Below are 133,881 nucleotides of genomic sequence, written 5' to 3' on the forward strand. Positions count from 1 at the left end.
ATACATACATGCATATGTGACAGAAACAAATGGTTTACCAAATAATACTTACCGTTAGTACATGTGATACAACCTGACATTTTAATTTTCTGTATTTTTCATTAATAATAACTGCTATTATACCCATGTCCACAGAAGCATTATTCACAATAGCCAAAAGGCAGAAGCAGCCCAAATGCCTGTCGGTGGATGAACAGAAAAATACACAGTGGTGAATATCTGCAATGAAATACTACTCAGCCTTAAAAAAGAAGTAAATTCTGACCCTTGAGGACATTATGCTCAGTGAAATAAGCCAGTCACAAAAGGACAAATACCGTATGATTCCACTTACGTGAAGTCCCAAGAGTAGTCACATTCACAGAGACAGAAATTAGAATGGGGATTATTACCAGGAGCTGAGGGAAGTGGAGAATGGAGAGTTAGTTAGTTGCTTAATGGGGAAAGAGTTTCTGTTTTACGAGATGACAAACTCCTGGAAACGGATGGTGGTAATGGCTGCACAACAATGTGAATGTGCCTGATACCACTGGATGGTAGTGGACCCTAAAATGGTTACGAGAATTTCCTTACTGATCCAATGGTTAAGAGTCCACCTGTCAATGCAGGGGACACAGGTTCAATGCCTAACCTGGGAAGATCCCACATGCTGTAAGGCTACCAAGCCTGTGTGCTACAACTACTGAGCCCGCATGCCCCAGAACTGGTGCTCTGCACAAGAGAAGCCACCACAATGAGAAGCCCAAGCACCCAGCGAGAGAGTAGCCCCAGCTAGCCACAGCTAGAGAAAGCCCTCAAGCAGCAACAAAGAAGCAGAATAGCCAAAAAAAGTTACAACAGTAAGTTTTATGTGTGTTACGTCATTTTAAAAAATAAATAATTTTTAAAAATTAAAAGAAGTTTTCTATGAATCATTCTTCCCTTAACTGTAAACCTAGAGAAAAATGCTGGTTGGAACCCAGTTCCCTGACTTCCCGAATCAATAATGGGCCCTGTGACCCACACTGTGAAAAACACAGTTACTGCTGCTGCTAAGTCACTTCAGTCGTGTCCGATTCTGTGGGATCCCATAGATGGCAGCTCACCAGGCTCCCCCATCCCTCGGATTCTCCAGGCAAGAATACTGGAGTGGGTTGCCATTTCCTTCTCCAATGCATGAAACTAAAGTTGTTCAGTCGTGTCCGACTTGTAGCGACCCCATGGACTGCAGCCCACCAGGCTCCTCCGCCCATGGGGCTTTTACAGGCAAGAAGAGTACTGGAGTGGGGTGCCATTGCCTTCTCTAGAAAGGCACAGCTACACAGTAGAAATCTACCTGGATCCACTTGGAGATATCTGGAAACCAAGAGGCTGAGGGAAAAAAGTTGCAAACTAATACATTCAGGATACCATTTATGTTAACTGTTTAAAATATATTGATGCATTAATATTGTTCTCACACACTCTAGATAAGTAATGAATGCATAAAGACTGGTCTTGGAAGAATAAGCTGATTTCAAAGTAACTGTTAGTCCTGAGAAGGGTGATGGGTGCAGGGGATAAAGGGTGGAGGGAAGCCTGGCATCTGTAGGCAGAGGCCTTACTGTCACTGGAAACTTTTGTAATAGGGCTCGTTTTATTTAAAGAAATTAAAACACACACACACACCCTGAAGCAAGGGAGCCAAAGCATGAGTATTTGTTAAACCTGGGTGATGACACAATGACTGTAATCTCTGTCCTTGTGAAACAGATAACCCATTAGCACTGTAAATAAGAAAGTATAGGGACTTCCCTGGTGGTCCAGTGGTTAAGCCCTTGCCTTCCAATGCAGAGGTTTGATCCCTCATCAGTCAGGGGGTTAAGATCCCACATGCCTTGGGGGCCAAAAACACAAAAATACAAAAAGAAGCAATATTGTTAACAAATTCAATAAAAATTCAAAAAAAGAATGTATAAACCAACTCTAGGATACATAAGAAACTAACACAGTGATGGTGGAAGGGCTCCAAGGAAGCAGAGGATGAGAGACAGGTGGGAGTAGGACTTCTCACTGAAATCCTTTTTGTTGCATGTATTTTCATTTTTCTAAATTGCAAAATATAATAAAGCTACAGGAAAGTGTACAACCCACACATATACAATTATATCCAACTGAAAGAATAATTATAACTCAGGCATCACTAAAGCCCGGATCAAGAAATAACACTGAATACAGTCCACTTAGAGAAAAGCTAACAGAATGGGAATGCCCAGCTCAGTAATCTGTTACAAAGCAAACCCCTCCCACATCTGCCACCTGACCACCACCCAGCTGCCTCCTTATCCCCACCAGAGGTGTACCATCCTGACTTCCAGAATGGTCACTGTTTGGCTTTTCTTTATCTTTTACCTCTTAAAGAGTGCATCCATAATAACACTAGGATTTTTCAACTTTATATGAAAAGGACAATTTGTGTAAACTTTGTTTCTGTTCTTGAGTTGCTAAGTCATGGCAGACTAAAAGAGCCCTTGGACTGTAGCCTGCCAGGCTCCTCTGTCCATGGGGTTCCCCAGGCAAGAATACTGGAGTGGGTTGCCATGCCCTCCTCCAGGGGAGCTTCCTGACCCAGGGACTGAACCCGAGTCTCTTGCCTTGGCAGGTGAATTCTTTACCACTGAGCCACCGGGGAAGCCCTCACATGATCACAAACATTCCTTTCTGAAAAAGAATCATTTGGGCCCCACTTCCTTTGGTGCATAAGATGTTGATGAGAATCATCCACAAGGCAGCGAGCAGCTGTGAACGGTGTGTGGTATTCTGTTGGCTGAAACATCAACATTCAGGGATCCACTCGACTGCAGACGGCCTCAGGTTTGAACTGTTTCCAGCTTGAGATTAATACATATGAAATAGATAGTACTGCTATGAACTATGAACATTCTTGTCCAGGCTCCCTGGGCAAATGGCATTTTAAAAAATACTAAAATATACATAACATAAAATTTACATTTTAACCATTTTCAAGTGTACCGCTCAGTGGCATTAACCACATTCACAGCATTGTGAAACCACCATCACCACCCATCTCCAGAACTTTTTCATCATTCCAAACACAAATTCTATACCTATTGAGCACCTATACTCAATACAGTGTATATCCACTGTACCTATTGAGCAATAACTCCCATTCCCCAGTCCCCTGCCCCTCCCAGGCACGCTCCTACTTGCTGACTCTATGAATCTGACTCCTTTAGGGACCTCATAAGTGAAGTCATATAACTTATGTCCTTTTCTGACGGCCTTATTTCGCTCACTATAATGGCTTTCAATTTCATCCATGCTGTAGCATGGGTCAGAATTTCCTTCCTTTTTGAGGTGGAAATCCTTTTTCAAAAATAGTATTTAGTTTCTACACCAGGATTGAACGTTTTAAACATGTTAACACACAAAAACTTAGAAGGCATAAAGTAACTATTTACAATATGATGTAAAGTAAAATTTCTCTATAAATACAGTAAATAATATTTACATTCAAATTCAAGTCTTTTAGACAGAAATGTTAGTGTTAGTCCCTCAGTCATGTCCAGCTCTTTGCAACCGCATAGACTGTAGCCCACCAGGCTCCTCTGTCCATGGAATTCTCCAGGCAAGAATAATACTAGAATGGGTAGCCATTCTCCTCTCTAGGGTATCTTCCCCACCCAGGGATCAAACCCAGGTCTCCTGCATTGCAGGCAGATTTGTTTACCATCTGAGCCACCAGGGAAGGCCCACAAAATGTAAACATTTAAATAAATGTTAAGGAAAGTTTTAAGTAATTATTCAAAATTAAAATTTAAATAAATATATTAAAATCAAATGAAAAAGCATCATATAAATAGTTAATGTTATGAACAATGTTTAAATAAGTGTTTATATAGAATTTAAATATTTAGGACTTCCGCGGTGGTGCTGTGAGTAAGAAATCGTCTGCCAACACGGGACATGGTTTGTTCCCTGGTCCTGAAGATTCCACACGCTGAAGGGCAACTGAGTCCCTGGACCACAAGTACTGAGCCAGCGTGCAGCAACTACGGAAGCCCATGGACCTAGAAAATAGCCAGGGGTTGCTTTCCCCTTGGTTCAGCGGGTAAAGAATCTTCCTGTAATGCATGACACATAGAAGACACTGGTTCGATCCCTGGGTCAGGAAGATCCCCTGGAGGAGGAAATGGCAATCCACTCCAATATTACTGCCTGGATTTAAAAAAAATTAAGTATGTTGCATCGATTTAAAAGTTAAAATATAAAATAATAAGTAGATTGAACTTAAAACGAAAATATTTCAGTGTTTTAAGTAAATATTTAAATGATCGTTTAAATTTAAAACATTTAAATGTTAATATTTAAAATAAATGCTATTTTAACATAAAATTAAATCTTAAATATGAACAAAAACTAAGAAAAATTTTAAATGCGATTTTAATAAATTAACTGCTACAGGAAAATTTATAATTATACTTGAAGATGTGTAAAAAATAAGACTACTCCCCTCTTCTCCCTGCGCGGAACTGAGGCAGCCGGGAAGCTCCTTGCCTCCTCCCGGCCCCCAGCGGACCTCAAGCGCAGGCAGCGCCTTGGCCAGCCCGGCCTGCTAGCGAGGACCTCGCACGGCCAAGATGGCTGCGCCCATGCGGCAGACTCGCAACCTCCTCGGATGGGTGACGACCCTGGGCCCAGGCTCCCGCGGCTACCGAGCGCCGCCGCCTCCGCGCCGCTCACGGGACCCCTGGTGGCCCGACCCGGATGACCCACTGACCCCGCGCTGGCAGCTGGAGCCGCGCTATGCAGCTAAACAGTTCGCGCGGCATGGCGCCGCCTCCGGTGTTGACCCCGGTTGTCTGTGGCCGTCGCGGGAGCAGCTGCTCGAACTGGAGGCTGAGGAGCGAGAATGGTACCCGAGCCTGGCGGTCATGCAGGAATCGCTGCGGGTGCAGCAGCTGGCGGAAGAGCAGAAGCGACAAGCCAGGTGCGTGCTTGCGGTCGGGCGGGAGCGGGACTGCGGGCCGACAGTGAATTGTGCATCAACAGTGCTTACTCCATTGGGCGGTTTATCGCCGGTTTTGCATGCGGTATTTACGTGCACGCTCACCTGGATGTGAAAAGACTTCTGGCTAAGTTCATTTAGTCATCGGTCAACAAATCTTTACCTAGCGCCTACTATGCGCAAGGCCATGTCCCAGGTGCTGAGGGCATAGTGGGGAACAAAATGAATTTCAGATGGTGACCCAGAGTCATTAGGAAGATAAAATTGGGTGGAGCCTGCAGGCCTGAGGGCGACTTCGCCTTGGTAGGCCCCAGCCTTCTCTGAGAACTTGACATTTAAAACGTTTAAGCAGAGACCTGTTGGGCTTCCCTTGTGGCTCAGCTGGTAAAGAATCCACCTGCAATGCGGGAGACCTAGGTTCGATCCCTGGGTTGGGAAGATACCCTGGAGAATGAAAAGGCTACCCACTCCAATATTCTGGCCTGGAGAATTCCATGGACTGGATAGTCCGTGGGGTCACAAAGAGTTGGACATGACTGAGCAACTTAAGAGAGAGATGAATGATCGGCGGTAGCCATAGAAAGATCTTAGGGAGAGTGTTCTTGGTAAAGGGAACAGCCGGTGCAGAGGCCCTGAGGTCGGTATATGCTTTATGAAACAGTCTGGACATTAGTGTGGCTGGGGAGGTGTGAGAGGTGATGGAGCATGGGATCAAGGGTACAGATCGGACTTGGGAGGCAGGTCTGAAGGATTTAGAGGTAAGAATGGAATAAAGAGCGAAGATATTGATTGTGCCAATTACTGAAGAGAGGGGGCAGCGAAGGCAGGCGAGTGTGTTCCTGGTGCTTACTGTTCTTGTCCTCACAGCAGCTCTAAGAGGAAGAGGGAATCACCCTTATTTGAGAGATAGGAAACTGAGGCCAGGGAGGGTGAAGTCACTTGTCCAATCGCCCAGTGAACGAACAGAGCTGGGAAGTGAACCTATGTCAAGTAAACCCCGTTATCCCAGCTGGCTGACCCTACCTACCATGGGGCTTTCAGTTTCATGTTTCTAATCCTTAAAATGGAAGTGACTCATACCTACCACCTATTGGAGGGAAAGGTCCGATTCATTTCTTGCCTCCACTCCTGTATCAAGAAGTGGGCCTGGCATAGAGTGGGTACTCATTGATGTCTGTAGGATGAAGCAATGTGCTATGGGAATAACACGTGGCCTTGGATGGCTCAGGAGACAGCTCAGGGAAATGCTGGGTTGACTTGGGGTCTGCTCCTAGAGTGACTGGGGCTTACTCAAGGTTAAATACATATTTATTTCCCTGGCGGTTCAGATGGTAAAGAATCTGCAATGCAGGAGACTGGGGTTTGATCCCTGGGTTGGGAAGATCCCCTGGAGAAGAAAATAGCTACTCACTGCAGTATTCTTGCCTGGAGAATTCCATGGATAGAGGAGCCTGGCAGCTAGTCCATGGAGCCTCAAAGAGTCAGACACAACTGAGTGACTAACACTGTCACTTTCACACTAGTTCCTCTCTCCTGCCTCTTGCTTCACTTCTCAAGGACTTTTCTTGACAGTTTTAATGACCACCATAAGCCTTCTCAATCTTTCAACTTGATATATAGGGGAGCTGGAAGAGGCAGGCTATGGGCAGAGGCTTGGGGGTGGGAGGTGGGTGGATGGGTACTGCTCTGGCTGGGTGGGGCTGCCCTCACCAACCACCCCCCTGCACCGGCAGGGAGCAGCTCATTGAAGAGTGCATGGCCAAGATGCCACAGATGATTGAGAACTGGCGGCGGCAGCAGCAGGCACGCAGGGAGAAGGCACAAGCAGACAAGGAGCGGAGGGCCCGGCTGCAGGCGGAGGCCCAGGAGCGCCTGGGATACCACGTGGACCCGAGGAGTGCCCGCTTCCAGGAGCTGCTGCAGGACTTGGAGAAGCAGCATCGCAAGCGCCTCAAGGAGGAGAAACAAAGAAAGAAGAAGGAGGCACGAGCTGCTGCGATGGCCGCTGCTGTGGCCCAGGATCCAGCAGACTCTGAAACACCCGACTCCTGAGCTGGATTCTTTCCCAATAAAACTTGCCCCACCCCTGAAGAGCTATGTCCTCTCTTATCACACCCCTCCCTGGGCACATGGGTTCCTTCTCCAACACCTGGAGCCAGGGAATCCCCCACCCTTCCCTGGCTCTGCTCACTCAGGGGACTCAAGACCATGCTGACCAACTCTGGGGCTTCAGGGGGAAAATAGGGGGGGCACAATGGGGAAATAATGGAGGAGCAGATGGCAGAGGAGAAGAAGGCTTCTGTTTACCAACATTAATCTCCAGTAATTAGCCAATTACCAGGGGGGAAGTGTAGCCAAAACAGACTGTGGTGATGATGGGGGGGTGGAAAGAGCAGCAGCCCTTCCAAGGCTGGGGCCCACTGCCTGGGAATAACACAGCTTGGTGGTGGGGGCGGGGTACACTAGGAGCCACAATCTGCAGAGGCAGACAGACCCCTCTGCCCCTTTCATGGCATTCCCTCATCTCCTGTGCCCAACTAGTCCCTGGACCCAGACCAGCTGGAGTGGGAAGCCCCAGTAGGGATGAAAAACAGGACTGGCTTTTAAAACTTTATTCACTTCAAAACCTTTATCAGAGACAACAGTTCTCTTCTGGGGTGGGGGGCTTGCCTCAAACTCCAGAGCGACTCTGATGTTTCCCCTTCCCCAAGCAGGACAAACCAGACCTCCCTCCCGCAGCAAAGGGATGCAGGATGGAAGCCTAGGCCAGACCACAGAGGAGTCCTTGGGCCTCTTGAGCGTTCACCCCAGATGGAAAGATGTGAGACACTCCTATGGAGGATCAAAAGTTTGGAGCTCCAGCTTCCCCTCACCCTGGAAGAGGGCGGGGGAGGTCTCGGGGGCTCTCTGGGGGGGTGGGGAAGCAAGCAGCCGCCTCTCCATCTGGCTGCAGGGAGCTGGGACACAGGCCAAGAGGGGCCCATCTGTCACCTCCAGTTCTGCCAGCTCCTTAGAGCAGGCTGGGCTGGGCTGGGGGATGGGGAGGGGGGACAGCTGTCTGGCCCAGGTCTTTTCAGGCCAAGATGGGAATGAGGGACCACTTTAGGAGAGTGGGAAGTTGGGTCGGAGTTTCTTTTAGTTTTTGATTTTTTTTTCCACTTCTTAAATAAACATGAATATATATATATATTTTTTTCTTTTATAAAACTTTTGTGGAGGGGGGGTGGGAGGGTGGGGAGGAGGGGGCGGTGGGCAGCCTGGCCTCCCAGCATCACTCATCATCAAAGTTCTGACTCAGGAGGAAGTTGGCAGCCAAGTTCTCGTTTTTTTCACAAGCGAAGTAGGCCTGGATCACCAGGCTCTCTGGGAAGCCCAGGGCCTTCAACTGTGGGAAGACGGGCAGGTATAAGCAAGAGGTGAGGGCCCTGCCCACCCACGAGGTCACAGTCCTCTTAGCCAGGCCTCTTACCCTCTCTATAGCTTCTTTCTCCTGCGGCGTCACCTGGATGTAGTTCATCTGCGGGGCCTCCTCACCTATGGCGCCCACCTCGCCTTCCACGTCTGAGATGTCCACCAGCTCCCCGGGGGGTTCATTCAACATCTGGATGAACTGCTCCTGATGCCGGCTGATTTGCTGTGGGAGACAGAGGAGGGAAGGGTGACCCACGGCCTTTGTCCCCCCTCTCCCAGGTCCCTATGACAGCCCTTTTCACTCACTCAGCAAACATTTACAGGGTACCTACTCTGGCCAGCCACACAGTGGTGGACACCGGCCCTGTCCTAGAGAAGCTAATGTTCCAGGATGGGGAGATAGGCCTTACACATGCAAATAAGTTGGCTATTATTTACAATGTAAATACTGACCCTGCCATACATCAGAGTAGACAGACCTTGGGCTGGGAAAGATACTTTAAGCCAGGAGGGAGGGGCCTGTGATCCACAGGATGGAGAAGAAAGTTTCCTTCCACATAGAGCCAACAGCAAGTGCAAAGGCCCAGGGATGGGAGTGTATTTGGAAAACTCCAGAAACAAAAAAAATCCATATGGCAAAACTATAAACAAGGGAAGGAGGAAGCAAAAGAGATCAGAGGCGGCGGCAAGGTCTAAACCGCTTTCTTCTAGTGCCTTCTCGCATGATGAGACACCACAGTGGTGAGAATCAACTAGGAAAAGACATCTGTGTACTTTTTAAAAAGGTGAATTCATCTGGGTGTTACGTATCTGGGGGGTTTTGATATGCCCCCATTTTTATGTACATTTGACAATTTTCACATCAAAGGAAAAAGCGCTTTTTCAAGAATCTGGATTCTGGTGGAGAATAACCACAGGAAAAGTGCCGAAGCAGAGGCCTGGATAGTGGCCCCCTGGGGACCCAGTAGATGAGGTGGCAGCCACAGAGATGGAGTGCAGGGCTGGGCTGAGTGTTCTGCAGGCAGAGCAAACAGGACAGGTCGGGGATAAGCCCAGCAGGCCCCCAGTGCCTGGGGCTCAAGCAAGCCCAGGTTGGTCCTGGCAGGGTTAGGGAAGGCTGGGGAGAATCTGTTCTGGTCTTGGATATGTAGAAAGCATTTTCATGGAGGTACCAAGTCACTCATGGAGCACATGGCATCCAGAGGGTCCAGGCTGATCATACAAATTTAAGGGGGAAGAGGGTTCCCTGGTGGCTCAGATAGTAAAGAACCTGCCTGCAATACAGGAAACCCAGGTTCAATCCCTGGATCGGGAAGATTCCCTGGAGAAGGGCATGGTAACCCACTCCAGTATTCTTGCTGAGAGAATTCCATGGACAGAGGAGGCTGGCGGGCTACACTCCATAGGACTGCAGAGTCGGACATAACTGAGTGACTCACACACACATACACAGATTAAAGGCCCCAGGATTGACAGCAGATAAAGAATGAAGATGTACAGCCCGGGCCCTCCAGCATCTGGAGGAGGTGAGCAGCAGGCAGCACAGGAGACTGAAACGTCTGGGGTAGAAGCAGCAGATGCCTGAATCAGGAGAGGCAAGCTTCACAGACGACCCAGAGGACCCTGTCACACTCAGGGGTCATTGCTCCTCTGCCTCAGAACCTTCAAGGGCAGGATGGAGCTTTGCTGAGCTTGGTGGTCTCAGAACCAACCAGGGCACAGCAGTCCTGCAACTCTAGGGGCGTTTATGAAGCAACAGCTAAATGTGGAGCCAAGTCAGAGTGCAGGCCCCAGAGGCTGGAGGCAGACACGCACTCCACCAGTTGCCAGGCTGCTCCAAACCCCTGGCGCCTCCCTCTGCAGGAGTGACAACAGCACCTACACCTCACAGGTGGTTGGGAGCATCATGTGAAACCATGAGGTCATCAAGCCACAGGGACCAGCAGGTGACTATCGTGCCAGTCGTGCCTTCCAAGCTCAGACTCCCCTACCCACCATGCTTGGCTGGGCTCTCTCTGGGGGCTGTGGTACCCACAGGCAAGGGAGATGGGGCCTGCACCGACTTCCTCTGCCCCCAGGCCTGTACCTGTAAGAGCTGGGGGTTCTCCTGGCCCAGCTGCTGGAGCAGGGCTGGCAGCAGCGCAGGGTTCTGCTGAATCACCTGCCGCATGTTCTGGAACTGAGGCTGGTCTCGCAGAAATTCCAAGGGGTTCTCTCCTGCTGGCAGGAGAAAGGGGTGTGGTCAGACACCACCCTGGGCTCCCAGAAGTACGGGGTGGGTGGGATGAGTCAGGTGTCACAACAGCAGGCACACACCTCCCAATCACTCACCTGCTTCTGTGGATGGCTGCTCTGAAACTTGGCTCTCCTGAACAGAACCGTGTTCTGGCTCGGGGCTCCCAGGAATTCCCTGTCAGGTGTCCTTTTTAGTTCCAAGCACAGACTGCCCACTGCCGCCCCTCCTGCATACTCAGCCCTGGTGGGAGACACAGGAGGCCTCCGCTCTGCCCTCCCAGGCCCACCCCAACCCCACCGCTCTCATCCCGGCTCCTGCAGGAGTTCTTTCCTGGCTAGAACCCTAACCCAAAGGTCTTGGGGGACAGATTTTGACCACCCTTCAGAGCACCGAAGTCCGCATGCTCCCTTGAGAACCCCCCGGGAGGCAGCAGCCCCACCTCACCGTGAGTAGATACTCCACGGCTCGGTGCGGGTTGTTGTAGCTGGCTCTCAGGGCGGCCACGACCCGCTCTCGCTCGTAGCCCATGGACATGATCTCCGTCAGCATTGTCTCATATTCAGAGCCCGTCACTGTGGAGGGAGCAGCAAAGGCTGGGTCACCGAGGAGAAGGAAGGGCAGCTTCCCGGCCCTCCCATGCCCACAGGAGGCCAGCTGATGCCTGGGGCATCCAGCCATTTTCAATTGGGGGACCACCCACCCACCTAGCGTGGAGGCCGCGTCTTCCTCTCGCCCGCTGCTACCTGAAGAGGGAACAGAGCTGCAAATTCAAGAGAGAGAAATCGGACCCTGGCTTCTGGCGGCTTGCCCTCCCCCCAGGTATGTGGAACCATGACAGTGGGCACTGAAAGGGGCAGGAAGACAGGGCCCAAACTGGGGCTGCGGCTCCTTGCCTTACCCTGACACAGACTCCGGGGACGTCGTGGGGGCAGATTCCTCCGATGGGCTTTTGTCTTCTCTGGCAGTAGGTGGGGGGTGGGACATGCCTGAGGCAGGGGCTGACGGGAAGGATGTGGAAGACTCCGGGGTGGCAGTGGGTGAGGCCTCTGAAGGTACTGAGGTGCCTGGGCTGGTTTTGGCCTGACACCCAGAAAAAGGGAGCAGGCATCAGTTCCCCTATCTAGCCCTGACAACCCTCCACAGCTCCGCCCCGCCCTGTCCATGGCTAATCTCTCTTCGGCACAGGCTGTTTGCCAGTTCCCCAGCCAATCCACCCACCCTCCGAACCAGCAGACATCACCCACCTTGGTCACCATGACGACCACGAAGTTCTTCTCGTCAATGCGATAGTCCCTGATGGGGACATCGTCACTCAGGATCTTGCCAGCATAGATGAGTTTCTGTCCAGCCACGGGGAAAGCATCACGACCCTTCTCAGCTTCTATCTTCTCCTTTAGCACCTTCACCTGGAGGAAGGGGTAGATGATCATTGCAAACCCCCCCGATTCTCTCTTCTAGTTTGGGGGCAGGCTGCAAGCCCTGATGGCCGAATTGCTAAGCTTCGAAATCAAGCACACTAGACCATTCTACTATTCAATGACATCTTTACTGAACACTGAATGTGTGCCAGGTGCAGTTTTAGGCAGAGGACAGAGCACAAAGACTCAACACGTGTCCCTGTTCTCATAGAGGACACTCACGTGGGAGAATAAAAAAATGAATACATATTTCAAATGATGTAAACATGATGAAATGCAATTCAAAATAAAGGGGAGACCTAAGGTTGCTGACAGTGGTGTTTACTGAGAATCGTAAGTTGATAGTGCTATTAATAAATGTATACGTCACAGGTTTAAAGCCTTGTAATAACTGCGTGGAATAGGTACTATGAGCCTCATTTTGTATTGTTTAAAAGTCACTTACTTATTTGGCTGCATAGGATCTTAGTTTTGGCATATGGGATCTAGTTCCCTAACCAGGGATTGAACCCAGGCCCCCTGCATTGAAAGTGTAGTCTCAGCCACTGCACCAGGAAGCAAGCTCCATATCCTTATTTTATATTTGAGAAAAATAGAGGCACAGAGATTACCTAACTTGCCCAAACAGCTGGATTGGTCAAAATAATCTGAGTTTGTTTCCTTTTCACAAAAAATGAACTTCAATATCTCTCTCATAGGGGAAATTGTGCAAAAAGTGCCAAATACACGTTTTTTAGGTCCTAAGTCACTTTCCGGTCAAAAGCACCGCATCATCTTTAGACCGTGGGCTCTCGAGACTTGAGGCAAATCCGAATTGAAATCAGCTCCGCCACGCCTTGCTGTATGCATATACGACTATAGCAAAGTTCTTCAAGCTCAAAGTTTCCACATCTGTTAAGTGAGGACACGCAAGAGTGCCCAAATGACAAGCCTACTTTGCAGAGTTAGTAAAACATCATGAAAACGCTCAGAGACTGGTGAAAAACAAACACGGACCACTGAAACTCAGACCGTTTATTATCATTATCATCATAGTTGCTGTCATCACCCGACATCTCCTGATCACTACTCCCAGATTTGGCCACCAAGGTCCCGAGGCAAAGCCTACAAAAGTGGGAACTCGGAGGACCCATTCCAGAGAAAGAAGCCCGGCCGGCAATCTGAGCCTGCGGATCCCGCGCCCCGCGAGGGCGCTGACACTGGAGCCAGGACCTGGCGGGAGCCCCGGAGGTGGGGCTTCGCCTGGAGATCGACCCAAGAGCGCCGCCCGAGCCACCAGGGGCAGAGCCGGGGACCATCAGGGTATCTGGGAAAGTCAGGCCTGTAGGGAGAATGGGCAGGGCGCGACCCTGCGCCGTCTTCCCCGCCTCTGTCGTCGGGATCCCGGCCTCCCCGCCCCCACCCCACCCGCTGCACCCGTCGCTCCCGCTCCGGAGCTCCGGCCTGGCTCGCACCGTCTCATCAGGCTCCATGCGGATCTTGAAGGTCTGCTGCTGCAGTGTTTTGAGCGTGATCGTGACGGCCATGGTGGGACCCGAGCGACACGGAGGCCCCGGAATCCTCACACGACATGCAACTCACGCCGCCGCCATCTTAGCGCCCAGCCGCGCCGCACGCCGACAGCTTCCGGGGCAGGCAGTGCGCGCGCCGACCACCGCAACACGTGACATGAGCGCGCCCCCTTGGCCATCGCGAGCATGCGCACGAGCGCGGCCTCGAGCAATGCATGCGCAGACTAAATTCTATTCCTGAGGGGAGGGGTACTTCTTGCTCTACCAAGTGGCTTCCTGCGAGTGACGCCATGCCCGTTAGCGGTGACGTCATAGGCCACAAAATGGCTCCGAGACCCCCAGTTTCACGCCCATGAGTTTGTTGACGTTTAACAAGCAATGTACTTGCTAAATTTTCATTTCTTCCACAAAATCTTAATGTCTTTTTGCTCGTTCCAAATGAGCCTTACTCTGGTCTGGCCACCTGACAGGAAGCCTATCAAGCCCTGAAAGAACTAGAAAGGATACTTGAAAGGTCACCAACAGTTAAACACGGAAATTGACCATGGACGTGGGGACACAATGCCATTTTGTGGCCTCATTAATCCCTAAAGGAAGTGCTGGATTTTCAGAATGAATCTTAACAGCTCCCTCCCTCTCTGCTGCTCCTCCCCTGATCACTTTGTTCACCCAACTATCTCCATCTGACTCCATCAAATACTCCATCTGAGTACTTGAGGAAGATGTAACATTCAAGGTACACTAAACACAAAATTCTCTCCTTAAAACTTTCCCCGGATATGCCAATTCTGGAGGCCTCCCAGAAGGGTGGGGCTAGGCCCATGGAACAACGAGAAGGGTTGGTTAGCCAAAGCTGAAGGTGCTTTGGCAAACAGGATGGAGGTGATGTACTTGTCTTCCATTTAGTGGGTGGACTTTCCACCCTACCCCCATCCTGAACTGACCATTACCTGCCATCTAACCAGCTCTTCTTACCATTCACATCTGAGAAAACACCAGGCCGTGGCCTGCCACCTCACTCCTTACCCAGCTATTACCAGGTCCTGCAGCTTCTCCCTTCACAGCATATCCTGTGCTAGTCAGCTTTCACAAGCCTAGGTCAAACTGGGGTGAGGAATTCTTTCTTCCCTCTCCTGCAGTTAGACATCAGTTCCCAACCACCCGCTGGACATTAATGGCAGCCTTGTGGGGCGCAACAAAGTGGGCCTATGCCAATCTTACAGGCCCACAGGCTCTTCTGACACTTTCACTCCCTCCCTTGGGGCCACCTCTTTCCCTTCAAGAGTTCAAACCCTGACTTGGCCAGTGAAGGCCATTGGGGTAGATCACATCTCTGAATCTATTTCCCTCACTGTAAAAGGAATTAATAGCTTTTAACACTGGCTACTAGTCAGAAAATATGTTTAAAGCTAATAGATGTGTAGTCTTTCTCCTTCACCAGCAAGAGATGTGTATGTGGTTCAATGTGAAAGAGTTCACATGAATTGGTGGCTAAGGTGTGGGTTCAAACCCCACCTCTTCCTAAATCTGTCTTGAACTCAACTGATACTAGAATGAAAACTCACCAGTTTGATGAAAGGATTCCACGAGCTAATAAATGGAGTGTATTTGTAATGGCACTGGAAATGGTTACTCTTTCTCATTCACCTGAGGTTCTGGAGATAAACAAGGGCTCCTGTAACCTTATGGGGACATTCATCCAACAATTCTAGTGGCTAAAAAGCCAATCTCACTAAACAATTACCTCTCCCAGGAGACACAGGAGGAAGACACAAAACTTAATTTAATAGAAATTTTGTTTGTAGTTCTTACATTCTCAGCATGAGCTGAGCTAGAACCCGCTGCCCCACTCAGAAGTGGCCCAGTCCTGGGGGCAGGGAGAAAAGGGAAAGGATCAGAGCTAAGGCCTTAGGAGCCCCATTCTTCCTCAGTGCTGGAGGGCTGGGGATGCCACCCTCTTCTCCTCCCCCACCCTCTGGGATCCAGGAAGAATAGATGGAATTTGGGGCCCGGGTCTTCTCCACATCACATCCCACCCTGAGTCCCCAAGCTGGAAGGGAACTTAGGGATCTGGCGTGAAGGGGACAGAAGAAAGCAAAGATGTCAATCAAAACAGATGAAGGCCAGGGGGGAGGGCTTTAGAGAATCAGAGACAAAATGCCAGTAAAAAAAAAAAATTTAAAAAAGGGGGAGAGGGGGGAGACAAAAACAAAATCCACCCCAAATTGGAACCCGCCTGGAAAAAAATGAAAGTTCTCCAGTCTCATAGAGACATTATTTGGCGCAGCCGGCTCTGCGGCAGGAGCGCTCAGGCCTCAGTCCAGCCCTGGAAGTGGAGGTGGCCCCTACAGCTCATCCTTGGCCTGGCCAGCGGCAGCATCTTCTTCCTCCTCCTCTTCCTTCTCATCTTCATCCTCCTCATCCTCATCCTTGTCCTCGTCATCATCTTTGTCTGCCTCTTCCTCCTCCTTGCCTTTCTTCTCCTCCTCCTCCTCGTGTAGCCTCTGCTCTTCATCCTGCTTGTCCTTCATTTGCTTTTCTGCTGCCTGTGTACAAACCACACACACACCCCTCAGGCCTAGACTCTCCTGCCAGCCCTGCCCACCCCCAAACCCAGGCTGGACCTTGGTCTCACCTTTGTAACACCCCATGTCTCGTTGCCAAACTCCTCAGCATACGCTTCATCATTGGTGATAAGGAAGTTGTCAAAGATGGTGCCAGATTTGACCTGTATAGGGCCAGAATGGGTGGTCAGAAGGGATACCTGTTGGCCTTGGCCTTGAAAAGGTCTCCTGCCCATGCTCACATAACCACTACACAATACTACAGTCTAACATTGCAGTTGAAAAATAGGCTGCCTAGATTCAAACCTCAGCTCTGCCATTTACTATATATAATCTTGAGCTGGTAACTTCATCTCTTTGCACCTCAGTATCTTCATCTATAAAATGAGATCTCATTCTCTTCTTCAAACTATCTTTCTAGTACATTCTATGTGCCAAGCAGCATACTAGATGCAGAAAGTACACTGACAAACAGGACAAAAATTCGGTCCTTGTGAAGCTAAGTTCTAATGGGGTTATCTACCTGCCTTTCTAGGCTGTTGGATGCAACTGAGTTACTTCCCACAAAAATACTTGGAAGTAGTACCTGGAACATATTAAGTACAAGCCAAAGCAGGTGCTGTTAAGACCCCGTAATGACAAACCAGGAATTTCTTAAAAGAAAGGGGGGGGGGGCACCATTTTGGAGTCTGCCCGCCCTTGTCCCCTTTTCTCCTGGGTTGACCCTGAGCACCTGAGGTCCCCTAGGGAGCCGCGTCTTCCCTCCATGTCTCACCTGCCAAAGATCCAAGCCTAGAACAGCAAAGTTTTCATAGGCATAGATGTTGCTATCAGGGGAATACTCAGGGTTGTCAATCTCTGGATGGATCCAAACGCCCTTGTACTCTGGGTTGTCGATCTGCCTGGGCTTCCACTCCCCCTGCCGAAGTAAACTGATGGGTGAGCGAAGATCATTGCCTTCCCCATTGTGCACCACCCTCCTCAGAGTGCCAGACTCACCTTGTACTCTGGGTTCTGAATAACAGGTGGTTCCCACTCTCCGTCCATCTCTTCATCCCAGTCCTCAGGTTTCTTAGCATCAGGGTCAGGAATGTGCTCAGGCTTGTCCCAATCCTGAGGATACATTAGGAGGTCAGAATAGGAGCAGCTGTCCTCCACACGCTCCATGGTGGGGAGCCCCTGCCCAAGCACCAACCTCAGGCTTGGAGTCTGTGGGGTCATCGATCTTGGCACGATCATCCCAGTCTTCAGGCTTAGCGGCATCAGGATCCTTTATCTTCTTAGGGGGCAAGAAATCCCAGTCGTCCTCCAAGGAGCCTGACTCCACCTGGCTGTTATCAATCTTCACCTCATACGTATTATCAGGCCGCACAATCAGCGTGTACAGGTGGGTGAATTCATCGTCCTAAAGAGAATGAAAGATGAGTGGCCCCGCCCACCAGCCTGGGCTCAAAGCCTCCCCTCACAGCCATTTGTCACCACCCCCAAGGCACACCTTGCAGCGAATATCCTTGTTGATCAGCACATTCTTGCCCTTGTAGTTGAAGATGACATGAACCTTCTTGGTGCCAGGTCCACAGATGTCCGGGCCTTGGTGAGAAGCAGATCTGGTCAGAACTACAGTCTGTCCACCATTACAAGCCCCTGCCCACCCCATTACAAAAAGACAACTTGGTTCTTAAACTCAAGACTGTCAAGCTGAAAAAACAAAATTCAGACCTTCTCTCTAAGGAACTGGGGGAGGACACTTAAAAAAAAAAAACACACATCAGTACTCCAGAACTCAGAATCTTCACTTGCACAACTAGGAACGAGGAAATGCCTATATAGTAAAACTGCACGAATTAGTGTTAACTCGATGATAAAAATGCAGTAAGTCGTTCCTAACTATTCCCTCACCTTCCCTATCAAAGAAATGTCTAAAGCATATAAGTGTTTTCTATGCTCTCAAGACCACCGTTCATGGGCAATAAAGAACTCCCCGGGGTTTCAAACTCCCTCTAAGTGACCAGAAATCAGCACCAGGGTGGAGTCCCCTCACCAAACATGATGTTGTATTCGGAGTCCCCGTGCATGTCTGTCTGATCCAAACCAGCTGGAAACAGCTTCACATAGCCGCCCCCACAGTCGATGTTCTGCTCGTGTTTCACCGTGAACTGCACCACCAGCGTCTGACCCTTGTTGCTGAAGGGCTCAAATCTCGCCGACAGAGCGTAGAACCGGGCATCCTGGCTAGTCTGCAGGCCTACCGAGAGACTAAAGTCAGATCAGGGCTCAGCACCAACCCCCCGGGGAACCTTAAGGATGTAAAATACAGACCAGTCCTCCTTCCTTCACCTCCCCTACTCCTAGGGATACCCAAACTCTGTCCTCCTAGATCTAAATACCCACTCCTAAGTTCTTACCTTTATCTTTCTCCTGGTCACCATAGAACTTGCCGGAACTGAGAACGAATTTGCCAAAATCCGGTTTGTGTTTGGATTCGATCCAGCGCTCGGTCCACCCGTCTAGAGGATCAAAGAGGCAGGTAAGCGCGGCGGTGCTGATCAACTCCCCACCAAACATCTACCAGGAGCCACAAACTGCTGGGAGCAAGGAAGGAGATTCCCCCCTCCCCCCAGACCGTCCCCACCCCAACCTCTAGTTTGACATCTCTGGTGACTTAAAAGATCCTCGGGCAAACCCTAACTCCCGCTTCGGAAAGCCGCTGCTCCCTCCACGCTCCCCAGGGACGCCGAAGGAAGGCTCGCCTTCGGCTCCAGTCCCTGAAGGAAACCGTGTTGGCCCTCTGAGCAGTAATTACAAGCGACACGCAGATATGGGCCGGGGGGCCAGCAGCGTCGTTAGGACGATCTCGAGCGGGACTAGCCGTTACCTCCGTCCAGAAACTGCTCCTTGAAGTAAACGGTGGGATCAGCGGCGGCCAGGCCGAGAAGGCCGAGCAGCAGCGGCACGGGTAGCAGCATGGCGGGCCGAGGGGGCGGTGGCGCGCGGGCCCTTTAAGTCACTCGTCCGGCAGCAGCTCTGCAGTGGGGACGGACGCCGCCGCCGGCCGAGCCCTTTTATACCCCGCCTGCTCTCAAACCAGCCTGGTCCGGCCTCTTGGTCCGCCTCCCTCACTTTATCATTGGTCTGTGGCCATAGCCCTGCCTTTCCATTGGACCCTTCTAGGCTCAGCACGTTAGGCTGTGCCTCGGAACGCTGGGTTCCCAGATGGCCGATTTCTATTGGCCGCACCACTGGCCAATGAAGGTCGACCACGCGTTGTGGGGGACGCCCACCGGTGAAGTCGGGGGGGCCTCGAGCCCCTCAGTCCAGGTCATGTGACCAGACCTCGGCCCAGCCCCGCCCTCCCCTGCGCGCGGCGTTCGGGATCTAGGCGTTTAAAGAACACGCGCGAGCTGTGGTGCTGCGTGAAACTAGGGTCCGGCTCCATTGTAGACTCCACTCAAGGGTTGAGTGGGCAAGGTTTTCCTAGCGTCTTTCCACTCTGAGTTTGGGGAACCCCACCATTCCCACCTTGTCTTTCTCTTCCTTCCCACTCCTCTTCCCGTCCTCCACCCGCCTCCCTGCCCCCCGGCGCCCCCCCCCCGCCTTCCTCCGCAACCCCGCCTTCCTCCCTCCCACACCTCCCTCCCCCGGGATGGGGCAGAGGGCACCGAGCCCTGGGGCTTCTCTTCCTCCCAGCGCCGGAGCCCTGCAGGCCTGGGGGAAGAGTGCCTGTTCTCCGTACGGCCCCCGTAGTGACCTGGCAGCCTGTCAGACTGCTTCTGTGTGAGCTGGGGCAAGTCATTCAGCCTCTTTGAAATCACAGGATCTCTTGAAAGGACAGGAGGAGCGACCCCGGCCAGCTGCTGTCCGGCGGAAATGCTTTTCAAGCTTTTAGGGATTTTCTGGGACAGAGGGAAGGACCCTGACGGCTCAAAAGATGTGACGATAGGTTGTGTTCCTCTCTTTGCAGCCTGTCCTTTACCTCCCTCCCATCCCCGCCCCCCCGCCGGTAAATGAAAGGGGTCGCCGTCTTGTGGTCTCCCGCAAACGGCCTGGTTTTGCAATTAAACGGCTGAATATGAGCGGGCAGGGGGTTCCGTTGGGGAGAAAAAAAGAGAGACAGATGGTGAGGAAGATAAGATCCAAGAGAGGTGGGCAGGACCCCTGAGACTAGAGCCTTCTGAGGCCACAGGCACATGACCGGCCGTGACTGACACCAGCTCCGTACCCCTAGGCTGCAGGAAGGAGGAAGGAGAACGGGGACTTTCCCAAACTGAGCAAATAGGCTCTGGACTTGGGAAGTAGGAATAAACTGGTGAAGGCGGGGGGTGGGGAGCGGATTCTGGCAAAAGAGTGGGGAGGGGGTACTTCCCCTCCAGTGGTGGGGACTCGGAAAGGGAGGTGTGACGAGTTTTGACGAAGTTGGGGTTCTACTTCTCCAAAACAGTATGGCGTATAACCTAAAGTGTTCCTCAGTGATGAAGCCCACACCCACCAACTCTGGGATGACCACTCTAGGCTTTGCACTGATGTTCCTCCCACCTTCCCTCTCTCCCACCATGTGTCATGGACACAGGGGCTTGGTGCTTCCTTCTGGACAGTAGAATCTGTGCCTGTCCTGTTCACCTCACCATTCCACAGTGTCTCCTATAGCACGAGGCACAGAACAAGCTTAAAACCTACTTGATATTAAAAAAAAAAAGTACCTGATATGTCACAGAAGGAAGGGACAAAGGACTCTTGCCAGAATTAAAAAAGCAAAAATGGAGAAAGTGCTTTTTTGGAGGGCAGTACAGTCTTCGTATCTGTGCAGAGGCCGGGGGGAGGCTTCTCAAGTTGTGAGCAGGGGCTACTCTCTAGTTGGGGTGGGCAGGCTTCTCCTTGTGCTGGCTTCTCTTGTTGCAGAGCAGGGTCTCTAGGGTGCAAGGGCTTAGTTTTAGTTGCTCTGCAGTATGTGGAATCTTCCCAAACCAGGAGTTGAACCCTGGTCCCTCAACATTGACAGGTGAATTCTTTTTTATTTTTATTTTTTATTGAAGGATAATTGCTTTGCAGAATTTTGTTGCCGTCTGTCAAACCTCAGCATGAATCAGCCATAAGTGAAAGCGAAAGAAAGTGAAGTCGCTCAGTCGTGTCCGACTCTTTGCGACCCTGTGGACTGTAGCCTACCAGGCTTCTCTGTCCATGGGATTGTCCAGGCAAGAATACTGGAGTGGGTTACCGTTTCCTTCCTTCTCCAGGGGAATCTTCCCGACCCAGGGATCGTACTTGGGTCTCCCGCATTGGAGTCAGATGCTTTAACCTCTTAGCCACCAGGGAATCAGCCATAGGAATACATATATCCCCTCCCTTTTGAACCTTCCTCCCATCTCCCTCCCCATCCCACCCCTCTAGGTTAATACAGAGTCCCTGTTTGAGTTTCCTGAGCCATACAGCAAATTCCTGTTGGTTATCTATTTTACATATGGTAATGTAAGTTTCCATGTTACTCTGCATACATCTTACCCTCTCCCCATGTCCGTAAGTGTATTCTCTTATGTCTGTTTCTCCATTGCTGCCCTGTAAATAAATTCTTCAGTACCATTTTTCTATATTCTGTATATGTGTGTTAGAATACGATATTTATCTTTCTCTTTCTGACTCACTTCACTCTGTATAATAGGTTCTAGGTTCATCCACCTCATCAGAACTGACTCAGATGCATTCTTTTTATGGCTGAGTAATATTCCATTGGGTATATGTACCACAACTTCTTTATCCATTCATCTGTCGATGGACATCTCGGTTGTTTCCATGTTCTAGCTATTGTAAATAATGCTGCAATGAACAGTGGGATACATGTGTCTTTTTCAACCCTAGTTTCCCCAGGTTATATGCCTTAGGAAGGAACTGCTGGGTCATATGGTGGTTTTATTTCTAATTTTTTAAGGAATCTCCATACTGTCTTCCATAGTGGCTATATCAATTTACTTACATTCCCTCCAACAGTACAGAGTCTTCCCTTTTCTCCACATCCTTTCCAGCATTTATTGTTTGTAGGCTTTTTGATGATGGCCATTCTGACTGGTGTGAGATGATATCACGTAGTTTTGATAGTTTTGATTTGCATTTCTCTAATAATGAGCAATATTGAGCATCTTTTCATGTGAGTGTTATTATGTCTTCTTTGGAGAAATGTCTATTTAGATCTTTGTCCCAGTTTTTGATTGGGGCGTTTGTTTTTCTGGTATTGAGTTGGCAGGTGAATTCTTAACCACTGGACCACCAGGGAAGTCCTGGGGGAAGTGCTTTGAAACTAAGATGAGACTTTGAGGAATGCATTCTGAATTTTTGTCAGGACCTCACTATACGTCCAGAATTGGGGGTATTAGTAACCCCATTTTCCAGGCTCAAGTAACAATTATGATGGCTGAATGAGTAAATAGGGCTTCCCAGGTGGCCCAGTGGTGAAGAATTCACCTGTCAGTGCTGGAGATGGGAAGATCTCCTGCAGAAGGAAATGGCAACCCAGTCCAGTATTCTTACCTGGAAAATTCCATGGACAGAGGAGCCGGGTGGGCTCCATGGCCAGGGAGGGGGGTCACAAAAAGTTGGACACAACTGAGTCACTAAACAACAAATGAATAAATGCATGCTGCTTAGACTAGCACCTGACTCAGAGTTCAGACTCAATACCAGCAAATACTGCAGTAAGTACTATTATACCTAATTCTCAGTTACCTGGGCTCATATCATTTCCATCCAAGGGAGGAAACAGGCACAGAAAGATGAAGTGATTTTGCTGGGTGACAAAAATGGCAGATCTGGGATTAGACTCTACTTGTGCTGCCTAATGTAGTCTCCACTATTGACTATAGCCACGTGTGACTATTGCCTTTTGAAATGTAGCTGCTCTTAACTGAGATGAGCTGTAAGTGTAAAATATACATCAGAATTTAATATGAAAAAAAGAATGTAAAATATTTCACTAGTATTAAATATTGAAATGAAAATTTGGACATCTCAAGTTCTATAAATTCCTCAAATTAATACCACCCCCTTTAATTTTGTATTTAAAGTTTTTATTTATTTTTGGCTGTGCTGGGTCTACCTTGTGAAACACAGGCTTTCTCTGGTTTCAACAAACAGGGGCTACTGTCTAGTTACAGCACCTGGGCTTCTTGTTGAAGTGGCTTCTCTGGCTCAGTAGTTGTGGTACACTGGCTCCAGGGCACATGAGCTTCATTGTGCAGCGCAAAGGATTTAGCTGCTCTTCAGCATGCGGAATATTCCTAACCACTGGACTACCAGGGAGGTCGTGACCCCTTTTGTTTTAAACATCGATAATTAGAAAGGGTAAAATTATATTTGTATCTCAAATTACATTTCTTTGTTTTGGCCAGGCCCGAGGCATGCCAACCAGGGATCAAACCCATGCATTCTGCAGTGGAATTGTGGAGTTCTAACCACTGGAACGGAAGAGGCAATGGCACCCCACTCCAGTACTCTTGCCTGGAAAATCCCATGGACAGAGGAGCCTGGTAGGCTGCAGTCCATGGGGTCGCTAACAGTCACACACAACTGAGTGACTTCACTTTCAGTTTTCACTTTCATGCCTTGGAGAAGGAAATGGCAACCCACTCCGGTGTTCTTGCCTGGAGAATCCCAGGGACGGCAGAGCCTGGTGGGCTGCCGTCTATGGGGTCACACAGAATCGGACACGACTGAAGCAACTTAGCAGCAGCAGCAGCAGCAGCAGCAGCAACCACTGGAAAGTGAAGGGTCTGACTTTTTGCAACCATGTGGACTGTACCCCACTAGGTTCCTGTCCATAGAATTGTCCAGGCAAGAATACTGGAGTGGTTGACATTTCCTTCTCCAGGGGCTGTTTCTGATCCAGGAAATGAACCCAGATTTCCTGCATTGCAGACAGATTCTTTACTGTTTGAGCCACCAGGTCAGACTCCCTAACCATTGGACCACCAGGGAATTCCCAGTATCTTGAATTGCTGATCTGCACTACAAATGATTTTCCCTGACATTGATCTTCTCAGAGTAGGGGTGTGGGGGAGGGAGGGCAGGCTCTAGAGCGTTTATGATTTCTGACACTATCTCCAGCAATTCCTTGCAGAACCCTTGCGCAAAGCGTATCACCCAGCTTCAGTTTTCAGCAGTGAAATGTAGATTATATCGGTATGTACAGCACACAGTTTGGAGGAGAGTGAAATAAAGACCCCTGAAGCTCGTAGCACTGGCCCGGGGACAGGGGAGAATGACCATACAAGTTAGCAGCTACTTTGACAATAGCTAGTCTTCTCCCTATTTTTATAGGGTTGGTCCCTCCCCAGTTTCCCTTTGAAAATTTGAAAGTAGTTTACATCAGCAGTTTGACTACGTCTGGAGTCCACCACCCAGAGCCCTCCTGTGGAGTAAGAAAGAATTCTTCCAAGGGCAGACTGTCTCAGGCAGAGAGAGAGAGAAGTCCAAGGTCACACAGCCCACTACGGGTGGAGCTGTGTGAAGTTTAAAACTGCTGTGAGTCTGCCTTTGAGGGCATTAATTTGACCTCTCTGGTGAACCAGACACCACTAGGGGGTCCCTAACCCCTCTGAAGTGCTTGTGACACGTTCAAAATGGCGGCACCCCGAGCCCTGCAACATTGTCCGCCACATTCAAGATGGCGACGCAAGCGCGCCCCACCCCCCAATCCTCGGGGCCGATTCCGGTTCCGGTGGTTCTGGTAGCCGGCAGGGACACGCGGAGCGCACTGGGAGCAACCATGGCGGATGGTCCGGTGGCGGAGGTGCTGCTGCGGCGGCTGGAGGCGGCCGATGGCGGCCTGGACAGCGCGGAACTGGCGACCGAGCTGGGCGTGGAGCACCAGTCTGTGGTGGGCGCCGTGAAGAGCCTGCAGGCGCTGGGTCAGGTGAGCCGGGCGAGTGATGCTGGGCTTCCTCGCTTTTGCATCTGCAATTCCTTCGCCAGGAGGGCTCTGCCTCCTCACCAGATTCTCTCAGTCCTGGTTAGGGGTGATTGTATCCGTGTCCAGTCCAGCGTGCGCAGGGGGGAGTCAGGAAAGAGTGAAGACCCAGGCACGCGGACGCTCTCATGCAGTAAATGTCCATTGATTAATTTTGAGGGGGTGGGGAGGAGGATGGGGGACGAGAAAGACGCAACCGCTGCCTTCGCGCAGGTTGCGATGTGATGGATATACTCAAGTGACCAGAGTGATGGAGGAAGCACAGGGGTGCTTCAGAGGTGTTAACTGCCACAGCCTTGAGGATCAGGGAGAGCATCCCAAAGATGACAGCTGAATCCGGTTTCTGCACTGAGTAAGAAAGCCATGGCACTTTAGGGATCAATGGGGTGGGAGTGGGGGACAGGTGGTGAGAGAGACGCAGCAGAGCCAGATTTTGCAAGGCCTTCTAGGTCTTTATTTCACAGGGGTACTAGGGGACCGTGGCAGGAGCTGGAATCAGTCAGACGTGCTTACTGCCTACATCCATCTTGGCAGGGGCAGGACGGGAGGCAAAGGGACAAGGGCAGAAACTGGCATAGCCCTAAACTAGAGGGTAGCTGGACTGGAGAAGGGGTTCAGGTGAATGAATGAAATTGGGTTCATGGCAAGGTAGGGAGAGCCAGAACGAAGCCCGGCCTTCTGACTTGGACAAGTCAAGGGTGATGGATCCAGAAGGAGGGGATGCTGATGGACTCCTGGGCCACCCAGCAGCCTGGATCCATGAAGCTAGGACTCAGAAAACATAGCTGGACTGTTTTTTCATCAGAATCATATAATGTGCCCTTTCTGGCCTCAGCTTTTTTCTGACTGAGTCAGGTCTTAGTTGCTGCATGTGGGATCTTTCCTCGTGGCCTCCGGACTCTCTGGTTGTAGCCCTTGAGCTTTCGTGTTTGAGACATATGGGATCTTAGTTCTCCGACCAGGGATTGAATTTCAGGGACTGAATCTGTGGTCCCTGCGCTGCAAGGCAGATTCTTAACCACTGGAGCACCAGGGAAGTCCCTGACCTCAGCTTTATTTTTCATTCAATCTTTGACGGAACCTTAGATTTACAGAAGAGTAAGGGGATATGTGGAGACAGAAATAGTAACCCATCCAGTATTCTTGCCTGGAAATCCCATGGACAGAGGAGCCTGGCGGGCTAAGTCCATGTGGTCGCAAAAGAGTCGGACACAACTTAGTGACTGAACAAACAAACAAGGCGATATGTAAGATGTAACTCTAATTTATTCCCAGGTTGAAGATGGGACAACTTATAAGCATTGGTCAGAATCTTAATCAGTGTCACCAGAAGGAACAGGCAAACCTGAATTAGTAATTAGGCACCCAGGCTGCAGAGCCTGAGGTTGTCAGCACAAAAAGGGAGTGAAGCTATGTTGTGTGGGATGACAGTACCTTGATTGATGTGAAACTGACATTTGTGTAGGCTACAGAGGGTTAAGTAGTGGCAGTTTAATGTGGTTCATTGTAAGGATGATGATGATATTAATTGATAGTAGTAGTTAGGTTTCTACGGCACTTGCAGCATACTAAGTGTTCTGCATCCTTTCTTTGTTTTTGTTTGTTTGTTTGGCCCCAGTGGGCGGCATGCGGGATCTTAGTTCCTGGATTAGGGATTGAACTTGTGCCCCCTTCACTGGGAGCTTGAACTCTTAACCACTGGACTGCCAGGGAAGTCCTCTGCATCTTTTCTGTTTAGTTACACCTCAGAGCAACTCTGAGCTAAAACCCACCCCACCTTTTTCTCACGTATAAGAAATTTTGCTCAGGGAGGTTAAGCCGTTTTCAGCAAGGTCAAACAGTAGGTGAGGAGCAGACCTAGAAATTAGAATGACATGGGAGCCTAGGGTTTCTGTGTATAATGCGGATCCCTGGGGTTTTTCTCTGACATCTGAGTACTGAGATGCAAACACATAAATCATTTCATCTGAGACTTTAAAAATCTTTCCAGGGTTCAAAAGTGGTGGTCCAGTGGCTAAGACTCCATGCTCCCAGTTCAGGGCACCTGGGTTCGATCCCTGGTCAAGGACCTAGGTCCCACATGCTGAAACTAAAAGGTGCCACATACCACAAGGAAGGACTTCCCAGGTGGTACTGGTGGTAAAGAACCCACCTGCCAATGCAGGAGACACAGGAGAGGCAGGTTTGATCCCTGGCTTGGGAAAATCCCCTGGAGGAGGAAATGACAACCCACCCCAGTATTCTTGCCTGGAGAATCCCATTGACAGAGGAGCCTGGCGGCCTCCTGTCTATGGGGTCACAAAGAATTGGCACACGCACATGCAGCAAGAAAATTACTGCGTGCAGCAACTAAGACCCAGCACAGTTGAATAAATAAGTACTTTTTTTTTTTTTTTTTAAGTGATGGAATTTGTTCTTTTTCAGGCAGGTAATGCCCTTAGTACTCTACCCTGCTCTCAGACGTGTAAATGATTTTTGTCATTATCCTCATGTCACAAAAGATCAACCAAGAGTCAGCAAGGGCAGATCACTTTGCTCGGGAGTGGTACAGCTGGGATGCGAAGCTGGCTTCAGAGGCCGTGCACCCCCAGTGCTGTGGCAAGGGGGTACCTGGATCTGAGCCCTGTCCCTGCCATGCCCCCCTATTTTTCTACAGATCATCGAGACTGAGCTGCGCTCCACCAAGCGCTGGGAGCTCACTGCTGAGGGTGAGGAGATTGCCCAGGAGGGCAGCCACGAGGCCCGGGTGTTTCGCAGCATCCCCCCAGAGGGCCTGCCCCAGAGTGAGCTCATGGTAGGAGCCTGAGGGGGCTGGGGCCTCAGGAGCTATGTTGCGGTGACGGCAGCCCTCGTGCCCGTGCCCCCCTCACTGCAGCCTTGTTCCCCCAGCGACTGCCCAGTGGCAAGGTGGGCTTCAGTAAGGCGATGTCCAACAAGTGGATCCGGGTGGACAAGAGTGCTGCTGACGGGCCCCGGGTGTTCCGAGTGGTGAGTCCCTGCTGGAGGACGGTGGGCCAGGTGGTCGGGCAGGTGGGCCCCTGGCCCTCAGGGTCTCTCACACCCAACCCTGTGGCAGGTGGACAGCGTGGAGGATGAGGTGCAGCGCCGGCTCCAGCTGGTCCGGGGTGGGCAGGCTGAGAAGCTGGGAGAAAAGGAGCGGAGTGAGCTCCGGAAGCGGAAGCTGCTGACTGAAGTGTGAGTGGGTGCCACCCCCAGGCTCACACCTGGGTCACTTGCCTGGCCCTGGAGTTGGGGAGGGGACAGGGAGGCGTTCTGCCCATACTGGGCCGGTGTGCTATCGGGCTCCTCCCCGCCCCCCTTTACACTGGGGTGGTCAAGTGCACTTGCCACACTCATGCCCCGACAGGGCGTTTACCTGTGCTCTGCTTCTGTCCAGAAAGATCCTCTCACTGTTCTTCAAGGCAAGTTCTGACATCATATCTCTGTTCACATGTCAGCATAGAGAGGCCACCACCCTAACACGCTTTCCTCCCTTCGACTTCTATAAAAGTTCCACACTCCTGGTCTCCAGCCCTTTTGCCCTCCCTGTTTACTTCCTCTACAGTCCTAAGCACTGCCTGAAATTTAAATATTTGTTTATTTTACTGGTTTTTGGCTGTGCCCCACAGCATGTGGGATCTCACTTCCCCAACCAGGAACCAGAGCCATGCCCCCTGCATTGGAAGAATGGAGTCGTAACCACTGGATGGCCAGGGAAGTGCCAGCACTGTCTGGACTTGATTGGGCTCGGGGCTCTGCTGTCACAGGGCCGATGTCTCCTCAAGCAGATGGAGCAGTTACAAGAACGCAGACTGGAGTGGGGCTGCCTGGTTCACCTCCCAGCTCTGCCATATATTAGCTCTGTGACCTTGACTGAGTTACCTGATCTTTCCAGGCCTCTGTTTACGCATATGTGAAGTGGTCCCTTTTCACACATGGTTATGGGGTGACTTTATAGAACAGAACCTAGTGTAGAATCAAGCTCTCTAAACTTGATCTGTAGGGGGACTTACCTGGCGGTGCAGTGCGTAAGATTCCCAAGCTTCCAGTGCAGGAGGCATGGGTTTGATCCCTGGTCAGGGAACTTAGATTCCGATGCCATGCAGCAAGGCAAAAAAGTTTTTGTTTTACTTTTTCATTTTTAAAAGGGCTTTCCTGGTGGCTCAGCTGGTAAAAAATCTGCCTGCAGTGTGGGAGACCTGGGTTCGATCCCAGGGTTATAGGAAGATCCCCTGGAGAAGGAAATGGCAACCCACTCCAGTACTCTTGTGTGGAAAATCCCATGGACTGAGGAGCCTGGTAGGCTACAGTCCATGGGGTTGCAAAGAGTCGGACATGACTGAGCGACTTCACCTTCCCTGGTGGTCTTTGCTTAAGAATCCATGCTTCCACTGTAGAGGGCATGAATTCCATCCCCGGTCGGGTAACTAAGATACCCCATGCCACACGATACAGCCAGAAAATTAATAAATAGGCTCATTTGACCTATTATTATCACTCATAGCTTTATGGTTAGTGCCTTGAACAGGCCCTGGCACACAGTAGGGTCTCAATAAGTGTTTGTTGAATGAGTACGTGCATGAACATAGGGATGTAGGTGGGGCTAAATAAGGGTTTCGGGAGATGGTAAGTGTTGGAGAAAATGGCAGCAGAGTTGCTTGGCAGGTAAAGTGGGGGTCAGCATCAGCTGGGGGGTCAAGAGAAGCAAAGGAGGTAACAGTGATGTCCCCTGGCCTCAGGACCCTGAAGACTTACTGGGTGAGCAAAGGTAGTGCCTTCAGCACCAGCATCTCCAAGCAGGAAACAGAGCTGAGCCCAGAGATGATCTCCAGGTAGGGGGCAGCCCCAGGGCTGGGGACTGGTTGGGGGAGGGTGGTAGGCAGCCCCCACCATGCCCACATACCCTGCACCGTGCCCCTCCATAGCGGCTCCTGGCGGGACCGGCCCTTCAAACCCTACAATTTCTCGGCCCACGGCGTCCTCCCCGACAGCGGCCACCTGCACCCGCTGCTCAAGGTCCGCTCCCAGTTCCGGCAGATCTTCCTGGAGATGGGGTGAGCATGGGCCCAGGGGCGGGGCTAGCCCAGGCCTGGGGCACAGGCAGGGCAGTCAGGCTGCGTCTCCCACCAGGTTCACCGAGATGCCGACTGACAACTACATTGAGAGCTCCTTCTGGAACTTTGACGCACTCTTCCAGCCCCAGCAGCACCCGGCACGCGACCAGCATGACACCTTCTTCCTGCGAGGTGGGTGCACCCTGCTGCCCCATGCCACCCGAGGGGCCAGGCCTGGGCAGAGCCTTTCGGGGTAACCTACCATCTTACAGGATAAACTCCATCCTTCTCAGGGTGGCCAGCAAAGCCTGTGTGAGCTACTGTCGTTAGCTTCTGTGATCTTCCACCTCCCCTCCTCTCACCTCAGGGTCTTTGCTGTGCGTTCTGCCGAGAAGTGTCTTCTCCCAGGTCTTCATGGCCACCTCTGGAATCAAATCTCTGCTCACAAGTCATCTCAGAGAGGCCCCCGCCGACATGCCCTTGTCCCCCCAGGTCCCTTTTCTTTTTTTGGCTGCACCAGGTTTTTTTTTTTTTAATTATTCATTTGGCTGTGTTGGGGCTTAGTTGTGACATGTGGGATCTTCATTTTTTTTGCAGCATGTTGGATCTAGTTCCCTGACCTGGGATTGAACCCAGGCCCCCTGCATTGGAAGCACAAAGTCTTAGCCACTGGACCACCTGGGAAATCCCTGCATCAGGTCTTAGTTGCAGCACATGGGATCTTCATTGTGGCATGCAGGATATAGTTCCCTGACCAGGGATCGAACCCGGGCCTCCTACATTAGGAGTGTGGAGTCCTAACTACTGGACCACCAGGGAAGTTCCCCTCCCCAGCCAAGCTCTAAAAAGCTTCTCATTGCTAGTCTTCAAGTTTAGTTTCCATTTCTTTCTTCCACAGTCCTCAGTGTTCTCTAAATTGCATGACTTTTCAGAATAGTCATTGTCTCCACACCACCAGGCGAGCAGACAAGGCTGTTGTGTGCCTGTTATCCAGCCAGGAACAAAATGTCATTATCATCGTCACGGCATCCAGAACTTACCAAGGACATCCATAGTGGTCCAGTGGTTAAAGTTTCCAGACTTCCACTGCAGGGGGTGTGGGTTCAATCCCTGGTCAGGGAAGTTGCAACAGCCAGAAAAACTATCCCAAACAAAACTTACTGGGCTGCCACTCGCCTCATCTGCCTACCAACTACAGGAAGTAGACTGTCAGCCCCCTGTTGCAGATGAGGAAATGGGCCCAGAGAGGAGACATCACTTGCCCAGGGTCACAGCTTGTAAGAGGTGGAGCTGGGAATGGATGTGTGGCTTTTTGGGTATAGTAAAATTGTATTTCAGGAAGGGAATCGTAAGAACTTGCATACTCATGTGCCATAGGGTCACTGAGCTCCTGTGACTTCTCTGTTAAACCTCTGGATCACAGCCACAAATGAGACAGAAGTGCTTGCCCTGAGACCCTCATGTCCTCGTTGGGCAAGATGTACCTTAAATCCTGAGTAAGGAAATGGCAGTCTACTCCAGTGTTCTTGCCTGGAAAATCCCATGGACAGCCTGTGGGGTTAAGAAAAGAATCAGACGTGACTTAGTGACTAAACAACAACAAGCTGTAAACGTGGCGATGCAAGATGGCAGTAAATGAGATGGAAGAACTGACATTGTGTTGGGGGTGTACACGGTCAATTTAAAGTCTGCTAGGATTTGGACTTCTTTGGAAGTCTGTTGGTTAAGACTTTGTACACTGTGCAGGGGGCATGAGTTCAATCCCTGGTAGAGGAACTAAGATCTCATATGTTGTACAGCATGACCAAAAATTGTTTTTTAAAGTCTGCTTAAGCAAACATAGAAGGAGGTGAGGGAGGGGGCTCCATCCGTGGAAGGAAGGTTCCAGGCAAAGGGAATGGCCAGTGCAAAGGCCCTGAGGCTGGCACATGCCCGGTGTACTTACAAATTGGCAGGGAAGCCCTGTGGCTCGAAGAAGTGATCAGTTAGGAGTGGGAGGAGGGAATTCTCTGGTGGTTCAGTGGTTCGCACTCCATGCTTTCACTGTCATGGACATGGGTTCAATACCCGAGTTGGAGAACTAAGTCCCACAAGCCCTGCAGCATAGCCAGAAAAAAAAAAGGAGGAGGCAGCAGGACCGGGGAAGGTTCTGGTAGAGGAGGGGTGTGAGTGACTGCCTCAGGTGTTCCCAGGTGCCCTCCAGCAGTTACAGAGGGCAAGCGAGGGAGCTGCCTAAGTCACTGTCTGTTTTCCTTGTGGTGGCTCTTTGAGTAATGGTCATTATTTATTTATTTGGCTGCGCCAGGTTTTAACTGCGGCATGTAGGATTTTTAGTTGCGGCAGGTGGGATTTAGTTCCCTGACCAGGGATCAAACCCAGGCCCCCTGTGCATTGGGAACTCGGAATCTTAACCATTGGACCACCAAAGGAAGTCCCAAGAAATGCTCCTTGACTGACCAGATGTTGCTCTGTCCTGCCCAGATCCAGCCCAGGCCCAGCAACTCCCAATGGACTATGTCCACCGTGTGAAGCGCACCCACTCTCAGGGCGGCTATGGCTCACAGGGGTAAGTGAGGACCAGGACTTTGGATGGGGAAGAGGCTGGGGACCGAGAGCTGCATCATGGACTTCCTTGCATGTCCCCCTGAAGGTACAAATACAACTGGAAACTGGACGAGGCTCGGAAAAACCTGCTGCGCACACACACCACAGCAGCCAGCGCCCGTGCCCTCTACCGCCTGGCCCAGAAGGTGTGGCCAGGCTCCGGCAGCATTGGAGGGAGGGGCTGGGCTGTCATACTGACCTCCTCACCCATGCCCGGGCCTGGCCTGCCTGTCACCCGCAGAAGCCCTTCACTCCGGCCAAATACTTCTCCATCGATCGAGTGTTCCGGAATGAGACCCTGGATGCCACTCACCTGGCCGAGTTCCACCAGATTGAGGGCGTCGTGGCTGACCACGGCCTCACGCTGGGCCACCTCATGGGTGTCCTGCGGGAGTTCTTCACCAAGCTGGGTGAGCAGGCGGGCCAGAGTGGACAGTGTTGGTGGGTAACAGGAAGACGCCTTGGTCATCAGCCCGATTCTCCCCCTAACTCTGTTTGCCTGCCTCCCCACCAGGTATCACCCAGCTGCGTTTCAAGCCGGCTTACAATCCCTACACCGAGCCCAGCATGGAAATATTCAGCTACCACCAAGGTCAGGTGGAACCCAGTACTGGGGCAGGGAGGGAGGTCTCAGGCTGCCCACAGCTCAGCCCAGCTTCCTGTTCCTGAGGACCCCACCTGCTGAGCTCATTGCCATGCCCAGTATCACCCACGCAAGCCGCCCCATCGTTTTCCTGCCTCCACAGGTCTGAAGAAGTGGGTGGAGGTCGGAAACTCTGGGATCTTCCGCCCTGAGATGTTGCTGCCTATGGGGCTCCCTGAGAATGTGTCGGTCATTGCCTGGGGTCTCTCGTTGGAGCGGTGAGTACCCAAGCCATGTAGGGTGTTGGCTGCCTCACTCGGGTGACTTGTCAGGCATGGGGGCCTGTAGACTTGCAGCCCTCTCCATTGATTCATTCATTTGAGAAATTCTTAGTGAGCACCTGCTGTATGCCCATTCTGTGCTGTGATTACAACACACATCTCTGTTCTATGAAGCTGGGGTGCTAATGGACCAAGGAGGATGAGAATTGATAAGATAAATAAGTACGTTCAACAAACCAAGCTTAGAGTATGTCCAAAAACAGTGTTATGGGGCTTCCCTGGTGGCTCAGTGGTAACGAATCTGCCTGCCAGTGCAAGAGATATGGGAGACTCAGATTCAATCCCTGGGTCAGGACGATCCCCTGGAGAAGGAAGTGGCAACCCACTCCAGTATTCTTGCCTGGGAAATCTCACGGGTAGAGGAGCCTGGCGGGCTACAGTCCATGGGGTCACAAAAGGGTCGAACCTGATTGAGCAACCAAACAATCACAACCTCAGAAGTAATGTTGGAGCAGAAACACAGCAGGGAGAGCTAAGATGTCAGGGAAGGCCTCTCGGAGGAGGTGACATCTGAGCAACAAATGGAGGTGGCTGAATTGGTAAGCTGTGAAGATATCTGGGGAAGGGTGGTCCAGGCAAAGGGAATAACCAGTGCAAAGGCTCTGAGGCTGGAGCAGGCCTGCTGTATATGGAGCACATTGAGGAGGCCATCGTGACTGGTGGGAGGAGGGAGTGAGTGAAGGGGGAGAGTGGGTAGAGATAGGGGTGAGGGAGGTGACAGGGGCAGATGGTGTGGGGCCTTTTGAGCCCAAGGGAGGGCTGGGGCTTTTACTTCTGGGAAGGTAGCAAGAGAGGTTGTGATCAGAAGAGAGCATGACCTAACCTTGTATTAAACCCTGTCCCCGCCCCCCTCCAAGCCCGACGATGATCAAATATGGCATCAACAATATCCGGGAGCTGGTGGGCCACAAGGTGAACCTTCAGATGGTGTACGACAGTCCCCTGTGCCGCCTGGACGCTGAACGGGGGCCCCCTTCGACTCAAGAGGCTGCGTGACATGAGCTGCCCCCCATAGGCCACCTTCCCCAAAACCTTGCTGCCCCCTTGCATCCCTGCCGGTGACCCCCTTGTATTTACGAGGCCTCTGTGAGGCCCATCCCCCTGCCCCAGTATCTCCTCTTCCTGATCAGCCCCAGGGTCCCGGGGTCAGGGGAGTGGGTAGCAGGTTCATTCCGTTGTCCACCTATGAGGGTGGGCCTTGGGGAGCCCTGCAGGCTAGCTGTTGGCTAATAAAGTGGGCACATGCCCTCATCTGGTGCCTTTCCTTAGGGGTGGAAGGTGCTGGAGCCCCGGGTGTAAGACATGATGAGTTGGAGGTCTTGGATCTTGGGGACCTCCTTGGCCAGCCTGAGCCATATCCCTGTCAGGGAAGACTGGCTCCATCAAGCATTCACCAGTTTGCTTCCTGGTGCCAGGTCTCTTCTAGGTGAAGGGAATAACCCCTGCCCGCTGTGGAAGCGGGGGAGGCCAGGGAGGTGTTGGGTCCCTGGGAGCCAGGATTCCCACCAATTGGGAGTCAGGCATTGGTGGGATGGGGTGGATAGCCTTATTTATTTATTTTTGGCTGTGCTGGGTCTTCATTGTGGCCTGAGGGTTTAGTTGCCCCAGGGCATGTAGGATCCCTGACCAGGGATTGAACCTAGGTCCCCTGCAGTGGAAGGCAGATTCTTAACCACTAGACCACAAGGGAAGTCCCAAGCTGAGCCTTTAAAACTGCTTTTTTTGTTATTGTTAAAGAGCAGTTTAGTTTTAGGTTCATAGCAAAAGTAAGTGACAGGTACAGAGATTTCTCAAACCCCCTGCGTTGATGCATCATAATCACCCACGGTCCATAGTTGACATTTTGGTTGACTCCCCATGTTGTATGTGGCTTTGGATAAATGTATGATGACATGTGGGCTTCCCTGGTGGCTTATTGGTAAAGAATCCATTTTCTTGCCAATGCAGGAATGCAGGTTCAATCCTTGGGTCGGGAAGATCCCCTGGAGGAGGAAATGGCAACCCACTCCAGTATTCTTGCCTGGAGAAATCTGCAGAGGAGCCTTGCAGGCTACAGTCCAGAGGGTCACAGGGTCAGACACGGTAGTGACTGAGCACAAACGTGTGATGACCTATATTATGATATCCTAATGTTTCATAAATTTCACTGCCCTAAAAGTCCCCTGTGCTACACGAATTCATCCCTTTGTCCTCCCCCTAAAAAGCTACTCTTAAAAAAAAAAAACTCATAAGGATTTCAAATGAGCCCAGAATAGAAACATGAGTGAATAGGATAAAGTTCCAGGAGCCTACCACTCAAACTGACTAGTGAGCACACCTGTTTCTGTGAAAATATTTCAAAGCAAACCCCAGGACTTCCCTGGTGGTCCAGGGGTTAAGACTTAAAGCTTCCAGTGCAGGAGGTGCAGGTTAGATCCCTAGTTAGGGAACTAAGATCCTATGTGCAACTAGGCCTGGAAATCCCAGCAATCTTGTCACCCACCCCAGAGCAGTGCACTTTGGGAAACATGGGTGGTTTTTTTATGTAACCATGAGGTCACTTTTATGCCCAGTGCAGTTAGCAGTCAGCTGGGTTCTTTTTGGTCTCAGGGCCTGTGGGCACCAGTCTTAAAAGGGCTCCTGACTCAAATCTTTTATTTCAAAGAAAATAATCCAATCATACAGAAAAATATTTCTTCATTCAATAAAGGTGCATCTCTTTAAGTGCCAGCAGTGGGCAAAGTTGTTTCAGGTCCCTGCCTTTTAAGAGCTGACACTTACCTGTGGATGAACAGATAAATATAGAAATGGAGGGAAGAGTAGAAGCCATGTAAAAAGTAAAGGTTAGTGAGGATGAAACATATAATACAAAGCATAAGAAACACCCAAGAATCCACCCCTAGTTCTTTTGAATCTGAACAGATATTTGCACTGGATCTTTCACTTAGGTCTCTGTGACTAATGTTTCGAAGACCCTTATGAGCTTGTCCTAGTTTCTTTTGCCCCCCACCCCACTAAGATTGCCCCCTCCAGAATCTTGTATTTATCACTCTCTTTGCTTTTAAACTTTTGCTATTTACATGCTACTTTAACAAGACATGGTTTCATTTTGCATGTTTTCAAAAAAGTTACACAAACTGTGCACCATAAAAATCATCCTGCACCTTCCTTGTTGCCTGTTTGGTTTTCTTAATTTTTGGCCGCATGTAGGATGTTAGTTCCCCAACCAGGGGTCAGACCCATGTGCCCTGAAGTGGAAGCTGGGAGTCTCAGCCACCCGACCACCAGGGAAGTCCCTGTGTTGCCTTTGTCTTGATTTGGTCCTTGTGTGTGTGTGCATGTTTAGAAGTTAAGCCTGAGATTTTTCTCCATAGATAATCCTGGAATCTTCAAATCTGATGCTGCAGGAAGATGTAACATCTTGTAGCTAGCTCTGCTACAGTAGCTACTAATGTTAGCTACTATTCATTAAACTCTTGAGTGTGTTCCTGATGTCTACCCCTGAAACCCTTACAAATAGTCTCATGTTTTAGATTTTATCACCTTGGTAGTAGACAAAGATGAGTTTTGTGAGTGAGTGGCAGTTTAATGATCACCCCTGTTATTGGTAAGAGACAGCCCAGATTCAAACCCCTCGGGCTCTCCAGAACATAGGTGTAAAGGGGTTGTGCTCTAGTGTGTGTGGCCAGGGACAGAGTCCTGAACAGAAGGGCTGAGCATGTGTGTGTGTTTGGGGGTGGGGGGTGATTCCAGCTGTCTTCCCCTCGTGGACACTTTGACATAAACACAGAAATGAAAGGAGGGGTAGAAGCCATGTAAAAAGTGAGGGTGAAACATATATGATACAAAGCATAAGAAATATCCATCTCCTCTCCAATCAGGACAAAAGTCCCAAACCTTGACCTTGACTCAGCCCATCCCCTACCAAACTCTTTATCCTTCACCCAGTGCTTTCGCCAATCCCTGCTCTCCCCACCAGACCCGACTGCTCCTCAAACACACTGAGCTTGCTCAGACCTCCGGGCCTTTGCACACACCGTTTCGAATCATCTGTCTCCCTCCCACCTACCCCTTTATTTTTTCTGCCTTACTGAGTTCCAAGAGGTCTTTGTAGATACTGGATACAAGTCCTTAAATATTTTCTCCTCGTGTGCCAATAATGACTACTGTTCTCACTATTCAATATTCTTATTACTATTATCATTGAAGGGTATGGGCTCAAGGGTAAGGACCAGCGACGCCATTTCAAGGAGCTTCTGGTTGTGGAGCGCTGATAACTGATTCAAGGTGGTAATTACATCAGCTTTTTTCAGTAAGGGCAGTAGGTCGTAATCAAATGACAGCAAAAGTCAGAATTTTTTATTGGCAAGATTTATTTGGGCTGGGCACATGAAAAATGAACTGGAACATAAGAATGAACACACAGTACAAGGTATTCCGCCGCTCACCTTGTGCCCTGGTGCCTCCTCACACATGCGCACGCGGGAGCAGAGAAACCGGCTCCTCCCGGCTGTGCAGCCTGCGCGCGCAGCGCCTGGACAGCCCAACCGACACTTAACGGCAGCCCCTGCCGCGCTGCGCGCGCAAGTTCGCGTCGCTACGCATGCGTGGGGGCGGAGCGTTCCGGGGGCGGAGCCAGCGTGTGCGCCGAGGGCACGAACAAGAAGGCGGGAAAAGACGAAATGGAGCGACAGGGAGTACGCTGCACTTGTTTCCTTCGCGCGGGCGACGGGCTGACGGACAGGGAACGGCAGCGATCTTGGGCTTCCCCGACGAACCCGAGGCTGGCCGCTTGTCTCCTGCCATCCAGGCCGCTCCTCGCCCGGCTGGGGCCCCATTTCCTGACTGACCTCCCGGGCTCTGACTAACCGACTGTGTGACTGACGCGCTGACAGCCCTGGCCAGAAGGACCTACTTCCACTCATGGCGCATGGCAGGAGTAGGGTAGAGAAAGACTCAGACACCCACGCACCGCACCCGTTTCTCTTCTTTTTGTCCTACTTCTTCTCTCTCCTCGAAGGACTCGAGCCGACTCACACACCAATTAGGAGCCCAGGCACCCTAGCACCCCAGCTGGAGACCCAGGCCTCACCCCGTCCCCTCCAGGTCTCCCCACCTCACTCCTCCTGTCCAGGCACAGGGTCCCCCCAGTCCACGCCCCCGTCCTCGTGGTGCCCATCCCAGCCCTGCCCATCTCTCCTGCAGGCCCGAAACATGCCGCAGCAGCACACAGAGGTGCTCAGGGTGGAAGGGGAGGGAGGAGGGGGACTTGACCATTTCCTGCCTTCCCTCCCTCCCTCCTTTGACCTCTCAAGCGCTAGCTGTGCTCACAGGTGGACATGCCCCACGTAGAGTTCAAGGACCAGGAGCCACAGCTGCAGGGAGAGAACCAGGAACAGCAGCAGGGTGAGGAGACCCGCGATGAGGAGGCTTGTCAAGGGCCAGCTAGGTGAGGAAGAACCCGGTTCATCGGACCCAAACAGACCCTGAATCCCTCATTTACCCTTTTCTTCCTCCAGACCCTTCCAGTGTCTGCTCTTGGTGCATTTGTTGTACATACTCATCCACAATCTCCCATGTGCCTGGGATGGAAACACTGGAGACACAGTGATGCCAAAATCTTGGCTCTCTGTGCACTGATGCTGAACAGAAATACAGAGAGTTATGGAGGAGAAAGAGTGGCTTTATTTCTTTGCCAGACAAAGAGGGAACACAGTAGATTAGCACCTCAAGAACTCTGCCTGCCTCCTTGGGAAAGGTCTTACAGACAGGATTCGTGGTCAGGGTAGGTGATAAGGATCAATGTAATCACAGGCTTTCATTGTTCTGAGGGGTTGATGGTGAGGGAAGTAGGAGTCAGCATCAACCTTCAAGTCCAGCTGGTCTGGGGTCTACCTGTTTGTGGGTAGCCTACCATCATTAATCATCAGCTTCTCCCACCTGGAAGGGGTGTCAGTATCTGCAGAAATAGCTCAAAGAGATTGTGTTATCTCCTGGTGGGGAAATAGGACTTTGCCCCAAGGCTACTTTTGACTGTTTCTCCCAGATCGCCAATCCCTTCCTTTCCCTAACAACTGTTCGAATCAGCCCATTGGAACTAAGGGAAGCATGCAGTCTGAGTGAATGTTGTTTCCTGTAATCAAAGAAACGGGGGCCACAGAAAGGTCTTAAGCCCAGGAGCCCCACAGGGCCCTGCATGGTATCAATAGCATTGAGCTGACATTCTAGGAGAAAGTCTATAAACTCAAGAATATATGGTAGTCAGGGGATACTGAGTGTTCTGGGGGAAAAATACAGAGAGTGGCCAGTTTAGATCAGAGGGTCAGGGAAGGCTTCACGGAGGAGATGATAAGAGAACCATGAGGGTAGGGAGGACTACATTCCAAGCCAAGAAACAGCAGCTGCAAAGGCCCCAAGGGAGGACTGTGCTGGAGCAAGCATGGGTAAGAGGGAAATAATAGATACAGTTAGACAGGTGATGGGACTTTGGGTGATAGTTACCCATGAAAAAAGTGGAATTAGAGGAGCGATAGGAATTGACTACTGCAGGGTGAGGTGCTTTTTTTTTTGGCAGGGGGGAATGGGCTGTGACATGTGGGATCTTAGTTCCCTGACCAGGGATGGGACCTGTGCCCCCTACAATGGGAGCATGGAATCTTAACCACTGGACCACCAGGGAAGTTCCAGGATTATTGTTAATAAAGTTTTATTAGGACAGGGCTGCTTCTCCAGAAGCAACCCAGACCATATGGCCTGCAAAGTGGAAAAGTGTTCCTGTCTGGCCCTTTTTAGAAATATAGTCCATTGGGCTTCCCTGTAGCTCAATGGTAAAGAGTCTGCCTGCAATCCAGGTAGACCTGGGGCCTGGGGTTCAATTCCTGGGTCAGGAAGGTCCCCTGGAGAAGGAAATGGCAACCCAGTACAGTATTTTTGCTTGGAGAATCCCATGGATAGAGGAAGCTGGCAGGCTACAGTCTATGGGGTCACAAGAGTTGGACATGACTTAGTGACTAAACCACCATAGTCCGTTGTCACAGGCTGGATTGAAAGCAGGGAGGCCTGTGATAAGGCAACTGGAATAATTTAGGTGCAAAATGACTGTGACTTGACCTAGGGTAGATCCATGGATGTGATGAGAAGTAGTCAAATTTTGGATAGATTTAAGAAGATAAAACTAACAGAAACTGTGATGTTGGAGCAAGAGAAGGAACAGTGTTACAGATTACTTTAAAAAGACATTCTTGTCTTGCAGATTTATTCACCAGATATTTATCAAGGGTCTCCTTTACCCAAACCCTGTTTTAGATGCTGAGGATACAATAGTGAACAAATCAGAATTCCTGCTCTCTTGCAGCTGACTTCTTTTCACCTATTGAAGGACATCTGGGTTGCTTTTAAGTTTCAGCAGTTATGCTTCCAAGTTTTATCAATTTAGTTGTTTATATAGTTACAGTAAACATTCGTGTGCAGGTTTTGTGTAGATGTAAATTTTCAACGCCTTTGGGTAAATACCAAGGAGCACAATTGCTAGATTATACAGTAAGAGTATTTTTAGTTTTGAAAGAAACTGCCAAAATGTCTTCCAAAGTGGCTGAACCATTCTGCATTTCTGTTTTCACTGAATGAGTGTTCCTGCTCTACATCCTCACCAGCATTTGGTGTTGTCAGTGTTTTAGGTTTCCCCCATTCTAACAGGCAATGGTGGTATCATTGTTATGTTGATTTGAAACTTCATTATGAAGTATGAAGTTGAACATCTTTCCGTATGTTTATTTGACATCTGCACATCTTTTGGTATGGTGTCCAGATCTTTGACTGTTTTTTAAATTCGATGTTTCTTTTCTTTTTTTAATTTGGATTTTTTTTTTTTTTTTTTTTTGCTGAGTTTCATGAGTTCTTTGAATATTTTGGATGTCAGACCTTTATCAGATTTGCAGGGGTTTTTTTTTTTTTAGTCTTTTTTTTTTTGTCTTTAAAAAATAATTTTATTTATTTATTTAGGCTATGCTGGGTCTTCTTTGCTATGTGGGCTTTTCTCTAGTTGTGGTGACCAGGCTTCTCATTGTGGTGACTTCTCTTGCTGTGGAGCATGAGCTTGAGGGCACACAGACTTCAGTAGTTGCAGCATGTGGGCTCAGTAGTTGTGGTGTACAGGCTTAGTTGCCCCAAGGCATGTGGAATCTTCCCAGACCAGAGATCAAACCTATGTCTCCTGTGCTGGCAGGCAATTCTTTACCACTGAGCCACCAGGGAAGCGCCAGGTTTGTGTTCTGTAAAGATTTGTCCCAGTCTGTGATGGGTCTTTTCATTCTCTTAATGGTGTCTTTTATAGAGTAGACGGTTTAAATTTTAATGAAGTCCAATTTACCAATCCTTTCTTTTGATATTGTATCTAAGAAGTCACCACCAACCCCAAAGCCACTTATATTTTCCCCTATGATGTCTTCTAGGAGTTTTATAGCTTTGTGTTTTACATTTCATTTCAGTTCAGTCACTCAGTTGTGTCCGACTCTTGCAGCACGCCAGGCTTCCCTGTCCATCATCAACTCTCAGAGCTTGCTCAAACTCATGTCCATAGAGTCGGTGATGCCATCCAACCATCTCATCCTCTGTCCCCTTCTCCTCCAGCTTTCAATCTTTCCCAGCATCAGGGTCTTTTCAAATGAGTCAGTTCTTCACATCAGGTGGCCAAAGTATTGGAGTTTCAGCTTCAGCATCAGTCCTTCCAATGAATATTCAGGACTGATCTCCTTTAGGATGGAATGGTTGGATCTCCTTGCAGTCCAAGGAACCCTCAAGAGTCTTCTCCAACACCACAGTTCAAAAGCATCAATTCTTCGGCAGTCAGCTTTCTTTATAGCCCAATTCTCACATCTGTACATAACTACTGGAAAAACCATAACTTTGACTAGATGGACATTTGTTGGCAAAGTAATGTCTCTGCTTTTGAATATGCTGTCTAGGTTGGTCATAGCTTTTCTTCCAAGGAGTAAGTGTCTTTTACTTTCTCGGCTGTGATCACCATCTACAGTGATTTTGGAGCCCCCCAAAATAAAGTCTGTCACTGTTTCCATTGTTTCCCCATCTATTTGTCATGAAGTGATGGGACCAGATGCCATGATCTTAGTTTCCTGAATGTTGAGTTTTAAGTCAACTTTTTCACTCTCCTCTTTCACTTTCATCAAGAGACTCTTTAGTTCTTCTTCTCTGCCATAGTTTTACATAGGGCTATGATATCCATTTTGAGAAAATTTTTGTGAAATGTGCAAGATCTGTGTCTAACTTCACTTTTTTTGCATGTGGATGTCTAATTGTTACAACTCCTTTTGTTGAAAAGATTCTCCTCTCTCCACTGAATTTTCTTTGTTCCTTTGTCAAAGATAAGTTGACTACATGTGTGTGGGTCTATTTCTGGGCTCTATTCTGTTCCACTGGCCTATTTTATATTCTTTCACTGGTATCACATCAAGTAGCATCAGTCCTGCCAATTTCATTCTTCTTCAATATTGTGTTGACTATGCTGGGTCTATTGGCAAGCTGAATTTCTAACAGTCATGACCAACCTAGACAGCATATTAAAAGAAGAAAAGCTGTGACCAACCTAGACAGCATATTAAAAAGAGACATCACCTTGCTGACAAAGATCCGTGTAGTCAGAGCTATGGTTTTTCCTGTAGTCATGTATGGATGTGAGAGTTGGACCACAAAGAAGGCTGAGCACTGAAGAATTGATGCTTTCAAACTGTGGTGCTGGAGAAGTCTTGAGAATCCCTTGGACAGAAAGGAGATCAAACTAGTCAGTCCTAAAGGAAATCAACCCTGAATATTCATTGAAAGGACTGATGCTGAAGCTGAAGCTCCAATACTTTGGCCAGCTGATGTGAAGAACTGACTCACTGGAAAAGACCCTGATGTTGGGAAAGATTGAAGGCAAGAGGAGAAGGGAATGACAGAGGATGAGATGGTTGGATGGCATCACCGACTCGATGGACATGAGTTTGAGCAAGCTCCAGCAGTTGGTGATGGACAGGGAAGCCTAGCATGCTGCAGTCCATGAGGTTGCAAAGAGTCAGACACGACTGAGCAACTGAACTGAATTTTCTAAAAGATAAGATGATTTTTTTTAACGTCATTTCAGTTGGTGGCAAGTGCTGTAAAGAAACAAAACCGAGAAGGAGCAACTAGAGTGACAGGGAGTTTGGAATAGTTGATCTCTAAGGAGGTCACATAAGGAGGAGTCAGCCAGGAGGCGTCCAGAGGCCCAAACATTCCAAGCAGAGGGAGCTGCAAGTCTGAGGCAGGGGCAGGGAAGGCCAGTGTGTCAGGCTTCGTGATTGGTGGTAGTGATACCCTGGTTACATTGGACAGACGGGCTCATACATTCTCAGTGCTTCCATATGATAAGAAGGGCATGTATTGAACAGGCATCGACATGAAAGAGGTTAAGTTGCTGGGAAAACGTATCCTCTGTAATCATGCATGTGTGTGCTCATTCAGTCATGTCTGACTCTTTGTGACCCCATGGACTGTAGCCCATCAGGCTCCTCTCTCCATGGGATTCTCCAGGCAGTTATACTGGAGTGGGTTGCCATGTTCTCCTCCAAGAGATCTTCCCGAAACATGGATTGAACCTGCATCTCTTATGTCTCCTGTATTGGCAGGTAGGTTCTTTACCACTAGTGCCACCTGGCAAGCCCACGTCCTTCCTAGTCCCTGGCAACAATTCTACTTTCTCTCTCTACAATTTGCCTCTGCTGGATATTTCATATAAATGAAATCATACAATTGTGTGATCCTTTGTGACTGGCTTCTTCCACTGAGCATAAAGTCTTCAGGGTTCATCCATGTTGTAACATGTATCAGAACTTCATTCCTCTATATAGCTGAATAATATTCTAAACTATGGATGTACCACATTTTATTTATCCATTCATCAGCTGTTGGAAATTTAGATTGTTTCTGCTCTTTGGTTCTTGTGAAGAAGGCTGCTGTGAACATCTGTGTACAAGTTTTTGCTTCTGTTAGGTAGATACCAAGGCAGGGAATGGTTGAAATCAGAGAAGTGACATGCTCAGGTTCCTGTTATAAAAAGACACCAGCTGTTCTGTGAAGAATGGGTGGGAAGGGGTGGGAGTGGACCTGGGAGATAGGTGGGAGGCTTCTGCAGGATGTCTAGCAGGGCAGATGGAGAGAAGATGCAGGGGGGCATTCATTTATTGAGGCATGAGAAAAAGGATGAGCTGACGAGGTCTCCCGGCTGCGGTGTGCTAGAGCCTGGAGCTGGCTCCTACCAGCAGGAGCCAGTTCTACACATCTCTTCCCAACCTGGCATTTAGCGACTTCTTGTTGGTAGCTTGAAATTGGCTATACTGGGAGTCTGTGCACCATGGAAATTGGCAAATACTACAAATCAAGGTTTCCCCTGCCACCTCCTCCTCTACCTCTAGGGAGCCAGTTGCTAAATGCTTACCAGCACAGAAAGGGCTGCCCGCTTTCTGGCTCGAGATGGTTTGGTTTCTAACTAGCAGAGGCATGAGTTACATTCTGCCCTTGCTGAGTTCGAGGTGGCCAGAGACATACAAAATCTTGGAATCAAGATTGCCGGGAGAAATATCAATAACCTCAGATATGCAGATGACACCACCCTTGTGGCAGAAAGCAAAGAAGAACTAAAGAGCCTCTTGATAAAAGTGAAAGAGGAGAGTCAAAAAGTTGGTTTAAAACTCAACATTCAGAAAACTAAGGTCTTGGCATCCAGTCCCATCAGTTCATGACAAATAGATGGAGAATCAATGGAAACAGTGAGAGACATTATCTTTTTGGGCTCCAAGATCACTGCAGATGGTGACTGCAGCCAAGAAATTAAGACACTTGCTCCTTGGAAGAAAAGCTATGACCAACCTAGATAGCATATTGAAAAGCAGAGATATTAACATTACTTTGCCAACAAAGGTCCATTTAGTCAAAGTTAATGGTTTTTCCAGTAGTCATGTATGGAAGTGAGAGTTGAACTATAAAGAAAGCTGAGCACTGAAGAATTGATGCTTTTGAACTATGGTGTTGGAGAAGACTCTTGAGAGTTCCTTGGACTGCAAGGAGATCAACCATTCCATCCTAAAGGAGATCAGTCCTGAATATTCATTGGAAGGACTGATGCTGAAGCTGAAACTCCAATACTTTGGCCACCTGATGTGAAGAACTGACTCATTTGAAAAGACCCTGATGCTGGGAAAGATTGAAAGCTGGAGGAGAAGGGGACAGAGGATGAGATGGTTGGATGGCATCACCGACTCTATGGACATGAGTTTGAGCAAGCTCTGAGAGTTGATGATGGACAGGGAAGCCTGGCGTGCTGCAGTCCGAAGGGTCACAGAGGTGGACATGACTGAGCGACTGAACTAAACTGAGAGACATACTCATGAATAAGTCCAGGACAGGGTTGGACTTTCTGACTGAGCAGTCGGTCAGAGTGCTCAGGATGGATGGGGCCAGGGGCCAGAGAGATGGCGCTGTGGGAGCCACTGTTTCCGTGAAGGAGCTCACCTGGGAATAGAATGAGGCTCAGGACAGAGCTGCTGAGGACTGTAGGCAGAAACCCAGCTTTCTCTCGCCTCCCAGGGGCCTCAGTTGTAAAACAGAGCACAGGGTGGAATGGTTTCCAAGTGTGTGCTATTTATTGGAGACCAGAAAAAAAGAGAACTAAAGTAGTTTGTTTGATAACACCTTCCTGCAAATAGTATATTTAGACGGTGATCTAAGTGGTGAGGAGACACAGACAAACTGCAAATCATTGAGAGACTTTGAGGAGTTCTAAAAGAGCTTTGGGTCGAGAAACATGGATTAGAACCAACGCAAGGGCCAGTTAACAGATCCCTCAGCAGACCGTCAGCGACATGATTAAAATGTGAACACATTTCACAAGAGATGAGCAGAGGGTGAAAGGAGTGGGCTCTGCAGCTTCAATTCAAACCTTCCCCTTTCCTGGCTGTACTTCAGCAAAACATCATTTTGCCCAGGCACCAGAGATGCTGTTGTGTTCTTCCTTGAATGTTTGATTAGCTCGCCTCCCCTCCCGGGACCACCGCCTGCGGTGGTAGTAAGTGGCTGGCGAATTGTTTACTTGTGTATCTGTTAGTGGCCCGCGGAGGGAGGGCCCCCACCAGCGGGGGGCTCTGGCTCTCACACCTGCCAATCACAGCTTTACCTGGAGCGAACAGATGGTCTCTTTGCTTAGACCCATTTCCTCCACCATTCCTGGGCCTCCTGCCAGCCTGGGCCCTGCTCGGAAACTAGGTTCTAATCCTCGAAGCTGAATTAGGGACTCCTTGGGACAGACCATCATAGATGAGCATAGGGATGTATTCACAACCCCCACCCCGGCCCCCCACTGCCCCACCCTGAGCACAGGCAGCCTGCTCTGTTGGGCCCACTTCCAGTCCCTGGCCTCCATCCAGGGTTGGGCAACAGAAGCAGGCCTGAGAACCAGGGAAGCCAGTGGAGAGGACATGGTGTGTTTTGTTTATTAAAGTTAATTGGTGAATGCAGGCCCAGGGAAGCCTATGATTCATTAGCATCCTGATTAATATGCAGCTGCTGAGTATTAAGAAAAATGAAATGGAAAGGAATAAAACCCCAAAGGGGAGGTTGGGGAAAATCAAGATGCTCTCTGCAGACATCTGATGCAGGCCTTTGTCCCACCACGAAATTTGAATGAGCCGATTTCAAGTGATTTTTCACCATTTGTGTAGCTGCCATGGAGACCGGTTCCAGCTCCATCCCTTGAGCCTGAGAAAGGAGCGACTTTGAAGAGTTAGCAGCTCAAGCAGGTTGTGATCAATGACACAAAAAAGAAACACCTGGTTCTCTCACTGATTTTCATTTCAGAGCCCTTATACAGTGGGGACAGCAAAGCAACTGTGGGTACAAAGTGGCTTAAGAGCAAGAATGTTACATCCATCTCAGATGGTAATTCTTTCATTTAGGTGTTCAGGGAACAGTGGTGATGCCTCTGGAATGAATACAATGCACCCTCTGCCCAGAGTGCCTAGGGCGCCTGGAGGGAATCCAGCTTACCGACTGGCAGTGTTGTGATTAGTAAGCGATGGTGAGGTAGGGGTGCTCTGAATGCTGTCTCATGAAGTTGACAGAAAAGAAAAGTCATTTCAAGCAAAGGCTAATGGATTTGGTGAAATTGTGGAAGGTTCCAAATTGCTGGGAGTGGAGGGTGAAAAGAGAAGATGGAGGCCTTTCCACAGCCCTGGAAAGCCTTGTGTGCTGTACTAGGGAATTTACGTGATCCTGCAGCTGGTGGGGGGGTCTTGAAGGCTGTGGAGCAGAAGTGGGATGTCTGATTGTGATTCAAAGGGCCCTAAGGCCCAGGTGGGAACAGTAGGTATGGGGCTGCGAATGGTTGGTGGGGAAGAGATGATAGATTTGGGAGAAATTAGGAGGTGAAAATGAAAGGATTTTGTGACAGGATTCTTTTCAACTTAGTTTATTTTAGGTTGTGCTGGGTCTTTGTTGCTTCACGCAGGCTTTCTCTAGTTGTGGAGAGCAGAGGCTACTCTTCATGTGGTGCTTGGCCTTCTCTTGTGTTGGAGCGTGGGCTCTAGGTGAGTGGACTTAGTAGTTGTGGCCCTGGGGCTTTGTTACCCCAGGGCAGGAGGGATCTTCCTGAGCCAGGATCAAACCCTTGTCCCCTGCATTGGCAGGCAGATTCTTAGGCACTAGAGCACCAGGCTAGTCTGATTTTGTGATGGGATTTGTTTCTATTGGGTTTGTTTTTTTTTAATCTTTTTGTTTTTAAGAAATTTTATTTATTTATTTATGGCTGCACTGGGTCTTTGGTGCCTCATGCAGGCTCTCTCTAGTTGCAGTGAGCAAGGGCTACTGTTCATGTGGTGCTGTGGCTTCTCTTGTTGTGGATCACAGGCTCTAAGGTACGTGGGCTTCAGTAGTCGAGGCGCAGAAGCTTAGTCACCCCATGGCGTGTGAGATCTTCCAGAACCAGGGGTCGAATTCGTGTCCCCTGCATTGGCAGATTCTTAACCACCTGACCACCAGAGAAGTCTGATTTTGTGAGGGGATTTGGAAGGACAGAGAGAAGCCAGGCTCCAGGGTGGCTGCCAAGTTTCTGGCTTGGGTACCAGATGACTTTTGATGTTCTTCAATGACAGGAGGAGGGTGGACAACTTTGAGTTGGTGTGCAAATTTAGAGGAGTTTGAAATGCCTCTGGGACAGCCAAGTGCAGAGGGCCTGGGGGTAGTCAGGTACCTTACTGGGAGCTCAGAGGAGAGGTGTGGGTTGGGGGTAAGTGTGGGAAACATGGGAGCATGGATGGTAATGAAAGCCCTTCCTAATCACTCATTCATTTATTCAGTGCACTTTTATTATTCTTCCCATGAGAGGCAGGTCAAGAGGACAGCAAAACCTTTTTTTACAGGAATGCCCAGGGAGCCTTTAGTTGGTCTTTGTTTTCTATCAATAAGGTTTTGCTATAAAATATCTGCCTTGATCAGAGGCACACCTTCTCTTGTGTGCCGGAACACAGACATCTGTGACAGATGCTTTGAACACGAGCGTCTGGCTCTGCAGGCAGATGAACTTGCATGGTTTGTGTAAAGCCAGAATAGGGAGGACTAGATCAGTGTCCTTCATTCATTCGTTTGTTAACAGTGGAGGACTCAAAATGTGCTGGATGCTGGGAACGCAGAGATAAATGGGGAGATAAGAGCGGCATCAGGGACAAGCGCACAGTGGTAGAGATAGGCAGGAGGTCATAGGCCGCGCTTCAAAAGAGGCATCAGGGGCTTCCCTGGTACCTCAGTGGTTAAGAATCCACGTGCCAATGCAGGGGACACAGGTTCAATCCCTGGTCCAGGAAGATCCCACGTGTCAGGGAACAACTCAGCCCGTGTGCCACAACTACTGAGCCCATGTACCGCAAGTGTTGAAGCCCAAGTGCCTAGAGCTTGTGCTCTGCAATAAGAGAAGCCACCACAATGGGAAACCCACACACCACAACTAGAGAGTAGCCCCTGCTCATTGCAACTAGAGAAAGTCTACATGCAGCAGCAAAGACCCAGCACAGCCAAAAATAAAATAAATAAAATTTAAAAACAAAAGAGGTAGTAGCCTAGGCTAGGTCTCACTGTCAGAGAGCAAGTGCAAAGGCCCAAGGGCCAAAAACCCATCTAGTAAGGAGAACATGAGAACCAGGACACAGCCAGGGTCTCAGGCCTGAGGACTTGTGTGTCAATGAGAGCCTGGCCACCCTGGCTGTCATGCACTCAAGTTTCCCTGTGGTTGTATCCTGAGCCAGAAGAAAGAGCTCAAGCAGTTGGAGAAAAGCCAAGAAAAATATTTGTATGGAGGAAGCATCCAAAAATGAAGATGTGTTTTCTCAGTAGCTGTGCCTGGCTTGCACTCATGGCTTTATGGTTGTGTGTGAACTGGTATGTGGAAGAGCTGCTGTGTTAGCACCTCTGAGTCTCAGCCACTCAGCTGGAAGCACCTCAGGGTGAGGAGGAAAACGAGAACTTCGGGGAAAGCAGGGTCCGGGCCGGGGGTCAGGCCAGCTGGGTGCCACACCCAGCTCTGCACAGACTAGGGATCCTGACAAAGTGACACAGTTGTGCTGAGCCTGTGTCCTCAGCGATGAGGTAAAGATGATGGGGACAGACCCCAAAGTCTGGTTGTGAAGGTGTAGCAAGATGAAGTGGGTAGCTTAGCATGGTGCAGGGCAGATTAAAAAATGGCCCCCCCAAAAAAAGCATCTTACCTTAAACCCTTTATCTTTCTTTAAAAAAAAAGATTTATTTATTTTTTGGCTGTGGTGGGTCTTCATTGCTGCATGAAGCCTTTCTCTAGTTGCAGTGAGTAGGGGCTACTCTGGTTGTGCTGTGTGGGCTTCCCATTGCAGTGGCTTTTATAGCAGAGCACTGGCTCTAGGGTGCACGGGCCTCTGTAGTTGCAGCTCTTGGACTCTAGAGCACAAGCTCAATAGTTGTGGCCCTCAGGCTTAGTTGTTTGACAACATATGTGATCAAACTGGTGTTCCCCAGCATTGCCAAACTGATTCTTAATTACTGGGCCACCAGGGAGGCCCTTTAAACATTTTATCTTAATTTAAAACACCAATGGATCTGTTGATCAGATCACAACTTTTTTTTTTTTGCATAAACCTCATTCATATGCATTACTCACAATTTCCACTTTTGTGTTTTTATTTATTTTACCATCTTTTCTTTTAACTGTGCCGGGTCTTAGTTGTGGCTCTCAGGATCTTTTGTTGCAGCATATGGGGTCTATCAATAGTTCCCTGACCGGGGATCAAACCCAGCAGTGCAACCATTGGGAGCACCGAGTCTTAAACACTGGGCCACCAGGGAAGTCCCCCACTTTTGTTTTCCTAAAGCAGAGCAAAAACTTACAGGCCTTGACAAAGCAGTCTGTATGCAAAATACTTCTAAATTTTTATACTCTTGGCCCTAATATACAGTTGTTTGCCCATACTTGATTTAATAGTTATATTTTATTAGGTTCACCTTTGTTCATTCTATTTAGCTTTTTTAGACAAGCTGACCTTTTTCACCATTTCACTACCTATGCATTTAGTCGAATTGCATAATTATAGTCACATGTACAGTACTACTTCCTAAGTGGCACTAGTGGTAAAGAACTTGTCTGCCAATGCAAGAGATATAGAGACAGGTTGGATCCCTGGAAGATCCCCTGGAGGAGGGCATGGCAACCTACTCCAGTATTCTTGCCTGGAGAATCCCACAGACAGAGGAGCCTGGCAGGCTACAGTCCATGGGTCGCAAAGAGTCAGACGTGACTGAAGTGACTTAGCACACACAGTGTGGAACAAACTCTTCTGGGGGTATTTTTTTAATTTTTATTTTTTTATTAAAAAATTATTTTTGGCTACACTGGGTGTCGGTTGCTGTGCACAGGCTTTCTCTAATTGTGGAGAGAGAGGGCTGCCTTCTAGCTGTGGTTCGAGGGCTTCTTACTATGGTGGCTTCTCTTGTTGTGGAGCTCAGGCTCTAGGGTGCGTGGGCTTCAGTCGTTGTGTGCACGGGCTCTAGAGCCCAGGCTCACTAGTTGTGGTGCACAGACTTAGTTGCTCCACAGAACGTGGAATCCTCTCAGAGCAGTGTCCCCCCTGCTTTGGCAGGCAGACTCTTAAGCTGTCCCTTCCCCTCAGAGGCAGGGGAGGGGAAGGGGTATGGATGAAATAAACAAGTGTCACCAACAGGAAACACAAGACGCACGTTCTCCTCCCACCGCAGAGCTAATTCAGATCAGCCACTCAGGAAAGTTTGGTGCTGATCTCAAGTTTCCTATACTTTCAGAAGTCAGGTTTCTAGCCCCTCTGTCGCCACCTCCAGTGCCAACCGCCAGCTGATGATGCTGGAAGGAAAGTCAGGATCCTGCTTTTCCTCTCTGGACTCGAGCATCGACATCCTGAAGAAGAGGGCCCAGGAGCTGATCGAAAACATCAACGAGAGCAGGCAGAAGGACCATGCCCTCATGACCAACTTCAGAGACAGCCTCAAGATCAAGGTGACGGATTCCCCCCACGTATCGCAGAAGCCCAGGGAAAGGGGGGGGGGGTGCTCCTTCTGTGAAACATAAAGCGGGAGGTGATGAGCTGCTCTTAGGTTCCCCACGTGTTCTAGACAGTTTGCGTATGGTGCCTCATTTCACCCTTAGAGCAGTCCTGCAGAGAAGAGCTTGGACCCATATTGCAGACGGGTAAAGTGAGGTTTGGAAATTATTTGCCTGAGTGAGAGAGGCAGGATGAGAAGCCAAGGTTCACCTGTATCACAGACTAGCCCCTTCCGTCATGCTAGGCTAATGGCTGTGGCAGGAGGGGACTGAGGCATAACCTGAGTTATCACACCCACTTTTCCTCCAGAAGTCACAGGATTTGGGAAGGTAGAAGCCCCTGAAAATGGCTGAGGCTTACGTCTAACAAAACCGAATGTTATGTTCAGGTCTGTTAATAGTATTCCCCGATGCTTCTTCAGAATGTGTCCTGTAAGTCAGACAACTTGTGAATTCCACACATCATCTCTCAATGACAGGCTGACTTCCTCCCCAGCCGCATTCCTACCTACCTGGCACATAGCAAATTTAGAGAAAAATATAACATAGCAGAAAACAAAAGATAAAAATATTCAGATGATACCATCACCCAGAGGCCACTGTTCTAGATACATTTCTCCTAACCTGGCTGAGCTTATATACATAATTTTGCACCTTTCTTTTTATAAAGAAAAATAATCTGGGATAAGGTTATGCTAATACATATATATAAGCAATATATAATTATATATGTAATATAATATATAATTTAATTATAATTTTTATAAAATTATAAAATTTATATATAAAATATAGTTATTTATTATAATTCTAAATACATAATTATATAATTATTATAAATTATATAAGTATATGTAATATATAATAATACATATATGTAATATATATATATGTAAAGTCACATTCTTCTACTTTATTTGACCTAAACTTTTACTGTCCCTTGAATCATGTTTTTAATCACTCTTTGGAGATGAATAAAGTTGAAAATATTTCTCATAAAAAAAAAAAGAAAAGAAAAATTTAACATATAGGCCTTTTCACCCCCAGTCACCAGAGTTGTTTTTACCACTTTTATAAGATAAACTGCAGAAATCTTAAAGAGCCAGTCAGAACGAATGTCTCGTGACGCTTCTTGTTTGATTTTCTAAGAGCACCTCTTATTCTTTCAAAGGTTTCAGACCTGACAGAGAAGCTGGAGGAGAGGATGTATCAGATTTATAATCACCACAACAAAATCATCCAGGAAAAGCTCCAAGAGTTTACCCAAAAGATGGCAAAGATCAGTCACCTGGAAACAGAGCTCAAACAAGTGTGCCACACCGTGGAGACTGTGTACAAAGACCTGTGTGTCCAGCCTGAGGTATGAGAGTTGTAGGGGCTAAGGTGAAAGCAAATGTCAGCAGGGACTTCCCTGGCTGCCCAGTGGTTAAGACTCCATGATCCCAATGCAGGGGGCAGGGGTTCAATCTCTGGTGGGGGAACTAAGATCCCACATGCCATGAGGTATGGCCAGAAAAAAAAAAATTTTTTTTAAGTAAATATCAACAGAGAGCAAGGATTTTAGCATTGCCTGGCCCTAAACCCCACAGGAGCCACTGTCTGTGCAAAGGCCCTGGTGCTCTGGCCATCCTACTCATGGCCCCGTGCTCCCGTTATGTGGTGTATCTGAGCTGAGAAGCCAGACTGCTGTTTCCTACAATGTGTGTCAGCTCTGTGGTGGGTGACAAAAAGGACAAAGTCCCCTTTGCCCTCAGCCCCGAGCCCTGGCAGTGCCCACCTGGGTTTATTTATAATAGCCAAGCCCAAGACTCTGACATGGCCCAGATCACTTCTGGGCTGGGGAAATCCCTGCTGCGTCCCAGCGTGCTTCACAGCCCTTTCACGTGTTCCTTTTTCCTGTTACTGGTTACCAGAAAATGTGATCCAACACGGCGGGGTCAGACATGCATGCTCTTTATTATTCTCTCTCTTTACCCCTCATTCTGCTCCAGCATCCAGCATAAGGCACTTGCCCCCAGATGGGAGGGTCAGAGGGTATAGACTGAATGCTTGCCATGTGGATGGAGCAGTTCACTTAGACACTGGTGGGTCTCACAAGTTGCTTCCATGTCACTCTCCTCCTCTCTCCCTGCTTCCCTGTCGAGGAGCTTCTGTTCCAAGGCAGGTAGAGTCCGTGCCCGTCCACGGTCAAAACTGGATTGAGACACTCAGTACAGAAAGTCCCATCTTCTCTTTAAGGAACATATTTGAATAACTTCAAAAGGGAAATTTTGATATTTAAAAATCAGTGTCTCTCACTTCCCACCAGAAGACCTGGCTCCATCTGCCACCTTTTCAACTAAGCTCCAAGCCCTGTGTCTCCCTGGAGAGGGGTTTGGTGCCATCTGGGCTCCCAGGTGAAGTGGGTTCACTTGCCGGCCACGAACGCCTGGATCCCTGTGATAGCCCTTCCGAGGATCAGAGCGTGGATGTCATGAGTACCTGGACAAATAAATGCAGAGTCAGTTTGCAGTCTTAACAGCTCACAATTTCCCTTTATTTTTTTTTTTAATTTTACTTATTTATTTTGGATGTGCCACATGGCATGTGGGATCTTAGTTCCCCAACAGGGATCTTAATTCCCTGACTGTGTCCCTTGCAGTGGAAGCGCAGAGTCCTAACCACTGGCCCACCAGGGAAATCCCCCACAAATTCCTTTTAAAGTCAATCTTCGTGTCCCCCCACAGGCTACTACTCTGGAAGAACAGATTCACAAAGATGGTGAATGCTGACAGCTACCAGGAGAGTCACTCTTAGTGACAGCCACCAAGGAAGGCCACCGTTTGGGCCACGCTGAGAAAATTGTTTTTCAGAGTTCTGCAATGCTTCTTTGGCAAAAACAAGCAAACAAAACCCAACCGATGCTCTTTGTGCCAGGCCTCAAAGCACAGCAAGTCCAGCCCCCACCACGGGCCCAGCTTTGGTACTCTCCCAGATTCACCCCACCCCAATCCCACACAGTTGATTAAATGTTTGATTTTCAACCCAGCCATGCTTTCTTCTGCAGAGGTGGAAAGAGCTAATGAGCTCTGTGGGAAATGGATCAGGCCCTTTCTTACCCACAGGAGGGACAGGAAAGCAAACATCAGACAATTAATTGCCTGTCCCAGCTGATCCCTGCCACCCCTCATCCTGGAGCCACTGCCCCAAGCCACGCATCCCACATCCCACCGGACATCCACGAAGGGAACACTCTCCAGCCCTCCATGTTCTCATCTGTTCTTCCTTAGCTTCCCAAGGCAGAAACCAGAGATTATGCCCTCCCTTTTATGGAGCAAAATAATTCTCTTTTCTTCCTAAAGTGCAAATCTGATCCCGCCTCTCCCCTGCATAAAACCATCTGGAGGTCCCCTCAGCTTGTCCTCAGGGTCCGTCATGCCTGTAGAATCCCCTCCCCCTCCCCTTTGCTGTCTGGAACGCCCCACCCAGACAGCACTGGACGCTACTTGCGTCTCTGCCCAGGGAACTCCTACACCTCCGTCAAGGCTTAATATGGTTCCACTTTCTCCCTCAGAGACTGAGTCTTGTTACATACAGCTCCCTCTAGTCTGTGTGGCTCACACTAGAATTATATATCTCTTCTCTTTTTTGGCCACACCTTGGCTTGTGGGATCTTAGTTCACCAGCCAAGGACTAAACCCAAGCCACCGCAGTGGAAGCGCTAAGTCCTAACCACGGGACCATCAGGGAAGTCCCCACATCTTTTTTCTTTTTAATTATCTTTTTCTATGTCTGTCTTCCTACGAGGCAAGGGGTTCTGGGCCCCTCAGGAGTCACAGCCAGTTACCAGGTGCAAACACCACAGCCTGCCAATGATTTACCGTTTCTCTCTTTCTCACATAAAATGGAGTGCTGATTCCTGTGCGTAGCTGCACACTCACCTCCTTGAATTCGCCAGCCCACTGGGTGTTGTGCCCCATCTGGGGATGCCCGAGGAAGCCGTAAGCAGGCTTGGGAACATCCCTCCTCGAGCATAACGGGGGAAAGGACTGGGAGCATGTACTTCCATGGTCCCTGTGGGCCACTCCAGATGCGGGACCAGGGGTGGGACTTGCCCACGTCATGCTGCCAACTGGTGCCAGACAGCTGGCAGCAGGAGTTGAGCCTGCTGCCCCTGCCCCTCCTTGCTGTCCCCTTCCCCAAATGCGAGGCCACTGTGAAGCTCCCCTACACCCCCCAGGAATCCAGCCCCCACCTTCATAGGTGTTCACAGACTCCAGGTTCATGACATGCCGGATCACGTGATACTCATCAGAAATCCCATTCCCCCCCAGCATGTCTCGGGCCTGGCGAGCGATGTCCAGGGCCTTCCCACAGTTATTCCTCTTCAGCAAAGAGACCATTTCCGGGGCGGCCCTGGAAACAGCACAAACGTCACAAACACTGGGTTACAAAGAGCTGACCCTGCTCTGGGCACCCAGAAATCCCTACCTCCCCGGGCAAAGCCAGCCAGGGAGGAGGGTTACATCACAGCAGTGGACATGGCTCCTAGTGAGGGAGAGGTAGGCAGGGCGGGGTCCCCAGGGGCCACCAGGCAGGAAGGTCCTCTCTCCAGGCCCAACCACCACCATGCCTGGAAGAGGCACTGGGTCCTGTCACAGCTGCCTGCCCCTTCCCACACGCAGAGCCCCTACTTGTCTTGATCCTTCAAGCGGCCGAGCTGCAGGCAGGCATGAAGGCCCAATGTGATCTCGGTGAGCATGTCCGCCAGCTTTTTCTGAATCAGTTGGTTCTTGGCCAGTGGGACACCAAACTGGATCCTATGCAGACATGGTCAAGGCAAATCTTATGGGGTGGAGAGACTCCCGAGACCCATCCCAGGGCCTTTCCAGGCTGCCGCAGAGTGAGCTGTGTCCCCACTCAGCTCACTCTGGACCTGCTGTTGACTGAGCCCCTCACTGCTCAGGACTTCCTCGGCCAGTTCACAGAGCAGGGAACTTAGGTCTGGTGGCTGGGCGCCAAGGGTGGAGGGGTAAGTGATGGAGCCTGAGCCTCCCACCCCACACCCTTGGGAGTTGTCATGGTAGCCCCCACACACCTGTCCAGAGTGTACTGCCGGGCTGTGTGCAAACAGAACTCAGCGGCTCCAAGCACACCCCATGTGATGCCATAGCGGGCATTGTTTAGGCAGCCGAAGGGACCCTGTAGGGTTGAGACAGGGCCTCAGCCCCACCAAGAGATGAGAGAACCTGTAGAGAACTAACTTGTAAGTGCCCCCTCCCCAGACACCCCTGATATGCAGTCAGTGTAAACCACGGAGACTCAGGACGACTGGTGAAGTCACGCATGGCCTTGGCATCAAAGCCAGCAATGCACATAGGGTTTCGCTTCTTGCCTACTCACTCTTGGTTTTCATACAGTCCTCCCCAGTCCAAGATCTGGACGGGAGGCGCAGATCTAGGGTCTGAGGTAAGGAGACAGGAAGATGCACATGCAAGCAGAATTAAGCTCATTCAGGCCCCTGTGCGTCCCAGGCCGAGCCAGCTTGAGTGAGATGGCCACCAAAATGGGGCAGTTTTGGGTTTCCCTTGTGGCTCAGTGGTAAAGAATCCACCTGCCAATGCAGGAGACACAGGTGTGATCTCTGGTCCAGGAAGAGCCCACATTCCACAGAGCAACAAGCCAGTGCACAACTATTGAGCCTGTGCTCTAGAACTCGGGAACCACAACTACAGAAGTTTACACACCGCAACTAGAGTAGCCCCCGCTCACTGCAACTAGACAAAAGTCCATGCAGCAGTGAACACCCAGCACAGCTAAAAATTAACAAGGAGAGGGGGGCACTTTCAGCACACATCAGTGAGCCAGGCAGAGCCTCTCCAAGTCACTACTGTTTGGGCTCCATGGGTATCTCTTCCCTAGCTGGGTCCCTAGCAAGGGGCCTGCCCAAGAAAAGAGAAGCAGCAGGTGACTTGATATCAGTTCCCAAGGTGGCTGCTGCTTACCGCCAGACCAGACACCCCGGGCAGCACATTCTCCTCTGGCACCTCCACATCATCCATAATAATCATCCCTGTGGATGATGCCCGCAGAGAGAACTTGCCCTCAATCCTGGGGGTTGAGAGGCCCCGCATCCCCTTCTCCAGCAGGAAGCCCCGAATGCAGCTATCCTCACACCGAGCCCATACTATCAGCAAGTCGGCCACAGGCGAGTTGGTGATCCTGGAGGTGGGACAGGCAGTGAGGGGTCTGGCCATCACCCACTGCCCCTGCCCACCTGCCTGAGGACTCCAGGCTCCCGCCTCACCAGGTCTTGGACCCGTTGAGGAAGTAGCTCCTGCTGGATGGGTTGTGGCGGGCTCTGGTCTCCATGCCGCTAGGGTCACTTCCGTGGTTGGGCTCCGTGAGCCCAAAGCAGCCCAGCAGCTCCCCCTTGGCTGCAGGCATAAGACGAGATCATGAGGCTGCTGGTCCCCCATCCAATCCCTCTACTGAAAACTGCGGGCCTTTCCACTGAGCCAGGCCAAGGCAGACCTGGCCGTGTCTCACGGCACTCCCAGGAGGTGGGGGGAACAGATATTTCACCCAGGTCATAGTCACAATGCCATAATGGGGGGAGGTCTAAACAGGAGTCGGGAAGGGGTTGGCTAAACTGTTTTGAAGGGCATTGAAAAGGAGTTAAGCAGGAAGAGGTAGGCAGAAGAGCAGTCCTGGCAGTGAGACCAGGATGTGCAAAAGTCCAGGGGTACAGCTGCCAAGCCACTGAGTGAGTCTAACTGCAAAGGAGCAGTCAAGGGAGTAGTCAGAGATGAGCTGGAAAGGTCAGCAGAGGCTTGCCCACGTGGGGTCTTGTGGATACAGTTGGGAAGTTAAGACTTTAAACTTTGGGCTGCAATGGGGAGCAGAGAAAGCAAATCACAGGGGATATGATGGTGGTGAGAAAGGGGCAGAGTCAAGAGAGACCTAGGAGAATCAGATGTGGGGTGGGGTCCAGGATCTGGCAGGGGGCCTGAGGGGCCATTGGCAATACCTTTAGGGTGAGAACACAAGGCAGGTCTGAGGGACAGCCCTGGCCCTGAGTTTCAGATCATTGGGACCATCTTCTGTCCACCAGGCTCCCCAGGCAGCTACTCACCCAGCCGGGGCAGGTACTTCTGCTTTTGCTCCTCGCTGCCATATGCATAGATAGGGTGCATGACAAGGGAAGACTGGACACTCATTGCTGACCTGTAGCCACTGTCCACTCGCTCCAGCTCTCGGGCCAGGAGCCCATAGGCCACCGATGAGACTCCAGCACAGCTATACCCTGGGTGGGGGGGGCGTGGGCCAGGGATGGGTCGGGGGTGGGGGGAGGGGAGAGAAATAAAATAATGTGGAACAAAGCCCTGCCCATTTGAGACCAGTGATTCCTGTTGCCCAAGAGACAGAGCCCCATAGGAGCACCCAAGGAGAAGGCACAAAGCTAGCTCTAGCTTGAAGGTTTATTAATTTTATCCCCACAGCCGCTTCAGACAGAGATACAACAGCCTCTCTTTGCAGATTGGGAAACTAGGCTCAGGGAAAGAAAGAGCCTTTTCAAGACACAGTGGAGGGCTGCAGAGTATGGAGAGAAATGTGTCCTTACCTTGGATGGTGGGGCCCAGCATACCGAGCTCCCCCATCTCTGAGATGATCTCCCGGTGAAAAACTGCAAAGGGATAGATGTCCCAACTTCAGGCCCAGCCTTGGCCCTCCGGAGTACTAGCCCAGAGCCAGAGGTGCTCTAAGGCCCAGCTAGAGCAGGCAGAGCTGGTGTGCATGATGGAGCGTGCAGGTTCAGGTGGCCGTGGGAGCTCCAGAGTGCCCACCCGCCTGCCTGAGCACCTTCGTTGCGATTGGCCAGCAGGATGCGGGGCATGAGGCGCTCCTGGCAGTAGGTGCGGAAGGTATCCCTGATGAGGATCTCATCTGCTGTCAGCTGCTCCTCCAGCAACAGTGGGTCCCTCCAGTCAAACTCAGGCCGTGAAGCTGGGCGGGGTTGGAGGGAGTGGGACTCTACTCAGCCCTGTACACCCGACCACCACGCCCTCCTCTCCGCCAGAATCCTCAGCCCCACCCCTCAACCCTCAACTATTGTCGGCTGCAAACAGAACTGGCAAAGTGGGCTTTCTCGGGAAACTCACTGCCTCAGCGCCTCTGGCCCTGGCCACGGCCCTGCCTCCCCTCCTGGGCAGCTCTTGGATTCTGGGACAGAACCCATCGGGGACAGACAGACAGTTGGACGAGGGGACTGTTGGACGAGGGGCACAACCAGGGGTCCTTACGCTTGGCCGATCGACTCTGGGTCTTCTCGCCTTTCTCTGCAAACATAGGACGGGAAAAATCACCCCGAGTTCCCGACCCTCAAGTTTCTCCCTCCCCATTCCACCCCAGGTCCAGCACTGACCGGTCTGCGCTGTCGCCGAACTCCATGAACGAAAGACTTGTAGGCCGGGTCCGCGGTTCAGTAGCCGCGCGTAGACGCCTCTCAGGGCCATATGCTCAGCGAGAGGGCAAGCAGAACAATCACAGCCGACCTGGAGAATTGGAGGCGTCTGAGCAGAGCGGCTCCCACCAAGTGCCCTGGCCCTTTGCACCCTTCGCCCCTCTCGCGAATCCTCACCTGGAGCCTCCGGGTTCACTGCACAGGCCACAGTGCCGTAGAACGAGACTTTTGACCTCCGGTGGGGATGGGCGGGGCAGAGGCTAAATGGGGCTTGTCATTGGTTCGTCCTAGGACCCTGCTCTTTCACGGCTCTGCCTTTTAAAGGGGCTACGGCAGCCTTGCAGGTGAACGCGGCGAGCCTAGCGGAGATACCTTAACCCCCTTTAAGGAGCGGAGTACCGGTAAGGGGGAGGAAGGCGAGCGGGTCAATCCGATTGGTCCGCTGTACTTCTGCTCTGATTGGCCCTAGGAGGGGGCTCGGCCCACTCTTGGTTGGTCAGTTGTAGGGGGCGAGCGCAGAGAGATTCTGGAGTTAAAAGAGGCAGCTGAGGCTCGAGAAAATGAGTACTAGAAATCACGAGCCCAGATCTCGAGGTCTCCTTTAATGGGGTTCTGTGAGAGGAGGTGGGCTCAGGTGGACGATCTCAGCCCAAACAGTTTGCCAGTTTGTCCCAGGAAGCTTGCTAACCAAGTTACTGTATGTGCGTGCGTGCGTGCTAAGTCACTTCAGTTGTGTCCGACTTTGTGAGACCCTATGGACTGTAGCCCGCCAGGCTTCTTCGTCCATGGGGAATCTCCAGGCAGGAACACTGGAGTGGGTTGCTATGCCCTCCTCCTCCAGGAATCTTCTCAACCCCGGGATCGAACCTGCGTCTCTTTGACTCCTGTATTGGCAGGTTTGTTCTTTACCACTAGCGCCACCTGGGAAGCCCGACTATGTGTGATTTCCCATGCTTTGTGATTCTGTGCGGTTGATTGAGCCTATGTGACTATGTATCTGTATGTGAGTGGAGCTGACTGTTTCTGTGACGTTGTGGGGCTGTTGACTATGGGCAGTTGTGTGTCTGTGACTGTGCCTGTGTGGCTGAATGACTTTGCGGTTTCTTGTCTAATTGTAAGCTTGTGTAATAGTATTCTGTGTAATCACGTGTCTGTGTGGTACTATGTGCATGACTGTTTTGATGGCTTTCTTTGTGGCTGTTATCTTTGTGAGAATGTGACTGGATATTTGTGTGTGTGCATGTGGGATTGTCTATATGTATATGTGTCAGTGTGATTTTGTCTATGTGTTGTGTGTGTTTGTGAGCTTGAGTGTCTGCCTGAGTGAGTGGCTATGCTTACCTAGATCACTTTTATGAGCATACATGTGGTGTGCTTTTGCATCGTGGATGCATCGTGCTTGACCATCTCTGACTGAAAGCTACTCACCTACTATGACCTGACCATTTTCCAGCTGTGGAAAGTGTGGTCCGGAAAGCAGAATGGTCTTGCTTAAGATAAAAATAGCCCAAGTGCAGGGGCTTCCCTGATGGCTTAGTGGTAAAGAGTGCACCTGCCAATGCAGGAGACACAGGTTCCATCTCTGGTCCAGGAAGACCCCACATGCCGCAGAACAACTAGGCCCGGCACGCGCCACAGCTATTGAGCTTCTGCTCTAGAGTCCAGGGAACCACAACTACTAAGCACATACAAAGCAGCTACTGAAGCCAGCACCCTCTAGAACCCGTGCTCCTCAACAGGAGAGGCTGCCACAATGAGAAGCCTACACACCACAACAAAGAAGAGCCCCACTCGCCGCAACTGGAGAAAAGCCCCCACAGCAATGAAAACCCAGCACAGCCACAAGTAAATACATAAAATTATATTTTTATTTTATCTTTTTATTTTCAAAGCAGCAGTGAAAAAGGCAGAGGGGGATAGAGAGGAGAAGGAAGCGCTCAGTTGTGTCTGACTCTTTGTGATCCCTATGGACTGTGGCCCACCAGGCTCCTCTGTCCATGAAATTTTCCAGGCAAGAATACTGGAGTGGGTTGCTATTTCCTATTCCATAAAATTATATTTTTTAAAAATGGACCAGGTGCAAAACAAGGACCAAGCCTGGGATCCGGTCTTCCTGCTTCCCAGGACAGGCTCTTCCCTGCCCACCCAGGAACACCCCTTCCTACGTGTCTGTGTGTAGAATGCTGTGTCTCACACATTTTCTCTGACTCTGATGGGAGTAGCTGAGACTATGTCTGAATCTGATCACTAGCCTGTATATCCCCAAGGGGCTTGGGTGTATCTGGGCCCTTCTGGCCTCTAATATCCATGATTTGAACCCTCCTCCCCACTCAGTAGGGAGTAAATCACCACCTTGAAATGTCTGGTATTCTGCATAGCTCTTATTCTTTTGGACACCCCCCTCCACCTGGAGCCAGTGGCCTCCCTCCTTCTATCCTGTCATTTCACCAGTACTCCCTGCCCTGGAGTCATTGTGAGCACTGGAGTTCTCTGACGCACAGGGGATGTAGAGGCTGATGACAGCATGCACACTAGGAAGCCCAAATCTACACTTAGGCCTTGTCACCCTAGGAAGTCTGTCGTCTGTACTGGCAGCATACTCCCAGAGGCCTGGTCTCCCAGCCACACACCTCCCAACTCCCACCCTGGCCCCCCACCCTTTCGCCTCGCCTTCCAGAGCCAAACATGCCTGTTAGTCCTTATCCTAAATCAAGGAGATATCTCCTCAAGAGAGATTGCTCTCCTCTCCAGGAAGCTGCTCCAGGAAACCACTCTAATTTCAACCATTTTGTTTGAATAAAATGAAATTCACATAACATAAAATAAATTTTTTTTTTTTTTTTTTTTGCAGCTGTGCCTCATAGCTTACAGAGTCTTTGTTCCCTAACCAGGCATTGAACCAGGGCCACAGCAGTGAAAGTGCCAAGTCCTAACCACTGGAGCCAGGGAGTTCTCTAAAAGGAACCATTTAAAGTGTACAATTCAGACTTCCTTGGTGGGCCAATGGTTAAGAATCCACCTGTCAATGTTGGGGTCAAGGGTTCACTTCCTGGTCCGGGAAGATCCCACATGCCATAGAGCAATTAAGCCCGTGCACCACTGCTACTGAGCCCGCACGCTTTACAGCCTGTGCTCTGCAACAAGAGAAGCCACTGCAATGAGAAACCCATGCACCAAACGTAGAGAGCAGCCCCCACTTGCTGAAACTAACAAAAAGCCTGAGTGCAGCAAGGAAGACCCAAAGCAGTCAAAAAAAAAAAAAAAGTGCACAATTCAGTGGCTTTTAGTATGTTCATTGTGTTGTGCAACCACCACCTTTATACAGTTCCAGAACCCTTCCATCACCCCCAAAAGGAGACCTTGTACCCATTAAGCAGTCACTCCCCACTTCCTCCTCCCCCCAGCCCTTGGCAACCACTAATCTGTCTCTATGGATATGCTTACTCTGGATATTTCATATAAGTGGAATCACATAACGTGACCTCTCTTAACTGGCTTCTTTAACATAGTGTGCTTTTGAGGATCATCCATCTTGTAACATGTATTAGCATTTTATTACTTTTCTGGCTGAATAATATTCCATCGCACAGATAGGCCACTTTTTGTTTATCCATCTACTCATTAATGGACATTTGGGTTGTTTCCACCTTTTGGTGGTTGTAACTAATGCTACTGTGAACACTACTGTACAATTATTTGTTCATGAGTGCGTGGGATGTTGCTTCAGTCGTGTCTGACTCTGTGTGACTCTGTGAACTATAACCTGTGAGGTGCCTCTGTCCATGGGGTTCTCCAGAATACTGGAGCAGGTTGCCATGGAGTCCTCCAGGGGGTCTTCCCAACCCAGGGATCAAACCTACATCTCTTATGTCTCCTACATTGGCAGGTGAGTTCTTTGCCACTAGCACCACCTGGGAAGCCCACTTGTTTCAGTTCAGTTCAGTTCAGTCGTTCAGTCGTGTCCAACTCTTTTCGACCCCATGAATCGCAGCAGGCCAGGCCTCCCTGTCCATCACCGACTCCCGGAGTTCACTCACACTCATGTCCATTGAGTCGGTGATGCCATCCAGCCATCTCATCCTCTGTCGTCCCCTTCTCCTCCTGCCCCCAACCCCTCCCAGCATCAGGGTCTTTTCCAATGAGTCAACTCTTCTCATGAGGTGGCCAAAGTACTGGAGTTTCAGCTTCAGCATCAGTCCTTCCAATGAACACCCAGTACTGATTTCCTTTAGGAATTTGTGTCATTATACAATTGCATAATGTCTGTGTGCGACTGTGAACTATATGTCTGTGTCATCACCTGGAATCCCTGGGCACCATGGTGGAAGTCTCTGTTGCAGAACCTAGATCTCTCCCCACTGTGAGGTAGAAAGTGAAAGTTGCTCAGTCACGTCTAATTCTTTGCAACCCCATGGACTATACAGTCCATGGAATTCTCCAGGCCAGAATACTGGAGTGGGTAGCCTCTCCCTTCTCCAGGGGATCTTCCCAACCCAGGGATCAAACCCAGGTCTCCCGCATTGCAGGCAGATTTTTCACCAGCTGAGCCACAAGGGAAGCAGTAATTGGGTCACCTCCCAATCAAGTACTTCCTATGGGCTGATGCAACAGTCCCATCCCCCCCAAGCGAGTAGGTGGCCTTCTCGTCCCAAACCCCCCCGCCCCATCTAGAGCAGTTGTAGTTGCTCCAGCCTCAGCCTCCCCATTCCCCCTGCAAGTCGTCTGGGGTGGGGTGCGGGGCTGTCCATGGTAAACAGTGACCACTGATTGGCAGGGGCCTCTCCTGCCACTGGGCTCAGACCTGGGGAGCTCACAACCCAGGAAACTGAAAACCAAGTTAATCCCCAGCCCCTGGCCCTCCCACTCACCGGGGACAGAGCCTTGGCTGTTCTGGGCCCCCACCTGATAGCAGCCTCCAACGTCTGGGGAGTCTGATAATGCTTGACTTGGCAGGGAGTTCATGCCAAGTCCCGCCATCAGCATGGTAGCTGCTGTTTATGGGGAAGGGGAGAGCTGCAAGGCCCTGGTCAGGGGCAAGGGGGTCCTGAAGCTCCTTCCTAGAATCCCCATTGTGCCCATCACCTCTTCTCCAGGAAGGTAGCTGAGAACAGGCCTCCAAGTTTCTCCTTCTTTGGGAACACATTGCCTCACTCTGCCCAACCCCTGAACCCCCGTCTCCTGAACCCCTATCCCCTGAACCCTTAGACCCTGAACATCTGATTGGCTTCAGATACACGGTCAGTCTTCAAGACTCAGCCCTGAACAGGCCTGGGTGAAGTCTGTTCCCCAGAAACGGTGACCCCCGCCTTCGCCTGGCCCTTATCAGGGGCTGCAGCCAATCAGCTGAGGGCAGAGAGGAGCCCTCCAAGGGGCCATCAGAGCCTCAGAGCCCACGAGGCCGCCAAGGGAGAGGAGGCCTGAGCCCCAGGGTGGGCACCAGCCAGCCATGGCTGCAGCAGAGACCGCCTTGCCCTCCATCAGCACGCTGACCGCCCTGGGCCCCTTCTCGGACACACAAGAAGACATCCTCAAGGTGGGGTCAGGTGGGGGTCTAGATGGGCCGGCAGGGGTTCTGGGTCCTGGCCACAGAATTGGGGGGCCGGGTCTGCATCTTGCCCTGGAATTTACATCTTGCCCTGCTCAGGACCGGGAGTCCTCAGTGCAGGCCAGGGGTCTGAACCTGGTCTAAGGTCCTATTTCTGTCATGGAAGACTGAGGCTGGGAACAGAACACAGGGATCTAGGCTCAGTGAGACACTCCCAGATATAAGAGGGAAATGACAGCTGTGGTGAGGGGTCACCCAGGAATTAATCTTGTTAGGGGACCTGGAAGGGGAGGAAGATTCTTGGGGGAAACTGAGGCAAGGCTGAGCCTCCCCTAGCCTTCCATTCTTGGTTCTGCCAACCCTTCCCCCATGCCTGAGCGTGGCAGGAGACTCTAGATAATATAAGCCTTATCTCCTGTCTCCAGCCTGACCCGATAGACCGTCTCTGGAGCTGGGGGGGGGCTGGGTGGGGGAGACGGACAAGTGTGAGGGAGTGGGACAAACTGGCATGACAGAGAAGCAAACAGGACCCCTTTACGGAGCCTCTGGCCAGCCTGCCCCCATCAGGGCATCCGGCCCCCGCAGTCTATGGACAGGATACCTTGGTGTCCGCTGAAGCTCCATGTTACCGGCTCCTTCCCCCAGTGGTGGCGCTCTGAAGACGTGCAGGACTTGGGCCCGGGCCCCCCCGACCATACTGGACCACCCCTCCACGTGAGGCCTGAGCTGGAGAACGCACCTGGGGAGGACGAAGATGATGACAGGGACGCGGCTACCCCCTGGGACCTGGATCTCCTCTTCACCAACTTCCCGTGCTCAGAGCCCGGCGGTGCGCCCCAGACCTGCGCGCCTCAGGCTTGCGCTCTGGCGCCGGGAGAGGGTTCCGCAGCGCAATTCCCACCGCCGCCCGAGACTCTGGGCGCGTATGCGGACGGCCCGGGGCTGGTGGCTGGGCTCTTGGGCCCTGAGGAGCACCTGGGCTGGGCGCGCCCGGCTCCACGAACCCCGGCTCCCGATACCTTCGTGGGCCCATCCCTGATCCCGACCCCCGAGCCCAAAGCGCTGCCGTTGCAGCCGTTGTACCCGGGACCGGGCGCGGGTTCCTCCGGCAGCTACTTCCCGAGGACCGGGCTTTCAGTGCCTGCAGCGCCGGGCGCCCCCTACGGGCTGCTGTCCGGGTACCCCGCGCTGTACCCGATGCCGCAGTACCAAGGGCATTTCCAGCTCTTCCGCGGGCTCCAGGCGCCGGCACCTGGCCCCGCCTCGCCCCACTCCTTCCTGAGTTGTCTAGGGCCCGGGACGACGGGTGCAGGACTCGGGGGGACTACAGGAGACCCAGGAGGGACCGCGGAGGCCGCCCCATCCAAGCGCAGCCGGCGATCTTGGGCACGCAAGAGGCAGGCTGCGCACACGTGCACGCACCCGGGATGCGGCAAGAGCTACACCAAGAGCTCGCACCTGAAGGCGCATCTACGCACGCACACAGGTGAGGGGGCGGGCCCCGGTGCAGGGGCTGGGAGGGCTGGGCGGGGCCTTGGGAGCTGGGAGCTGTCGAGGAGCTAGAAACTGGAGCAAGGGGAAGGGCTAAAGCAAAGTCGAAGCAAAGGGCTACGCCGAGGGAGCTGGGATGCTTGGAACTTCAGGAGTCGGCCGAAGAGCAAAGGGGAAGGCGGGTGGGGACAGAGACAGAACTCGGAAAACATTTCAGGAAACCAACGGCTAAGACCTGAACCAAGGAAGTGCCGAAAAGCAGAGAGCCCGGCAAGCTGTGTAGGGGCGGGGCTAGAGGAGGGGCCGCGGGCGAGAAAGCCGGAATACCAAGGTCAGGGCCAAAGACGCAGGGTTCAGGTTTGGGGCAAGTGGGAGTAAGGGGTTCAGGGGCCGCCGTGCTCAGACGTGTCCGACTCTGCCACCCAATGGACTGTACTCTCTGCCGTGGTGGTGGTGGTGGGGGGGTGTCTCCCAGATCCAGGATCGAACTCGCCTTTCCTGCGTCTCCTGCATCCGCAGGAGGATTCTTTACCACTGCGCCGCCTGGGGCTCGGTTGGTAAAGAATCTGCCTGCAGTGCAGGAGACCCGGGTTCGATCCCTGGCTCGGGAAGATCCCCTGGAGAAAGAAATGACAACCCACTCCAATACTCCTGCCTGGAGAATTCCATGGACAGAGGAGCTGGGCAAGCTACAGTCCAGGGGACCACAAAGACAAAAAGTGTGCGACTTACTCACTTTTCATCTGGGAAGCCATTCAGGGGCCGTAGCCAGGAATATAAAGAGGGAGTGGCTTAGCCAGACTGTAGGGGGCGTGCTGGAGCTCAGGAGGTTTAGTTTGAGGGGCCCAGAGGCAGTTCCTGGAGTCTGAAGATAAATAGCTTGGAAACGGAGGAGGTGGGCACAGGAGGAAAAGCTGGGGACCCAAGGAGCCAAAGAAGGTCTGGGACATGGAATAGAGGGTCAGGAGGAGGAGGAAGGAGGCCTGTGCCTAGGGGGATGGGGTCACGTGTACAGACCTATCCAGGAATGTAGGGAGGAGGGGCCAAGTCTAGCTGAGGGAAAAAAGTAATTACCCGGGACAGGGCGTGGAACACGAATTGGATTTCGGGGCTCAAGGATCAAGGCCAACAACAGGATTGAAGAGCAGCTCGAGGGTCCCCTGGTACAGTAAAGAGCCTGGAACACAGGGAGCAGTGCCAAAGGACAAAAACTGGGAGGGCATTAGTACGCTGGGGCAGGACGTGAGGACACCGGAAGCAGGGCCAGCAGCATAGACAGCGCGACTTGTGCCCGGGAAATGAAAAGGAACCTGGTGCCAGCAGGTACAGAAGAGGTACAGAGGTCGCAGATGTCGGTTCTGGGTGTAGATTCAGGCGGTCCCCGAGAGTGAAAGCCCTCTTGAATTTCATGATCTGGGCGCCTCACTGGCCTCACCCTAGGCGCCAGTGGTAAAGAACCCGCCTGCCAGTGCAGGAGACATAAGAGACTCGGGTTCAATCCCTGGGTGGGGAAGACTCCCTGGAGGAGGGCATGGCAACCCACTCCACTATTCTTGCCTGGAGTATCCCATGGACAGAGGAACCTGGCAGGCTCCATGGGGTCGCAAAGAGCCCGACACAACTGAAGCGACTTAGCATGCACGCAGTCCCGGCCTAGGCTAGGAGGGAAGACCCTGGGACCAAGTATGGTGGACAGTGGTGTTCAAGGCTTCCTCATCTCCGCAGGGGAGAAGCCGTACGCCTGCACGTGGGACGGCTGTGGCTGGCGGTTTGCGCGCTCCGACGAGCTGACCCGTCACTACCGAAAACACACAGGACAGCGCCCCTTCCGCTGCCAGCTCTGTTCGCGTGCATTTTCGCGCTCCGATCATCTGGCCTTGCACATGAAGCGTCATCTTTGAGCCCCGCCTCTGGCACTTGGACCTTCCTGGGGACTGGGGTTGGAACAAGAGTGGATCCACGCAGGGTGGTTTTCCCTCGGATGAATCCTCATCTGGACTCTAGGGCCCCACAGATCCAGCAAAAGATCAAGGACTGGCCCATAGACGCACCTGGGAGAGCCTCCAACATAAGTTCCCACAGGTCCTCAGCCACAGACAGCCACGATCATGTAGACCCAGCAAGACAGACCTCTAAATAAACGGACTCAAATGGATACCCAGATACTTCTGACAAAGAGACAGACTCTCAGAGAGCTGGACCATCAAACCAGCTCACAGGTGACCCTAGACATGAGCGGGTGAGGCATCCCAGAGACCCTGATTCTAGAAGGCTTCACACTGTGACACCTGAAACTCCACATAGAGGCTGGCATTGCTGTGAATGGTTATGGGTCCTGTAAAAATGCCCCTCCCAGATAAAACTTGTGTTGGCCTGAATTTGTGGATTTTGGCTGTGGTAGTTGGGAAGAAGCTGTAAACCCAGAACTGATATTGGGGGGCCATACACACGACTTAGCGATTGAACAACACACATTTACACACTCATCTCCTAAAACTGGGCAACCTTCCTTGGGCACTGACTGCCTTGCAGCCCCCCTCCTTCCCCCACCCCAAGGTCAGGCTATATTGTCCTTGCTTCCTGCCTTGAAGCCCAGGGACATTCACAGGGGCCTTCTTTTCTACTTAAGAATCTTGTTCCTCCACCAAGAATCCTAAGGGAATTCCCTGATGGTCCGGTGGTTAGGACTCTAGGCTTCCATTGCAGGGAGCATGGGTTCGATCTCTGGGGAACTAAGATCCCATATGCCCTGTGGAGTGGCCAAAATAAATACTTTTTTTTTTTTTTTTTAAGGAATCTTCAGCTAGGTCCCAGAGCCCCAGCATCCTTCACCCTACCATGATCCAAAGTGACCCCTTGGCTACCTCTTGTACGGTGGCGGAGTGGGGGTGGGGCGACATGCAAAATGAAAACGGGGAGGACCAACAGCACAAGCTCCCTCTAAAGGAGCAAGTCACACCAGGTGGACCTCAGGCTGTAAGGCAGGAAAGGATAAAGTCCAAAATTGCCTCTGACGGGTAAACCGGGGAAAGAGTGCCGTTAAATAGAAGAATGTTCATTGGGATTAGCCAGCCAGTAATGGGGCTTCCCTGGTGGCTTAGATGGTAAAGAATTCGCCTGCAATGCGGGAAACCTGGATTCAATCCTGGGGTTCCATCCCTGGAGGAGGACATGGCAACCCACTCCAGTATCCTTGCCTGGGGAATCCCCAAGGACAGAGGAGCCTGGCGGACTACACTCAACGGAGGAGCCTCAAAGAATCGTACACGACTGAGCGACGAAGCACACACAGCCTGAATTGAAAGAGACGGAGGCAGGGCCTAGCAGAAGGACGTGAGCTGTGGTTGGCCAGGAGCAGAGTCGGAGGCGGGCGCTGGAAACCGCTTAGCCTTGAGAGGGCGTGTCTGGGCCGAGCCAGAGGGTGGAGCCTATCAGAGACTAGTCGGCCGGAAGCAGGAGGAGGCCCCAGGCTAGCCGGATCCGGGGAGGACTCAGGTCGGGCGGGGGCGGACTCAGATGGGTGTGACGGCCAGAAAAAAGTCCAGCCCCTGGGAGGATCCTGGACTGCCTTTTTAAATCTCTGCTTCTCACCTCGCGGGCGGGGTCTCCATCCTCTTGATGTCTGAGATTGGGTTCCCAGGCGGATTTGGGGAAGTGAAAGTCACCAGGGGCCGGGCCTGTGCCAGCTCGTGACCCCGCGCCTCGCCCTCTCGACACAAATTTCTAGACCCCAGCTCGATGGCCACGCTGAGCTCGCTGCTATTGACCGCGCTGCTCTGGGTCCCTGTAGGAACCCTGACGTGCTACGGGGACTCGGGGAAGCCTGTGGACTGGTGAGTGCGCGGGCGCCCACTATTCCTCAGAGCCGCACTGGGGCTTGCTGCACTCCTAGGAGAAAACAGGTGCCTTCCCGTCTTCCTCCATTCTGTCCGTCCCCCAACCTATAGGTTCGTCGTTTACAAGCTGCCGGCCCACACAGGGTCGGGAGATGCGACGCAGAACGGGCTGCGGTACAAGTACTTTGACGAATACTCAGAGGACTGGCGCGACGGCGTGGGGTTCATCAGTAGCACCACCGGCGCCGTGGGCCGCAGCCTGCTGCCGCTGTACCGAAACAACAGCCAGGTGATGACGCCTCCGGCCGAACCTGGGGTGGGACTCTAGGGTGGGCCTGACCTGAGGGAACCTTCACGTTGTCCCTGTCCATCTTCCCCAGCTCGCCTTTGTGCTCTACAATGACCAACCGCCTAAATCCCGCGAGTCTAAGGACTCTTCCAGTCGGGGGCACACGAAAGGTGAGGCCATGTTGGGGGCTGGCGGAGGGTTCTGGTTTCCCTATGCGTCTTCTTCAGCTAATTCCTGACCTGCCTGTGTCTGAGGGTGAGCTGCTCTGGCAGGCCCTGGATATCTGCTTCCCTATCTTAAATCAACGTGGTCCTTCTTCTGAACTATAAGAACTGATGGCTGTGGAAACTGAACTCAGCAGTGGTCCTGACACTCACTGCCCACTGTCCACTGGTCCTGCAGTCCGGGCCCCCTACAAAGTGAGAGTGTTCCTGGTTGCACATGAGCTTGTTGTGATGTCTCAAGCAGTCCCCTCCCCCCATCAACTCCAATTTCTGATTCAGGTGTGCTGCTCCTGGACCAAGAAGGGGGCTTCTGGTTGATCCACAGCGTTCCGAACTTCCCTCCACATGCCTCCTCTGCTGCGTACAGCTGGCCTCCTGGTGCCCAAAAATATGGGCAGACCCTGATCTGTGTATCTTTTCCTCTCACCCAGTTTCTGGATATCAGTGAGTAAAGACGGGGAGACGGTGAGTCCCTGATTCCCAGATCAGAATCTTAGAACAGTCCCTCATTTTCTTCTCCTCTTGCCCTCCAGGCAAACAGCTGACCTATACCTACCCCCTGGTGTATGACCACAGGCTGGAAGGGGACTTCGCCCAGAAATTCCCCTACCTGGAGGAGGTAGTCAAGGGCCATCACGTTCGCCAGGGACCGTGGAACAGCAGTGTAACACTCACATCAAAGAAAGGAGCCACATTCCAGAGCTTTGCCAAATTTGGAAACTTTGGAGATGGTGAGGCCTGAGGTTGATGATTGGAGAACTCTTTCTCTGCAGAGGGACTCTCTGGTGGCTATGGGCAGGTCCTGGGTAGGGACTGGGACACATCTGAGTCATAATCACATGCAAGGTAAACAACCAACATACCTGTGTTCAAGTATTGGTTTCTGGCTGTGTGATACATGATTTAATTAGGGTTTCAACTTACCTATCTGAAAAATGGGAATAGTAATGGTATCTGCTTGAAAGGGCTGCTGTGTGCAAAGTGATACATATAAAGCATTTAGTAAGGGCTATTACTCTTAATGTTATAATCCTCCAGATGGCCAGGAATTGACAACTGAGGAAACAGCTCAGAGAGGGGAAGTTGCCTAGGGAATCCCTAGCATTGATCCTGACCCTGTCCATGCCCTCCTTCCATCTTCTGCAGACCTGTACTCTGGCTGGCTGGCGGAAGCCCTTGGCAGTACCCTGCAGGTCCAATTCTGGCAGAGATCTTCCGGTATCCTGCCCTCCAACTGCTCCGGGGCCCAGCATGTATTTGATGTGACTCAGACAGCCTTCCCTGGGCCAGCTGGGCCAGCCTTCAATGCCACAGAAGACCATTCCAAGTGGTGTGTAACCCCAAAAGGGCCCTGGGCCTGTGTGGGTGACATGAATCGGAACCAAAGAGAGGAGCACCGGGGTGGGGGCACTCTGTGTGCCCAGATGCTCTGGAAGGCCTTCAAGCCTCTGGTGAAGGCCTGGGAGCCCTGTGAAAACAAGAGCAGGGCCTTCTCTCTAGGAAGCCCAGCAGGACATGTAAGAGCTAAGGTTCAGGGGCCAATGTGGACTTGAGTTTGAATCTATTTTGTCCCTTCCTATTTGTATGGCCTTAATCATGTGCCTTATTCTGTGACTCATCTGTACAGTGGGAATCATAGTAATACAAAGAAATTGGTAAATGAGACTGTTATTCTTTCTTCAGCTGGGCACTGGGACTCTGAACAGCATTGCAATTGCTCAGGGTCTGGGGGCAGCTGGCACATAGGTGAGACTCAGAATAGGACCCCAAGTAAGGGTCCACCCAAGACCTACCTCCCCTCTTAATGGTAACTAGGACTGGAGGAAGTTTCACCCCTTAACAAGCACACAGGCAAGGGGGTGGAAACAGGATGTCCTGCCGCTAGGGGAGGAGGGGCGAGCTCCAGAAAGCTCACACAGCAGGGGCGCACTTTATTTATATGTGTACATATGTATACAGGCAGCTGTACAGCACGCGGCCAGCGGCTCCCACTGCTATGGGCCTGGGGGCATGGGGCAGTGCGCCCCTTTTTTGGTCGGGCCTACTGAGGGCACAGCTTCAGCAGGGCACCGAGAAGTTGGCCCCACCTCAGGCTTGGTGGTCGGGCCCGGCAGAGAAGCAGGTGGGGCTGGGGGCCCGGCACTGCTGGGCACATTTTTTGTTGGGGCTTGGGAGGGGGTCTGGGGGTCTGGGGAGAGCTTGGGAGAGGCAGGTTTGGAACGAGGCCCGCTCAGCGTGGTCCGCTCCTCTACCACCTCCAGCACCCAGCGCTCCCGGCCCCGGAGGGCCTCAGGTTGGGCAGGCGCCAGGGGTGCAGATTCGGGCAATGCCTTGGAGTCCGCACTCGGGGTATGCACACTTGGGGGCTGAGACACCTCGGCTTTCGCCCCGGGCCGTAGGGGCTCTACGACAATGGGCACCGGGGGCGTGCCTGCTTCGCCGGAACTGCTGCGCCGGCCGGTCTCATGTTCCTGCACCGGGCTCAGGGCGGACTTGGCCACGGCCCTGGCCGTCCCGCCCGTACCGTCTTCGGTCTGCACGCTCTGGTGTCGCGCGCCGCTGGCGTCCCGCTCCAGGGTCCGACCCCCAGGGGTCGTCGCGCGGGGCGGGGTGCAGGCCTCGGCGCCACCCGGGGACTCTTTCTCCTTACTTGATGCCAGCGGCCTGGGGGCGCCCTCGGGCAGCAGCGGGTCCGCGCCCAGGCTCAAGGGCGACTCCTGGCGGCCCAGGCGGCGGACGGCGACCTGCCGGGGCGCGCCGGGACCCTCGATAGGGGGTGTCTCGCCGTCCGACTCTGCGAGGCTATGCAGCGCTAGCTCGCCGTGGAAGTCCTTGCGGAAATCCGGGTGGCCCACCTCGAGGCTGTGTTTGCGCAGCGCGCCCTTCTTGTCGGCGCCCAGTGAGGCTCCCAGCTTCTCCGCCGACTGCACCCGTTTGAGGAGTGGGGAGCGCGGGGGCTCGGCACTCTTCGGGCGCGGGCGCACCACCGGCGGCGACGAGTGCAGCTTGGCCGGGAAGCTCTGCGTGGTGTGCGAGCTGCCCACCGTGTGGCCCGGCAGCGGCGGCGGCGACGCCTGTGTCGGGGACGGCGTGTGCGCCAGCGGCGACAGCGGGATGTTGCCTGCCGACTTGCAGCGCGCAGAGCGGTACTGGCGGTGCAGCTTCGGCGACAGGCCGTGCAGCGTGCTGGGCCGGATGTGGTGCGACGCTGACGACGCCGGCGAGTTGGGCGTGCTCGAGGCGGGCGAGCTACTCTGAGACGAGGCGCCTGCGGGCGGGGGAGACAGAGCAAAGAACTGGGTGGGCGCCGCCAGGGCGCTGCCCCGCCCGCACATGACGCCCGCCCCGCGCAGGCGCAGGGTCTACCTAGGTAGGCGGAGTCGGGCGTGGAGCGGTAGCTGTGGGTGGGCGAGCGTGCAGGCAGGCCGTGCGTGGGAGAGCCGGGCAAGCTGTCGCTGGACGACAGCGAGCGGTTCAACGACGACAGCGAGCGGCTAGTGTGCAGCAAGTTCGACTGCTTCGTGATCTTGCGGAAGAGGGAGCTGCGCTTCTTGCTAGAGGACAAGGAGGGAACCAGTTTCCCTGGACCAGACTCTAGAGCTCCCGGCTCTTCCCACTTCAGGGCCGCAGGCACCTCCTGGAACCACCCACCCAATCTGGACCCTCCCTCTTCAAAAACAACACTGTTGGAGACTGGAGACTTCCTTTATGGCTGTCCCACTTGGCTCCTCCCACCTGGCCTACCGATTCCTTGTTGACCACTCACAGTCCAAGCTAGAAACATCCTTCCAAACAGAACTAACCTATTCTGGCCCCGTCCACCTTTCTAGCCACCCCCTCTTCAGCTAAACCCACCTATCAGGGCAGGAAGAATTTCACTGGCCTCAGCCTGACGCATCTCACTCCAATCCCCACTCACTCTTTGTCCAGGCCAAACCCGCTGATCAAAACAGAAAACTCTCCTGGCTCCACCCACCTCTCCTAATTCTGCATTATTTGTAAGGGAAGAAATTATTTCTACTGGCCTGGTATGCTCCTCCCAGGTAGAAGTCTCTTCTCCTGGCCCCTCCCAGTCTCTTAAATGCATCCAGCAAAGCAGCGTCATCTCTTGGATGGTGCCCTCTTGGTCCGTATCCGCTGGCTCTGCTCTACTCCAAGTTTTGGAGCTTGGTACATCTTCTTTTCCCAACTCCTCCCACTTTCTCAGCCCCTCCTTCTCTGTCTTCTCATTATTGCTCTTCACTCGGTGGCCCCCAGGTGGCGCGAGTGGTAAAGAACCCGCCTGCCAATGCAGGAGACTTGAGACTGGAGTTCTCTTATGTCTTCCTGATCCCTGGGTTGGGAAGATCCCCTGGAGAAGGGCATGGCAACCAACTCCAGTATTCTTTCCTGGAGAATCCCATGGACAGAAGAGCCTGGCGGGCTACAATCCATAGGGTCCCAAAGAGTCAGACAAGACTGAAGCGACCTAGCACACACGCACAGTGGCCCCGGCCACCTTTCCTGTGCACAACTCCCATTCCTGTGCACAACTTCCATTCCTGTGAATATGCCTTCTCCTGTCCTCTCCTATACCTATCCCACATAAGCCCTGGCCATTGCTCAAAAACTGGAATGCTCCAGAGGGCCTGCTGTTTATAGCCCCGTCCACTGCACTCGGCCCCACCCACCTCTCCTGACCCTCCTTGGCAGAGGGCCTCTTGTTCCTCCGAGCCATTTTGGCCTTGTAGCTGCTGCGCCGTGCAGGGCCGATACGGATGGAGGTATTTTCGAAGGGCGTTGTGGTAACGGCCACTTTATTGCCACTCTGGGGTTAGAAAGGGGGAAAGTTCTCTGCTGGAAGCTGTTCTGGCAACTCCAGCTCCCCGGGACCTCCCTCACCCTTCACTCCCACTCCCCCGACAGTTCGCTTTTCCCCCATAGACTCACCTTAAGGATCAGCTCAACGACCTCAGGATGTACCATGCCATGCACCGGCTCCCCGTTCACGTGGGTGATGAGGTCCCCGGCACAGAGCCCTGCCTCCTGGGCTGGGCCCCCCTCCTCCACGTGCTGGGGACAGGGCACCCCACAGGGGCAGGATTAACAGGATTGGTAACAAGGAAGTCTCCCTAAGCTTCTGTTCCAGACACCTAACTCTGTAGGCACAGTAATTAATCATAACACCGAGCAAAACAATCATTCTCGCCAGTTTACAAATGAAGAAACTGAGAATCAGACAGGAAAGTGATGGGGTGCGGGGTGTCACAGAGGAGTCTCATTCAGGCTGCCTAGTTCCAGAGTTTGAGCTGTCCCTCATCCCTTTGAGCGAGGAGGTGGCGGGGAGCGTGTGGAACTCTCCCCACCCCCACCGTAGAATACAGGCTCATCCATGACTGCTCACCCAGACAATGTGGTGTACACTGTAGACATCTGAGTCACCCATGTAGACGCGGATGGCACGCAGTGTGAAGCCATACTTCTTGCCCGAGCGTTGGATGGTGATGGGGGAGCGAAGCCCACTGACAGCCGGCGAGTAGTCCCGGCTGGGTGAGGAGTCCCGTGAGGATGGGTTGGAGGAGAGAGATCGCGGGGACATGGGGCTAGCCAAAGGTGAGCTCCCATGTGGGTCCACTGCAGACACAGACCCATGGTCAGAGGTCAGGGCGGACAGACACAGCTCTACCCGTGTCTGCTCCTCCCTCCTCCCAAGTGACAGTCCCAGGGCTCTCATTGGCCCATCCCAGAGCAAATCACGGCGGACGGGGAAAACGCACCAATGGGGGCAGCCCATCCCCTGCCAGGTTGGACCCAGCGTCACCTGCAGGGATCATGACAGACAAGGCAGTGGCCGAGGCTGACTTGATGACTTTGCCCCCGGTTCGAGAAGGCCGCTTCTCTACCGCGGGATCTCCTGATAGCTGCTGGTGCCGCGCTCGGCGCAGAACCAGGTCATTGGTGGCTCTGGGGCCTGATGGGTCCCCATCCTTAGAGGGTGGGCAGATGTCGCCTGGGCGGTCAGCTGCAACATAGCAGGTGGGTTAGGGGGTCAGTCCAAGGGCATAGTCCTCTTAAATGGTGTTCCCTCTGCATGCAATGCTCTTCCCACCTCTCTCCCTTGCTGGATTGTGAATTTCATAAGAGCAGGTACCCTATACATCTGGAACAGCTCCTGACACAGAGAAGTGCTTCAACACATTTGTTGACTGACTGAGCATGGAATAGGGGTCATTCTCATGTTGATGAGAATCCCAGGTTGGAGTGTGGAGAGCACAGGAGAACTTGCATAAGCAGTAACCAGGCTCACTGAACGCTCATATATGGCCCCTGGGGAATTGGGGAAGGCGGCAGGAGGGGGCACTTACTAGCCTCCGAGTCCCCGGTGCTAGGGGTGCCATCCCCTGGAAGTGTCTCTTTGGCGGCCCGCGCATCCAGTGAGCCTGGGGGGTCGGAGCTGGGCCGGGGAGGCCTGCGCAGCCGAGCCTCGTCCTCTTCCTCTTGCGGGGTGCTGAAGCGGCTGGGCTCCAGCAGCGCCGAGAAACGGCGGCGGGCGCCCAACGGGGGACTGGCCTCCCCCTCCAAGAAGCTGGCCTCAGATGCCGAGAAGCGCTTGCTGCGCAAAGGGGGTGTTGTCAGAGGAGTTACTCCCCTTCGGGCCCTGCCCCCAAACCCAGCTCTGCCCTTGCTCACATCTCCGGGGAGCCCCCTCTCCAGGTCTTCTCGCGCAGGGTCAGGCCACCCAGGCCCTCCCGCTTGCTGGTCACCTTCTCTTCTGGGCCCTTGGCGCTCGGCTCCCTCTTGCTGGTCCCCGCTGCCGCCACGGGGGTCTTGGGCTCGTGCTGCGACAGCTGCTCCATACTGCTGTACACCTGCAAGCGGTAGTGGAGGGAAGTCCAGCCCCCAGGTTCTGCCTTCCCTCCTGAACCAGTAAACTTCGCGCCACTGTTGTTTAGTCGCTCAGTCGTGTCCAAGTATTTGCGACCCCATGGACTATACAGCACGCTAGGCTTCCCTGTCTCCTGGAGTTTGTTCAGACTCATGTTCATTGAGTCGATGATGCCAACCAACCATCTCATTCTCCACCTCGCTACTGGAGCCTGCCAAACTAAGCTCCATCCTAGTAAAGCTGGGTCCTGCCCATTCCTGGACCGAGCCCGACCACCCACAATTCTTCAGTTCTGGCCCCACCCCCACAAAATAAGGCTCTGACATATTCTAGATCCTGCCCTGCCCAAGCCGTAAAGAATCTCACCTCTCCAAGTCTCATCCAGTTGTGGGTACCCTCTCCCAAGCTAGGTCGTGCACCCCCCTACATTGTATGTGTGCTCAGTCGTGTCCACTCTTGTGACCCCCGCCTCATGCTGTTCCTCAAAATGAAATCGTGCCCAGCCTCGCCACGGCCTAGCTCCGCCCTCACTGCTCAATCTCTCCATTCCCAGGTCCTGACCCCGCCTGGTCCAGATTAGCGCGCTCCTCCTGTCGGTCATTTCCATACTGTTCAGGTTCCCGTTAGATTCCACTCAATGCCGAAAGCGTCCTCCCTGGTAGCTCAGACAGTAAAGCGTCTGCTTACAATGCGGGAGACCAGGAGATCCGGAAGATCTCCTGGAGAAGAAACCCACTCCAGTATTCTTGCCTGGAAAATCCCATGGGCGGAGGAACCTGGAAGGCTACAGTCCATGAGGTCGCAAAGAGTCGGACACGACTGAGTGACTTCACTCACTTTAATGCCAAAGGCCACTTCCAAGACTATGCTGCTTCCCCCACCCCACCCCCTCTGCCACTGGCCTCATCACTCAGATCCTCACTCCCTCTGTAAATTTCTCCAGTCTGAGACGTTAGGTCTGTGTGCCTGCTCCCCACAGCCTCCTGAGCCCCTGCCCACTTCAAGCCCACCTCCATTCCCTCCCTCAACAGCTGCCCCGCCCTCCCCTGGACTCACCCCATCCCTACCCCCCCGGTTTGTCCCACCTTGCTGAAGCGCGGGGAGCAGGAGGAGAACTGACGGATCTCCACAGGCTCCTCCTCCGTGGTGTCATCCTCATCGTAGGAGTTCACGTGGTGATACCTGTCTGAGCGGGCTGGGGTGGAGGTGTGGATAGTGACCGCGGGCACGTCCACTCCTCAAATCACAACCCCACGAAAGTCAGGTCTAGGTCCTACAAGCCTGGCCACGCACGCCCCTTCTAACTAGTAACTGATTCAGACCCCGCCCCCACGCTGAGCCCCAGTCCCACTTTCTCCAAAGCTACATGTAACCCCACCTCCATAAAGCCACACCCCCAGACTCCACCTAAGGTGCTCTCCACCCCGGCTCTGCCTTCGCCAGCCAGGGCTCTTGCCTTGTTCTGGGTCCTAGCACCGCCTGGTAATCCAGGCTCACTTCCAATTTTAGAATTTACTCCGGTCCAGGCTCCATCCCTAGGAGAAGGCAATGGCACCCCACTGCAGTACTCTTGCCTGGAAAACCCATGGACGGAGGAGCCTGGTAGGCTGCAGTCCATGAGGTTGCTAAGAGTCGGACGGACTGAGCGACTTCACTTTGACTTTTCACTTTCATGCATTGGAGAAGGAAATGGCAACCCACTACAATATTCTTGCCTGGAGAATCCCAGAGACGGGGGAGCCTGGCGGGCTGCCGTCTATGGGGTCGCACAGAGTCGGACACGACTGAAGCGACTTAGCAGCAGCAGCAGCAGCAGCAGCAGGCTCCATTCCTACCCCAGCCTTCTTTCTTCTCTGAGCCCCGCCCCTCTGCTAAGCCACGCCCCCGGCACAACCTCAGCCCTCTTCTCTGTTCTAGCCGGCTAGAACTGGGTTCCAGCCCAGGCCATACCCAAGGGCCCCCTCAAAGGATTCCACCCGCTGTCCCCGCTCACTGTCGAAGTAGCTGGTATCATCTTCGGACTCCAGATGGGGGATGAACTCGGCCTTCTGCCTCAGCAATCCTGTCCAGTCCAGGTCTCGAAAGAAACTGTGCTGCTTTACCTCGAAGGCGCCGCCTGGGGAGGAAGGAGGGGGCTGGATCAGGGAAGGAATTTAAGCGACAGCTATGGCTAGCTCAGGCTTCACTGGTGACTCAGACTGTAAAGAATCTGCCTGCAATGCAGGAGACCCAGGTTCAGTCCCTGGATAGAGAAGATCTCCTGGAGAAGGGCATAGCTGCCCGCTCCAGTATTCTTGCCTGGAGAATTCCATGAACAGAGGAGCCTGATGGGCCACAGTCCATGGGGTCACAAAGAGTCGGACACGACTGCACAGCTGACACTTAAGGCTAGCCCAGTAGCCCAGCAGCCCAGCTCACCCATTTTCCCACCCAGGGACACAGCGCTGGAAGCCCTGCTACGGACAACAGACACCACTACCCACCCACCCCTGCCTCAACTCATATTCTCTGCACAGCAGAACCCCCCTACCTGCACCTAGACGGATCAAGGGATTAGTCTGCAGGAGGCTGGATATCAGGTGCTGGGCATCTGTGGGTAGGGCCTCCTCCCCTTCGGGCCACAGGATGTCGTCTGCAGAGCAAGGTGTGGGGTAGGGTTCGCTTTTAGGTCCACGAGGCCTTGGGCCCTCCCTCGTTTCCGTGCCCCCTGCCTGCCCACCGCGGAGGCACGCACCACTGATGACCTGTCCAAAGAGCTCTTCGGGAGTGTCTCCAAAGAAGGGCACGCAGCCCACCAGGAACTCGTAGAGAATGATGCCCATGGCCCACCAGTCCACCGGCTTGCCGTATCCCTGACGCAGGATGACCTCGGGTGCGATGTACTCTGGGGTCCCACACACCTGGGGGCAGGCAGTCAGCCCATGCCCTGGCCACAGAAGGGGCCTCCTGGGGGAGCAGTGCCCCCCCATGCCAGGCCCAGGGCCCACACAGTCCTGCCGGGTCACTCCGCCCGTGGTGACCCCACTCCCGCACACACACCTGTTTGTCCAGGAACTCCCGGGCGTCCTTCTCGATGTGGCCTTCATAGAGGTTGGTGGTGAGGCTCATGAGCCCCATCTTTGAGAGGCCAAAATCCGTGAGTTTGATGTGCCCCATGGAGGTGATAAGGAGGCTGCAGAAGCAAACTGGGGTCTTAGAGGTGAGGACGGTCCTCCTCACTCCTGGCCCTTCTGTGCCAGGGCTCCCCCAACCCCCGAGGGACAGGGAAGGAGTGGTGGCAAAGGTCAAGGCTCACTTGTCAGGCTTGAGGTCGCGGTGCACGATGCCGTAGTTATGCAAGTACTCCAGCGCCAGCACTGTCTCAGCAAAGTACATGCGAGCCATCTCCACAGGCAGTGCCCCAATGTTCTTCAGCAGGGTGGCGCAGTCCCCCCCTGGGAGTGAAGGAATGGGATGCATGTGAAGAGGGAGGCAACCCTGGCCCAGAGCTGAGCACTCAGCAGGCAGTAGAGCACCAAGTTCTCTTCTCACATGGCCCCCATTTTACAGCTAAGGAAAACAGGCTCAGAGAGGGGCCTCCCTCTCCCAGCTTCTGCTGGGAGTGCCCTCTGCCAGGCTTCTCTTGTTTTCTTAGCCATCCTCCAAAGTTAGCACAATCAGTTGATTTTACACAGGAAGGGACTGCTTTACACCCAACCTCAGAGAGAGGTTGGGTCAGGCAGGGAGTTGATGGTGGAGGTAAAGTTTGGTTGGGACTGAAGCTGCCTGCTTATGAACTGAGTCTGGGAGAATGGACCCTAGTTTGCAGTCTGAACTTTGAGGGTCTGAGGTTTTAAAATATGAATGACTTTGCCCCACCGGATTTACTGTCAGCAGCATTCATATTTTCGTCTCCCTCAGCTTCCATTTCTCCTTTTTCTCACAAGGGTCAGATTTCCTTCCAGGTTTAGCTGCTGGATCAGCATGTAACCCAAGTTCGGTCAATGACTTTTCCGTTTTGTCACAAAGATTGCTAAGCTCATAGGATGTAAACTGGGACCTGTTGGATGGTAACCTCACTATATCAAGGCCTGTTTCATTTTATTTATTTTTTGGCCATGCCATGTGGCTTGTGAGATCTTAGTTCCCCCGGCAGGCACAAAGCCCATGCTGCTTGCAGCAGAAGTGTGGAGTCCTAACCTCGGACGATCAGGGAATTCCCTATCAAGCCCTGTTTAGGGGGACGTCCACACGTGGGAGAACAGACCCAAGAGATGGAGAGATTACTAATGACATAATTTGAGCACCTAGATAAAGCCATTCCTGAAGTTGCTTGTTTTTCTTGTTTATTGTATGTCTATACAGTTTTATTGTTTTATTGTATGTCTATTCCCTCCGTGAGGGAAAGGTGTATCTGTCCAGGTCTCCACTATGTCACCAGAAAAGCGTGTGACATGAAGGAGATGATGAAGGGATATCTGTTGAGTGACTTAATGGTCAATTAAGACTTGGAGGTGGCACAGCTATAGCCCCGTGAGATCATGTGTGTAACCATAGTACTTCTGTGTTTGGAAGATGGATGGATGAATATTTGGGATGGTTAGATAAACAGATGAAAAACATATATATTGGTGATTGGATGCTTGGATGGATGGTAAAGGGATGGATAAACTGATTCATTAATTGTGAGTAAGTAGATGGAGTTAGACTGCTAACTAGATAAAATGAGACAGCTGCTAGAGTGGAGGTTTGGATGAATGAATACAAATAAGAATAGTAAATAGATAGATGGAAAGAGGGATGGATGGATGACAGATTAATAAATGGGTAAATAGATATTGGTGGATAGCTGGATGTTAAGTAGGTAGGTGAAGAAACAGATGGATGAATGAATGCCTAGATTTAGAAAAAGAGGGATGGATGGAAAACAGATGTACAACACAGTGAACGCTAATATAATTGAGTTAATAATAATGTGCAGTATTTGTTCTTCAATTGTAACCGATGTGTAACAAGATGTAAATAGCAGAGGAAACAGAGCAGGAGGGGAGTGAACACCTGGGAACTCTCTGAGCTTTCCAGCCACTTTTTCTATAAACCTAAAACTGCTCTAAAAAATGAAGTCTATTACTTTTTTTTTTAATAGATGTGGGGGCTTCCCTGGTGGTCCAGTGGTTAGGAGTCTGCCTGCCAATGCAGGGGACACGGGTTCAATCCTTGGTCTGGGAAAATCCCACATGCCATGGGGCAACTAAACTGGTGTTCCACAACTACTGAGTCAGCGCTCGAGAGACCTCAAGCTGAAACTGCTGAAGCCCAAACGCCACCACTGAAGGCCTAGTGCCTACAGCCCGTGCTCCAGAGAAGAGGCCCTGAATGAGGAGCCAAAGCACCGCAATGAAGAGCAGTCCCCACTTGCCCCAACCGGAGCAAGCCCACAGCCACGAGGACCAGCACAGTGAAAAACAGGCAAGCCTTTAAAAATAAATGTGATATAATATTGTAAATCAACTACACTTGAATAAAATAAATAAAGCTGTAATGTATAAACAGATACATGCATGGACAAATAGATGGGTAATTGGATGGACAGATGGAGAGATGGCGTGTAGGTATATGGATGGAAAAGTGGAAGGATCAGCAAATGAACAGATGAAGGGAAGGAGGATAGATGGATGGATAATGGAATGGATGTACCCACACTGAGAGAAATTAAAACAGATAGATCGGGCGTCCCTGGTAGTCCAGTGGTTAAAAATTCGCCTGCCAACGCAGGGGATGCATGTTTGATCCCTGCAGGGAAGATCCCACATGGCGCAGAGCCACTAAGCTGGTGTGCCATAACTACTGAGCCTAAGCACTCTAGAGTCTGTACCCCGCAAAAAAAGAAGCCACCCCAGTGAGAAGCTCATGCACTGCAACTGGAGAGTGGTCCCTGCTTGCTGCAACTAGAGAAAACCCACACTCAGCAATGCAGAACCAGCCCAGCCACAAATGAGTAAAAATTTAAAAAAGAAAACAAATCAATAGATGACTGGGTAGAAATAAACAGATGGGATGTTTGAACAATGGCTGGATGAATAAATGGGTGGATAAACTAAACACACAGGTGGATAGCCAACATGGTGACTGGGGTTCGGGCAGGCTACCCCTAGCGGCCATACCCTCATCTTCCCCACAGCCCTGCAGGCACCCACACCTTCCACATATTCCATGACCATGCAGAGGTGGCGCCGGGTCTCGAACGAGCAGAACATCCCGACCACAAAGGGGTTCTCGGCAAACGTAAGGATGTCGCGCTCCACGAAGGCCTGCTGGATTTGGTTGCGCAGGATCAGGTTCTGCTTGTTGATCTTCTTCATCGCGAAGCGCTGCCTGGTTTCCCGGTGCCGCACCAGGTAGACGGCGCTGCAGGGGGAGAGAGCGAGGACCGGCCATCACCTCCGAGACACCCGGCCTCCGCCGCCCTCCCCCCGCCAGAGCCCCGGGTGGCTCACCCGTAGGCACCATTGCTTATGAGCTTTATGGTCTCAAAGTCATTCTCTCCAGGCGGTTTCTTAGCCTTGGTGCTGCGGCCCTGCAGAGGAAAGATGGAGACCACGGCATCATCATCACCATCAAGAGACTGAGACTCTTGGTATTCCACTTAACACATGGGGAAGTTGAGGCACAAAGTCGGTGAATGAGTCCTTCATCCAAGTGCCACAATGAGGGAGTAACAAAGTCAGAACTTAAACCCAAGACTGGCTGACAGTGAAGTCATATAACAAACTTCTCTTGGTTAGGAAAGAAACCTACAAAATGGCTAATCATCCTAATATGTAAAGAGCTCCCAGAAATCAACAATAACATTAACAACTGAAGAGAAACAGTATGCAAGATATGTAAACTAGACTTAGAGCTGTTAACCATGTGAAAAAATGTTGAACATCACAAATAATGACAGATAGGCAAGCTAAAACTACTCCAAGATACCTTTTTCACACAGTAGATTGGCAGAAAAAATAATCCAAAAGCCTGGCACACTCTGTGGGTCAAGCTGTGCAGAAACAGATACTTCTATACCTTGCTGTTGGGAGTATAAATTGGCACTGCTGCTGCTGCTAAGTCGCTTCAGTCGTGTCCAACTCTGTGTGACCCCATAGACGGCAGCCCGCCAGGCTCCCCTGTCTCTGGGATTCTCCAGGCAAGAATACTGGAGTGGGTTGCCATTTCCTTCTCCAATGCATGAAAGTGAAAAGTGAAAGTGAAGTCGCTCACTTGTGTCTGACTCTTAGCGACCTCCTGGACTGCAGCCTACCAGGCTCTTCCATCCATGGGATTTTCCATGCAAGAGTACTGGAGTGGGGTAAATTGGTACAGTCTCAATTAAAGGTACTTGGTGTATATCAGAATTACAAATGCATGCTTCCTTTAATCCAGCAATTTTCACTTTAAAAAAGTTTTTTTACACTTTTGAACTGATGCTATAGATATGCTTTCACATGTGAAAAATGACACACAGGTGCAGGGGCTGGAACGGGGAGCTCTGCTTCTGGTGGCAGGGTCTGGGGAAGGGGCATAGGTGCCACGTCAGGCCGAGAAAGTGGCAAGAAGAAGCAGCCCAAGAAGCAAGCCAAGGAGATGGAGGAGGAAGATAAGGCATTCAGGCAGAAGCAGAAGGAAGAGCAGAAGAAACTTGAGGAGCTAAAAGCAAAGGCCGCAAGGAAAGGCCCCCTGGCCACCGGTGGAACTAAGAAATCTGGCAAAAAGTAAGCTGTTCCTTGTGCCTGAGGCAACGATGACCCTTAGCTCCATTCCTGTTTAAACACCTGGATTCCCTGCCATAATATCTATTGCCACCTATAGCTAGAATGAAGTGTTGTCTTGGAACCTATTGTACATTTAAGAATAAATTTTTGTAAAAAAAAAAATGACAGACACATATTTTCTTACTCATTATAAGACTGGAAATAATCCATACATAGGAAATTGGTTAAATAAAATACGAGGGGATATAATATAAAGGAATATTTTATTACTATTTTGTTCTTGTTTTTGGCCATACTGTGTGGCACACAGGATCTTAGTTCCTGAACCAGGGATTGAACCCGTGCTCCCTGCGGTGGAAGCAGTGTTAACCATTGGACTGCCAGGGAAGTCCTTTACCACTGTTTTTTCTTTCTTTTTTTTTTAATGAAAAATATTTCTGTACACTTATTCAGGAAGTTCTCCAAAGTATTTTATTAAATGGGGGGGAAAACAAGGAGCAATATTTACTGTATGATTTTATGAAAAAAGAGGGGCAAAATATATCTGAGGCAGTATGGGTATGGGGGACAAGAGTGGGTATAAGATTTTCTGCTGTATACCATTTTTTAAAATAATTTTTATTTTGTATAGGGACAAGAGATTTATTACATTAACAGTTCACAAAAAGATCTGTGAAGTTTAAAAATATTGAACTTCTCTGTTCCTTAGAATGTAGCCCAAAAAAGTTTGATAGAAACATTGGCAGAACTACAAAGAGAAGTTACTCAAGACAAACTTAACACATCTCTCTCAGAAACTATCAAATCAATCTGGCAAAAAAAGAAAAATGAATAGGAAGATGGAAGATTTGAATCACTCAATTAACAAGTTTGGTCGAATGGCATTACAAAGGAGCCTACAGACAACAATTAGAGATAAATACCTTTTTAGAGTTTTAGACTTTTGAGTGATGTCATTCCATTACCTATTCAAAAAATTAAATGGCATATAATGGTATAATGAGATTTTTAAAAATACAGGACAGATGTGTGTGTGTGTATATGTATGTGAATTCATAGACATAATCTGAAACAAAGGACACAAACCCAAATGCTTTCAGGGACCAGGCATACCAGGTGACAGTCGGGCGACTGGGGTGTAGGTAACCCCATATCATAGGCCAGCCCACATTCAATGCCAGCTGGTTCCATCACAGTGTTGTTAGAACTTTTGATTCTTTTTAAAAAGGCACAAACCCAGATTTTAATTTTAATCTTCTGACGTCTATATTTTGTTTCACACTTTTGAAAACACATGTATGGCCATTATGGTGGGTAACCTCCACCAGACATGTGGAACATCTACCAAAGTGTGGTTGGCCTGTGAGTGGAATTAAGTCATTTTCTTTGTGAGTTGTTAACACACAGAGACACTCAGCCCATTCAAAAGTCCATACAGATTTCTTCAAGAAATTAAATATAGAGTTACCATGTGACCCAGAAATTCCACTCCTAGGTATATACCTAAAAGAACTGAGACAGTTGTTCAAACAAATACTTGTACACAAATATTCATAGCAGCACTATTCACACAATAGCTAACAGATGTGGACCTAAAGGTCCATCAGTGAACAATGGATAAGCAAAACATGGCATATATTATTCAGCCATGAAAAGGAACGAAGCACTGATTCATCCATAGCATGGGTAAGCCTTGAAAACATTATGCCAGGCACCAAAGGCCACAGGGTGAATAATTCCGTTTATATGAAATATCCAGACCCAGCAAATCCATAGAGACAGAAAGATCTGGAAAGCAGATCAGTGGTTGCCAGGGGCTGTGGGGGAGGGAGGGGACGGAGAGAAACTGCTTCATGGGTACAAGGTTTCCTTTTGGTATGATGAAAATGTTTAGGGGCTAGATAGTGGAAATGGCCTCACAATAAATAACAATGAATTGTTCATTTAAAACTTGTTTAAATGTATAGTTTATGTTATGTGTATTTAATCATGAAAAGAAAACTGCCTGTGGAGGAAGAGCTATTATTAACCCATTTTACAGGTGGGGAAACTGAGGCTCAGAGCTGGGATCAAGAGATTCGCTTAGCCTGAGGGCAAAGAGGCAGGCGGCGAGCCCTGACCAGCAGGGCCGGACCAGCACATTGCCCATGGGGCCTCCGGGCCTCACCTCAGAAAGGTCGTCCTGCTCAGGCGTATTAGAGCCGCCGCTGTCTTGCTCCTCCAGGTGCACCACATCTAGGAGGGGAACGGGAGTGAGTCAAGGCCTGGGTCCCAGTCAGCTCACCCAGAGCCCCCAGCACAGACCAGTCAGCACCTGGAAAGGGGTCACGGGTGAGGCCCAGCTGGCGGATGATGTAGCGGGGGATGTCTGTCTTGACAAGGTGGCCCTCCTTAGCATGGCCCTCAGCCGCCTCCAGCAAGTGGTAGAACTCCTCGGGGTTGAATTCCTAAGGCAAGGCAGGGTGAGTTCGGGGTGACCTCCAAGGGGTCCTAGCCAGCCCCCAACCCCAGCACCTCCTCCCCTGCTCATGCCCAGCCCCCTCACCAGGCATTCCAGCAGCCTGGCTGGACGTGAGATGATAATAAGCAGCTTCTTCACCAGCTGAGTGACGAAGGCCACCTCTAAGCTCTCGGAACGCTCATAGGCCTGGGATGTGGGCATAGTGCAGGAAGGGTTCACAGGCGCCTTTCCTGGCCAGGCTCCTCTTCCATCCCCACAGGAAAGGACAGTACTGCTGCTACTGTCCCATATCACAGGTGAGAAAACTCAGGCCACATGGTAAAAATCAGCATTATTGTTGTTATAGCAAACATGGTCCTAAAATGTTCAGTCATTCAATCTATCTTCAAAGCAATTCTACAATCCAGGCCAAGTTAAAAATCCCTCTGCCTAGCATCCTCTCTCCTCGGATCTCTCCACAGCTTCCTACTTCTCCTCTTTTAAGTCTCTGCTCAGCTATCAACTCCTCGTGGAGGCTTAACCTGACCCCCTCCAATTCAAAACTGCACCCTACCTACTGCTAGGACCCTCAATCACCATTTCTCTACGCTCATGTTCTCATTTTCTATCAACAGGCCATATATTAATTTATCTATCCTGACCATCAAAGTCAATACTACAACCAGCGATTGAACCCAGCTGGGTTCCAGCAGTGAGCTTGGCGAGTTCTAACCACTGGACTGCTAGGGAAGCCTCAGTAAAATTTAAATAAGGACAGGATCCCAGAGGGCTAAGCCAAGCCATACTGGAAACTGAATCAAAAGAAAAACTGTAGGGACTTCCCCAGTGGGCCCAGGTTCAATCCCTGATTGGGGAACTAAGATCTCTCAAGCTGTGTGGTACAGCCAGAAAAAAAAAAAGGAAAAAGTGGGGCAATCTTTATGTGTTTTTATGTTTTTCAAATGATTAATGGTTTTAATAAAAATACTATTGATTAGCTTGTTTCCATTAAAATCAGGAAAGAAAATTATAGAAAATTTTGGTTTAATTATAAAATATTTAAACTTAACAGTAAGTTTTAACATATTTTCTTTTCAATTTATTCAATCATTAATGTTCTAAAGGGGAAAAAAAAATCACCTGCTTCATCCTACTCTCAGTAGGATGTCACCCAAGAAGGCAGCATTTGAGTAAAGAGCTGACAGAGGTGAGCAAAGTTAAATTCCTGCTTCCGGGGGGGTGGCGTAGGGATAAATTGGGAGACTGGTACTGATGTGCTTTCTGTATACTAGGTCACTTCAGTCGTGTCCAGCTCTCTGCAACCCTGTGAACTGTAGCCCACCAGGATCCTCTGTCCATGGGATTCTCCAACCAAGAATGTTGGAATGGGTTGGCATGCCCTTCTCCATGGGATCCTCCCAACCCAGGGATAGAACTCAAGTCTCTTATGTCTGTTTCATCGGCAAGCAGGTTCTTTACCACCAGCGCCACCGGGGAAACCCCATATATAAAAGAGATAACTAATAAGAACCTACTGTAGAGCACAGGGCTCTACTCAATACTCTGTAATGACCTATATGGGAAAAGAATCTAAGAGTGTATATATGTATATGTATAACGCATTCAACTTGCTGTATACCTGAAACTAACACAACATTGTAAATCAACTAGACTCCAATAAAAATTAATTAAAACAGTGGGAAAAAAAATGAAAGAACTTTGTTTGGCCGAGCCACGCTGCCTGTGAGATCTTAATTCCCCGACCAGGGATCGAACCTGTGTCCCCTGCATTGGAAGCGGAGTCTTAACCACTGGACCGCCAGAGAAGTTTCAAGAAACTTAAATTATTAATAGTACTGTCAATATCACCATGTGATATTGTGAAAATCGTGGTATAACAATATAGTGATTTTGATAAAGGCAAAAGGTGCATTTTGTGGGAAAAAAAAAAAAATTCCTACTTCCTCCATCAGATCTAGAGTCGGGATTCAGTCTTTCTCCTCCACGCTTCAGTCCTCGGCTCCACACCATCCACTTGGCACATGTTAGGAGCCCCGTGAATGGATGTGGCGTGAAGGAAAGGATAGGGACATTGGGCCAGATTTGGGGGTTCGGAGCCCGACGTGGGGTTGGCCCCTCGGGGTACTCACGTCCTGTAGCAGCTTCTCCAAGTTTTCCTGCAGTTCGTAGAAGTAGACGGTGGTAATGAGGCCGTCGCGGGACTTGGTCAGGCAGTCTCGAGCCAGCTCGATGATCTGGTGGTGGATGAAGCTGAGAACGCCGTCGGCCAGCGGCAACACGCTGTCAGGTTCGTAGGCGCGGGCAAAGTCGCGCAGCTTCTCTTCCATCTGCGCGGTGGCCTGGGGGAGGGAGGGAGGCAAGGCGGGGATGCCCGCGAGGGCTCGGCCCGGAGGCTGTTTCTACCAAGAGCCTGCACGCCGCGACGCCGGCCACCAGGGGGCGCGCGGAGCTAAGGTGAGCGAGGGCTCCGGCCGCCCCGCTTCCCTGCGGCCGCCCCCGGCCCCGCCTCACCTTCGGGAACCTCTCCTTGTAGACATGGTTCATCATCACGATTTCGTTGTCGTAGGAGGAGGGGGATCGCCCGGGACTGCGGAGAAAGAAGCCCATTGCGTCCAGCCCCTTCCCTCCCAAACTGCAGACGAGCGTCTCGCAGGGCACCAGCCTCCAGACCCACCAAGTTGTTCATGGAGGGGGAGGCAGACCCACCTGAGACTCCGCGAGCGAGGCCGCACGGCAGGAGAGCGGCGGCCGCCATCCTCGTCTGTGATGCTCTCGGTGCTGCCGAAGTGTTTGGAGAGGAAATGGAGCTCATCCACGGTGGGCTGGTAGGGCAGCTGGTGCAGACGCTCCTGGGAGGAGCAGGAAGACTGGGGGGAGGGGCAGGGCCGGGGTCAGGTCACCACGGTCCCCCCACAGCTCGGGACCCTGGCCTGGGACTCCCGCGGCTGGCGGGCCACTGAGCAAGGCCAGAATCTGGACCTGGCTTATGATCCTTGGATCCCAAGGCTCAGCCTGGGATTCCTGGCGACAGACAGGGGAGCAGGGACACGGGCATGAGTGTGGCCCGAGAGAGCCTGTGAAAACCCAAGTCAAGTCACATACGCCTCCTCTGTTCAGAACTCTCCATGGCTCCCACCTTACCCCTGGTGAATGCCTAAGCCCTCTCCAGAGCCCACAAGGTCTTGCAAGATCTAACCCTGTCTGCCACCACCTCTTTCCACTTTCGCCACCCTGCCCCCCCCCCCCCCCCCCCCCGACACACACACACACAGCCAACCTGCTCTGCTCCAGCGGCACAGGCCTCCTTGATGGTCTTTGAACAAGCAAGGCACAGTCCTGCTTCCAAGCCTTTGCACTGACTGTTCCCTCTGTCTCTCCCACGTCTACTATGGATCACTCCTCCAAGTCTTCGCTTTAAAGTCACATTTTAGGCATCCTCCTCTGACCACACCCATCATTCTCTCTCGTTTCCCCACCTCCCTTCTTGCTGACTTCTTGTCTCCTGACTTACTACTGTATATCTTATGACTTATTTGTTATTACTTTCAGCTCCTCCAGAGCAGGAACTTGGTTCTGCTTAGTCCCTGGTCCGGGCATGGCATGCAGTTGGGGCAATCACAGACCCAGACATCAGTGGAGAAACACAAGAACAGACACCTGATTCTGCTGGCAGAATAATATATTTCCACATGGCATCACTCACTTTCCTGCTTAAAACTCCCCATCCCATCATTACCTATTAAAATAATCTTCTCAGCGCATGACATAATCTATGACATGCGTGCCTATATGCTAGGTCACTTCAGTCGTGTCTGACTCTGTGACCCTATGGACTGTAGCCCACCTGGCTCCTCTGTCTTTGGGATTCTCCAGGCAAGAATACTGGAGTGGGCTGCTGTGCCCTCCTCCAGAGGATCTTCCTGTCCCAGGGATGAACTGCATCTCCAACACTGCAGGCAGATTCTTTGTTGCCAAGCCACCAGGGAAGCCCAATATTTGACATTCAGAATCATAATTTCAAATATGAATAGTTCAGACTAAAAAACCTTTCTCTGGCTTCCCACCACATTTAGAATAAAACCCACCTTGCCACCCTGGCTAAGAAGCCACAGCATGAGTGTTGCTGCCTGTGTCACCTCCAACCCAAAGCTCCATTCACACAGGCTATTTTCAACTTCCCCAGTGTGTGAAGTTCTCTGTTGCCGCTAAGAGTTTGCACATGCTGTTCCCCCTTCCTGGAACACTCTTCCCTCCCTTCTTCCATCTGCCAAACCCCTGCTGATACCTTGTCTTGGCTTCAATGCCACCTCTTCCAGGAAACCTTCCTTGACCCTCCCTCCAGCGTAGTCAGGTGCCTCCCCTCTGCTGTCCTCACCTTGCTTTATGTTACCCTCATCACAGCTCTGCCCACTCCAGCATCCCAAGTTGTGAATGCCATCTTACATATCTGACTCCTCCCATGAGGGCTCTGTGAATCTTTGGGCCCTGGTCCAGCTTGTAGAGCCCCACCTGCCACATGAAAGTCATGTGAGAAATGTCTGCTGAGCATCATATCAATGTATAGACAAGCGAACCAGAGAGACAGGTCTGGAAGGAGGCAGATGGAGAGAGAGACTTTGCGTATTGCGGTGGATGAGCAAATGGTTCCAGGTGAAGGATGTGGCCTGGCCCTAGCCAGCTGCAGACACTTGGCCAAGTGGCTTAACACGTGAGCCTTAATGTCATTTATCTGTAAACTGAGTCCACAGTGAGTAGGATCCCCAAAAAGATACATTGAAGGTGGAGAACAGGACCTTGGAAGAGAGTTGGAACATGAAGAGATGGACAAGTGACACCTTTGGAAAACTAGAGAAGCCCAAAGCTCTTACTAAAGCCAGTCCAGTAGGCCCTCTGCAGCTCCCACCCACCGGCCCCGCCTGCCACACTCACCGAGACAGTGGAGCTGGGTGTGTTGGTGCCATAGCCAGACGAAGGGAGTGAAGCCAGAGACCAACGGCGTCCGTCCGCCCTGGAAACCAGCCAACTTGCTCAGAGGCTGCCAGGCCCCATCAGTCCCCCCACGCCTCAAGGTGTGAGAGAAGCCTCTGACCGTGGCCAGGGTTGGGGGGGTGGGAGGATACATCTATGCTCTGAGATCCCTGAAGGCCCTCAGGGTTAAGGAGGTAAAGAAGAAATCTACCAGCCAGGCACCCGGGACCTGGAGCAAAGATCAGTCTCCTCTGCTCCTTCCCATGACCCTCATCCTCAAGCCAAACAAGCCCCCAAAGTAAAAAGTCCACTCAAGAAAATCATCCCAGAGGGACCCCAAAAGATGACCCCTAGAGGATTCCCTCTGAGAAAATTCTCAGAGGAAGATCATTTGAGTCTTTTCAGAGAAGAAAGTTCCCTTCCTCATTAGCACGTGCACACTGACACGGGACCCCATAGACACGATCATTCTTGTGGCCACATCCAATCCTGTCACTAGTACGGTTGAGTTCACACACTGAAAGTCACACACATTCACACCACATGACTCTTCAGCATAGATACTCACAGGCGTTCACTAGCTTGTGTATGTGTGTGTGTGTGCGCACTAAGTCACTTCAGTCATGTCCAACTCTTTGCAGCCCCATGGGCTGTAGCCCGCCAGGCTCCTCTGTCCATGGGACTCTCCGGGCAAGAATACTGGAGTGGGTTGCCATTCTCTTCTCCAGGGGATCTTCCAGACCCAGGGATTGAATCTGGGTCTCCTGCATTGCAGGCAGATCTTTTACCATCTGAGCCACCAGGGCAGCCCCTCACTGTCCCGTTTGTGGACCCAAATATCCCACGTTTCCAGGCTAACACACAATCACACATGCAAAATGTGACATATACTCACAAAGACACAAACAGAAAGACCTGGTACTCACACTCTGACATATGCAGACACACTCCCCCACACACTCTAGCCTGTCACATTAACATGACACACATTGAAGACACCCTCACGCACTCAGTCACACATCCAAATCCTCCCAGAGCTACACACTCATTCACACTCCCACACAAATTACACATTCACATGGAGTCACGCATGGAGGTACATGTCTCCTCAGCTATTCACACACACATTTACAACCCTACCAGTACACAGTCACACACGTTCACTCTCACACCCATGGATCCATGTGCAGGCGTGGGCTGCCTCATGTATTCATGACCTCACAAACACACACACATCCACATCAGCACACAGATCGCACCTTCACAGGGACACACACTCCCATGCACTGGACTCCTCTCCTCAGGCAGTGTCCTGGCTCAGCTCACCCTCCATGAAGGTGACCACATCCGGTCCAATATTGGAACCCTTTTCTGACTCCCCATTGCCCTCAGCTGAATTCCATGGTCGACGGGAAACCCCCACTCTCCCAAAGGAGCCACCCTTTGTCCCCACAGTCTCCTGTGACTCCCCCCCACCACAACTGTCACCAGCCTTTGCAGTGATCTGTGTTGCCTGCCCAAACTCAACTCCGAGGATACAGAAGGGATGCGGTTCACCCCATACACCAGTTCCCAGAACACAGTAGCTGTTCAGACGTTTTAAGAATGAATAAATTTCGATGAAAAAAAGATCTGCAAAACAACCTGGTGAATCCTAAACGTTTCCCCCTCAAAAATCAAAGATTCTCTCTTCCTCTCCCGATTTTGCCAAAGCCCCTCAGAAAATTCATCTCAGGGACACTCCAGAAACCCACAGGACCTCCGGAGGGAAATCTGAGAATCCTCCTCTTGGGTCTTCGGGGGCAATCCCCTAGGCGCCCTCCCCCACATCATGGACCTAGTCGTTCGATGGGTAGCAAGCAGTCTGAGCTTGCGCACTTCATCCCTGCTACCCTGTCCTGTTTCTATGGGAACGCCTGGCCTGGAGAGCCAGGCTTGGGAGACTAAGACCCCGGGACCATAGCGCAAGCGCTTTCGCTCCGCAGCAATGGAGGCCCCACCCCTTCCCCATTCCGACCAGGCGACTGGCCCCGCCTTCTTGTGGTCCCGCCCCTAATGCTGGGCGCCTGTTCCCGCCAGGACTTTGGGGGCACTCTGCCGGTCCCTCAGGCTCTGACTCAGAGGCAGTGATGAGGGGAACAGATGGTGGCCCAGACGGTGGCTGGGGAGGGTATGGCCAGGGTTCTGGGGCCCTGGGGAGAGGGACTCACCTTCGGGAAGAGGCAAAGGAGAAATGGGCTGGGGTGTTGGGGGAGAAGTTGCGGGGGCTGTCCAGGGGGCTGCTACCTGTAGCAGAAAGAGGGGGATCTTCAGGCCTGGCGTGGGAGGCAATCCCATCAGACCTCCTGATCCTCAAAGCGGGTTCCAAACAGCAGCTTGTCTCCTCCCTAGTCTAATCTCAGCCGTGATGAGTGGGCCACTTCCCTTAGCTGTGGCCCCTCCCCCCAAAATGTTTCGGCTACCTAGTCAGCCCAGCCCCTCCCCGGGTCGATCCCGCCTTTTTCTGGGGAGCCCCGCCCGTTAAGGATGGCTCCTCCTTTCTGCCCCATCCCCTTTCCAAACAAGCTCCTCCTGGGCCTCCGCACACAAACGCCCGTCCCTTTGCGGAACCGCCGAGCCTACACAAGGATGGCCCCGCCCCTTGTCTAGTCCAGGTCCTGTGTCCAGACTCTGGGCCACCCTTCCTGTGGGTGGACACACTCCTCTCCTATGGCCCCGCCTCCGCTAGTCTGGCCGCAAACCCATCACCTGTCTTACCCAGGTGTCCTGGCAGAGGGGAGTGGGGTCGCGGCAGCGTGGGCGAAGTGCTGGTCAGGATGAGGCTTTTCCGGTTACTGGTGCGGCAGCTGCGGGGAAGGCGAGGCAGGGAGCCGGACCCGGCCGTAGCCCAGTGAGTTTGAGGGTTCGACCATCACCTTCCCATCTCAGATCCCTCCCACCTGTCTCCCAACCGAGTGGGTGCTCGAATGTGCCCCCAAAGGACTGCTCAGAGGAGGAGGCAGTGGGGGACTGTGTATGGGAGAGGATGCACATGTGATGTGTTGTTGGTGCAAGCCTCCTGGTGTGGACGGATCACGTGTGACCATGTATGGGGTGACAGTCATGTCCACGCGATGCCAACGGAGATTCTCGTGTCTCCGTGTCTTTGGGTCTTTGCGTGACATGTGCTGTGTGGATCCAGGCGTGGCACCGGCTGTGTGAGTTCAGCCCTGGGACCACTCGAGTGTGACATCATGTGTGACAGTCCTTGAGTTTATCTTGTGTGACGTGACCTGTGGCTTTGTGTGTCTGTCTGGCAGTCTGTCTAGCCACTTGTCCGTGACTAGATGTGCCACTGCGGGCTGTAAGTGTGCCTCATGCATGATTTCTGCTGCGTCTATACTTCTGTGTAGCAGTCTGAGTCTGTATGAGACACTGTCCTTGTGTCCGAGCGTGATACTAACCATGTGTGGCCACGTATGGCATCCAAATGTGTGCGATACATCATATACCTCTATATGTGTGTGAGGTTAACATCCTGCGACACTGGGCACGTCTGAGCATGCCACCGTGTGTGACACAGATGAAAATGTGTGAAAACCTGTGGCACTGTGTGTGTCTCCGACTCTCTGGGTCATTCTGGCATCTGTGCGCCACAGCATGTGACATGCTTAGGTGATATTGTATACTGTGACATTGCACAGATGTCATTGCCACATATGTGTCTCTGTGCATCTCAGATGGCACAGTGATGTGTGTGTGTATCACCACACAAGTGACATCTTCCTGGGTGTACGCTGCACTGTGCCTGCAGATGTACTTGACTGCGTGATTTTGGGAGTGTCCCTGTGTGTCTGTGCATGCCTCTGACCTATGGCCACTGTATGGCTGGGAACTCGCGGCGACTCCCGGGTGTATCTGGGACACTAGGGCTGTTGTGTGTGTATGTGTGTGTGACATCATGTCCTGCGTGAAGCTGTGTGTCACTATTTTTCATATGAGGCTGTGTTCTTTGGGAGGGGCGGTTGGCCTATAATAAAAGCCCCCCCCTTTCATTCTGCACCTCAGGATCCCAGCTTCCAAAGAGGGACCCTTCAGCCCCTCCACTCCCTTCACCCCCCGCCCAGAGCAGTGACTGAGCATATTTGCACGGCCAGAGCACGCGGCATGGCGGTGGGGGGAGGCCAGGCTGGGGCTATTGTTCTGAGGGTGCTAAGCCCCCCACCCTCCCCTTCTTCCCCTACTTTCGCCCTCCGGCTGCGGGAGCCCGCAGCACCAGCAGACAAAGGCGCGGCAATCCCCCACCAGGCGCAGCCCCCTCCCCCCGCGGCGGTCCTTTCTAGCGTGCAGTTCCCCCCCCGCCCCAGTCTCGGCCCGCACTGCCCCCCATTTAGCCTCAACCCCGGCAGGAAGGCTCAGCGCGGGCACCTCTGGCGCAGCTGGACCGGGTGCAGCATCCCGGGCCCCGCCCTGCAGCAGCAGCAGGAGGGCGGCTTTGGGGGAAGGGCCGGGTCAGGGTCTGAGGGATCGGGGGTCTACCTCTTGGTCCGGCGGAACATACTGCCGCCAGGGAAGGAGGGCATCGAAAAATTGGAAAGCGCGATCCAGAGAGAGTCAGACATGACCCGGCGGCGGCGACATGGTGGCAGGTGCGGCAGCGGCAGCGGCGGCGCGGGGAGCGAGCGCGCGGGGCGGAGGCTGGAGCCGCAGCGGGCAGGGGAGGGCGGGGGAGGGGAAAGGCCTGCTGCTGCCGCCCGCCAGGAGGGGGCGCTGCTGGGCACCAGCGCGCCTGGCCCCGCCCGCGCGCGCGCCTGGCACCCCAACCTGAGCTGGAGAAAGGGCCATCAGCCCCGCGCATCTCTCCCCCAGGGCTCACCTGCTGCTTTTCCGGGGCAGGGGCAAATCTTTCTGGAAGGCAAAGGAGCAAAAGGATAGAGGTCAGCGAGGACCGACCGCCACTGCCCAAAAGCCCTGTCAGCCCCTTGGAGGGATAGAAGTCGGGTGGGACAGGTCCTTCATCAGCATCGTCACCAGCACCTCGGCCTTGGGTTGAGGGATGGGATCCTGGGCAAAAAGTGCCAGGGTGATTCCTCTCCTGACCCCGAGAGACCAGCGCAGGAGCCCCATATAGGACTCCTGAGTTGGCGTCTCAATATGTGTTTGTGCAAATGAAACAGGAGTCGTTATCTGAAAAACATTTCGTGAGCACCTCCTGTATGGCGGACCCTGGAGCTAGGCACTGAGGACACAGCAGTACATGAGACAAATGAAAATTTCTGCCCTTTGGGGACCAGTATTTAAAGGAGAGAAGCAGACAACATCAATGTAGAAGTGAATGAAATAATTTTAGACAGAAATAAATGTTATGAATAAAATTAAGCAAGGTGGAATTTCCCTGGTGTTCCAGTGGCTAAGACTCCAGCCTCCCAATGCAGGGGGCCCAGGTTTGATCCCTGGCCAGAGAGAACTAGATCCCATGTTCCACAACCAAGACCCGGTGCAGCCAAATAAAATAATTTTTATTTTATTTTTTTAGTTAAGCAAGGTGATGTGATGGGAAATGGCTAGGAGGGGAACATGAGGGCCAGAGGGCTGCTCTGTAGAGGTGACTTTTAAATTGGTTGCTGAAAAAATAAGTCAGTCATGGGAGGATCTGTGGAGAGAGCATTCCAAGTAGAGGCAGTTGCAAAGCCCTCGAGGCAGGAATAAACTTGGCATGCTCAAGCAGGAAAGGTTGAATGACTGGATGAGTGAATGACCCCTCCGCATCTCAGTAGCTCTACCCCACGCTCAACCAGATTCACAGAGTTGGGGTGGGGGTCATTAGCAGGGCTCAAAACTGAGATCTGACATGGAATCAGGGGGCTTCCCTGGTGGTCAGGCGGTTAAGGCTCCAGGCTTCCACTGCTGGTCGGGGAACTAAGATCCCACATGCCATGTGGTGGACAAAAAAAAAGGGAGGGGGGAATCACGTGATGGCTGGGTAGTCTTTTTCAGTAATGGCAGTGATAAACATGATAACCATGGGTAGGTTTTAGCTCTGTCCACATTAGAAGACATTTGCATTCTGTTTGTCAAGCACACAGGAAGCCACCACTGGGACCAGAAATTAGAGATCTGGACCCTTTTCTGAGAGCACTGAAGAACAGAAGGGAGAAGCAACATCGTCTTCCAGCCAGTTCTGTGTCCACAGGCTATGGTGAATAGAAGGGACTGGGTAGGGCTGCAAGTAGAAAGATTCAGATGAGGGTTTCAAAACCTCTTTAGTGGGGACTCCAGCCAGGGATCTGCCTGGTGGCACAGACAGTAAAGAATCTGCCCACAGTGTGGGAGACCTGGTTTTGATCCCTGGGTCGGGAAGATACCCTGGAGAAGGGCACAGCAACCCACTCCAGTATTCCTGCCTGGAGAATCCCATGGACAGAGGAGTCTGGCGGGCTACAGTCCATAGGTCTCAAAGAGTCGAAGGCAACTGAAGCCCACCAACCAGGGAGAATTGAGGAATGTTCTAGGATCTTTCTAGGATCTCTGATAGCAGAAAGTCCTGAGTTCGAATCCCAGCTTTACCACTTAAAACCTTGGCAAATGACCTTCCAACAGTTCATGCCTTCTAGAGGATTCTGCAGATGATGCAGGTGCCTAGCACATTAGTATGCTGCCTAGCACACATAGTAATTGCTCAGTAAATATTAGATCATAGGAACATTGTGGATGTATATGCTGTATGGCAGAAGATGAGCCAGAGGGACCTCGCAGTCCCAAGTACAGAGGACAGATGGATAGTTGGGGTCAAAGGGCGCACTGTCCAGATTGGTAGCTCTGCCATCCCGAGCCAGGGATGACCAAAATTCTGTACCAGATTTTCCTTCTGTCTTTGCAGAATTAGCTTGAATGAGCCACCCCTTGGACCAGCCTTGCCAGGCGACTGCAATGGCCCAGTCAAAACCAAGATCTGGATTTTCTGGCCATGGAGTCCGGTACTCAAATCTCAGAGACACTGTGGCCTATGAGGCTGAGCCCCAGGGCTCTAGGTGCTCTAAGTGCTACCTAGAAAAGTTTTCGACTCTAGCCCCATCTGCTAAGCATCCCTAAACATTTTAGCGTCGAGGAAAGGGAAAATGTGGAGAGGCAGAGGATTTGAACCTTGGTGTCAGTGTAAACAGAGGCCACTTCCATCGCCAGTTACAGAACTGCGTTGCCCAGCGGATTCTGCATCTCCTTGGGATTAAAGAAAGGAGGGCCCTGCGGAAAGGGCATTTGAGCTTAGATTGCTGTACCATCCGAATTCACACGCGGGAAACTTGGGCGCTCCACAGTTGTGGGACAGCTCCTAAGGGGTTGCACCAATGTGTGAGAGTGTAGTCAGGCTGCACAGTGGTTAACCGTGCCAGAAGGGAAGCGGTTTGGGCAGGATCTCGGCGGAGTACCTCGGCCAAGACAAGCTTTGGGAAGGATAGGTGGGTGAATGGGAGGATCCCGGGACAGGGGCGTGGTCTTGCGGGGAGAACGAAATCCCGCGTGGCACTGAGCCAATGGGAGTCGGCGCCGACCCAGGGGGCGGAACACCCTAGGAAGGCTCCTCCCCTTTCCCCCTTTATTCCAGGACCCGACGGCACGGACCATATCTGGCTGCTTCAGTACTTGTTCGGTCTTCGCGGCATCTCCCTTCCTTTTATTAGAACCCATTCTCCTAACCCAACCCAGGGATAAGAAGGGAATCAGAGGAAGACCTGAAGAGTCCATCTGGGCTGTGGTTAAAACTCAGGACTGGTTCCAGCATCATCCAGACGCCTGAGAAGTCCTTGCCCTCTGAAATGGCCCCTTCCAAAAATGGAAGAGGGCCCTGGGTGAGGGTTTGAATTCTCTCCTCATCCCAAGCTCCAGGCTAGGGATGCAGCCTGAGACTGGGCTCATTCTAGGCTTTACATAAACTCTTCCAGATTACCTAGCTCGGGGCTGTGCGTCAAGGAGACTCAGAAGAACCGGATGCCAGGCAGGCCTTAGGGTGAAGTTTTGATCAATTTTCGCTCTGGAGTTAGTTTGGAGGCAACACCAAACCCCCATATTAACCCTTAAAAGTGCATGCTGCAGACCAAATAGAACCCTTCTCAACTTCAGAATCCCCACCCATCTAGGAGGTGGGAGTTCCCCACACTCCACAGCAAGCCTCAGTATCCCACTCCGTGCAGTGGACCCACATTTCCTGCGCCTGCGCAGCCTGGAGACCAACATCTAAGGCTGCAAGGAGCTAAAAATCGCTCCCGCCCACCCACAAGCTGGGCTGGACTTGAGGATCGCGGAGTGGGGGCGGGGGTAGGGTAGTGTTGTAGTGAAGAGGGGTGGAATGAAGGGTGAGGAGGAAGACTGTCTAGATCCCTGTCCAATTAGGGCAGTAGGAAGAATCTCGGTGGCCAAGCAGGTGCGTGCAGGTCGTAGGGGGTCCCCATGACTCAGAAAGGGACTCCTGGGGTAATGAGGGGCGAGGCTGCAACACAAACATGTTTACCGCTGCTGCGGCGCCTGCAGCCCCGGGGGGCGCGAGCCCTGGGGCAATAACTTTGCCCTGCACCCCCTCACCCCGAGCCTGGCCGAGCACCAGGGCGAAGATCTCAGTGCCAGCCCCCTATCTCCTCTGAAGGGTCCGGCGCCCCTGGGCTACTCTCGAGGGGGAGCGCTAGGCTGCAGGCCCCTCCGTCAGATCCCTGGGTCCCCGGGCAGAGCCTGAGGGGCGGGGTCCCCAGCGCGGCGAGACGCGCGGCCACCGCGTTCCCCCCGGGTAGCTTCCCGAGGCCGTGGGAGGGGGTGCCTGGGCCCACCCCGGCGTCAAGTTCTCCCGCCTCCTGCCGGGCTCCGCCCCGGGGCGCCGACCCCTTCCCATCCACCCGGGGCCGCCGCATACCTGCAGCCTCCGGCGACGAATCAGGCCGGAATCGTCCATGGCGGCGGCGGCAGCGGCTTCGGCCCCCGGGAGGGAGGTGGGAGGCGGCGGTAGCGGCGGGAGGAGGGAGGCGGGAGGGAGTGAGAAGCCGCGGGGACCGCGGCGGCGGCGGCTGGGGCGGGGGGGGGGGGACCGGAGGGAGGTGGCGGGGGCGGAGCAAAGTGGGGCGGACCCGGCACCGTCACTGCGTCTGGGCGCCCGAGCCCGGCCTTGGCCGAGGCTGCCCGCGCAGGGGGAAAGGGGGTAAGCGTGGGGGAGGAGCCTCCAGATGCCCCCAGTGAAGTCAAGCTACCGTGAGACCCCCGTAAGGAAAGACGTGCCAGGGGAGAGACATGCTCGTGGGTAGGCTCCCAACGCAAGAAACACCCCAAGGGAGACAAGCTCACTAAGATACATTCCCTATGCAGACAACTCCCTCCCCGCAGTGATCCCCTCAGAGAGACACATTCCCACGGGGAGGTAGTCCCCGCAGGGAGGTCCTCTCCAATCAGGATCTCCTTTCACCCTGACAATCATTTCTGAAACAGATGGTCTCTGAGAGGTGACACTTCCTTTCAAAAGCCCACCCTTCAAAGAAGAGACATTTCCCTAGAGAAGGATCCGCGCCAGGATATTTCACTTGTGGAGCCTGGTGAGGGTACCCTCAATGAAAGACCCCATAAAAGCCATAGTCTCTATGAGAAATTGCCCCTATCCACGAGACTTCATATCCCAAGGAGAGCCTCTTAGAGTGTATCTGCAGTGTATGAGACCTGTCCTCATAGGAGATGCCCCCTCAGAAAAACACTTACAGGCATATACGAACCCCCTTCCCAAGCAGAGACTCCTCAGGGAACCCTGCCGCCCCCTCCCCCAGCGATCCCCTCCCTCATCGTCAGGATTAAGAAGCCAGGCTAGGCTGGGCTGTATTTATAGGAACGATTAGCTGGTAGTTGGGAAGGGGGGCAGCGGGAGCGATTTTCACCACTCCCCCGCAGTGTTCCTACTGCTGAGGCCAAGCCAACAATGCTTCCCAGAGTTGGAGTGGAAGCCCCCACCCCCAACGTTGACATTGGAGGGCACGGCGGGGTGGCGGCTTCCCAAGGGTCTCAGCCCATAACTTTCTCGAAGGCCCTGGAGGGCGCGGTCACTGGGCCGGAGCGACCTCTGACAGTCAAAGGGAGCCACTTCGAAGTCTACTTCTTGGTGTTCCCCAGGCGCTTTTCTACTCATCTCTGCGCCTTTGCCTGAGTTGTCTTGATCTGTTTCTCTCTGTCTCTGTCGGCATGTTTGTGTTGCCATCTCGCCGAGTCTGTTCCTCGCACTTCTCTGTCCAAGGTCGGGACATTTCTTTTGCCCGGGATTCAGCCTGCAGCCTAGGGAACTCTCCGTGGTGCTGATCTGGAGCACTCCTGTCCGTCGTGCTGAAATATGAGCGCAGGGTTGGGGGCGAAGGTCAGGGGAAAGGAAGGGTTATCGGGAGGTACAGCTTAGAAGATGGACAGATATGACCCACGAACACCCTGGACTACCCCAAGATGGAGCGGGTGAGGGCTAAGTCCACTGGATACTGGTTGCTGAAGCCAACAGCGTGTACCCATGCAGCGACCAGGAGACAGTGCCTCTTGATTCATTTATTCAACAGGTATTGAGCACCTACTGTGTGCAAAGAAGTGGTTTGGATTTTAGGAGTACATCTGTAAAAGAGACAGACAAAAACTCTGCACTAGTCTGAGACTAAAGGGAGAGAGATTGTGGTAGTGGTCATTGCTCACAAAAACACATGCACACTCTATGAGCACAGGCAAACACACACACACACACACACACACTGCAAACTTACACATGAACATAAACATGCCAACGCATGTTCAACAAACAGACTCACATACACATACACCCATTCTGGAAACACTCCCCAAAACATACATTCTACAAACACACACACATACAAACATATATGGAGCAAACACAGAAACACATATACAGACAAACTGACATTCTGCAAACGTACATCCAAACACGTACTTAGAAAACACAGACATACACACACTCAGCAATGCAGACACATACAACACATACAAACACAAGCATAGGCAGGCATATACACAACCGTGATCCAAACCAAGGGAAGCTCAGCTGCACACTAAATACAGTATGCAAAATACAGACACATTATCCTCCCAGTACAAAACATGGACACACATACACATACTCATGAACTCACTGGAAGGTTGTTTTTCTTTCTTTCTTTTAGTTTTAGTTTATTTTGGAGGGCCGTTTTACTTGCTGGACACTGCCACTAAACTGTCAGCTCTACGGGGATTGAGATTTCCATGTCTTAGTCAAAACATTGCATCCTCAGAAGCTGGTATACCATAAGTGCTCAATAAATGTTTGTTGAATGAATTGAGGAAATGTTTGCAGGGGACAGAAATTCACAGAAACTTCAGAGGGGTCATGCACACACACATTTTAGAGGGAGACACACACCGTCTCCACACATGGTACCTTATTCACTCATCGTCAACATTCATAGTCAACAACTTTTATCCACCGACCTATTCACAGTATTTCTGCAGGATACCTACCCTCTTCCTACATCCCTCTCCCCAGCATTTATTACCTGACTCTTACTCAGCTGGATACACTAGGCTTGGAACATTTACAGACCTCCTTACCCAGATTTTGAACATACACACATACATGCACACAAACCCAAGAGATTTGCATAAGCATACCCTCACACAACAAACACATATAAACTCTCAGTACATACACACACACACACATACACACACACACACACCCTCATCCAACACACACACACACTCTTCACACATACAGAGTTTAAGTCACAAGCTCTACGTAAAGACAAACACAAGGACATGTACACACCAGCCCCAGATCCTCTGGTCTTTGGTTCCCTGGAGCAGAGGGAGGGGTTAGGGAAAACCACTCCTCTGCATCAACCACGCCCCTTTCAGCTGTCGTTGTTTCCTGGATTTGAGCCTGAGGTGTCTCAGCAGCGGCCTAGACTCCAGTTCGACTAACAGGTGAGAGGTGGCCAGAAGTGGCCACAGGAAGAAGAGAGGGGGAAAAAATTGCCTTGACTTCACAGACCCCCAGTATCCCCTGCCCTGGGGACTTTGGATCCCAGGGGCAGAACCCGAGTCCTGCCACAGTCAAGGTTGGCTCCAAAGGTCTAGCCCTGGGTGGCAGTTCCTAAGCCGATTGTAGGCTGAGAGAGAGAAGATGACCATGAAAGGGGCCAGCAGGGATCGAGTGGGAAGGAGGGAGGAGACTGGGCAGAGGAGAGGATGGAATTACTGAAGAAGAGGGGACTGGAAAATCCCGGACGTCCCCTTGGAGGATGGAGGAGGTTGCCTGGGGTCCTGTAGAGTGGGAGATTGTTTCAGGGGAGGGAGATGGGGAACCATGGTCAAACAGGAGTGAGGTCACTTGCACCTGAAGGGATGGAAGGGACATAAGCCCCCCATGGGGGGCTCCTGGGTCAAAGGCAGGCCTTCGTGGCCCATGGGGAATTTAGAGTGTTTGGCTATTGCTTCCTCATCAGCTGCCCATTCTTTCGTCTGCCTGGCACTGTCTCCTGGCTGTGCATCAGGACAGTGCCACCCTAAGCTACCAGAAAGGGACAACTGAACCTCACCCTGCATCCCAGCTACCTCTCATCTCAGGCGGACATGGCCTGCAGGGGTCGCACTCGACCCAGGGCCTTGGCCTGGGCCCTGCAGCTGACCCTGGCATGGATGCTGCTGGGGGCTTGTGGAGGGAGCCACCCACTCCCAGCTAGATCACAGAGACACCGTAGGCTGGCGACCAATCTGGGCACAGACCAGCTGTGCCTGGAAGGTAAGCATTCCAGATTATGCCTAAACTCTAACATCCAGAAACCTCAACTCAACCACAACAATGCCAGAATTTCCTTACCAGAGGGATTTAGGGTGACTGAAGGAGGCACCTGGGTCTAGTGGTGATTAAAGAGCGCGGATTACCTAGGTTCAAATCCCAACTGCCACTTCATAGCTGTGTGACCCTGGGCAAGTCACTCAACCTTTCTGAGCCTCATGTGGACCATTAAGAAAGGAGGAGAAATAACAGATCTACCTCATAGGGATGTTGTAAAGGAGTATATGTAACCATATGAGAACTTACATCGCTGCCAGGAATGTAATAAATGACAAGTTGATTTTGATTTGTGGTTATTACTAATTGAAGCTGCATTTACATCCCAAGCAAAGTGTCTTTAATTTTTATGTTTGGGAGGACTTACATAATTAGGGTTTCCCAATTTGGAGGGACCCCAAGCCTTGGTTCCTCAGCTGTAAGGACACAAGACTGGAACTCGCTGGAGTCCCTTTCTCTGCGGCCCTCTTTTCCCTCAGAGATGAACCCACCAGAGGCATCGGACTCTGGGCTCCTCCCAGTGCGCTGTGGGGAGCTGAGCCCCAGGTGAGTACACCCACCTCGGGCGTGTCTCTCTGTGTTCTTTGCTCGGGTTGCCCAACTAGGGGCCAAAACCCTTGCGCATCCTGACCTATCCGTCCTGTCTCTCTCGATGTCCAGGTGCGAATCCTTCCTGGTACACCTCCAGGCTGCCCTTCGCAGTCGTTTCCACCTGCTGCTCTTGGGGGTGCGCCAGAGGCAGCCGCTCTGCTCTGAGCTCTGCGATGCCTGGTAGGAGAGGCGGTGTCTGAGGGACGTGGCCTATAGTTTGGGCGGGGCCAAACGAGGGATCTGCCTCTTGATCCTCTGGGCACCTGAAGCGGCGTGGCCCGAGTCCAAAGCCTCCAAGTCTAAAGGACGAGGCATTCTAAGCCATCTATAGGGTCGCACAGAGTCGGACACGACTGAAGCGACTTAGCAGCAGCAGCAGCAGAAAACGGCAGAGGTTGTGGAAACCCTGGCTTCTATGATTGGCAGTACCGAGGAGTAGCCATCCGTGGAGCAGGACTTTTTTTTTTTTTTTTTTTTTTTTAAGGGTAGGGCCTCTTGATTGAGAAGAGGAACTAAAAGGGTGGGACTGGCCTGGAACAGATAGTCTGAGGTGGGCAAGAATGAGTTCTCAAGTGACAGGGTCCTGGGTAAATGCAGAGAATATGGGGCGGGTTGAAATCTAGGGAATGGTTTTTGTAGGAGCGTGGTTCTAAGAGGCGGGGCCTGGATCTGGTAAGGGACATATAGGGCAAAGCCTTGGAGAGCAGGAATCCCACTAGCCTTTCTCCACCTTCTTCTCTCCACACACCATTCCCAGGTTTGCCACTTGCGAAAGTGACGTCATCTGCAGCCCGACTTGGCTCCCACTCCTAGAAAAGAGGGGCTGCGAGCCTGGCTGCACTACTTATGGGCAGGTGAGCATGGGGCAGAGGAACCAGGAAAGAGACTGACACCTACCCTTACTGTGTCCAGGGTCAACACGTCTAGGTCCCAGAGTCTGGACTGGCATGGCACACTGAAAACCCCCACTCCTACCCTTTCCCCTCCCACAGCCCAGTCTCCATAGCAGGATATATCTGTAGCATCTCTAAGGTCCACTGAGTCCAGATTTGCCCTTTCCCTAACCTCTGCTTATCTTGTGGCTCAGATGGTAAAGAATCAGCCTGTCGATATAGGATACCTGGGTTCGATCCCTGGGTTGAGAAGATCCCCTGAAGAAGGGAATGGCAACCCACTCTAGTATTCTTGCCTGGAGAATTCCATGAGATAGAGGAGCCTGGCGGATCGCAGTCCGAGGGGTCACAAAGAGTCGGACATGACTGAGCGACTAACACACACACACACACACACACACACACACACACACACACACACACACACACACAGGATGGTCTCTGCTCTAGGTGCATTCACAGTCCAGGGGAAGGGCCATAAATCGGAGTCTCCTTCCCCAAGGCCTCAGTCTTAATCTGGTTCTCCCCACTCTCAGGAGCCCCTTGAGACCCCCGTAAGAGCTCGCCCTCCCCATGGCCTCACCCCACTATGGTCCTGCCCCCTAGACTCCCGGGAGGACCCAGAAGTGAGAATAGCCTGCCCTAAGATCTCGCCACAGCCCCCTGGGTCCCTGGACTCCATCCACTGAGGTCCTGAGTCCACTCCTTCGCCCCAGACTTTTGCAGACGGAGCGGAGCTTTGCCGCTCGCTTCTGGGCGACGCGCTACCAGTGGCGGATCCCGGCTCTGTTCACTGCCTCAACATTTCCGTCTCGATGTTGCCGCGTCCCAGGCGTGCACGAAGGGCCCGGGGAACCGTTGTCCGGCGCTCGCGCCGCTCTCGCACCGGGATCCTGGACTCCGCGAGCAGCGGGAGTGGCAGCGGCAGTGGCAGCGGCCCCTAGGGGGCGCCCGGCCCTAAGTGGAAGATACGCTTCCTCTGCCCCACCCCCGACCCCGCCCCTCAAGACAGCCAGCGTCCCACCCTTGTCCCTCTCTGCCTTCTAGTTTCCAGAGTCCCATCCTTCCTCCCTAGGTCCCCAAAGACTCGCCCCTCCCCAGATTATTTGAGAAATAACCCAACTGTTCATTTTTTCCCTCTACCCCCTAAATAAACTTTCCAGTTAGAGCAATTGATGTGGCTGCTTCTTGGGGGAAATGGGTGGAAGGGATAGTTGCCAGAAAGCATCTCTTGAATCCTCAGGTCCTAAAGTCAGAGCGACTGATTGGTGCGATCATGGAAGTGAGGGCTGGTCTATACCCTAGAGCATCTCACAACTTGGAATATTCGGATGCCAGAAATCGGGAGGGGTCCAGAAGAAGGACTGACAAGCAGAGGTGTGCTCGCCCACCGGGTGCCACCAGTCCCACCAAGCTTCCGGATTTGTACAGATCTGCAGACACCCTTCTATGGTATTCACCTCTCATTAAGCAACCCAAGAGGTGTCTTCTTTCCTTCCTCCATTTCTCCCAAATGCCCTTCCTGGGGACTTCTCTGGTGGTGCAGTGGTTAAGACTCTGAGCTTCCATTGCAGGCGGGTCCACCCCTGGTCCGGGAACCAAGATCCTGCACGCTTTGAGGTTCAGCCAAAACAAATGCAATTCCTGGCCCTAAAGCAAAGGACTGGACTCAAGACTCGGGATTTGGGTTGTAAACATTAGTCTTTAATCCTCCTCCTTATCCACAGGAGAGAGAGTTTCCTCACCTGGAAAATAGGGGCAATATCCCTTTTGTTGCTGTTCAGTCATCAGGATCCTGTTCAGTTGCATCTGATGCTTTTCGACCCTGTGGACTGTACGTTGCCAGGCTCCACGGTTCTGTCTCCGAGTTTGCTCAGATTCATGTCCGTGGAGTCAGTGATGCTGTGTAACCATCTCATCTTCTGCCGCCCCCTTCTCCTTTTGTCTTCAGTCTTTCCCAGTATTAGGGTCTTCTCCACTGAGTCTTTGCATCAGGTGAACAAAGTATTGGAGCTTCAGTTTCAGTTCTTCCAATGAATATTCAGGGTTGATTTCCTTTAGGATTGATATCCCTTTAGGGTATCTCTTTTACTTTTGTTCAATAGCACAAATTGGTGGATGCCTCGTGTGTCCAGGCACTGTGCTAAGATATATCAGGCCCATTCCTTGCCCTCAAGGAAAATGAAATAACATAAGAAGCAAAGTGCCCTACTGAGAGAGTAGCATATTAGCATTTTTCAGATGCCAGAGACAAACTCAGTTCAAAGTGCCTTTAGGGACTTCCCTGGCCATCCAGTGGTTAAGACTCTGCACTTCCACTGCAGAAGGCACAGGTTTGATCTGATTGGGGAACGAAGATCCTGAGGCACGGCCAAAAACAAAACAAAAATCAAAGCCTTTAGCCAAGACAGTGATAAAAGTTTCAGGAACGGCTGTATCTGGCTTCTTAAATGATGTTAGGAATCTGTTTTTTTTTTTTTTCTTGGCTGTACTCTGAGATAGGATCTCTTCACATTAGCAAAGAGGGACCAGCAACTCCGTGATTTTAGTGAAAAAAAAAAAAAAAAAAAAAAGGGCCTATCTCTCTGTAAAACCAACAAAGTTTCCAGGGCTGGCTCTCATTGATCCAATCTCCTCATAAGCCCACCACTAAAGTCGATAATTGCGTCAGGAGAGGTGCTGTGCTCTCACTGGCCTGACCTGTTTTGTTTGTACCTAAAGTCCATGATGAGATGAGTTCCATCTGAGCCACATGAACTGATGGATGGGGGAGCGGTTGCCTCTTCACTAAAGAAATTTATGGGCTGGAACCAGGAGAAGGGGAAGGAGTGCTGGTCAGGGAGTCATGGTATATTGACCACAGAGACTGGTGCCTATGACCTTGACTCTGTAGTATATTCACCTGGGCTCAAACCTCAGTTCTACCATTTACTCATTTTGTAACTTTGGGCATATTGCCCAGCATTTATGAGCCTCAGTTTCTTCATCTGTAAAATGGGGATCATAATTGTTCCTCTAATAGGGTTATTGGGAGAAATGAATGAGTTAATACAAGTTGTTATGGTATGCAGTACTGTGTAACAAATAACTCCAAACTTAGTGGCGTAAAACAACCATTATTATCTTTCATGGTTCTGGACTTTCCCTGGGCTCAGCTGGGTGGCTCTCTCATTCAAGTTCTCTCATGCAACTTCAGATCGTGGATGGGACTGGAATCACATTCACACATCTGGTGGTTGGTGCTGGCCCTTGCCATGAAGCTCAGCTGGGGCTGTTAGCCAGAATAACTACACATGGTCCATCGCAGTGGCTTGGGCTTCCTTATAACAAGCCATTGGGTTCTACAAGTACGTGTCCCAAGAAAGAGAGTCATGTGGAACGTGGAAGTTGTCTCACTTTTGATTAGCAAGTTGTAGAAGTCAGTGTTGGAATTCCCTGGCTGTCCAGTGGTTAGGACTCGGCATTTTTTTCTGCCAGGGCCTGGGTTCAACCCCTGGTCAGGTAACTAAGATCTCAGAAGCCATGCAGTGTGGCCAAAAAAAAAAAAAAAAAGCCACACAGTGTCACCTCTGCTTTCTATTCACTGAGTCACTAAAGACAGCTCTTATTTAAAAGGGAGGTGTTCTACGCTCCATCTCCTAATGGTAGGGATGTCAAACAAAATGCTTAGAAAATGCCTGGCATGTAATTAACACTCAATAAATGTAGACATCATCCATAATCACTGTTGTTGCTGATGTTTTATATATACTGCTATTGTGACAAAGAAGAGAAACAGGCAATCAAGGAATAGGAGTGAGGTAAACCTTGGAAGGAGTGCCAGCCAGGCCACGGGGAAGAGCATTTAAGGAGGCCTGAAGGTTTCAGGTTCTGGGAACTCCCAGCTGCTCAGAAAGCCTGGAACAGAGCATGGACGTTGGGGTCAGAACGTGGAAGGCCCTGAATGCTAGGCAAAGGCACTTGGATCAGTTAACGAGGGGGGGTGAGAGCCACAGAAGGTTTAAGTGTGGGGGGGTGATCCATCCGACTGACACTCTTGTGGGCCACCAGCAAGCAAGCCAGGAGGAAGGTGAGATTGGAGGACCTTGGGACAGGAACTGAAAAATGGGCAGAAGGGGATGAATGAGATGGAATCAGAGGAAAAAACCCACAAGGCTGTACTGAGGAGTGTGGGAGCAATCATCTGAAACTTTCAAGAAGCAAACGTTGTTGTCAACTTCAGTTTAAATAAAACCTTGGGGTTCTTAGGCAGGCCTGATGTGGGAACCTGAACTCCACATCTTTTTTTTTTCACTCACATACTTATTTGTTATTTTCCACCCAATTCCATCTTCCTTGTGATTCTCCTGGTTCTCTATCATAGTCTTAGGAAGGTTGCCTCAGTTCCAAACAGCTGGACTCCACATTTATAACTGCCTGGTGAACTTGATGCTGCTGGCCTTCCTCGTGGGACACAGGCTTCTTAAGTTATGGTGCATGGGCTCTGGAGCTCACGGACTCAGTAGTTGTGATGCAAGGGTCTTAGTTGCGGAATGTGGGATCTTAGTTCCCCTGACCAGGGATCAAACCCGAGCTCCCTGCATTGGTAGCGTGGAGTCTTATCCCCTGGATCACCAGGGAAGTCCTACTAGACTTTTGTTAGAAGAAATATTTGTGAGTTACAGCTTGACAGTACCCCCTAGTTTCTGCTTGTCACCAGCTGGGAGGAAAAAGGGTAACAGTTTCTCCTTAAGTGAAGTCACTCAGTCATGTCCAACCCTTTGGGACCCCATGGACTGTAGCCTACCAGGCTCCTCTGTCCATGGGATTTTCCAGGCAATAGTACTGGAGTGGATTGCCATTTCCTTCTCCAGCGGATCTTCCCGACCCAGGGATTGAACCCGGGTCTCCTGCATTGCAGACAGACGCTTTACCATCTGAGCCCCCAGGGAAGTCTTTGCGAGTCCATGGAATTCTCCAGGCCAGGAATACTGGAGTTGGGTAGCCATTCCCTTCTCCAGGGGATCTTCCCAACCCAGGGATTGAACCCAGGTCTCCCTCATTGCAGGTGGATTGTTTACCAGGTGAGCCACAAGAGAAGCCCAAGAATACTGGAGTGGGTAGCCTATCCCTTCTCCAGGGGAACTTCCCGATCCAGGAATCGAACCATGGGCTCCTGCATTGCAGGCGGATTCTTTACCAATTGAACTATCAGGGAAGCTGTCAGAGGTCCAATGATTTCAAGATGAACTGTACTTCTAGTAATTCTGAGAGGGAAGGAGGCAAGTCTGAGATACTCAACATTTATGGCATAGAAAAGGGCAGAATTACAGATGGAATCAGGCTGGGACTTCCCTGGTGGTCCAGTGGTTAAGATCCTGCACTTCCACTGCAGAGGGTGTGGGTTTGATCCTTGGTCAGGGAACTAAAATCCCACAAGCCTTGCAGGTGAATTAAAAAAACACACACAAAAAACACAAACAAAAACAAATGGAATCAGGTTTTATATTTTGTAACTATAGTGATAGCCACAGGCAGAGGAGTAAATAGAAAGATGTCTTTAGGCAGAAAAACAGGTTGGTCAGGGCTCTTCCCAAGGTCTGGCCTCATCACCTCTCCTCTGGGGCCTCCATGCAGCCAGGTCCTCTCACCTCAGCTCTCTGCACTTGCCGCTCCCACCGCCCAGAACAACCTCTGCGTGCACGTGTGCTTGGTCGCTCAGTCAGGTCCGACTCTGCGACCCCATGGACTGAAGCCCGCCAGGCTCCTCTGTTCATGGGATTCTCCAGGCAAGAATACTGGAGTGGGTGGCCACTCCCTTCTCCAGGGGATCTTCCCGACCCAGGGATCGAACCCGGGTCTCCTGCATTGTGGGTGGATTCTTTTACCACCTGCGCCACCAGAGAAGCCCAGAACCACTTTTACTATTCTGTTATCTGTTTCATCCCTCTCACACTTCAGATCTCAGCCAGTCAGGTCTTCAGGCTCTAGGCCAGGAGCTCCAGGCTGGAGCTGGCCTCCCCATGTGCACTCTGGGAGCTCTCAGATCCTCAGTGGAGGCTTATGACTGTGACTGGTCAGCCCTGGCTTCCCCATGTCCAGCACAGGACTCACAGAGCGCAGGGGTGTTCTCTCAAGAACTGAATTGCACCCATCCACCTGCAAAAGTCATGCTGAAGCCCTAAGACTTGGTACCTCGGAATGTAAATATGTTTATAGATAAACCTTAAAAGAGGCAGTTAAGGGGTTTCCCTGGTGGTCCAGTGGTTAAGAATCCGCCTGCCAATGCAGGGGACACAGGTTCAATCCCTGCTTTGGGAAGATCCCACACACCATGAGACAACTAAGCCCCTGAAACACAACTACTGAGCCAGTGCTCCAGAACCCTCGAGCCACAACTGCTGAGGCCTGCACGTCCCAGAGCCCACGCTCTGCAACCAAGAGAATCCTGCACACTGAAACTAGAGTAGCTCTTCTGTGCAGCGGCAGACACAGCGCAGCCAAAAATAAACCAACAAATAAACTTTTGAAAAAAAAGAGACAGTTAAGGTAAACTGAAGTCCTATGAGTGGGCCCTAATCTCTTATGACTGGAGTCCTTATAAGTAGAGATTAGGACACACACAGAGGGAGGGGATAACAGGGAAGAAGATGGCTGTCTACAAGTCAAGGAGAGAGATCTCAGAAGAAATCAACCCTGCCGATACTTTCATCCTGGATTCTGCCTCCAGAACTGTGAGAAAATTAATTTCTGTTGGTTAAGTGTCCCAGTGTGAGATACCTTCCTATGGCAGCCTTGGCTGACGAATACTACACACTCCATAAATAATATTCCCACAATGCCCTGGTTTTTCTCTTTTTTTGCCATCAGAGCATTTACTAAAAAGTGAAGAGCTGGGACTTGGCTGGTGGTCTATTGGCTAAGACTCCACACTCCCAATGCAGGAGGTCTGGGTATGACCCCTGGTCAAGGAACTAGATCTCACATGTCACGATTAAGAGTTCTCATGCTGGGACTAAAGATCCCACATGCTGGGACTTCCTGGAGGTCTAGTGGTTAAGAATCTGCCTGCCAATGCAGGGGATGTGAGTTCGATGCCTGGTCATGGCTTGTGGGGTCTCAGTTCCCCAACCAGGGGGAGCTAAGATTCCACAGGCCATGGGGTAACTAACTAAGCCCATGTACCACAACTACAGAAGTCCAGGTACTGTCAGATCCCACACAGCCCTCCCAAAAGATCCCACACGCCGCAACACAGAACTGGCACAGCCAAATATTCTCTCTCCTTCTCCGCTAAGATCTCACTGTTCAGGAGTCCCCTGGTGGTCTAGCGGTTGGGACTCAGTGCCTGCACTGCTGTGGCCTGGGTTCAATTGCTGGTCAGGGAACTGATATCCCACAGGCCATGCAGCCAAAAAAAAAAAAAAAAAGGTGAAATTAAAAGAGGGTGAAATAAAATCCTACTGTTCTAGTCAAGGTGTGTGTCTCGGGATCAAGAATTGGGGGAATGGGCAGATATGGAGTCTCTCCCTACCCCCAGGTATCCATATTTAATCCTTTACCCCAGATATTCCATTCCCCTTGCAACGGATTGCTTCAGGGATAGACGTGTCCTACTTTCAGCCAGGAAGAGAAAAGGTGGCTACTCGTAGATGAGGCCTTTGAAGGTTGGGATGTGATATCTTGAACTGTGGCAGCCATCCTGGGATCATGAGAGGCAAAACCCACCTAAATTGGCAAAATAGAAGATGGACTAAAAGAACAGTATCTTTGCAACTTCCCTGGTGGTCCACTGGTCAAAAATCTGCCTTTAAATGCAAGGCACGTGGGTTCAGTTCCTGGTCAGGGAACTAGGGTCCCACGTACTGCACTCTAGGCCTGCACACTGCAGCTACTGAGCCCCTGGGCCACAGGAGAAGCCTATGGGCCCCAGTGAGAGATCCCACATGTCACAAGTAGGACCGGACGCAACAAAACATTTTTAAAAAAAACAGAAAAAACAAAGATAGTATTTAATGTTGAGCTCCTGACTTCCAAACTTCTCATGGAGTGAGACAAACTTGTCCTGGTGCTGGCACGGCTGTGAGGGAAACTAACGCTCACTTACATTGTTTGTGGGAGTGCTGCTGAGCACAAGCCTTCACAGAGGGAATCTGGATGTATCTGGATATATTCAAGTTAGATAGTCTCTTTAACCCAGGAAACCTACCCCCAGAAATTTGTTCTTACAGACACAACAGTGAGAAAATGATGGCAAACCTGTCATTCCCTGCTGTACAAGTTTAACAGAAAGCTGGGCACAACTCAGGGTCTATTCAAGGTGTTAAATAAACAACAGGACAGTCACACCATAGAGGACTCTGCAGCTGTTATCAGAACAAGGAAGGCTTCTGGACACGTATTTGAATTATCCTAAGATATATGTGGTAAGAAGAGCTATGCCTGAACTTCCCTGGTCGTCCGCTGGTTACGAATTCAGCTGCCAGTGTGGGGGACACAGGTCGATCCCTGGTGTGTGAAGATTCCACACGCCACAGGGCAACTGGGTCCGAGAGCAGCAACCACCAAAGTCTATGTGTCCTAGAGTCTGGGCTCCACAACAAAAGAAGTCGCTGCAATGAGAAGCGCAAGCACCGCGACTGGAGAGCACCCTCTGATTGCCCCAACTAGAGAAAAGCACAGTAAGGAAGACCCAGCCGCAGCGGAAACATAAATAAGACAATTTATTTTAAAAACAGCTATGCAGACTATCTAAGGTATACTTTGTTTTCATTTGTTTAAAAAATGGAACCTCAGTTACAATGTATCTGTGTATATACCTGTAACATGCCAAGGTACCTCCAGAAGGGCCTAAGAGGCACCTGCTATGGTCCAAATGTTTGTACAGCCCCCAAAAGACTCAGGCTGAAATCCTAACCCCCAAAGATGGTCTTAGGTGTAAGGAGGACACCTTACACCTTGGGAGGGGACAAGGTCACATGGGTGGAGCTAATGGGTGGGATTAGTGCCCTCATAAAAGGGACCCTGCAGAGATTCCTCACCCCTTCACGTGAGAACCCAGGGAGATGGCAGTCTGTGATCTGGATGAGGGCCTTCCCCGAAGCCAACTGGGTTGGTACCCTGATCTTGGATTTCCGGCCTCTAGAACTGTTAAATATAAGTATCTATTGTTTATAAAGCACCCAGCCTGTGGTGTTTTGTTACAACAGGCCACAAAGGACTGAAACACCCCATTAAGTCGGCCAGGGTGTTGGGGGGTAGTATGGAAGGGGAGCTTCTCAGTGTGATATGTGGTGGGACCCTCAGTCACTTCAGTTGTGTCCAACTGCTTGTGACCTTATAGACTGTAGCCCACCAGGCTCTTCTGTCTACAGGATTCTCCAGGCAAGAACACTGGTGTGGGTTGCCATACCCTCTTCCAGGGGATCTTCCCGACCCAGGGATCGAACCTGTGTCTCTTATGTCGTCTTCATTGGCAGGCGGGTTCTTTACCACTAGTGCCACTGGGAAGCCCTTAGCTTCTCAGCGTACTGGTTCCTAATTCTGCATCAAACAAATCTACCAGGCATTTTAAAAATCTAATTAAATCAACCAATACCCATCCTGTTTAGGTTCCAGAAGTCAGTGACTGGGTCCAGATGCAGACAGAACATACTTCTATCCCAAAGTAGAATCCCCACACTTAGCTTTCCTTGAAGAATTTTAATCACGAACTGAGGGGGGACGGGTGATGGGGGACAGGTAAATGGGGTCCAGGCTGGCTCCTAGAGGACAGTGGCTGACTCCAGGCCCCGCTCCTGGAAGTACCGATGGGGAAGGCGGACGCAGGTTTGGGGGCTTTCACTGAAGTAGGACTTGATCTTCCCAGGCCCCTCCTGATCCCCAGTCTCTGAGTCCTCCCTGTGGGAGAGAGGCAGTGACTCCAACTTCTGGGGGATTGGTCCTCCTAGGCAGGGCGGAGCCCTGGCTTCTCACCCTCGCTTCCAGACACCTACCACTTCACGTCTTCTGCCTCAGTCTCCAGGATGCTCTGGGCTGTGCGCCAGCTGAAGCGGACAAACTGGGGAAAGCCGAACACAGGGTCCACATGCTTCCTCAACCAGGCTTTCGTCTTGGGATCTGGGGGCAGGGTAGGGTGGACAGTGGGAGAGCCCTGCCGTGATGTCTCAGCTTCTCAGCTTGGCATCTGAGAGCCCACCACCTCATCTCAGACCTCTTCCTGAGTACCCGAGGGACTCATCACTGTCTGAGACATCTTCCTGTCTCCAGACCCTTGCACAGGCTGTCCTCACTGATCCTCTGCCTGAGAACAGGTGCTCAAGGTGAAGTTCAGGGAGACTGCCTCTGGGTCATCTCGCTTACCTCCCCAGGGACCACAGGCACTGAACCAGCATTGGTGGACCATTAGGTTAACACCCATTTTTCCCATGCAACCACCAACTTAGTGGGCACAGGGAGGTCCCTGCTTGCTTTTCTCATGGCTAAATCCCCAGGGCTTGGCTCTGCAAGGCACATACGAGGTGCCCAGTAAGCAATGAACACTGCCCAAACTGTGTTTGGCCTAGACTTTGTTTTCCTCCCTTTGGCCTCACCTAAGTCCAGTCCCAGACTTGCTAGGTTGTCCCACCCAACTGCCAAAGGGTTCCTGGTACCCAGGCACTGAATCATTGCCTCTGGCCTTGTGTGTCTTCAGCAGAGTTTACTGGGGATAGGGCACAGTCATTTCCACCTTACAAACAGGAGACTGAGCCTCCTAATGAAGAGAAACAATGAATTCAAGCTGGGATCACTGGACAGGAACTGGTACCCCTCACTCTGCCCCTTAGGTCCACCATGAGCTTCTGTGCTTCACTGGAGCTCCAGAGAGACAGCCGGGAGGGAGGGAGGGAGGGAGAAGGGAAGAGAGGCCTGCCAGCTGGAATACAGCGCTACCACACATAAGCAGGTGGCCCCCCTATCTGAGCCTCAGCCTCTTCTGCTGCAGAGTAAGCTGAGAGGAACAACTTAGAAAACCTCAGAAGCACGCCAAGCCCACCTTGTTAGTTTACTGTGGCTGCCATCTGCTCACCATTAGGGTAGCCTGAGCCATAATCAGTGTCCAGGTCCTGCAGTTTTTCCACAAACTTCCAGTTCTTCACGGCCTGGTCTCGGGCCACCTGTGGGCAAAACAGGCACTTGGGATCTCCAACAGGCACCGTGAAGCAGCCACGCCTGCCTCCTTGCCCAGGGGGATGCTGGGAGCTGGCCATGGCCAGTGGGGGCCTAACCTTGGCACAGATACTGGCAGCACTGACCACAGGGTAGAGGGCATCTGCCTTGGCCTTGACTGTCACCTCAATGCCAGGAAAACGCTGCTGCAGTCGTTCCTGGTATGTCTCTGGGAGCCCCACGGTGTCCACAAACACCTGCCATGGTGAGAGAAATGTACTCAGTCAACAAACACCCAGAAAAAACAACTCTGCCGATGGCCCAGCTTCATGGTCCTGCATTTGCTGCTCCCACTGCCTGGAATATTCTTCTCTCAGCTCATGACCAGGCCCAGGCTGCATCCAGATCTCAGCTCAAACATCACCTCCCAAAGAGGCTTTCCCTGATCACACTATATCCATTCTACATTTACTGAGCACCTACTGCATGCCACGGGCTGCTCTAGGTGTTGGAGACACAGCAGTGAACATGCCAGAGTAGACACTCTGGTGAGGACCACAGACAGAGAAGAAGATAAATAATAAAGGATGGGGGAGATTGAGAAGAGGTTATAATTTTCAACAGTTCAGGGGTATTTTAGGAAAAGTCACTCTGATGTGGTGACATTTTAATAAAGCCTGAAGGAAATGAGGGAATGAGCCATGGGGAGATCAGAGAAAGAGTGTTCTAGGCAGAGGGAAGAGCCAGTGTAAAGGTCCTGAGGCCGGACCATGCCAAGTACTCTGGACAGCAGTAGAGACCACATGACTGGAACAGAAATGGGGTCAGAAAAGGAACAGGACAAGGGATCGCCATAGCTGTTATTATTTTCAAAACTACCTTTATTATGTGCTTACCAGCTGCCCATCTGTCTCCCCTGACTTGGTCATGAACCCCTGAGGGTAGGGTCCTTGTCTGTCTGTTTTCAGCACTGTACAGGCAGCTCCACATTCTTTGTGTAGGCAAAGGTCCTGGTTTGTCTCCAAGGCATTGCACAGAGTCCTGGACCTGAGCCACCTCCTCAGCAAGGCCTCTTATTACATTCCCTATCTCAAGTGTACTTGCCCTTCTGATTCTCTCAAAACAGTCTGTTCTTTGCCTCAGAGCACTGGCTGCAATGCCAACTTCTATTTCTCTCTGGTGATTTAATCTCATTTCCCCACTTGCTTGTGAGTTTTCCTAATTCCCACGGTGCTCAGAAAATTAAATGTCAAGATTTACATTCCAAAAATATAAATGACTGTCTGCTGGTAGGGGAGGGGGCTGGGGGAGGATGGAGGCAAACATGTGGGATTCATTCTAAACACTGAACTGTTAGGATAGAGACAGAGATTAGATGGGGGTGAGGCTGGGGGCTCCACAATGGTCCTCAGTGGAGCACACATTTGGGGTGGAAGAAACAGTTGGGGGAACTTCCCTAGTAGTCCAGTGGTTAAGACTCCATGCTTCCAAAGCAGGGGTGGGTGTGGGTTCAATCCCTGGTGGGGGAACTAAGATCCCATATGCCATGCAGTGTGGCCAAAAAAAAAAAGACAATACAATACAATAAAAACAGTAGGACATCAGCAGCAGTAACACACGTTTCTGATATTCTAGGTATGTTTGATGCAGAGTCACCCACTGCACTTCTACACTGCTATTTTATCCTGAGATGATCAAATGGGGGCAATCCAACAGTTAGCTCACCTGGGCCACGTTCACACCCTGGTCCAACGCAAACTGCACTAGCCCTGTGGCTGTATCATGAGAGAGGGCGTTCAGGTTGTATTTGACCCTGTGGTGGAGGACAGAACCGAGTCAACTTCGTTCCAGCCACCCATCCTTTCCAACCCACTCTGGTTGCCCCTCCTTCCGGCCCCCTCCCCCACCCTCCGGGACCCCTCACCGCCCAAGCATGCTGGTAGAGATGAGGTTTGGAGACAGCACGTCCAATGCCCAGCCCACAAAGTCCCCGTCCTCCTCCATTTTCGCAAAAAGCCTGTCCCGCTCGCTCTCCGACAGAGTCTTTGAGTCTGGGAGGAGGGTTGGGAGAGAAGGGGAGGGGCTGGATCCCGCAGTTCCTGCTTTCCCCCTCCAGCCTGCACCCACCAGTGCCCATGCCCAGGAACCCCCTCCCTAGACGCACCTCAGTGCTCACCTGCCACTTTCAGGGCCTCCAGATCCTCCAGGCGGGACAGAGGACAATAGCAGATAGCATAGACCATGGGGCCTGCGGAAGAGGGAGTCCAGTGAGCCCGTGAAAGCCGCCACCTCTAGTCCATCATCACCGCTTTTTTTTCGGTGCCATCACCAATGCCATCGCCATCACCGCTATCACCCCCCTTCTCGAGGCTGGTGCAAGCCCAGCTCCGGTTCCACTGCAACTTGCATCCCCCTTATCATGCCCCTCCCCCACCCAGCCCTGGGGGGCGCACCCAGCACCGGGCCCCGGCCCGCTTCATCGACGCCCAGGACGCAGGGCTCCTTGAGGCACACAGGAGGCACAGGCGAACTCAGGCGACAGCGGCCCGTATTGTCTCTTTCCAGCTCGCTGAGATCCATGCCGCCTCGGCCGCTGCCACCAGCCGTAGTAGGGAAGTCTGCAAGGAAAGGTCTCCCCGGGCGTTTTCCGCGGGCTCCGCAACAGTGCCAGCTCTCGACCTATCGGCACGCAGGACACGCCCCCAACACGCCAGCCGCCGTTGACGTTTGCGCAGCCTTCGCCGACGCCGCTGCCGTGCGGCTTCCTGGGAATTGTAGTTTCCGAGGCTGACAAGCGAGCTCCGCGTTTGGGGAACCGGGTGGGCGGTGTCGCTTTCCAAGCTCCGCCCCGGTGTCTCTGGAGCTCCTCCCGCTGAGGCTAGTGGGCAGACAAGGGGAAATAGAGGGGGAGACTTGAAGGACTCGACCTCATCAAAGCTTGTGCTGTACTTAGTCGCTCAGTCGTATCCGACTCTTTGCGACCTTTTGGACTCTAGGCTCTTCTGTCCATGGGATTCTCCAGGCAAGAATACTGGAGTGGGTTGCCACGCCCTCCTCCAGGGGATCTTCCCAACCCAGGGATCGAACCCAAGTCTCCCCCATTGCAGGAGGCTTCTTTACCGTCTGAGCCACGTGGGAAGCCCCGTCAAAGCCCAGAAGGTCAAATACCACTAGACTCCGAGAATTCGGTGTTCGCATCACTGAGTTCCCGGCCTCCATCTGGTTTCAGGCCCTCCTGTGTTCGAGGTCCCTGGAGCGCCACACAGTCCAAGCCCCCTATAGTAGGAATTCTGGCTCCCACTGGACTCAAACCTTCGGACTTGGAACCCCCAACTCCCTCGTAGCTCACCGGAAGTGCCTCCCCCCTACCCCCGCCCGCTTCGTATCCTCTCTTTGGGCTAAGCCTCCTCTACCCCTGAACAGAGATCCCAGACTTCTCCAGAATCCGGCTTAGAGTCTTCGTCCATCACGCAGGCTCCCTCCCCCTGCCAAACTCAGGGTTCAAGCCCTCGCCCCCCTCTCTGCTCTTTTCCCTTTTTCTCACGTCTTAGCGAGGAGCACGCCTCCTAGATTTGTTCCAACGAACTCATCTCTTTCTATTTTCTGCTTTCATCAGGGCTCACGCCCTCAGCTTGTGGGTTTCTGTTCCTCCGTCTCCGTTTTCCCCTTCCCCACCCCCACCGTCTATCTTCCTTTCTCCTCGGATATCAGCGGGTCTCACATCTCCTAACTCAGCTCTCCTTTCCCACGCTCTGCTCAAGCCCCAGATTTAGTGTTCCTTTTCCCGATGCCCGCCTCGTGCCCGCGCTCCCACGCCCAGCCCTTTCTCTCTCTCCTCCCATCCTGGGGACTCAGGGCCCCCGACAAGCCAGCCCGCCGAGGGTGTGTGTGTGGGGGCGGGGGGTGGGGCGCCTCCTCCACGCCCGCGGCTCACCCGGGCTCAGAGCCTCCAGTCGCAGTCGTTCGGCTCGCAGGATGAACAGTCCCGTTGCCGGCAGGGTCGCACCTGCACCAGATTCTCGCGGTCCATGAACACCGGACCCGGCGACGTGCCCACCACCTCGCGGCTGCGCTCCTGCTTGCCCAGGTCGCAGAAACAGCGCCACTTTCCCCAAGGGCCAAGGACAGAGTCTTCCAATTCTAGGGATGGAGAGCCAGGTAGAAGGGGAACCTATATCCCCGCATTCTAAGGAGGGCGGAGGAGAAGGATACTAACAAATAACAGTTCCAGACTCCGGGAGATGGTGAAGAACAGGGAAGCCTGGCGAACTGCAGTCCATGGGTTCGCAAGGAGTCGGACACCACTGAGCGACTGAACAACAGCATATTCGCTCAGCTGTGTTTCTCTGCCACCTAGCCCGACACAGATGGTCTCTAATCTTCCCATTAGTCCCAGGTGGGGAAACTGAGACCTAAGAAGAGCAACCCACCTTTCCAAGCTCACACTTCTGGTGAGTGGCCCAGATGGGCTGCAAAATGACACGTCCCATCTGTGCCTGCCTGTCCAGTTGGGGGTGTGGTACAACACACTTGGTGGCCACCGTCTGAAGGTGACTCCTCTCTACAAGGCTGTGATCACAAGCTGGTCCAACAAGTCCAGTGTCACCTGACCAGCAGCATTACCAGGTGGCAAATTAAAGGACATAATTAGCATAATGAAGGTACTTAAAGCCCCTGGCTATGCATGGGAATACAAAAACAATTATCTTGACCACTTTTAAAGCAGCTGCATTTATCAGACGCCCTTTACAACTGTTCTTTTACAGACTCTTCCCTACGGCCCTAGCTGACAGGTCTTAGCTCAAGTCTGGAGCTCAGAAAGTCCTGACACTTCATGCCCTCATGAAGCCTCTGCCAGACAACACTGGCCTCTTTCCACTTCTCTTTCCATCTTGGCACTTTGCTGTTCTGACTCACTGGCGCGCTCCTCCCCTTAAATTTTCGCATTTGGGACTTTTTGCTTGTTATTCTGGCTGCACTGGTTACCTATCTTCAGCCAGGAGGCCTTCTCTGACTTTGGAAGTTTACATGCGCCCTGCCTTCTCTATCTCTGCCTTTCTCAGCACTTATCCATGAATTTATGGACACGTCTGCATTGGTATTTATTGCCTGTCCACTCCCCTCTCCCCGTGTATACTGCTTAAAGACATTATCTTAACTTACAGATGAGAAAACTAAGCCAAAGTAACCAGCCCAAGAGGTACCCCCAGGGCTCAGCAAGGCAGAAATCTGAAGTCCCTGGAGGAGAGTCTATCTGCAGCCAGATGGTGAGGTGGGGGCAAATGAGGCCCCTTTCTGCACTGTCATATCCGCGGCCTGCAGTTACCTTTCTCCTGATGCTGCAGCCGCAGCTGCTCCCAGGTGTCCCCTTCGCCCTGCTGGCCGAAGTACTGGTAGTCGGGGGAGACCTGGGAAGGGGTCACCAGCAGCAGGAGCATCAGAGACGGCAGTAGTAGTGCCGCCCGGCTCCGGGCCATGCCGGACTCCAACCGACCCCAGCGCGCTCCAAAGAGGAGGCCCCGCGCATCACCCCCCGCAGTCTGGTGCAGTGGTCTGGGCCGGAGACGGCGCGTCTCCCCCCGCCACTCGCGGGCGCGTGGTCGCGGCCGGCTCTGCTTCCCCTCCCCTGCGCTTCCTGCAGTGGACCCGACCGCTCCGTAAGTCCGCCCACCTCCCCGTGCCCTAGGCGTCTTGGTTCGGGCCGACTATAAAAGGCGCCGCTGGTCTGGGCTCCCTTGGCCCTGAGAAATCGAGTCCGTGCATCCGAGAGTTCGTGCGTCCCGCCCTTACCCACGCAGGTATGGACACCGAGAGTGCATCGGGCTGCGGGATGGGCCCCCTTGGAGCAGCTCAGGCCCAATCCAGACCTCAGCGCCGGCCGCCTTTGTTTTCCGCCCGCCGTAGCGGCTGCCTTTGTCCTTGCGGGAGTGGGAGTGGGGGTGGGGGGCGGGAAACCGAGGCCAGAACCTTGGAGTACCGGCCGCATCCCCATGCTTCCCGTCCCCAACTCGCGACATCTGGGCGGGTGGGCTTGCGCGATCGCGCTACGGCCGACACGCTAGCTGGGGACCGGGCGGCCGCAGCCCGGCCGCCCTAGCTGTCCAGGTGGGCGGGTCTCCTAAAGTCTCTCGGCCGCGCCGACCTGGTCCCGGACAGGGTGCGGGGCAGGGCCGCAAGTGTCTCCGTCGCTCTGACTCGGTAACTCGGCCGGATATGCAGCGTGACCTTGGGAAGTGAAGACAAAGGGTCGTCCAGAGCACACTGACCCGGCGTGGGTGGGGCGGGGGGGGCCTCTCAGCTTTCAGTCATGGCCTGCGGCAAGGCGCACCTCGGAAAGCCCGCCCCGGAATTCCAGGCCACCGCGGTGGTGGATGGCGCCTTCAAGGAGGTGAAGCTTTCCGACTACAAAGGTGAGGGCCTAGATGGGGGCCGCGGTGGGGGCGGGGCACAAGCCTTAGAGGGCCCGAGCCCCAACTCCTCGTCTCTTGCCACCCCTTTCCTCAGGGAAGTACGTGGTCCTCTTTTTCTACCCGCTGGACTTTACCTTTGTGTGCCCCACGGAGATCGTAGCTTTCAGCGACCGTGCTGCGGAGTTCCACAAGCTGAACTGCGAGGTGCTGGGCGTCTCCGTCGACTCTCAGTTCACCCACCTGGCTTGGTAGGAATGGAGATCACCAGCAAGGAGGGAGGGTACAACTAAACCTACACCTCTCTAGGGCCCCAGCTGTGTGTTCTCCTCGTCAGTGCACAAGCTCTGCGTATGCCTTTGCCAGCAAGAAAACAATGGAGAGGGTGATTCCCAAGTCCTTCACGATGATGACAGTAATTAGCCTTTGGAAAATAGTTTCTGTGGCATAGGGCGTTGATAAATGTTTTATCTCAGTTAGGGCAATACAGCCTCCCTCCCAAGAACTATTTGAGCCAGGTGGAAACTCCAGTTTAAGAGTTCGAAAGAGGAGGGTGAGGACTTCAGGGCAGGTTCTCTGCCTCCCGTTGCTGCTGCACACGTGAAGTTACTTTGCTAGAGTATTAACTTAGTCTTCCCAGTTGTGGGAAGCAGCCTCTGCAGCCACTTCAGGGTGGGGTGGGTGGGGCTCCCTGAGACTTGCTTTCAGGCCGCTTATCTCTCACCTCCAGCACCCCCTTCTCCAGCCCTCATCGCACCCAGGCCCTTATCACTGGGTAAGGACCCTGCTGCACCAGCCATCCTGAGGTCCCAACCTTCTCTCCCCCGCCCCCAGGATCAACACTCCCCGGAAGGAGGGAGGCTTGGGCCCACTGAACATCCCCCTGCTGGCTGATGTAACCAGAAAGTTGTCCAGTGATTATGGTGTGCTGAAGGAAGATGAGGGGGTCGCCTACAGGTACTGTGGGAACCTCGGGAAGCCCCCATCCTTAGGGTGAGGGGACCACTCTCACCCTGTGGCTAGCAGGGAGTCTGTGCTCCCTCCCTGGGTCCTGACAGTGGGAGCCCCAGCTCCTCACTGTGAACTCCGATATCTCAGGGGCCTCTTTGTCATCGACGGCAAGGGTGTCCTTCGCCAGGTCACCGTCAATGACTTGCCTGTGGGACGCTCCGTGGATGAGGCTCTGAGGCTGGTCCAGGCTTTCCAGTACACAGATGAGCATGGGGAAGGTGAGCAGACACACCCATTCACATGTGTCCACATGTGGGTACATATGCAGCCCCTGTGTCATGCACACATATGTTCATGGTCTGCTCTATTGCTTGTGTGGAGTGGATGTGAGGGCCCCAGAGAAGATTCAGCTCAAGGTCTGCAAGAAATTTCTAGTCCTGTCGGGGAGATACTACCCCAATATAAGGGCAGACAACTGGGGAGGTAACAGAACTCCATAGAAGATATTTGAGAAGGCCTGTACCAAGGCAGGCAGGCTTGAATGTTAATTGGACCAGAGTTATCTTCTCCTGTGAAGGCCACTGGCCCTTGAAGTCCACTGGGACAGGGGCTAAGAGAGAAAGATATAATTAAAGGAGTCGGAAAGAAATTAAAATATCAGCCAGGGAATTTGCTGGCTGTCCAGTGGTGTCCAAACTTTTACTGCTAAGGGCCCAAGTTCAGTCCCTGATCAGGGAACTAAGATTCCATAAGCCACATGGCATGACCAAAAAAATAAAATAGGGACTTCCCTGGCAGTCCAGTGGTTGAAACTTCCACTATAAAGGACACAGGTTCAAATCCCTGGTCGGAAAACTAAGATCCCACATGCCTTGAGGTACAGCCCCCGGAAAATGTCAGACAGTCCTGCAGCTGAGCGTGGAGGGCTTCTTTCATCATGTGGCATGGTCTTAGGCCTGGAGCACTTGGCTCTAGGCCTTTTCTTCTGCAACTCATGCTCTTGCGCCTCTCTTTGTCCCCTCACTACCATTCTACCTTGAACATGCACTCAAGCCTCTCTTGTGCATCCCTGTTTTTCCACAGTCTGCCCTGCTGGCTGGACACCAGGCAGTGACACAATCAAGCCCAATGTGGACGACAGCAAGGAATATTTCTCCAAACACAACTAGGCTGGCAGATGGTGGCAAGCCTGGGCTCTTGGCCTGCCTCTGTGCCCCTACCTGTGTGTTCTGTACTGACCCAGGAAATGTCAGACCTGCTCCTTCAGACTCCACAGTCCATGACCACAGAGGGTTAGGCCAAGTCCTTCTCAAGCTCCCAGCTGCGAGCTGGTGAATGGTGACCCCCTCCTTGGAGCCCACATAACTGGGAACAGGCCTATAGGTGACTAATAAAGTATTAGGGACAGATCTAAGTCTTGTGTTTGTGTGGTTTGTCCTGGTGTGGTACCACCCGCGGCTGCTTTCTCCAGGCTGTGGCCTGGGAAACTGACATTCTGGTTACCAATCTCCGCCACAAGGTGGCAGTCTTGCCTCATGCTCACTGCTTTCTCCGTGGCCTGAAGGGAAGGTGGTTGGCACTGTTGCCCCTTGCAGGGAGCAAGTCACAGGCTGCCTTATCACCTGAAACCTGGCCAGGCAGGGCAGCGCCCACACCTTAACAGCAGCCAGCCTGGGTTAAAAAGCCGCTTAGGAGCTGTGGTCTTCCCTGGGTCTTTTCAATAGCAAAACGGGAATAAAGACGACCAATGGGAATGAAGACAATGCATGTTAAAAGAGGTAAGTATGTGAAGATCAGGATTCTATTAATGGTTAATAGGACCAGGTTCCTGGGACTGGAAGAAGGTGGGGACCCAATCCTGAAAGTAGAACCAAGAGTGGGATGAGGTACATGCATAGTTCCTGCTGCAAGTTCTGTACCACCAGAGGTTGGAAAGTCTATGTCTTTCCCCTGAAATGGAAGCGTGAGGGTTAGACAAGAAGGCAGGTATTAGGAGCAACACAGTGTTCTAAGGTGCAAAGTTTGATGCTGTACTTTTTCAGGCAAGTGGTGTTGCCATTCTTAGCCCTCATTTCCTTCCACAGGACTGACATGCTCATTTAATCCATAGACTCATTATTAAATTAAGCTTCCCTTGTGGCTTAGTAAAGAATTTGCCTACAATGCAGGAGTTGCAGGTTCAATCCCTGAGTCAAGAGGATCCCCTGGAGGAGGAAATGGCAACCCACTCCAGTATTCTTGGCCTGGAAAATCCCATGGTCGTAGGAACCTGGCAGGCTACAGTCCATGGGGTCACTTAAGAGTCAGACACAGCTTAGTGACTAAACCACCACCACCATTAGTAGTACTCCCGCCTAATGCCCTCCAAAGTCACTCATCTCAGCCTTGGAGTTTTTATTCTATTGTTTTTAAATTTTTAAATTATTTTGACTGCACAAAGCCTTCATTGTTGAGTGTTGGCTTTCTCTAGTCACAGTGAGTGGGGGCTGCTCTAGCTGCAGGGCAGGGGCTTCTCTGAAGCAGGGGCCCTGGAGCGCTGGCTTCAGCAGTTGTGGCATACCACACTGGCTTAGTTGCTTGGCAGCATGTGGAATCTTCCCAAACCAGGAATCAAACTCGAGTCCCCTGCACCAGCAGGCGGATTCTTGGCCACTGGACCACGAGGGAAGTCCTCGGCCTTGGAATTTTATCTATACCCTTCCACAAGGCCCTACATGGTCTTCCCTGACCTCATCTCCACCTCGGTGGGTTCACTCCACTGAAGCATAGTGGCTTCTTGGTGTTCTTTAACAGGCTGATCTTGTTCTGGCCACAGAAACGTTGCATATACTATTCTCTCTGGCAGAACTCTGTTACTGAGGATTTTCTCAGGGGTCAGCTGAAAAATCGCCTCATTAAAGTTCCGTGTTCCCAATTCATTCTCCAAAGCAGCTCACCTCCCCTGCTCCATCACGACCATTGTGACCAGTTTTTTTTTTTTTCTTTCTTTTTTTCTCTCTTCCTGGTACTAACCACCATCTCCAAATCATGTTTGCTTGTTTATAGTCTGTCTGCCCTGGTCTAGCTAGTGACTCCAGGACCGGGTCGTTCAGTATTTTATAAACAAATTAATGGAGCGTTTGTTCTACCGCACCTAGGCCCTGTGGCCTGGTTTCTCAGTCTGTGTTTTTCTCTGCTGTTCTGGGGGCTTCCAGCTCCGAAGCCTGCCAGATCCCCATCGGGGCTCGCCAGCCGCCCTCCCACCCGCCCTAGCTGCGGGGGAGGCAGCCCCGTGCGAGGGCGGCGGCGGCGCCCGGCGGCCCGAGCAGCCGCCCCGGCAGGACCAGACCTGGCAGTCGCCCCGCTCCCGGCCTGGCACCCGGGAGGGGAAACTGGCAGGCGGGCACCGCCCTTCCTGGCGGGGGTGGGGAGGGGATCGCGGTGGCAACGACGCGCAGGCAACTGCATCCCCCCGCCCGGGTCAGGTCAAATGCAGCGGGCGTGGGCTGGGCAGGACCCAGGGGCCAGCCCGATGGGGGAAACTCTGGGGTAGCTCTTGGGGCTGTGGAGCGCGGCCCGCCCACCGCGGACGCTCTGGACCCAGGCCTGGGGCTTTCCGGGCCTCGGTAGCCGCCAGCCTGGGAAAATCCCGGCCCCCTTCCCGGCGCCGCAGCCCTGCCCGGCAGAGCGGGGGAGGGGATTCCCGGAATCTGCCCGGAGACCGCCGTCGCGTCACTGGGCAGAATCAGCCCATGTTTGGACAGCGCTTCCGCAGCGTCAGCGGGGAAAGCCCCGGCGCGCGCGGCTGGGCGGTGCCGCGCCTGCGCGCTGAGCGTTTTGCCCAAGGCATCCTGTCCCCTGGCCCTGGGGGCGGGGTGGCGGGGAGGGTGGCTGGACTGTGTACACACCCTGGACCTTCCAATCCGGGAGATCAGGAGACGCCAGAAGGGTTGGACACCCGGCTGAGGGTGCAAGATGCCTGAACAGAACTGGCGAGGTTGACACAGTTACAGGAGCAAGCCACAAACAGCCGTGGGGTGGGGGCTGCCCAGTACTCCCCTCCCTCCCCCCTGGCCGGCTTGAAAAAAAGACAACAGAAATTAATAAAGAACTTTTTTTTTTTTTACTTAAATAGATTCAATAAAAAGTAAGGACAATAAACGAACTCACACATAAACACAGCTTAAAATAGCTCCTTTAGAAACCGACTGCGTGTTTCTTCTCCACAGTACGGTGCAGAGGGGGGAGGGCAGGGGGCGGGGGTCCCCTCCTCAGTATCCCCGAGGGCTAGAGTACCGGGCGGCGGGGCCAGCTCCGCCGCAATCGCCCCCTCCTCCCCTCCCTGTTAAATACACAAATATATTATATTCAATATGAATTGAGTTCTGCAGGAAAAAAAATAAAAAAAAAATAGTGGAAGGGGGGCTTGTAAACGTTGAGGTGGAAGGACTGGGCGCAGAGCGGGCGGGCAGGAGTCCAGTGTGGTTTGTTGCGCCCTCAGGTCCCGGGGCCAGTGCCCACCGCCTGCCCCCTCGCCCCATGGGAGGCGTGCGCCCAGCCGTCCAGGTTGGGGAAATGTCCGTACGGGGGATAAGGGGGCGCTCAGAAGGCGTGTCCCTTGACCCCAAGCAGCAGTTGGCAGCCGTTGCTGACGTGGGTCATGACCTTCTGTTTGAGCTGGGCCACCTGCTCCCGGAGGAGGCCGGCAGTGTTGGACAGCCCCGCGTTCTCGGCCTTGAGTGTCTTCACCTTGTCCTCCAGGCGCGCGATGCGCTCCAGCTTCCGCTTCCGGCACTTGGTGGCCGCCAGCCGGTTTCGCAGCCGCTTGCGCTCTACTTTGATGCGCTCCTGGTCTTCCATGTTGATGGGGGACACCGGCGGCGTGGCATCGCGGCTGCGCGCCTCAGGCACGGTCTGCGGTTCCTCCTTGAAGGCGGAGGCGCCACGGCCCAGGCCCAGCTGCGCCGGGTGGCCGCCGGCGAAGGGCGGCGCGTGTGGGAGGTAGCTGATGGTGGCCGTCGGGTACGAGCTCCCTGTCCCGACGGCGGCCCCGGCTCCTCCGGAGGGCGCAGAGGCCGGAGAATAGCTGCTGAGGTTGGTGTAGACTGGAGGAGGCTCCGGGCCGGCGTAGACGCCCCCGGGCCCGGCTGGGGGTCCCCCGCTGGTGCCCAGGGACACGTTGGGGGGCGTCACGTGGTTCATCTTGTGCAGGTCGTCCAGCGCTTTTACAAAGCCGTCGGCGAAGCCTTCCTGCTCCTCAGTGACGCCGCCCCCTGCGCCCCCCGCACCTCCACCGCTGCCACCCCCGCGGGGGTAAAAGTACTGTCCCGGGGGCGTGGGCGTCGTCGTGATCACGCCGTTGCTGTTGGGGACGATCAGGCGCTCCAGCTCCGATGAGGCGAGCTTGAGTGACGCGCCTGTGTCCGAACCCTGGCTAGAAAAGTAGCTGCCTCCGCCGTTGCCCTCTGGGCCGGGACCCCGCGCACCAGGTGCTTTGAGATTTCGGTAGGGGTCGGCCAGGTTGAGCGCCAGGCTGGGTTTCAGGAGTTTGTAGTCGTGTAGAGAGAGGCCGCCCGGGGTCCGGCCGTATCCCGCTGTTCCGTATGATTCGTCGTGGTAGAAGGGCTGTTCCATTTTAGTGCACATCCGGGCGGCCCGGGCGGTCTGAGGGGGTCCCTACGGGGCCGCCCCGGGCCTCGCTGCAGCGAGCCGCGCGCAGTCCGCGGCTGTGCCTGTATCGGGTGTCTGGACGAACGTTCCTGAGGGCTGGCACTGGTCGGGAGAGGCCGGTCGGAGGCTGTGCGAGGAAGCTCTGTGCGGCTTCTCGAGCCCCTTTGCCCCTCTCTAGCGCGCTCGTTTTCTTGGTGTCGCTTCTCCCTTGCTCCCTGCTCCCTGCTGGCTCCGGTGCTGGCCTGGCCGTGCTCAAGGTCCCGGCCGCTCCGCCAGAGCCACAAGCCTTTATACCGCGGTTGTCAGCCACGGAAGTGCGCTCTGATTGGCTGTCACCGGAGCCAGGCCCCCGCACCCCCCTTCTGGAGCGTGGGGAAGGGGAGGAGGCGGCTCGCGTCATTGTCAGGAAGCGCGTGTCCTTGTAAACAGCGGCCACGGGCTGGGTGGCTCCGAGCGCCTGCAGGGGGAGGGGCCAGAGGACCCTAGGGTGCGTGAGGAAGGGGGTGCTGGGGCGATCCGAGGCACACCGGGAGAGGTTTCGGGGAGGGTGATGATTTCCCTGGAGTACGCGATAAGGGATACGAGAAATTGGTACTGAGCAAGTGTGTGCGTGTTGGGGGGAGGGGGTGGTCCCGGGATGCACGCGGAAAGGCCTGAGTGATCTGGAGTCTTTCAGAGGTGCTGGAGGGCTGCGAATACACTGAGAGACCCCGCAAAGGAGAGACAGGAAGGTTAAGCAAGGTAGATGGGGAAGCGGGGGAGGAGACATCTGACTCAGAAACTGAGTGGGGGTCCTGGGTACAGAATCGTTGAGGGACTGGAATTTTCCCGGGAGGAGCTGAACCCAGGTAAAATAAGGAGGAGAGATCAAAAGTGTACCCGGGAGAGTTTGGAGGGTCCACTATGCAAAAAATGAGTCGGGGTCCTGGAGCCCACCGGAGAGAGACAGAGTCCCCCACAAGCGGGAAGGGGAAGGCATTGAGAGAAACTAGAAACGCATAAAGTGAGTGAGGGTCCTGGGGTACACTGAGGCAAGGAAAATACGTGCGGTAGAAGATTGGTATACTGTCAGAGGTTGGGGGTCACTGGGGTCATCTGCGAAGCCTCAATGAAGGAGAGAATTAGAAGGGTCGAGGCACCCTTTCAGAATTGAGATAATATTGAGAGGGTCCCCGGTTGAGACCTGAGAGAAGGAGGGGTCTTTGGGGATCCTGGGGACCTTCCATGATCGGCTCCCCTCTCGTGGGTGCCTGTATACTCCCCACCCCAGAGCCCTCCCCTAGTGACCCTGAGGTTGACCGACACCGTGTCGGCTCCCAGTGCCTAGACCCAGC

At 52.2% G+C, this 133,881-nt stretch overlaps 13 protein-coding genes, 1 non-coding gene and 1 pseudogene across 23 annotated transcripts; 8 read left to right on the plus strand and 7 right to left on the minus strand.

The window, feature by feature from the left end:
• Window positions 4,579–7,078, plus strand: GADD45GIP1 (GADD45G interacting protein 1). Its single transcript, XM_013965099.2, has 2 exons — window positions 4,579–4,969; window positions 6,721–7,078. The coding sequence occupies exons 1-2, from the start codon at window positions 4,620–4,622 to the stop codon at window positions 7,037–7,039; spliced, it is 669 nt and encodes a 222-aa protein (XP_013820553.2). The 5' UTR covers window positions 4,579–4,619; the 3' UTR covers window positions 7,040–7,078.
• On the minus strand, window positions 7,585–13,708 carry RAD23A (RAD23 homolog A, nucleotide excision repair protein). 2 transcript variants are annotated; one of them, XM_018051252.1, is made up of 9 exons: window positions 13,507–13,708; window positions 11,879–12,040; window positions 11,533–11,714; window positions 11,339–11,394; window positions 11,079–11,206; window positions 10,730–10,808; window positions 10,485–10,615; window positions 8,457–8,621; window positions 7,585–8,372 (listed from the first exon to the last, which is right to left on the minus strand). In XM_018051252.1, exons 1-9 carry the CDS (start codon window positions 13,576–13,578, stop codon window positions 8,259–8,261), a joined length of 1,089 nt encoding a protein of 362 aa, XP_017906741.1. In that variant the 5' UTR covers window positions 13,579–13,708; the 3' UTR covers window positions 7,585–8,258. The 2 variants fall into 2 exon arrangements, with proteins under 2 accessions (XP_017906741.1, XP_005682329.1); XM_005682272.3 differs by having other exon boundaries at window positions 10,485–10,618.
• Window positions 15,329–19,179, minus strand: CALR (calreticulin). The gene is made up of 9 exons (XM_005682299.3): window positions 19,003–19,179; window positions 18,533–18,634; window positions 18,169–18,372; window positions 17,623–17,717; window positions 17,323–17,532; window positions 17,127–17,240; window positions 16,903–17,046; window positions 16,199–16,291; window positions 15,329–16,109 (listed from the first exon to the last, which is right to left on the minus strand). Exons 1-9 carry the CDS (start codon window positions 19,091–19,093, stop codon window positions 15,909–15,911), a joined length of 1,254 nt encoding a protein of 417 aa, XP_005682356.3. The 5' UTR covers window positions 19,094–19,179; the 3' UTR covers window positions 15,329–15,908.
• On the plus strand, window positions 24,051–36,806 carry FARSA (phenylalanyl-tRNA synthetase alpha subunit). Its single transcript, XM_013965098.2, has 13 exons — window positions 24,051–25,023; window positions 27,734–27,871; window positions 27,967–28,065; window positions 28,154–28,272; window positions 29,817–29,909; window positions 30,003–30,131; window positions 30,208–30,323; window positions 32,613–32,697; window positions 32,782–32,881; window positions 32,977–33,145; window positions 33,250–33,327; window positions 33,482–33,596; window positions 34,517–36,806. Exons 1-13 carry the CDS (start codon window positions 24,775–24,777, stop codon window positions 34,653–34,655), a joined length of 1,629 nt encoding a protein of 542 aa, XP_013820552.1. The 5' UTR covers window positions 24,051–24,774; the 3' UTR covers window positions 34,656–36,806.
• On the minus strand, window positions 30,878–30,950 carry TRNAR-CCU. The gene has a single exon. It is a non-coding gene; the product is annotated as a tRNA-Arg (tRNA).
• Window positions 38,230–55,366, plus strand: SYCE2 (synaptonemal complex central element protein 2). Of its 4 annotated transcripts, none has more exons than XM_005682279.2 (5): window positions 38,230–38,335; window positions 38,972–39,087; window positions 52,002–52,209; window positions 53,426–53,614; window positions 54,981–55,366. In XM_005682279.2, exons 1-5 carry the CDS (start codon window positions 38,321–38,323, stop codon window positions 55,023–55,025), a joined length of 573 nt encoding a protein of 190 aa, XP_005682336.1. In that variant the 5' UTR covers window positions 38,230–38,320; the 3' UTR covers window positions 55,026–55,366. The 4 variants fall into 4 exon arrangements, with proteins under 4 accessions (XP_005682336.1, XP_005682338.1, XP_005682335.1 ...); XM_005682281.2 differs by having other exon boundaries at window positions 52,035–52,209; XM_005682278.3 differs by having other exon boundaries at window positions 38,231–38,335; window positions 51,999–52,209.
• GCDH (glutaryl-CoA dehydrogenase) lies at window positions 54,192–61,086 on the minus strand. The gene is made up of 12 exons (XM_013965100.2): window positions 60,875–61,086; window positions 60,659–60,788; window positions 60,537–60,572; window positions 60,097–60,240; window positions 59,858–59,920; window positions 59,369–59,539; window positions 58,541–58,670; window positions 58,239–58,455; window positions 57,332–57,435; window positions 56,928–57,053; window positions 56,489–56,649; window positions 54,192–54,735 (listed from the first exon to the last, which is right to left on the minus strand). The coding sequence occupies exons 2-12, from the start codon at window positions 60,747–60,749 to the stop codon at window positions 54,662–54,664; spliced, it is 1,317 nt and encodes a 438-aa protein (XP_013820554.1). The 5' UTR covers window positions 60,750–60,788; window positions 60,875–61,086; the 3' UTR covers window positions 54,192–54,661.
• KLF1 (Kruppel like factor 1) lies at window positions 66,030–70,111 on the plus strand. Of its 2 annotated transcripts, XM_018051253.1 has the most exons (3): window positions 66,030–66,230; window positions 66,888–67,728; window positions 69,459–70,111. In XM_018051253.1, exons 1-3 carry the CDS (start codon window positions 66,144–66,146, stop codon window positions 69,632–69,634), a joined length of 1,104 nt encoding a protein of 367 aa, XP_017906742.1. In that variant the 5' UTR covers window positions 66,030–66,143; the 3' UTR covers window positions 69,635–70,111. The 2 variants fall into 2 exon arrangements, 1 of the variants encoding a protein (XP_017906742.1); XR_001918363.1 differs by lacking the exons at window positions 66,030–66,230; window positions 66,888–67,728 and adding an exon at window positions 68,437–69,056 and having other exon boundaries at window positions 69,459–69,560.
• DNASE2 (deoxyribonuclease 2, lysosomal) lies at window positions 71,203–73,747 on the plus strand. The gene is made up of 6 exons (XM_005682283.3): window positions 71,203–71,566; window positions 71,681–71,858; window positions 71,950–72,028; window positions 72,362–72,526; window positions 72,616–72,813; window positions 73,229–73,747. The coding sequence occupies exons 1-6, from the start codon at window positions 71,472–71,474 to the stop codon at window positions 73,633–73,635; spliced, it is 1,122 nt and encodes a 373-aa protein (XP_005682340.1). The 5' UTR covers window positions 71,203–71,471; the 3' UTR covers window positions 73,636–73,747.
• MAST1 (microtubule associated serine/threonine kinase 1) lies at window positions 73,989–103,059 on the minus strand. Of its 2 annotated transcripts, XM_018051256.1 has the most exons (27): window positions 102,985–103,059; window positions 98,962–98,993; window positions 96,864–96,952; window positions 96,317–96,392; window positions 94,068–94,146; window positions 91,845–92,005; window positions 91,650–91,725; window positions 91,268–91,477; window positions 89,223–89,324; window positions 88,992–89,124; window positions 88,845–88,912; window positions 85,424–85,503; window positions 85,126–85,334; window positions 82,243–82,381; window positions 81,987–82,119; window positions 81,682–81,847; window positions 81,478–81,579; window positions 80,941–81,063; window positions 80,033–80,142; window positions 78,752–78,930; window positions 78,427–78,674; window positions 77,883–78,083; window positions 77,466–77,695; window positions 77,012–77,134; window positions 76,753–76,889; window positions 75,449–75,636; window positions 73,989–75,350 (listed from the first exon to the last, which is right to left on the minus strand). In XM_018051256.1, the coding sequence occupies exons 1-27, from the start codon at window positions 103,021–103,023 to the stop codon at window positions 74,077–74,079; spliced, it is 4,707 nt and encodes a 1,568-aa protein (XP_017906745.1). In that variant the 5' UTR covers window positions 103,024–103,059; the 3' UTR covers window positions 73,989–74,076. The 2 variants fall into 2 exon arrangements, with proteins under 2 accessions (XP_017906745.1, XP_017906743.1); XM_018051254.1 differs by lacking the exons at window positions 98,962–98,993; window positions 102,985–103,059 and adding an exon at window positions 98,625–98,811.
• LOC108636415 lies at window positions 85,580–86,839 on the plus strand (annotated as a pseudogene).
• Window positions 105,370–109,576, plus strand: RTBDN (retbindin). Of its 2 annotated transcripts, none has more exons than XM_018051257.1 (6): window positions 105,370–106,058; window positions 106,580–106,875; window positions 107,409–107,475; window positions 107,590–107,700; window positions 108,278–108,374; window positions 109,130–109,576. In XM_018051257.1, exons 2-6 carry the CDS (start codon window positions 106,707–106,709, stop codon window positions 109,355–109,357), a joined length of 672 nt encoding a protein of 223 aa, XP_017906746.1. In that variant the 5' UTR covers window positions 105,370–106,058; window positions 106,580–106,706; the 3' UTR covers window positions 109,358–109,576. The 2 variants fall into 2 exon arrangements, with proteins under 2 accessions (XP_017906746.1, XP_005682380.2); XM_005682323.3 differs by having other exon boundaries at window positions 106,628–106,875.
• On the minus strand, window positions 118,080–125,139 carry RNASEH2A (ribonuclease H2 subunit A). Of its 2 annotated transcripts, none has more exons than XM_018051258.1 (10): window positions 124,867–125,139; window positions 123,475–123,680; window positions 121,994–122,418; window positions 121,717–121,788; window positions 121,465–121,591; window positions 121,266–121,353; window positions 119,660–119,797; window positions 119,461–119,548; window positions 118,388–118,511; window positions 118,080–118,292 (listed from the first exon to the last, which is right to left on the minus strand). In XM_018051258.1, the coding sequence occupies exons 3-10, from the start codon at window positions 122,118–122,120 to the stop codon at window positions 118,157–118,159; spliced, it is 900 nt and encodes a 299-aa protein (XP_017906747.1). In that variant the 5' UTR covers window positions 122,121–122,418; window positions 123,475–123,680; window positions 124,867–125,139; the 3' UTR covers window positions 118,080–118,156. The 2 variants fall into 2 exon arrangements, with proteins under 2 accessions (XP_017906747.1, XP_017906748.1); XM_018051259.1 differs by lacking the exon at window positions 124,867–125,139 and adding an exon at window positions 124,704–124,858.
• PRDX2 (peroxiredoxin 2) lies at window positions 125,223–128,312 on the plus strand. 2 transcript variants are annotated; one of them, XM_018051260.1, is made up of 6 exons: window positions 125,223–125,338; window positions 125,839–125,950; window positions 126,045–126,198; window positions 126,782–126,904; window positions 127,046–127,176; window positions 127,982–128,312. In XM_018051260.1, the coding sequence occupies exons 2-6, from the start codon at window positions 125,848–125,850 to the stop codon at window positions 128,065–128,067; spliced, it is 597 nt and encodes a 198-aa protein (XP_017906749.1). In that variant the 5' UTR covers window positions 125,223–125,338; window positions 125,839–125,847; the 3' UTR covers window positions 128,068–128,312. The 2 variants fall into 2 exon arrangements, with proteins under 2 accessions (XP_017906749.1, XP_017906750.1); XM_018051261.1 differs by lacking the exon at window positions 125,223–125,338 and having other exon boundaries at window positions 125,820–125,950.
• JUNB (JunB proto-oncogene, AP-1 transcription factor subunit) lies at window positions 130,982–132,824 on the minus strand. Its single transcript, XM_005682285.3, has one exon. It carries the CDS (start codon window positions 132,521–132,523, stop codon window positions 131,480–131,482), a length of 1,044 nt encoding a protein of 347 aa, XP_005682342.2. The 5' UTR covers window positions 132,524–132,824; the 3' UTR covers window positions 130,982–131,479.

Source organism: Capra hircus, chromosome 7 (genome assembly GCF_001704415.2).
Source record: "Capra hircus breed San Clemente chromosome 7, ASM170441v1, whole genome shotgun sequence".
Lineage (NCBI taxonomy): Eukaryota > Metazoa > Chordata > Mammalia > Artiodactyla > Bovidae > Capra > Capra hircus.

What these genes read in the sequence shown, in the direction of transcription:
- GADD45GIP1 (XM_013965099.2), top strand. Translation starts at nt 4,620, where the DNA reads ATGGCTGCGCCCATGCGGCAGACTCGCAACCTCCTCGGATGGGTGACG. An exon ending in GAGCAGAAGCGACAAGCCAG is followed by an intron (nt 4,970 to 6,720) that starts GTGCGTGCTTGC and finishes CTGCACCGGCAG; the next exon opens with GGAGCAGCTCATTGAAGAGT.
- RAD23A (XM_005682272.3), bottom strand. Translation starts at nt 13,578, where the DNA reads ATGGCCGTCACGATCACGCTCAAAACACTGCAGCAGCAGACCTTCAAG. An exon ending in TCCCCGGAGTCTGTGTCAGG is followed by an intron (nt 11,395 to 11,532) that starts GTAAGGCAAGGA and finishes TTGAATTTGCAG; the next exon opens with CTCTGTTCCCTCTTCAGGTA. An exon ending in AGACGCGGCCTCCACGCTAG is followed by an intron (nt 11,207 to 11,338) that starts GTGGGTGGGTGG and finishes CTCCCTCCACAG; the next exon opens with TGACGGGCTCTGAATATGAG.
- CALR (XM_005682299.3), bottom strand. Translation starts at nt 19,093, where the DNA reads ATGCTGCTACCCGTGCCGCTGCTGCTCGGCCTTCTCGGCCTGGCCGCC. An exon ending in ACAAGGATATTCGCTGCAAG is followed by an intron (nt 17,533 to 17,622) that starts GTGTGCCTTGGG and finishes CATTCTCTTTAG; the next exon opens with GACGATGAATTCACCCACCT. An exon ending in AGACATGGGGTGTTACAAAG is followed by an intron (nt 16,110 to 16,198) that starts GTGAGACCAAGG and finishes GTTTGTACACAG; the next exon opens with GCAGCAGAAAAGCAAATGAA.
- FARSA (XM_013965098.2), top strand. Translation starts at nt 24,775, where the DNA reads ATGGCGACGCAAGCGCGCCCCACCCCCCAATCCTCGGGGCCGATTCCG. An exon ending in GCCTGCAGGCGCTGGGTCAG is followed by an intron (nt 25,024 to 27,733) that starts GTGAGCCGGGCG and finishes ATTTTTCTACAG; the next exon opens with ATCATCGAGACTGAGCTGCG. An exon ending in TGCCCCAGAGTGAGCTCATG is followed by an intron (nt 27,872 to 27,966) that starts GTAGGAGCCTGA and finishes TTGTTCCCCCAG; the next exon opens with CGACTGCCCAGTGGCAAGGT.
- SYCE2 (XM_005682278.3), top strand. An exon ending in GCTTGTCAAGGGCCAGCTAG is followed by an intron (nt 39,088 to 51,998) that starts GTGAGGAAGAAC and finishes CTATACTTTCAG; the next exon opens with AAGTCAGGTTTCTAGCCCCT. An exon ending in ACCTGTGTGTCCAGCCTGAG is followed by an intron (nt 53,615 to 54,980) that starts GTATGAGAGTTG and finishes GTCCCCCCACAG; the next exon opens with GCTACTACTCTGGAAGAACA.
- GCDH (XM_013965100.2), bottom strand. Translation starts at nt 60,749, where the DNA reads ATGGCCCTGAGAGGCGTCTACGCGCGGCTACTGAACCGCGGACCCGGC. An exon ending in CTCAACGGGTCCAAGACCTG is followed by an intron (nt 58,456 to 58,540) that starts GTGAGGCGGGAG and finishes TCCCACCTCCAG; the next exon opens with GATCACCAACTCGCCTGTGG. An exon ending in GTCTGTGAACACCTATGAAG is followed by an intron (nt 54,736 to 56,488) that starts GTGGGGGCTGGA and finishes TTATTTGTCCAG; the next exon opens with GTACTCATGACATCCACGCT.
- KLF1 (XM_018051253.1), top strand. Translation starts at nt 66,144, where the DNA reads ATGGCTGCAGCAGAGACCGCCTTGCCCTCCATCAGCACGCTGACCGCC. An exon ending in CACAAGAAGACATCCTCAAG is followed by an intron (nt 66,231 to 66,887) that starts GTGGGGTCAGGT and finishes TCCTTCCCCCAG; the next exon opens with TGGTGGCGCTCTGAAGACGT. An exon ending in GCATCTACGCACGCACACAG is followed by an intron (nt 67,729 to 69,458) that starts GTGAGGGGGCGG and finishes TCATCTCCGCAG; the next exon opens with GGGAGAAGCCGTACGCCTGC.
- DNASE2 (XM_005682283.3), top strand. Translation starts at nt 71,472, where the DNA reads ATGGCCACGCTGAGCTCGCTGCTATTGACCGCGCTGCTCTGGGTCCCT. An exon ending in TCGGGGAAGCCTGTGGACTG is followed by an intron (nt 71,567 to 71,680) that starts GTGAGTGCGCGG and finishes CCCAACCTATAG; the next exon opens with GTTCGTCGTTTACAAGCTGC. An exon ending in ATTTGGAAACTTTGGAGATG is followed by an intron (nt 72,814 to 73,228) that starts GTGAGGCCTGAG and finishes CATCTTCTGCAG; the next exon opens with ACCTGTACTCTGGCTGGCTG.
- MAST1 (XM_018051254.1), bottom strand. Translation starts at nt 98,707, where the DNA reads ATGTCTGACTCTCTCTGGATCGCGCTTTCCAATTTTTCGATGCCCTCC. An exon ending in CACCCAGCTCCACTGTCTCG is followed by an intron (nt 92,006 to 94,067) that starts GTGAGTGTGGCA and finishes CCCTCCCCCCAG; the next exon opens with TCTTCCTGCTCCTCCCAGGA. An exon ending in GCTCCCCGCGCTTCAGCAAG is followed by an intron (nt 78,931 to 80,032) that starts GTGGGACAAACC and finishes TACCGCTTGCAG; the next exon opens with GTGTACAGCAGTATGGAGCA.
- RTBDN (XM_018051257.1), top strand. Translation starts at nt 106,707, where the DNA reads ATGGCCTGCAGGGGTCGCACTCGACCCAGGGCCTTGGCCTGGGCCCTG. An exon ending in AGACCAGCTGTGCCTGGAAG is followed by an intron (nt 106,876 to 107,408) that starts GTAAGCATTCCA and finishes CTTTTCCCTCAG; the next exon opens with AGATGAACCCACCAGAGGCA. An exon ending in TCTGAGCTCTGCGATGCCTG is followed by an intron (nt 107,701 to 108,277) that starts GTAGGAGAGGCG and finishes CACCATTCCCAG; the next exon opens with GTTTGCCACTTGCGAAAGTG.
- RNASEH2A (XM_018051258.1), bottom strand. Translation starts at nt 122,120, where the DNA reads ATGGATCTCAGCGAGCTGGAAAGAGACAATACGGGCCGCTGTCGCCTG. An exon ending in TCTACCAGCATGCTTGGGCG is followed by an intron (nt 121,354 to 121,464) that starts GTGAGGGGTCCC and finishes CCTCCACCACAG; the next exon opens with GGTCAAATACAACCTGAACG. An exon ending in TGGCTCAGGCTACCCTAATG is followed by an intron (nt 118,512 to 119,460) that starts GTGAGCAGATGG and finishes CCCTGCCCCCAG; the next exon opens with ATCCCAAGACGAAAGCCTGG.
- PRDX2 (XM_018051260.1), top strand. Translation starts at nt 125,848, where the DNA reads ATGGCCTGCGGCAAGGCGCACCTCGGAAAGCCCGCCCCGGAATTCCAG. An exon ending in GAAGCTTTCCGACTACAAAG is followed by an intron (nt 125,951 to 126,044) that starts GTGAGGGCCTAG and finishes CCCTTTCCTCAG; the next exon opens with GGAAGTACGTGGTCCTCTTT. An exon ending in GATGAGGGGGTCGCCTACAG is followed by an intron (nt 126,905 to 127,045) that starts GTACTGTGGGAA and finishes CCGATATCTCAG; the next exon opens with GGGCCTCTTTGTCATCGACG.
- JUNB (XM_005682285.3), bottom strand. Translation starts at nt 132,523, where the DNA reads ATGTGCACTAAAATGGAACAGCCCTTCTACCACGACGAATCATACGGA.